Source organism: Rhinatrema bivittatum, chromosome 2 (genome assembly GCF_901001135.1).
Source record: "Rhinatrema bivittatum chromosome 2, aRhiBiv1.1, whole genome shotgun sequence".
Lineage (NCBI taxonomy): Eukaryota > Metazoa > Chordata > Amphibia > Gymnophiona > Rhinatrematidae > Rhinatrema > Rhinatrema bivittatum.
In genome coordinates this window covers 535,327,879-535,472,057 of record NC_042616.1, presented here as the reverse complement: position 1 = coordinate 535,472,057, position 144,179 = coordinate 535,327,879, and the positions used below count along the sequence as shown (strand labels likewise).

The 144,179-nt window shown below is 43.7% G+C and overlaps 1 protein-coding gene across 1 annotated transcript; it reads left to right on the top strand.

The window, feature by feature from the left end:
* Positions 1-36,679: 36,679 nt before the first annotated feature.
* LOC115083348 (1,25-dihydroxyvitamin D(3) 24-hydroxylase, mitochondrial-like) lies at positions 36,680-127,765 on the top strand. The gene is made up of 14 exons (XM_029587149.1): positions 36,680-36,889; positions 42,875-42,926; positions 43,093-43,419; positions 57,069-57,184; positions 57,443-57,633; positions 74,306-74,399; positions 88,775-88,871; positions 89,007-89,098; positions 97,735-97,846; positions 104,474-104,619; positions 110,798-110,964; positions 111,058-111,136; positions 120,307-120,504; positions 127,655-127,765. Exons 1-14 carry the CDS (start codon positions 36,680-36,682, stop codon positions 127,763-127,765), a joined length of 1,992 nt encoding a protein of 663 aa, XP_029443009.1.
* Positions 127,766-144,179: the final 16,414 nt, after the last annotated feature.

Genomic DNA, 144,179 nt, shown 5'->3' with positions numbered 1-144,179 from the left:
AGTGGTTTAAATTTTTATTTGCACATATGGACATATACTCAACTCATTGAATTCTGTTTATGTCCATATTGACCGCAAATGGGACCCCCTTTGGACATATGGACATATGAACTTAAACTTTTGCTCTGCACATCCCTAACATCCACTGTCCCAATATACTTGAGTCTGCAAAACTGGCTGCCCATGGGCACAGTGCCTTGATATGCACTAATGTAATTTGTGTGCACACACCAAGCTTGTAACTACAAAATAGGCCCACTGGGGATTTGGCTTCACAGATACCCACTGTCCCAATATTCTTGAGTCTGCAATACTGGCTGCCCATGGGCACAGTGCCTTGATGTGCACTAATGTAATGTGTGTGCACACACTGATCTTTTAACTACAAAAAAGGCCCACTGGGGATTTGGCTTCACAGACACTGACTGTCCCAATATACTTGAGTCTGCAAAAATTCCCAGTGTCCATTGGCACTGATGCCCAGTGCACAGAGAGACTGAGTGAGTTCAATTAAAAAAATGCAGTTAACAAAAAAGCTGGAATTGGCACAGCAGGAAAATCGATGACATATATTTTTCAATGGAAATTCTAGCAAACTAGCTAGAAATTGAATATATATCTCCCACCCACAACACCCAAATGTTGCTTGCAACCTACCCCAGGGGGTGAGTTAAGCAGCAAAATGCCACTGCTATTGCTAGTAGCTTCTCTCTGTGGCACATAGAGACCGTCTTAGATCAACTAAAAAAAGTGCTTAAAAAAAAAACAGGGCTAGCTGGCACTGCAGCCACATGCAGAACAAATATCTTTTTCTATCGAAGTAGGTAGCTAGCAATTGAATATGAATACAGATTTGAGAACTCAGACTAGCTCTGAGTGCAGCCACCTTCTGCAGACCACCTCCCCACATCACCCCTGCAAAGAAAGTGCATGGCTCACCGCGTGCTTAAGTATATATAGTGTTGGGTCATCAGCAAAAGCATCACCGACCACTGAGTGAGAGCGTGATTGGCTGCATTGCAAAAATTCTTACTGCTGATACGTTGCTTTCTGGTATCCTTGCCAACCTGTCCGACCCACTCTGACAGGGCTGTGAGGTCACTGATGACTCACAGGAAAGGGCTGGGTTTTGGCTATGGATACACCCAAATGGTGTTCTCCTATTTCAAATGGCCGTTAAGAAATCACTGTGAGCACACCAAATGTATGGAACACATGATATGTTGTATTCGTGGGGGATCGCGATATGTTTCGCGACCCCATGAATACAATGAATATGGACATATATGTTGCAGATTGCCACTACGTTGCGAATGAATGCACACCCCTACTGGTTGTTATTTCTACTGGTGGAGGATCCTGGAAGGCATTTAACTGTTGTTTCCCCTTCAAACTTATAACCCACATTAGTTCCTCTAATGACCGTTTCTCCCAACAGAAGCAGTTTCCTTTTCTGACCTTTGATAATGTTTAAGGATTTCTGGGTACACACACAGTGTGACTACATCCCTCTCAGACATTACCTCATTTTCCATTAATGCAGCTTCTTCATTACCCAATGCACAAAAGGTATTATATAAGAGTAACTGTGGGGAGAGTGAGGTCTTTTCATCACAGGCCTAGTCTGCCAGAGTCCATTATAACCCATTTATTCCTAGGTTTCTAAATCCTGGATGTCCGACTTCTCTGTGGGAGTGGGGATGGATATTCAGAATGCTGCAAGGTTGGGGAAATTGAGTGTTGTTTAGTCACATATGTTATTCTACCAGCATCAACTGTAAATCATTTATTATTGGGTTTTTGAATCCTCTGTGGCAGCTGGGGGAGATCCTTTGGATGCTGCCAGGAAGGGGAGGTTTTCTGAAACTTGAGCAATTCCTCTTTCAGATGTGTCAACTGCTTTTTCATTGCAGACAGCTGAAAGCAAATTGGGCATCCCTTAAGTTTCCCAAAACTCAGGCCTTGTGACATAAGCACCATAATTGTTACACTGAATTAAAGACATTCTGCTAATGGTGACTAATATACAAGTTGTTAGATTAATACTTGTCTTAATTCTTAAACTAAGTCCTTAGATGAACTATTTAAGAAGAAATCACCCTAAGAGTGGGTGGGTGTGGGGCAGGGTGGGAGGGGACAAACAACTCTTGTAGTAAATTAACAAACACAATTACTTAATATAGACTAGAAATATCAATACTTAGAAAAGTAGAGATTTCAAAGTATGCAACACAAAAATACAGAATTATAAATGTCAGTAAGACAGCAATATATATTATGGCTAACTTTAAATTATTCTACTTAACTGGTCACAAGGACAGGTGGCAGTGGTGTCTCTACTTGCAATGTACTACAGTTCTGACTAAAGAAGTTCTTGATGAACCCTGCGGTGCACTATGAATCACCAGATCCAAAGGAGAAAATTCCAATACTGTTTTGTTTTGTTTTTTAAATTAACAAACACAGCTACTTAATATAGACTAGCAATATCAATACTTTGAAAAATATAGAGAAATTTCAAATGTAACAGTACCCCCTTCCTAAGCCCCCTCCTCCAGGCCCAGTGTTTGGGTTTGGAGGGAAACCGCCTGTGGAAGTCCTTTACCAGATGCAATGCGTGAAGGTTGTTAACAGGTTCCCAAGAGTTCTCCTCTAGGCCAAAGTGCTTCCAGATGATGAGGTACTTCTGTTTACCCCACCACCTAGAGCAGGGGTGGGCAATTCCAGTCCTCGAGGGCTGCAAACCGGTTGGGTTTTCAGGATATCCCTAATGAATATGCATGAAAATGATTTACATACGACTGAGGCAGAGTGCATGCAAATCTCTCTCGTGCATATTCATTAGGGATATCCTGAAAACCCGACCGGTTTGTGGCCCTCGAGGACTGGAATTGCTCATCCCTGACCTAGAGGAATCTAAAATTTCTTCTACCTCAAACTTCTACTGTCATCACTGTGGCTGTGGGAGGCTTTCTGGAAGGCCAGGTAAGAATGAATGATTTCTGTTCCATGTTCTCTGTATTCTGGTTGCAGTGGCAAATAGAATTCCTTTTATTACATGTTCATCTTCCCCGATAAAGTAGGGTCAGTGGGAAAGAAATGCTCAATGCTTAATCTGCTGTTGACTGAAAAATCCTTGCTTTTGTGACCGGTTGAACACTGAGAGTGGTGGTAAATAAATACAAATAAGTAAATTATTTAGAATGAAGAAGGGGTAGTGACTAGCGGCCAATCCAGTGGCTTAGTGCCAGAGTTGCATGCTGCTACACATGACAGCTGGGATTTGATTCTTGAATCTTTGCTTTTCAAACTGGCCAGGGCTGGGGCTGCTGCAGGGGCAATACCCACAGCACCAAGGTGAAAGAATCCCAGCCATCGCTCAACAGTGATACCCGGTGACCAGATTCTGGGCTCATGCTGCATACTTGGTTCCAGAGGGAGCTCAGACCTGTGGCTCTTAAGGACTGCAGCTGTGGTGGCTGTGCTACATGGGAAACGTTAAAAAAAAGGGGGAGGAAACTTCCAGAGAGCAGAACATGCAAGCTAAAGTTATCAGTTCCAGGAAAGGCCAGGTCCAAATGACAAAGAAGCTCAAAAGGAAACTGCTGCATCAACAAAGACTGTTAAGTCAAAAACAGGATATGTCAACTCTCCCCCTCTTTTCTGCCAAAATTGTTACAATATTTCTACTGTCTTTTCCCTAAAATTTCACTTGCATCAATGCAATTCAATGACGGATTATATTTAGCCAGTTCCCTTCTTCCTTTACTAAATCTCCCTCAAGACCTTTCAGATGCTGACTTGAATTGACTATAAACTTGCATACATTCATTATTTATTTATTTTATTTAGAAACTTTTATATACCGGTATTAGTAGTGGATAATACTTTAAAATCAACAGCTCAGTGTGCTGCAACAGTCAAAAAAGCAAACAGAATGTTAGGAATTATTAGGAAGGAAATGGCTAATAAAACCGAAAATGTCATAATGCCTCTATATCGCTCTATGGTGAGACTGCACCATGAATACTGTGTACAATTCTGGTCACCGCATCTCAAAAAAGATATAGTTGCGATGGAGAAGGTACAGAGAAGGGCAACCAAAATGATAAAGGGGATGGAACAGCTCCCCTATGAGGAAAGGCTGAAGAGGTTAGGGCTGTTCAGCTTGGAGAAGAGTCGGCTGAGGGGGGATATGATAGAGGTCTTTAAGATCATGAGAGGTCTTGAACAAGTAGATGTGAATCGGTTATTTACACATTCGAATAATAGAAGGACTAGGGGGCATTCCATGAAGTTAGCAAGTAACTCATTTAAGACTAATCGGAAAAAAATATTTTTCACTCAACGCCTAATAAAGCTCTGGAATTTGTTGCCAGAGGATGTGGTTAGTCCAGTTAGTTTAGCTGGGGTCAAAAAAGGTTTGGATAAGTTCTTGGAGGAGAAGTCCATTAACGACTATTAATCAAGTTTACTTAAGGAATAGCCACTGCTATTAATTGCATCAGTAACATGGGATCTTCTTAGTGTTTGGGTAATTGTCAGGTTCTTGTGGCCTCTGTTGGAAACAGGATGCTGGGCTTGATGGACCCTTGGTCTGACCCAGCATGGCAATTTCTTATGTTCTTATGTTCAATAATCCGAAGTAGAGTCTATGGAGGTTCTCTGAACCTGGATCATCATCAAAGTTATCCACTCCAGGACAGCAGGAAGGAGCTCCTGGAAACAGTGAAGCAGGGAGCAGAGAAGAAGGAGAGCTGAGGCACTCTGCTCCAGCATGTTCTGCTGCATGAGCAGATTGGCAGTTTTACTTGAGTACTGATGCTTCACTGTATAGATAATGTGCCCTGCCAAACAACTGAAGCAGGTGAAAAAAGATGCAGAAAGCAAAACCAAATCTGGATTAGGTGTATACCCGACCCATCTGCTAGGGTAGTGGACTACAGGCAGACAAAATAATAATTAAAAAAAAAAAATTCTACAACACTGCAAATAATTTATCTTTTCACTTGCCTTTTCCAGTATTACGCCACCTGGGCCCTGTTACCTACCGACTTTAGTTTCCCTGTTAAAGCCTCTGATTCTCTCCGGATTCTCGAAGAAACCACCAGAACCCGTACCATTATCTTCCGAGGCTGATGTCACCTATCAAGTCCGAGAAGTCTTGGACATCAGGAAACATGGCAGGAGATGGGAGTACCTCCTGTTGTGGGAGGGCTTTGGACCTGAAGAAAACAGTTGAGAGCCCATGGCCAATATCCTGGACAAGGATCTCATTCGACAGTTCCATGCCAAGCATCCTCACAAACCCAAACCCCCAGGGAGGGGCCTTAAAAAGGGGGGTAATGTTACGCCCGTCAGTTGCAGATGGCTGCAACTGCATATACTTACTTCCCGCACTGCTCTCCTGCCCTCCCTGGGGCTGCTCGCGGCTCGGGCCAGCATTCACCGCCACGTTCCCTGGGACTCATTGCAGCCTGGACGCAGCAAAAATCCAATTTGACTTCGTGCCTTCCTAGGCACATGCGCGCACCACCGGGCCTTCCTTTGAAGCCTCCTCAGGGGCATCTCCGGTTGATGCCGTCATTAGACCGGTGTATTTAAACTCCAGCTTCGCTTCCCTGTCCTGAGGGTTAGCCTAAGGCGTTATATCACCACCCACTATGCTGTGCAGCTCCTCCCCTCAGGATTGCCCTCTGGAGTTCCTCCTGTTTGGGCAGCCTCGTGCCCATGCTCTGTGGCTTGTCTGGCATGTCTTCCTTCGGGGTCCCTGCCCAGGTACTACCTCCAGCCTAACACTCCACAGGGGTCCTCTCCTGGCTATTTGGGACCTCTCCATTGTCTCACCCAGAGCTCCTCGCTGTCTCTGACCTCGCCTCCCATCAGGAATAGATGCCTGGATCTTTTTCAACGCTTTATTGGTGCAGAAACGTGTCAAGTAAAATCGCCCGACTCAGGCCGAGTTTCGCAGCTTTGCAGCCGCTGCCTCAGGGGCTCCACTATTCCAATCAATGATGTTGTTTCATCCAATCAATTGTACTAGTATGCCAGCAGTACAAGAACAACTTATGCACAAAGGTTCAAAACGCAAGCCAGCATAACAGACCGCAGAGATGTAAGCGGAGACTGCGGTCTGTTATGCTGGCTTGCGTTTTGAACCTTTGTGCATAAGTTGTTCTTGTACTGCTGGCATACTAGTACAATTGATTGGATGAAACAACATCATTGATTGGAATAGTGGAGCCCCTGAGGCAGCGGCTGCAAAGCTGCGAAACTCGGCCTGAGTCGGGCGATTTTACTTGACACGTCTCTGCACCAATAAAGCGTTGAAAAAGATCCAGGCATCTATTCCTTTTGTGTTCACCTGACGGTATCATAGATCGCCTACCTCTTTGTTTTCTTGGACCTCGCCTCCCATCAGAACAGGCCTGTGGGGATCCTTCACACTTTGGGCCAAGGGCCCACTTACCTACAAATCATAACAGTACAATTTACGAACAAGTATAATTTTAACTAAAGTAATACATTTTAGTTATCCCTTAATATCCATCGCCTCAGATTTAAAAAAAAATCAATTTCAGCCAAAGTAACTGCCTTATTCCACAATACTGTGAGGGAATTTATACATACTTTGGATGGATACAGATGACAGTGGTATAAAGAAGTTTGAGAGGTCAGCAATGTATGCAGGAGCTGTTTTCTCCTGGACTCCTGGGCTAGGTTTACTAATCCCAGCTGGGCTCTGACTTTTAATTAACCTGCACAGCTGGGTCCTGCCCACAAAACATTCTCTGCCTAGCAGGGTCCCACAAACAGAGTTCTCTCCTTCTGTAGGTATTTAAGTTGAACCAGGCATCTAGCCTGGTCCCATACAGGTTAAGGAGGGGTAGTGAGGCCACACCTTCACATACCCTCCCCCTCAGCTTAAACCTATTGTGGCAAGAATCTTTGCTCACCCTGGATCCCATCCAGGAAAGTAGCTTCACTCCCCAATAGACTCTTTCTGGCCTCCCACCAGCTAAACACTTTCTTGGGGATATAGGGACATGCATCCTACCTTTCACTAGAGTTATCCCAAATACCAACATTACCACCACCCAATGTCCTTTTGCCTAGTATCCACCTACCCATTTTCAGCTCTGGGTTCCAATCCTTTTCTGGCAGGGCTCTCTGGATCTCAATGGGGTATTGCTGTGGTGGCTTCTTTTCTCTCTCAAATTTACCTAGAGATTCTTTTGACTCCTCTGTGCCATCTCCATCTGCAGTGCCTCCCTCTGGTCCTTCTGCAGTGGTTGGGTCTGGTTACTCTAGAGTGCCTCACTTTAGCCACTCTATGGTGCTTCTCACTGGCTCCTCTGTAGCACTTCCAAGTGGCTTTTCTGGCCCCCTATCTGGGTTCTTTGCAGCACCTTTCACTGGGTTCTCAGTGGTATATCTTTCTATCTCCTCTATACAAGCTTCTTCCAGCCAGTCTGTTGGGCTTCCAACTAGTCATTTTATTCTGCCTCATTCAGGCAATTCTCTAAATCTCCACCATGAGCTTTCTGGCACAACAGTCACAATCACTGCAGATTCAATTGCCTGACTCTGATTCTCCTTTTTTCCAGTCCACTCTCTGTCTGTCTTTGTAAGTCAAGTATTCATTCTATCACCTGCTCCAGCAGTGTATCTACTGGTTTCTCTCCAGGCTCTTGTCACACTGTCCACAAGTTTTTTTCCAGCTTCAGCATCTTTACTGCTTTTATCTTTTATGATTTGTGGTCCACAGGCTGCCTCCATGGACAACCACTTTCACCTCTGGGCTCCAGTCTGGCCAAATGCACCAGGATGCCACCAGCACAGGTGGCAGGATGCCAACAACAATGCCAATCCTGGGGCAGTCCACCCCTTCTCGATATGGCAAGATGCTGCCAGCGATCCCATGTGGCTTGACGCTGAAGACAACCCCTAAGTGTCACTTTCTCCTTAGGTGTTCATGTGTGTATCTTGGAAGTATTAAAGGGAATGCTGCAGGAATACTCCCATGGCCCCTAAGGATGACATCAGCACCAAAGCCCTATAAAAAGCCAGCGTCCCAGATAGAACTTGCCTCAGCAACAGGTCCAAATACTTGAAATAGTGCATGTTGCTCCAGGTTTTGTCTTCATTCCTGCTTGTCTTTGTTCCTGCTTGTCTTCATTCCAACTTTCTTGTCTTCAATTCTTTGTTCCAGCATCTTTGTCTTCAGTTCATCATCCAGCCTTGTTATCTCCTATTGTCGTTAGATTGCCTCCAGCCTTGTTCCTGGTGTTAATCTCCTTGCCTGCCTGCCCTTCCATCCCCCCTTACCTCTCAGATGGATACCTGGATTGACCTCAGTCTGATCTCAGATATGCTTGTTCGCCTGCCTCTGACCATCACCAGGACCTTGGACTCATCTGACTCCCACCTGCCTACGACCCAAGCTATTCAAGGACTATCACTTCTGCTATCAGCAGAGACCCCACCTAAGACCTACTGGCCCCAGCATCCAAAAGCTCAATCTAAGGGGAAAGAGGGCGGGTATAGGTGAAGCTTCCACTGGGTATCTGCTTCGCCCATATCCATCAGCCAATGGTGGGAACCTGCAGGGCTCCTCCCTGCAAGTTGTGCCAATCCAGACTCTGCCCTTCACAGCTTTGTCCTTCTGCAGGAAAAGTACCAGTTATGTAAGTCAGACAGCTGCTGCACTACCTCAGCTTCTAGGAGCCTCAAGTCTTTCCTTGTATTTACCTCTGGTAGACTGGCAGTCTTTAGTTCATTCTTATTTTGTAATGCAGAGGTCTCTTCAGCACATTGCCACAACATGCTCCCCACTTGGGTCATCTCTTCCAGAATTTCCTTTATTTCATCCAACTTCTGTAGGCATTGACTTCTCTGCTTGTCCTGGATTTCTGGGAGTGGATTTTCTGGCTCTTCTAGCTTGGCTTGCTTTTTTGGCTGCCATGCCTCTTCCTTAACTTGAGCAACTTCTTCTGCAACCTCAGTCTTAGCTTCCTCGCTCTTCTTTATTTTGAGCTTCAGCATTTCCACTAGCTGGATCATGTATTTTTCTGCTCCTCAGCTCTTTTATGGGAAGCCTTTTCTGCATCCAGACCTTGTAATTCTGCCACCCTTTCAGAGACTACTTTTTGTTGGTTGGTAAACTCTACCAGCAACTGGTTTAACTGATCCCAGTGTTTCCTTTCAGATTCCAACTGGTTCATAGATTCATCCAGTTGTAACTCCAATCTTACTTTAACCCCTCCGTATTTTGCTAATTCATTAGGAAGGTTTTCTTCACAAATGCTTCAACCTGACATTTTCCTTTCTCTATCTCCCTTAGCTGTTTCTAGCTGCCTTTCTCTATCTCCCTTAGCTGTTTCTAGCTGCCTTTCTCTATCTCCCTGTAGCTGTTTCTAGCTGCCAAACCTCCAGCGTCAGTTTCTCCCTCCTATCCTACTATCATGAGGTGGAAACTCCCATTACACAAAAGTACATGGTTGTCTCTTTCTTTCAAACACTTTCTATATCTCCTGTGTTACTATCCCTAGGTTCAGTAACTATGGGCCCTAATACTGTCAGATCACCCTTGGATTCCTCCCATATTTAAATAAATAAATAAATAAATAAATTACTAGCTTCCTTTCTGTAGCCTTGCTACGTCCTGGTATAGATATCTCAGTGACTCCCTTTTCCCTACTCCACTTCCTATATGTTGTTTCCAGTGAGTCCTTAGGACACAGCCCGCTTTCATGGGCTCTCTCACCACAAATCAAACAGGGGAGAGAACCTTCAACAATTTCACCCCCAACTTGTTAGTTGAACCATTATCAATTCAACCTTCAGCATAGTGTTCCCAAACTCCCATGTCTTACCTCTGCACTTGCATAAGGACAGATTTTTGTGGTATGATCCCCTGAACCCTACAGTGAACACTCCACCACAATGCCACCATGGTTTTCCACCAGCATACCTTGATTTGCCAATGCCACCCATTTACATTCAGTCTCAGAGTGGCTTTGCCTTGCCGTACATAGTTTTGGCAGTCCCAACCCTGCTCCTTTTCCCAAGTCTTAGGCACTGGATTTTGTGGACCCTTACAATGGCTGATGCTGCTTTAACTGCTTACTTTACTTCCCCTTAGGATCCCCCATAGATCCTTTTGAAGGCCCTTTACCTTCTACTTTTACAGCAGGTCTCACTTCTCTCTCTTCCTTGTGCTTCCACCCCTCACATACAGACAATATTTCCATACCAAAAATATATTCCAATATATAAGCATGCACCATACACTTTAAAACATGGTTTTCTGGATTCCCAATTAACTTTTACCCAAGAACTTCTTTCCCATAACTGCTTCACCCAAGCTGGACATCAGAGTCCCCTTTCAAAAGTACTTGTCCAATTCTGTGGGTTTTCTTGTGCCATGGAGTCTTCTTCCATGCACCCCAGTATAGGCTGTATGGTATGGTTTTACACCCGTTCATGGCTCCAAATGTTTCTCTGTCTGATGCACTGTGTTCCACAGTCTTCCTTCTAGGTACTGACCTAGGGGAATGGAATCAAACTCCAAGTGTGTACTGTTAGGAAACCCTGGCATGCAACCCAGCACTTTTCCAACTCCAGGCTCTTATGGATTAGCTATCCTTACCAACAGAAGGGCATGATAATGCTTTCAGGGCTTAACCTGCCTTCATTAGACACCAGTCAAGCATCTGCCCCTGGTAAGCTTACTAGAGCTAAAAGAAACACAGGTTTCTTGAGCTTTACCCAGATCACACTGGCTGGACTGCTCTTGTTGCTTTTCCATGGCTCTCTCTGGCTCTCCCTAGTCTGGTCTGGTTTCTGTTTTTATTACCTTCTGCTCATGCAGAAGATTCACTGGCTCCACTCCAGTTTGCTACATCCCTGCCACGGGCTCTCTCTTGCAGCTGTACTCCTTGAGTTCTAGTAGACAGTAACTCACTTGCTGTTGGAGGATCCCACCCTGTCCAAACACACAGCAATTCTGGCAGCTTTAATTGCACTGCCACACATGGTTCAAACATACTCTCACTGCACAACTGTTACTCCCTCTCTTTATTTTTAACTCTTCAGTGAAAAAGGTAAAAAAATAAGGCAAAAAATATCCTGCTTTTCCAGCACTAACTTACTGGGGTTTTTTTTTTACTCAAAACAATAAGAATTGCCTCCTTAATTGTTATAAGCCTAGACCTGATTTTCCTACAGGCCTCCAGGTCACGCTCTCCCATCATTATAACAGATTTTCAGCATTTAAATTATATACTTCCTGAACCACACTCTTTTAAACTACTCAGTTCTCTGTAGCTTGTTTAGAGCCACAGTTTCTCCCTCAGTGTTCTGTGCAGTCCTATGCGCTGTACTTTGTTTAGAGCCACAGGTCCTCTGGCTCAATTCTCAATGTTCAACTGCTTTTATTTCTGTGTGCTCCCTGAGCCACACGCTTTCAAAACTCTTCACAGTGCACTGTGTACTAGCTTAGCAGCACTGCCTCGGTCCCAAACTGTTCCTTTGGGATAGATACATATCAGTTTCTCTATGTCTACAGCTTAGAGAGAAATCCCTAAACTTACACCATTTGTGTGATGACTGAGCAACTTTCTTAGGGGCCAATGCAATACAGTGCGCTCAGCTGAGTTCACTGTTAACCTGCAGTCAGACACGAGTAGAATGGGCGCTAATCAATCCCCTAATGCAACAAGGAGATTAGAAATATGGAGTGAATGTAATAGCGCTCATCACAAGCAAATGCACGTGAATGAGGCTATTAGGCATTCACTCTCAATGCAAAAAAAAATAAAATGTGAGTCTCAGACTCACATTTAACTGTCATCTATTAACACCTGCCTGGAGCAGGTGTTAATAGCTGAGCACATCATAAACAAGTATAGAAAAGCAGAAAAAACTGCTTTTATGTACTGCCTCCTACTTAATATCGTTGTGATATTAAGTAGGATGAAAAAAAAAATAGATAGTCGGGTTCAGGAAATGGCACTTGACTGACAAGAATTCGCTTCCTGAACTCTCGGCATTGGTTTTCTTTACTGGTGGACAGCAGGCATGAAAACCGATACCAAGTGTATCATCAGTGTTCTACCGGCGGACAGCCACGAAAACCGACGCTGATAAACTCGCTGTCATTTTTCATGATGACTGTCCTCCGGTAAGGAAAACCTATACCGATAAACTCAGCGTTGGTTTTCCTTACCAGCGGATGGCCAAGTCACAAAAGCCGACGCCGAGTTTATCGGCATCATTTTTCCTGACCAGCAGACAGCCTTCATGAAAAATGACGCCGAGTTTCTCAGCGTCAGTTTTCGTGAAGGCTGTCCACCGAATCACGAAAACCGATTTGCGCTACCCTAGTGTACCCTTTCTAATACGACCCCCTAATTTAAATATTACATGGCGCCCATTAAGAGAGCGGGTGCTGAGTGCTCTGCACCCGCTTTCTACGCGACTTTATTGCATTGGCCCCATAGACTGGAAGAAGGAACCAGACTGACTCCAGCCTTTCTTCATGCAATTTTAACTTTATTCTGCATCTCACAGTAGTGTGCCTGCCTTCAGCAATAGTACTCACTAGGGATGTGAATCGTGTGATTGATCGTCTTAACGATCAATTTTGGCTGGGGGGGAGGGAAATCTGATTGTCATGGTTTTTTTGTTAAAAAATCGTAAATCGGGGGAGGGCGGGAAAACCGGCACACCAAAACAACCCTAAAACCCACCCGACCCTTTAAAACAAATCCCCCACCCTCCCGAACCCCCCCAAAATGTTTTAAATTACCTGGGGTCCAGTGGGGAGGTCCCGGCGCGATCTCCCGCTCTCGGGCCATGGCTGCGTTAATAGAAATGGCGCCGGTGGCCCTTTGCCCTTACCATATGACAGGGCAAAGGTAGCGCCGGTGTCACTTTGGTTCCTGTCACCCGACGTCACGAGTGCAGGAGATCGCTCCTGGACCCCCGTTGGACCCCCAGGGACTTTTGGCCAGCTTGGGGGGGCCTCCTGACCCCCACAAGACTTGCCAAAAGTCCAGCGGGGGTCCAGGAGCGACCTCCTGCACTCGGGCCGTATTGCCAATATTCAAAATGGCGCCGGCGCTACTTTTGCCCTCACTATGTCATACGACCGATTTACAACCTTTGCCCTGTCATATGGTAAGGGCAAAGGGCCACCGGTGCCATTTCTATTAACGCAGCCGTGGCCCGAGAGCGGGAGATCGCGCCAGGACCCCCCCACTGGACCCCAGGTAATTTAAAACATTTTGGGGGGGGTTGGGAGGGTGGGGGATTTGTTTTAAAGGGTCAGGGTGGGTTTTAGGGTTGTTTTGGTGTGCCGGTTTTCCCGCCCTCCCCCAATTTACGATTTTTTGACGATAAATCGGGGGAATTGCTATTGTATCGCGGCGCTAACGATTTTTGACGATTTAAAATATATCTGACGATTGTTTTAAATCGTCAAAAAACGATTCGCATCCCTAGTACTCACAGCTTCAGTTAGGTACTGCCTTCTCCTATACACAGACTGCTTCCCAGCTGCCGTCTACACTCACAGATATATGCAGGAGTGGCCTTCTACTGGAGGCCTGTGGCAGGCCTACTAATCCTAGCAGGGCTCTGACTGTTAACTTTCCCAGCTGTGTCCAGCCCACAGAACTAATTCAAATCAATTTTGTATCTTGTTCCTATATGGCATAATACATTTCAGAGGACAATCTTACAAGAGCATAGGCAAACTGATTCTCAGCCTTTTGGTGCTCAAAATTTGTAATCACATGCCCCACGTTCAATTTTTACTTTTACAAAAATTCAAAGAACATCAAGCAAGTAAGTACTTCTCTTTCTTTCAGCAGCCCAACATGATATCATGCTTCAAGATTAAAAAAGTCTCTGCTTCAGGGGCACATATTCCACAGCCACTCATAAGCGTCAGCAAGAACCTATTATCCATCTCATTTCAAACACAGAGGAGACACAAACAGGAGACATTCAAAAAACTGAAAAACCAATTGCATTCCTCACTGCTTCAACGTAAATCACTACGTATGCAAAAACATCTTTCTTGCAAAGAATTTCTTTACACAAGCATGCTTGGGTTTCCAACAGAGTATTGCTCAACCCCGTGAGAGAGAGAGTCATTTTCTATGCCTCTTCCCTCATCTCTTTTGGAGTACTCCTATGTGACTCACAACCTCATTGTAATTTCACCAAAAAAAAAAAAAATCTATTCAGCTTCCTGTGCTTTCAGAGGAACTGAATGAGTCTGGTGTCAATGAGTTTAACAGTTCAAGGAGTTCATTAATAAAAGGAAGGTAAAAAACACTCTTTTCAAATTCAGTTTTTCATGCCAATTATTATTTAAATTCAGTCCTCACATTTTACTTAAAATGGATGATATTGTTTCATTTAACAGCATAAATGTTACAAATTTTAAGTACTTCACCTACTTACAAGAAGCTTACATTACCTTTGCCAGCTAGTATTTTCAACTATGTACTAGTAAACATAGAGAAAAATGATTGAATTAGTACAAGTTTTGAATATTTCAGTGTGGAACTGATTCACCCTTAGTTGATTTGGACAAGTAGCTAATATAAGTAGAATATCAGGTTTTACAGAATTTCCACTGTTAGAAAAGGAGATATTCCACCATTATTTTCTATGTTTTCAAATTCTCAAAAAGTTATCCTGAATGTCCTGAAAAAAAGATATTTGTAGCAAGCAAAAAGCAGAACCTGCCTATAAACTCTAATATCAGGTTCCACTATGTCTCTAGCCCTGGCAACAAATAGTGAATCAGAAACAGGCTACTCCCTGTATAGATGTACTCAACTCAAGCAAAAGAAAGTATTTTCACCCACCTTTTTGTCTATTTGTATCTTCCATTATTTCCTATGAAAGAAAACATGGTTTCAATTTTCCTTTCCTAACATGGAAAATCCTGGGAGTCTGTTCTCTGGCCAGTGTTTTCTTTTATTGTGTCCAATTCACTTTATAAGTATGTTAATTAATAATAAAAAAATGTATTACACACACCACTGTTCGTGGCGAGTTACATAAAAACAAAGACTCGTAATATAAGCAAACAGAAAAGACTGGTAAAAAAGTGATAGGAAAAGCTGCAAAAAGTCCACTTTGGAGCTATCTCTGGGCCACATCATAGGAGAAAATATTGCATTTGTGTGTTGAAAAGCATCTTGAATACTGTGTGAAATTCTGGTTGCCGTATCTCAAAAAAGATATAGTTGCACTGGAGAAAGTGCAGAGAAGGGCGACCAAAATGATAAGGGGCATAGAACAGCTGCCCTATGAGGAAAGGCTAAGGAAGTTAGGATTGTTCAGTTTGGAGAGGGAGGTGAATGAGGGGGGATATGATAGAGGTCTATAAAATCATTAAAGGACTTGAACAAATTAATATAAATTGGTTATTTACTCTCTCAGATAATAGAAGGATTAGGGTGCACCCTATGAAGTTAGCAATTGCCTCATTTAAAATAAATCAAAGATAATTCTTTTTCACTCAGCACATAGTTAAGCTCTGGAATTCATTGCCAGAGGATATGGTTACAGCAGTTAGTGTAATTGGGTTTAAAAAAGGTTTGGATAAATTCCTAGAGGAAAAATCCATATACTGCTATTAATTAATAATCAATAGTAGCTTGAGATATATTTAATGTTTGGGTACTTGCCAGGTACTTGTGACTTGGATTGGCCACAGTTGGAAACATGATACTGGCTGGGTTTGATGGATCCTTGGTCTGATCCATTATGACATATCCTATGTTCTTATATACATTTGTGTGTTGAAAAGCTAAATTGGTGGTACCTACCTACTTCACAGGCAGCTCAACACACTAGCCATTATACACTTCCTCCCACAAGTCAAACCCTTCCTTTCAAACCTTTTTCTCATAATCATTTTCACAAGTATGCACTCAGGGGACTGGCCTTTTACAGATTTACTCATACTCTTACACTTATTATTATTATTATTATTATTATTAATAAAACTATATTTGATATAATGGGGTCCCATGTTAAGCAGATTACAACAGTAAAAGTATAATAAACAGTCTAAAATTATGAATTATTAAACCATCTTAATAATTATAGCTCAAACACGTCATAAACCAATAATACAAGTTTGGAACAAACAAAAAAGCTTTCAGTTGTTTGATCAAGGTTAAAATATTGCCAGTCCTATTTAGTAGGGATGTGCAGAGCAAAATTTTATGTTCATATTTTTTATGTCCGAAAGGGGGTCCCACTTGCGGCCAATATGGACATAAAAAAAATCCAATGAGTTGGGTATATGTACATATGTGCAAAAAAAAAATTTAAACCCCCTCACCCTCCTTAATCCCCCCCCCAGACTTACCACAACTCCCTGGTGATCGAGCGAGGAGTGAGGACGTCATTTCTGCAATCCTTGGCGAGAAGCATGTGACGTCGGTGGCACGTCGAGTGACGCGGCGTCACGTGATTCCCGGCGAGTTCGCGCCGGACGGCTCGTTCGGCCCAAAAAGAACTTTTGGCCAGCTTGGGGGGGCCTCCTGACCCCCTCAAGCTGGCCAAAAGTTCTTTTTGGGCCGAACGAGCCGTCCGGCGCGAACTTGCCGGGAATCACGTGGCGCCGCGTCACTCAGACGCGGCGTCACGTGATTCCCGGCTCGTTCGCGCCGGGAATCAGCCCCCCCAGCTTGGGGGGGGCTGATTCCCCCCAGCTTGGGGGGGCCTCCTGACCCCCCCAAGCTGGCCAAAAGTTCTTTTTGGGCCGAACGAGCCGTCCGGCGCGAACGAGCCGGGAATCACGTGACGCCGGCGTCACTCGACGTGCCGCCGACGTCACATGCTTCTCGCCAAGGATTGCAGAAATGGCGTCCTCACTCCTCGCTCGATCACCAGGGAGTTGTGGTAAGTCTGGGGGGGGATTAAGGAGGGTGAGGGGGTTTAAATTTTTATTTTGGCTCAACAATCGCGATTTCCCACATATCGAACATATCTATGTTCGATATGTGGGAAATCCGATCGTTTATGTCGAATCAATTTTTTAAGTAAAAAAAAAATATGAGTTGCGTTTTACTAATGCGGTCAATCCAAATGCACACCCCTACTATTTAGCCAGTGTGGAAGATCATTCCAAACCCAAGGCCCAATAACATAAAAAGCCTGTTTCCTTGTTTCTGCCAGGCAATCCTGTTTAATAGTCAGGATCTGTATCAATTGTTTATCCTGCGACCATAGGTCTCAGGACAGTACATATCTCTTTAAAAGCACAGACAAGACAGACCTTCTGACCTTAAAGTTTTAAAAACCATCATCAATAATTTGAATTCAATTTGTTTTCTGATGGGCAACCAATGTAGGTCAATAAGTAGTGGGAAAACGTGTTCCCATCTTTGGCCTCCACAAATTAGCCAAGCAGCAGAATTCTGCAATATCTGCAAAGGCTGAATGATGGAAGGGGACAGGTCAATAAGTTCATTGTAGTAATCAAGGACAGTAATTACAAATGCCTGAATAATAGTCTGAAAGTCATTTTTATCTAAGATAAACCTTAAGGGCTGGATTTTAAAAGCCCTACACGCGCTGGGCCAATTTTAGAAAGGCCCAGCCACGCGCGTATGTCCCAGGGCTTTGAAAAAGGGGACGGGGAAGGGGCGGGGTGGTCTGGGGTGCTGGGCGGGGCAGGGTCAGAGACTCCCGGCACAGTGGCCATTTGCTGCTGTGCCAGGGGATCGTGTGCCGGCAGGCTGCCGGCAGGCGCAACAGGTATGATAAAGGTCAGAGGGGGCCTAGGTGAGGGCTAGGGGGCAGGAGGGTTAGGGCAAGAAAAAGGGAGGTTAGGTCAGGGGGTTGGGAAGTTCTGTCCCAGGCCGCTCTGAAATCAGAGCGGCCTGGGAGGGAACGGGGGAAAGCCGTGGGCATCAATGTCATGCACCGACCCCCAATTTTATAACATACTCGCACCTGCGCACGCATGTTATAAAACCGGGCATGCATGTGTGCTCCCGGGTAATCTACCCCTTAATGTCTAAGCAAACATAATTTATATAAACCAGTGTAATATATGGTGAACTTAGGCCCAAAAATTCAGTTGAGAATCAGAAAGAAAGCCCAGATTACAAACAATAGGTTGGAAAGGGAGATCTCTTCCCATTATTGTAAAAACAATTTATAGTCTGTTCTTGCAAATATTGCGGCTATCTAGAAAAACAGATAATTTCATTTTTTAAACATTGTTTTAAATGATTTTCAGACATCCAGGCATTTATAATATGACGAGTATCAGCTACGGAATCTAATATAGTAGATAAAGAAGCTGTGACAGGAAAATACATCTGGATATTATCCATATACATTGGAAACATTATTGAACATTGATCCAATACAGAACATAATGGTAGTATATCTACATTGTACAAAGCTGCTGATAATGTAGACCACTGTGGCACACCTGTAGGAATGGTAAACTATTTTGATTAAGAGTCACTGACAATAATCTTTTATTCGCAAGACCTAAGATACAAATCCAATGACCTAAATACTGTACCACCCACCCCAAGTTTCTTCAAATGATCCAACATAATGTAGTAAGAAACAGTATCGAATAGTGACGATACATCCAAGGTGTCTGCTGCTCCAATAACCTTGCAGCATCATATAGGTGGAATTCCACCGAGTGGCAATGTCTTGAATGAGACACTTGTGAGGCATCTCCAAATCAGTCTGCTTTTGTCGGAGCACCTGCCCCGACTTCACACTTCTGTGGAAGTGTGCAGCTATGTTCCTGCACTTGTGTGTTAACGTATGCATGTATCATTCTCTTAGTGATTGGACTCCTACCCCAGAGCTGACTTCACTACCTGGTGCAGAGTGTGTGCAAAGCATTGGATGTTCTGAAAGTGCCTGTCGGATATTGCCTTTACCATGTTTTCACCATTGTCTGTGACAAAGAACCCTGCCTGAAGATTCCTGTCTCGCTGGTGTAGCTGCCAGCCTGCAGCATCTGTCTGATGCATGCTAGAATATTGGCTGAGGTATGGGCCTCGTCCGTCAGGTGGGTGTGCAGTAAAGCCGACCTCCTCCCTGATACTTATTCACTAATAGAGCTTCTGCCTGACCCTGCCTCAGCCAGGTCCCACTAGTGTGCTGTCAAGGAGAGGTAAGAGTGTGCTGCTTTCATGGCAGTCCAGATATCACAGGTAAAATGCACACTTCCCTCTGCCTTAGCTAGCAGTGCTTGGATGCGACTGTGACACTGTTGTACAGGCTGTGGATGACCTTTCTGCTAAATGTGATTCTGGAGGGGACTTTGTAATTTGGAACTAAGACCTTTAGCAAATGCTTGAAACCCACATTCTCCACTATCTGCAAGGGCTGGTAATCAAGGGTAATCATTTCCCCAATGCTCATGTTTACAACTTTTGAAGCTACCTGCCTTCTACCCTGTGATAGCATTACCGATCACCACCCCATTTCCTCCATGGTGGGTTATCGCTTCTGCCACATGGCAGGGGGCTGCTGGCCTACCACCTGACTGCTAGAAGGTGATGAGGCCATGGGTTAACTCTGCTCATTTTCATCCACTTTACGCTGCCTGGAAAAAGAGGTCTCCTGACTGGTACTGCTACTATCCCCAGATGGCAGTTCTGTTGAGTGTTGCTTCTACATATGATGCATCTTGCCAAAATTAGGTAGATTTCCCATTTGACTGCCTCTGCTAATAGCCCTGGCATAGTAATTACTCTGAGCAAAACGTGGGTCCTCCGTCACATTAAAGTGGCTCCAGATCACAGACTTATTTCAGGATCCCTTCTCTATAGCCTTCGGGGTGGATGCTGGCACTGGAGCTGAAGTAGTGGGTGCACCCTGAGAAGCAATGCCAGAGGCATTCTGTGCCTGCACTTACTGCTCTTCCTCCTCATCATCATCAGTTTCATCTCTCCCCTGCAGCACTGAAGTGAAGGCTAAACCTTCTTCAGCTATTACTTCTTCCATTTCTGATGATGAGAATCCCACACAAGATGAATCTTCACTGGAATCAGAAGCAAACAGTGCCTGTGTTACATTTTCAATGCTAAGTCAAGTCTACTCTCTTACTGCTGCTATTGGGTGTCACCATTTTGTCTTGCATGACTCAGCCTCCCCTTCCCTCACCTCCAAAACTACAGGGTCAGAAACAGGTGGTGGCGATGCATCATCTTTAAATTTCATTATTTTCCGGATGGAACTGCCTGCCCCTCCAGAGATTTTAGATTGGAACAGGTCCCTTTTTAACTGTAATGGGGGACTGGCACTGTCTTTTGAAGTACCTCCTCTGCCAGTCCCAATCACTCAACCACAACTAGCTTTCCCTGACATTATGGATTTAATGTCACTGCCTACTAGGGATTTCAGTTAAAAGAATTATATCCAAAAGAGGTCCACTGGGGATTTGGCTTCAGAGAGCACCGCTGTCCAAATATATGTGCATCTGCAAAACTGCCCACAGGCCCACAAGGCAGTGCCTGGAATTATAGTAAAACTGGGACTGCTGTATATGCGTACACCAAACTTGTAACTACAAAAGAGGCCTACTGGGGATTTGGCTTCAGAGAGCACTGTTGTCCCAATATATCTGTGTCTGCCAAACTGCCCACAGGCCCAAAAGGCAGTGCCTGGATGTACACTAAAACTGGGACCGCTGTATGTGCACATAGCAAACTTGTAACGACAAAAGAGGCCTACTGGGGATTTGGCTTCAGAGAGCACCGCTGTCCCAATATATGTGTGTCTGCAAAACTGCCCAGTACACTGCCTTCTTGGCTTAAAAGAGCACAAAGAGACAGTCTAATAGGGATGTGAATCGTGTCCTCGATCATCTTAACGATCGATTTCGGCTGGGAGGGGGAGGGAATCGTATTGTTGCCGTTTGGGGGGGTAAAATATCGTGAAAAATCGTGAAAAATCGTGAAAAATCTAAAAATCGAAAAATCGCAAAACCGGCACATTAAAACCCCCTAAAACCCACCCCGACCCTTTAAATTAAATCCCCCACCCTCCCGAACCCCCCCCAAATGACTTAAATAACCTGCGGGTCCAGCGGCGGTCCGGAACGGCAGCGGTCCGGAACGGGCTCCTGCTCCTGAATCTTGTCGTCTTCAGCCGGCGCCATTTTCCAAAATGGCGCCGAAAAATGGCGGCGGCCATAGACGAACACGATTGGACGGCAGGAGGTCCTTCCGGACCCCCGCTGGACTTTTGGCAAGTCTCGTGGGGGTCAGGAGGCCCCCCACAAGCTGGCCAAAAGTTCCTGGAAGTCCAGCGGGGGTCAGGGAGCGATTTCCCGCCGCGAATCGTTTTCGTACGGAAAATGGCGCCGGCAGGAGATCGACTGCAGGAGGTTGTTCAGCGAGGCGCCGGAACCCTCGCTGAACGACCTCCTGCAGTCGATCTCCTGCCGGCGCCATTTTCCGTACGAAAACGATTCGCGGCGGGAAATCGCTCCCTGACCCCAGCTGGACCTCCAGGAACTTTTGGCCAGCTTGTGGGGGGCCTCCTGACCCCCACGAGACTTGCCAAAAGTCCAGCAGGGGTCCGGAAGGACCTCCTGCCGTCCAATCGTGTTCGTCTATGGCCGCCGCCATTTTTCGGCGCCATTTTGGAAAATGGCGCCGGCTGAAGACAACAAGATTCAGGAGCAGGAGCCCGTTCCGGACCGCTGCCGTTCCGGACCGCCGCTGGACCCGCAGGTTATTTAAGTCATTTGGGGGGGGGTTCGGGAGGGTGGGGGATTTAATTTAAAGGGTCGGGGGTGGGTTTTAGGGGGTTTTAGTGTGCCGGCTCACGATTCTAACGATTTATAACGATAAATCGTTAGAATCTCTATTGTATTGTGTTCCATAATGGTTTAAGACGATATTAAAATTATCGGACGATAATTTTAATCGTCCTAAAACGATTCACATCCCTACAGTCTAAGTTCAATAAAAAAAACTGCAGTTAAATAAAAAGCATGGTTTGGCACAGCAGCAAAAATGAAGAAATATCTTTCTCAATGGAAAATTCTATCAAACTAGCTAGAAATCGAATATATCTCCCACCCACAACACCCAAATCCTGCTTGCAACCTACCCCAAGGGGAAAAATATAAAAATAAGCAGCAAAATGCCACTGCTAGTAGCTTGTCTCAGTGGGACAGACAGAGAGACCATCTGAGATCAATAAAAAAAAAAAGTGCAGTCAAAAAAAGCATGGCTAGCTGGCAGCACTGTAGCAAAATCAAAGAACTATCTTTTTCAAGGGGAAATTCTATCAAAGTAGCTAGCAATTGAATATAGATTTGAGACACTCAGACTAGCTATGAGTACAACGTAGGAAAGTAGTTGCCAAAGAAAGTCTTTTTCAATTTTTTTAATGGTTGGAGACGTGTAATAACAATAAAAATGCCCATGAGTACAGCCACCTCCCTGGACCACCTCCGCAAAGAAAGAGTGTGGCATGCCACGTGCTTAGGGTGTAAATATTGCAGCGTCATCAGGAATAGCGTCACAGAGCACTGAGTGAGAGCGGCGATTGGCTGCATTAGAAAAATGCTTAGCTCTGATAGGTTGCATTCTCGTCTCCTTGCCAACCTGTCTGACCCACTCTGTGACAGGGCTGTGATGTCACTTATGACTCACAGGAAAGGGCTGGTTTTTGTTATGGATACTCCCACATGGCCTTCTCCTATTTCAAACGGCTGCTAAGAAATCACTGCGAGCCAAAAGAATGAAACTAATATGATATGTTTTATTTGTGGGGGATAGCGATACATTTCGTGAACCCACAAATACAACGAATAGGGACCTATGCGTTGCAGATTGCCCATGCGTTGAAAACGAATGCACATCCCTATTAGGAGCTACCACCCAGGAAAAAGATCTAGGCATCATAGTGGATAATACTTTGAAATTGTCTTCTCAGTGTGCTGCAGCAGTCAAAAAAACAGAATGTTAGGAATGATTAGGAAGGGAATGGTTAACAAAACGGAAAATGTCATAATGCCTCTGTATTGCCGCTTGTTGAGACCACACTTTGAATACTGTGTACAATTCTGGTTGCCATATTTCAGAAAAAATATAGTTGCAATGGAGAAGGTACAGAGAAGGGCAACCAAAATGATAAAGGGGATGGAACAGCTCCCCTATGAGGAAAGGCTGAAGAGGTTAGCGCTGTTCAGCTTGGAGAAGAGACAGCTGAGGGGGGATATGATAGAGGTCTTTAAAATCATGAGAGGTCTTTATCGAGTAGATGTGAACATGTTATTTACACTTTCGGATAATAGAAGGACTAGGGGGCACTCCATGAAGTTAGCAAGTAGCACATTTAAGATTAATCGGAGAAAATTATTTTTCACTCAGCGCATAATTAAGCTCTGGAATTTATTGCCAGAGGATGTGGTTAGTGTGGTTAGTGTAGCTGGGTTAAAAAAGGTTTGTATAATTTTGTGGACTAGAAGTCCATTAACTGCTATTAATCAAGTTGACTTGGGGAATAGTCTCTGCTATTACTAGCATCAGTAGCATGGGATAGACTTAGTTTTTGGATCCTTGCCAGGTACTTATAGTCTGGATTGGCCACTCTTGGAAACAGGATGCTGGGCTTGATGGACCCTTGGTCTGACCCAATATGGCAATTTCCTATGTTCTTATATTGTTAGCAAAGACTATACTTTGTCATCTGGTAACCTATTGCTTGGAAATACTGATACATTTGCATTATTTATTTTTGAAGTACACAAGTGTGTTTTAGTGTATCTCCCCTATCATTTCTTCCCTTGTCTCCATGTCTCTCCTTTCTTGCTGGTACTTTATTTTCATATTGAAGGGATGGCTATGTAAGCCCACTAACTAGTCACTGGCTCCCCAGGGCAGCTTCTAGAAAGAGGTCCACTAGTTTTGTGACTAGCCAGAGGATGGGGCTTATCCCATTCCACCCCCCCAAAAAAAAAAAAAAACAAACAAAAACAAAACCAGAAAAAACCTGTTGTTTGTGTTCAAGCCTTTGAATGCCTGCAGCACTCTTTGGCCAGTCTAACCACAGCAATGAGAGCAATGATTCTGACAATCATATCAATACTTGGAGTCTGTCCATTCTTACATGAGTATAAAATGGCTTCCACAACTATGCTCTTTCCTTGCTTTTTTTGTGCTTTCACTGATAAACTTTCTTCCTTAGCCACATCTATTTCTAAATGGCTCCTGATACTTATACCTAAAAAGTTTTACCTCTCATGAATCAAAGGCAGGAGCCATTGAGAGATATGTGAGGCTACAGAAAAGAGTTTATTGGTGAAAACACAAAAAAATAAAAAGTCAAGGAAAGCACCAAGAAAGTTACACATATTGTTACCTCTCTTCTGTTGTTTCAAAAGCAGTATGATTTGATATGTGATAAGAAATTTAACGATATGTATAGTGGCAATATCTCCAGTGTGATTTTGAAAGATAAATGACTGAAATCCCCTATCACCTTAGGGTGGAAACACAAATATCTACACCTCTCAACCGTATGATTTAGAGTGAGCCGGTATAGCAGGCCAACACAACTGAAGGTCCTCCCATGGGTGAGAAGGAGAAGCTGGAGCAGAAAATAAAAAACAACATATATTTGATATATAAAACATGATATATATATATATATATATATATATATATATATATATATATATATATATATGAAAACAGAGTTCCATATTTAGCTAATATGCGGCTCAGCTAGTTAGCCATTTAAACTTATCCAGCTAACTTAGCCCTTATATTCAGTGGTACAGCTGTGCCACTGAATATATCCATTTATCGCAAAGTTAGCCGGATAAGTTTATCTGGCTAACTTTAGAATAGATTGATGGGCCAAACAGCGTTATCTGGATAAATTAGCAGGCTAATTCTGAATATCGGCGTTAACCGGATTCTTAGCCAGCTTTTTCAACTCTCCCCAGTTAAGTGTGGGAAATATGCGCTTGCCAGCAAGCCATTTCATCAGGGTTAAACACTAACTTCCCTTCTCCCTGACATTTGCCTGAATAAAAGCATCACTTGTGCTTAAGCCCCTCTGCCTAGGAGAGGATACCTGACTTCATGTATTTCTCTGGCCTATAATTAATCCTGTTAGCCTGAAAGAAGGGCTGGGTGTTCCCTAGTCAGAGGCAGGACAAAGTCAGGAGGTATAGATTTCAGCAGCCAATGATATGATCCGTGCACACCCCCTGAGCCAAAGCCAATGGTGTAATGACTCTTCTGTTGCTATGGGAAAGTAGCCAATCATGTAATGACACATCATCTGCCTTTGTATGAATGTACAATAAAAGGAAGAGGCTCGGGAGGTCAAACCCTCTTTGCCCTCTTTGCCTTCCCTCCTCCTGCCTGCGATGAAAGCTCTTCATTACTGCTATATCTGGTGACCCGCGACAGTGATGATAAACTCCATGCTTATTTCGGCTGGTCATAGCCTAGATACGTATCGTTCAACAGATTTGCAATCGTAAGTATATTAAAGTACTTTTTAGTATATTTAAGTATTTCTCAGCAAGTTTGTTCCCCACACTCGTAAGAATGGGTAATGATTTGACTGTACAGCAGCGGCTACATGCCAGAAAGCTGCAGCAAATCATCAATAATCATTATTTCATCACCAGAAGAAAAATAGCGCAAGTCAGCCTGGGGGACTTAGAAAAATTAATAAGTGAAATAGCTTGCCGTTGCCCTTGGTATTCGATGGAGTCTGGAACTCTAAATACCCAGGAATGGATCTCAATCGGCAATTATCTTCATACGGCTCCCAGAGCTCCCATAAAGCTAAGATTAATCTGGCAAAAATGTACAGAAGCCATCGAATGCAAAGAAAAAAAAGGTTTAAAAACAGCAGTTTCAAACCATGTGCTTTTAGAAGCAGGCAGACATACCCTTCCCCCATCTTCTCAGTCTTCCTCAGAGACAGCAAATTCTTTGTATCCTCAGCTCCCCATACCTACACCCAAAGCACAAGCAATTCACACTTCTCCGCCTTCTTTAGAAAACCAGTCCTTGAGAACAATAGAGCTACCACCTGGCCTGGGTGGGGCGATTAGCATTGAATTTCAGCAGAAACTGCAGAAAGAAAACCTTACAGAAACAGAATTATTAGAAGGACTTCAAGCCTTCCCCATCTCAGAAAAGAACCATGAACAAAGGGGGACAGAAAATGAAATAGAACATCTGGGGACACACACTCACATGGCTCCTGTGGCTTCCTCTGCATCCACCTCAGAGAAAATGCCCCAGGAAATAGAAAACACTGAGGTCAGAAAAACTAGCCTTCCTCCATCTTGCCTGCAAGCCCTTCCCCCACCAACCACCATGGGATTTCACCTAGAACATGGAAATCTCACAAGAGAGGAATTATTGAAAGGGATTCAAGCCCTTCCCATTACAGAAAGAAACAAAGAACTAGGTGTGGCAGCAATAGAGTTGAGTGCCATGTGCAGTGACTATGCCCCCAGGTCTTCAAAGAAATTAGCGTGTAAGATCTTGGGCCTGTGTTACAAGCAAAGAAAATATCATTATGAAAAAAAGGATTTAATTAGACTCCTGCGTTACAAGCAAAGAAAATATCACTATGAAAAAATTGATTTAATTATACACTTCAATGACCTCTTGCAGAACAGATTAGGCAAAGTAACTGTGCAGACAGTACAAATTTGGAAAAAATGGTTTCTATTAGTATTTTAATTCAGTTACAAAAAATCTGCATACTTTGAGAATATTTTCCCCCACAAAGTGTATGCAGAGCTTATGTTACAAACTGTACTGAGATTTGAATAATATTCTGTGTAAATTACATGTGAAAATTTCCCTTTTGCAAAGTTTATTTGGCTCACATTTAAAATGACTCCATTTCTCTGAGATTTAAGTTTATAGTTTGAATTGCCAGCGCACAGTTTCTTATTGCAATTTTCTCTACAGGAGAAAAATAGTATCTGTCTGCAAAGAATCAGCAAATCCTGGGCCAGCCATTGTCTGTGGTCAATTGTTAAACAATGCTATCTTTAAGTTTCTATTGACTGAAGGATTAACTCCTTGGGTGTAGTTCTTTTCTTTTGAGAAACACTGCTCCTCCCCCCCTTTTTCTGTAACTCTTGCTAGCCACTCATGGGGGAGGGAGGGAGAACTTTTGAAAAGAAAGAAAAAAAAACTGGACTTAGTCCTGCAGTTTCTCTCTAGTTTATATATGTTATAACTCAGACAGATTAATAGTAGTTACAGTCACTTTAGCATGCAGCAGACAGAGCTGAGCAAACAGCGTGTTTAATTTCCTATTCTAATAATTATAAGAAGAAATTCTATTCTGATATTCCACATTGAATTTAAGCTCAGAGTATTATTGATTGCAACCTGGCACAATAGTTGCAATCTATAAAGTAATGATGGTGTCTCCACTAGGAGGCGCTATGTTATTCTACAAGTTATATTATATTATTGTTTTAATAATTCTGTTGTATAATAGTTTTTATTTTTCAGGCCTACAGACCTTCTGTATTAAGGACACTTCAGTTTTATTTTCTTTTTCACAAATTTATACAGAATTCTGAACCTTATAATTTTTACTGACAGAGGTTGCTACATCTAAAGCAATCCCTCCCAAGCCTTTTCTTGCAAATCCAAATTGATTTTATTAAATTGAATCATAGAATTGATTTCTTCAAGGTTAAAAAAGTAAGAATTTCACTTTTATCCTTACCTTAGTAATTTTTTGCTGTATGCCAGTTTTTGATATTTTCCAGATTTACAGCCTTCCTGCCATGAAGAGATGTGAAGATGGACACTTTGCAGTTTATTTTAACATTTTCAAACATTTTTCTAATACCTTTTGACTTTTGACTTTTGATCCTTGATCTAATTTTGTTTTTGATAACTTTTTGATAAGATTTTTAGCTCATATTATGTGTTATCTGTTGTCTGTCTTGATGCAAGAAATATTTGCAGGATGGATGAATATGTGTCAGTTTTGTGTAAATTAATATTTGCAAGATGAATGAATATATGTCAGTCTTGTGTAACATATGTTTAATGTAATGTCTAATATACTTGTCATTTGATTCTGCTTACTGCAAATGACTTTTCCTTTAAATGATTAATTTACATTTATTGCTATTTTACTGAATGAAAATTGATCACTGCATAAAAACTTTCTTGATAATGGGGTTACGTTCTGAAAACTAAAAATGGCTCTGCTTACTGCAGCCATTCCTTTGCATGAATTTTGTTAATTGAATATTAAATACTTATTTGGCATCCCCTACAACACCACAGGGCAAGCCATTGTGGAGAGAGCAAATCATACCCTTAAGAGCTCTGGACCAAACAAAAAGAAAAAAGGGGGATTGCCCCTGGATTTTCCCCTAAACAGGATTGGCTGAACAAAGTATTGTTTTAAATCACTTAAAATAAATTTAAGACCACAGCCATGAGTAATCATTATGGGACTAGGGTTAGTCACCCACAGCCATCAGTTTTGTATAGAATATTTAATGTCTGGTACGGTCCCGTTCCCTTAAAATATGGAACAAGGATATGTTTCTCTGCTTGCTTCCACAGGTATCAAGCCGTGGAGAGATGGAAAGGTGTCCAGGTCTACAGGACCCGCTCACCAACTTCTCCATGAGCCTCCACAGCCCTCAGAAGGACAGAGACCGGACTCCTTGCAAAAAGCTGCGCCACATGACCTGGGGACAGATCAAGGCCCTATCCAACCAATCTGCACAACTCTTAGAACAGCAAGGCCTTGAGAAAACTCCAGAGAACTTATTAGCCGCTTTTTCTTGCCTGAATGCCAACTCATTAACAATTGTGTTCTGCATCCTCCTCCTTTGCCTTATTTCTCCAGCTATGGCGATTTCAGAACAAGGACTCTGACAGGACAACATGTACATCCTCGAATCAGAACTTTTCACACCTGTTGAATCGAACAGACTGTTGGATCTGCACACACATGCCAACCCAAGCCTGCGGAGAACTACTGATGCATGCTGTACCATTTAACCTTACAGTATGGACTAATTATCCTTTACAGAGAGGTGTTTTCATTAACTCTCCAGTTAATAATACCATACTACACATTGGTAGCTGTATTCAAGAGACTACCGCTCTTTGTTGGGACTATGATACAGGGGATGGAAAGGGAATTCAGGTGGGAAATATCCATATTGTAACCGAACATTTGTATTAATCACTGAACACTTACATTATTATACCATATATATGTATGCAATTGGCAGATTTCAGGATGTGCAGTGGGAAACCCAAGCAGGTACAGAAAGTATAGAGGGGATGAAGGATTTACCTTTTGTAGTTATATAGCCCAAATGATAACCAATGACATGTCCACTAATCTGTTAGGAAACATATGGATGTTATGTGGGCGTAGAGCATATATGTACATTTCCCCAAGATGGAGAGACAGATGCACTTTAGGCTACATCCTCCCCTCATACTATGCAGTCAAAAATTTACCCAAAGCAAGGCTCCGTAACAAAAGGGAGGCGATAAATAATCCCATAGAAAAGTATACAGAAGCTCAGATAGCTAGAAGCCTGTTTCCCCCAATGGGGACAGCTATGAATTACAGAGACTTACACATCCTAGCTAACTGGACGACTGCCATATTTAATCAGACAGTCCATGCATTAAAATTACTCACAACAGAAGTCTCTCAGATTAGAGAAGTAACATTACAGAACAGCTATACCTTAGAAGCTATTTTAGCCTTAAAGGATGGTGTTTGTGCATTAATTGGATCTCATTGCTGTGTGTACATATCAGACTATAAAGCAAACCTCACACATACCACAGAGCAGATAGAAACCATGGTTGCTGATGCACCATTTTCAGACAGAATACCAACTTCTCCATGGGACTGGCTATGGTCCTGACTCCCTGATATTTCTGGTCTCAAAAGGGGTGATTTCTATTATAATTACTGTAATTATCTTAATTATTTGCCTGTGATGCTGTATTCAGTGCATACCCAAACCTCATATCCATATTGAAACCTTGCTCTCAGCCCGGATACAAAGATGTCTTGTAAGATGCCTAATAGGGAATCCGGAGCCCTGCAGAGTTGGCACACCACCTGCACCAGCTCTGGGTGATATGGAGATTCAGAAGCTCATCGACAGCTGGCACACCACGTCGAATTATAGCTTTCTTCTCTCCATAATCCCTCTTCCCCTATTTCCAGCCCATACCAAGACATAACAGATTTCAGTAAGGGTCTAAAGCTTTACTGTGCTGCCCTAAACAAAAACAAAAAGGGTGAGATGTGGGAAATATGCGCTTGCCAGCAAGCCATTTCATCAGGGTTAAACACTAACTTCCCTTCTCCCTGACATTTGCCTGAATAAAAGCATCACTTGTGCTTAAGCCCCTCTGCCTAGGAGAGGATACCTGACTTCATGTATTTCTCTGGCCTATAATTAATCCTGTTAGCCTGAAAGAAGGGCTGGGTGTTCCCTAGTCAGAGGCAGGACAAAGTCAGGAGGTATAGATTTCAGCAGCCAATGATATGATCCGTGCACACCCCCTGAGCCAAAGCCAATGGTGTAATGACTCTTCTGTTGCTATGGGAAAGTAGCCAATCATGTAATGACACATCATCTGCCTTTGTATGAATGTACAATAAAAGGAAGAGGCTCGGGAGGTCAAACCCTCTTTGCCCTCTTTGCCTTCCCTCCTCCTGCCTGCGATGAAAGCTCTTCATTACTGCTACATCAAGCTCCTGGAACTCACATAACCTAAGAACATAAGAACATAAGAAAATGCCATACTGGGTCAGACCAAGGGTCCATCAAGCCCAGCATCCTGTTTCCAACAGTGGCCAATCCAGGCCATAAGAACCTGGCAAGTACCCAAAAACTAAGTCTATTCCATGTAACCATTGCTAATGGCAGTGGCTATTCTCTAAGTGAGCCTATCTGGCTAACTATTCCATGTAACCATTGCTAATGGCAGTGGCTATTCTCTAAGTGAGCCTATCTGGCTAACTTATTACCAGCTAGAATTTAGCCATATAAGTGCCCAAAACTTATTTAGGACTGATGAAACAGGAGGGTAGGTTGTCTAAAAATGCCGTTTGGGCAGCAATACAGATTAGACAACAAAAGTAGTCCAAAAAACCTCTTTATTTGAGTGGAGACAAATATTCTTACACGTACCCGACTCTGGCCGAGTTTCGCCCTTATGGTAAAAACGCACATAGTCTCCGCTCGAGTGTAAAACCACTCGAGCGGAGACTATGTGCGTTCGCACATCTATCTAGATTATTAGATAATTGAAGGTTTTACCATAAGGGAATTGTTGATATATAGAAAAAAAGAGAACCTCTTCATACAGCCCCTGAGGCAGCCCCAAGTGGGGCAAAACTCGGCCAGAGTCGGGCACGTGTAAGAATATTTGTCTCCACTCAAATAAAGAGGTTTTTTGGACTACTTTTGGTGTCAAACCTTATTTAGGCCTGGATTCACCATTCTAATGCAGAATGATGAATCCAGTGAAAACGGGGGGTGGGGGGGGGGTGAAGGGGGCGGCTGTGAAAGCCAGCAGCTATCGCACCACTGCGATGTTATTGCTGCCGGCTTTTGCACCCAATAGCGCCACCATAAAAGGTGGCGCTATTGGGCCCGCTACTGGCGATGGTAACGGTGCTTACCTTATCGCCGCCGGCGAAGATACCGCCGCGTCCACCTCCTCGCTGCCCCGACTCTGCCCCTGGAAAGCTATCACACATGAAAAGCCTTGCAAAATAACCCCCTTAGTCAGCTAACTGATAGGGATGTGCATTCGTTTTGAATGAATGCGCAATCTGCAATGTATAGGTCCCTATTCATTGCATTCATGGGTTCCCGAAACGTATGGTGAACCCTCACGAATGCAACATATCATTAACAAATAAATTCACCACCCTCCTGACCCCCCCCCCCCCCCCAAGACTTGCCAAAAGTCCCTGATGGTCCAGCGGGGGTCCTGGAGTGATCTCCTGCATTCAGGCCGTCGGCTGCCGGTATTCAAAATGGCACTGATAGCCTTTGCCCTTACTATGTCACAGGGGCTACCGGTGCCATTGGTCGGCCCCTGTCACATGGTAGGAGCAATGGTGCTCTTACCATGTGACGGGGTGCTCCTACCATGTGACAGGGGCCGACCAATGGCATCGGTAGCCCCTGTGACATAGTAAGGGCAAAGGCTATCGGCACCATTTTGATCGCTCCAGGACCCCCGCTGGACCACCAGGGACTTTATTTTATTTATTTATTTATTTCGGATTTTTATATACCGACATTCTCAATATTTCAATTTTTATATACCGGCATTCTCAATACAAGTATCGAATCATTATCTACAACCCCCCACCCTCCTGACACCCCCCAAGACTTTGGCAAGTCTTGGGGGGTGTCAGGAGGGTGAGGGGTTGTAGATAATTAAATTTAAAGGGTTGGGAAGGGTTTTTTTTTTGTTTTTCCAACTTTAATGGAAAACGAATACCAAATTCAACTAATGGACAAATTGGGTTTCCCCCTATGAAAATGAATGCAACATATTTGGGTCCCGAAGAATATGAATACTGAATTGGACGAATTTGTCCCTTCTGCACATCCCTACTAACTGAGTTATCTTGCTAAATGCTTTTGAATATGGATCTCAATGAATTACTATTTCAAGTTATGCAAGCAAAAATTGTGCATTCACACCTACATAACACATTTATCCCTAGAGCCACTAAGCTGCAAAGTTTTCTTGTGGGAGGAATCCCAGTGTTGTGGGGGGAGGTATCATCATGATAATGGGGACCTTGCCCTGAGAAAATGATGTGACTCTATGGTGCATTCTTTTGTCTCATGGCCAAACACCATGGGGCAAAAGAATGCTCCTAGCAGACCCTGAATGCTATGGCAGCCCCAACCTCCAGGGACCACTATGGCCTTAAAGGGCCACCTGTAAAAAAAAAAAAAGTTTTGCGACCAAATGCAAAGGTTGATTTTGGGTCAGGGTTCAGCCCTGCTTCAACCTGGGGCAACCACTGAAGGTGGCTCGGCTCCCTCAAGGTAAAATAATAGTGCACATGTTGCCACACAGTCCCCCTTCCCCCCTAAAGTGTAATAAATTAAATAGGGGCTTGTGCCCTTGAGTCTCCCTGAAAGGTCAAAAACAAAAATAAAGGGTCCCAGGCCCCAGTCTCCCCTTCCAGCATCCTCTTCCCCTCAAAGGTTAAAATCATTGGGCTTCAATGGCCCCTAAACCCCCATTCCTTAAAGGTAAAATATAAGCATTAGGTGTTCAGTGCCCCCATCCCATAAGCCCTCCTGTTCCTAAAGGTCCAAAATATAAAAGAGGAGTCCAGAACCTGGCCCCTCAAACCCTGGCAACCAACCCCTGACCTCTCTCCCGCAACCTCAAAACCTTTGAAAGTAGCAAATGGTCCAGCATCAGGACCAGGGCTCACTCAAGCCACCAGCCCAATTGGTGCCATTTTTCATAATGGTGTCTACCTGACCTTGCCCCAGCCATGTGACTGGGACAAGGTCAAGGAATCAGCCACTATTTGTAATAGTGCACACTATTGATTTTAGCATGCACTATTTCCATTTAGTGTGCATTACTGCAAATAGTATGCACTAAATTGAAATAATACATACTAAATTCAGGAGTGCATATTTAACCTCTCAGTCTGGTTAAAAGCAAACCAGTGTGGACAGTAACTCGTTTGCATTTCCATCCCCATTGGCTCTCTCTCTGCTGTAACAATTTATGTTGTCAAGGTTTCAAGGTGGACTGTATGAGAAGGTGCCAGATAACTAAGTGCGTATTTTGAATTTCCCATTTCATGTTTTTTTTAGGAAGGTGTCTGGAATTTTGAGATATGCAAAAATTGAGTCAATCAATCCTGCTTTGTTTTCTACAAGGAATAAGTTAAGTAGCAAAAACTATAGTTTGGATCTCCTAATCATGTGATTTTGATTGTGTTTCTTCTAATTTGAGACCAAATATATAAACTGTAGCTCTGGCTGTCTGCTGCTTTGCTTGGGGGGATTGAGGAGATGTCAACATTAACACATTGTTCTTTAGAGAAAGATAGTTATTATGATTTCAAATTAATCATTGCATTAACTAGTGATTGATTTGATGTTGTATCAGTCTTGTAAGGCACTAGACAAATAGAACAGTAGTCATTTAGGCATAGGTACTAGGTAGAAGCAGTGGGGTACTGCAGACAAACAATCACTCATTGTTGCTTCTACTTAACGTATAACTGAAGCTGAATAGTGTCACTGTTTGCCTTGCCTTTAGTGTGAGAAATTATTTGTGTCTGTGGCCATTGTTTCTTGAAGAATTACATATAAATCTTGGGCTAGTGTCCCACCACAGCACCCCAAAGGCCACACCTCAAATAAAGTTCAAGATAGCAACGTCCTCACTTACTGTTAACTTAGAGTGTCTAGGATTTCCTAATGGGGAAAAAAGTCTCTTTTAGGGTCTAGGTATTGTTTAAGTCTTAGGCATTAAAGTCAATGGCAAACAACACTAAATTTTCAATATTATAAACAGCAATAATAAGCACACTGGAAGCTCACAACATTTCCAACTTAACTTTTACTGATAAAGTATGGAAATTGATAAAAAGGTTCTTTTTTTGCTCTTGGTATATAAAAATCCAATTTACAAATCTGATCTTCATTCTGTGTGACCTTTTACGCCCATTGAATGTATTTCACTATTCTCAGTGGGGCGGATTTTAAGAGCCCTGCTCGCCTAAATCCGCCCAAATCCGGGCGGATTTAGGCAAGCAGGGCTTGTGCCGGTTTTCCTGCCCTCCCCCTTCCCCCGATTTAGCTACGGACCGCCGCTGGACCCCCAGGTAATTTAAGGCATTTGGGGGGGTTCGGGAGGGTGGGGGATTTAATTTAAAGGGTCAGGGGTGGGTTTTAGGGTGTTTTAGTGTGCCGGTTTTCCTGCCCTCCCCCTTCCCCCGATTTAGCTACGGACCGCCGCTGGACCCCCAGGTAATTTAAGGCATTTGGGGGGGGGGTTCGGGAGGGTGGGGGATTTAATTTAAAGGGTCGGGGGTGGGTTTTAGGGGGTTTTAGTGTGCCGGTTCACGATTTTAACGATTTTCACGATACTCTAAACACCCAAACGGCGACGATACGATTCCCTCCCCCTCCCAGCCGAAATTGATCGTTAAGACGATCGAGGACACGATTCACATCTCTAATCAGCAGTAGTGCATTGCCTCTATCTTTCTAGTGCAAAGAGTGAAATTATTTCAGCAGAAAAAAGATCAAAAGCAGCCCTTTAGCAGTGCCAAATTCAAAAGTTTCTAAGTTTTAATTACAGCTCTGTGAAGTTTCTAGAAATATATCTTTCTCTTCCAACCACTAAAGAATAAATAGAGACTGCCGCTTGCACATGCTCAGACTTTACAGTGGGAGTAGGTCAGTGTCACTTCATCCAGATAGCAGCTCTAGATTATTTAAAAAGATGCTGTTATTGATTTGTCCTCTGGCTGGTCTCTTTGCTGGTTTCAAGCTGTTCTCTTCACAGATAAAAGATTATTCTTTTCATCAGGCACATATATATTTTAGTCAAATTTCAGTTGTCATGTGGCAACAGAATGCAAAACTTACTAGCTGTAACCTCTCTTTTTCAGGTAAGAACATAAGAACATGCCATACTGGGTCAGACCAAGGGTCCATCAAGCCCAGCATCCTGTCTCCAACAATGGCCAATCCAGGCCATAAGAACCTGGCAAGTTCCCAAAAACTAAGTCTATTCCATGTTACTGTTGCTAGTAATAGCAATGACTATTTTATAAATCAACTTAATTGACTGCTGACTTTGCCTTTGTTGGAGGTAGTAGACGCTGCCCTGCTAAAGGATTTACCTGCTGTGATTTTCCTTATTCATTTTACTAACGCTGGAGCAGCTGACATTGCCTTGCAGTTGATTTCCTGCTTTCCCCTGCCCGCCCCTGAGCTCTGACATCAGGGGGAGGAGTTCCAGGACACCCATATCAACGGTGTCTGGGTGGAGCAGCTGACATTGCCTTGCAGTTGATTTCCTGCTTTCCCCTGCCCGCCCCTGAGCTCTGACGTCATGGGGAGGAGTTCCGGTGCGCACGGCTTTGCCGGGCTTCGCCGGGGTTTGTCGGAGTTGGCAGGAGACTATCGTTAAGTTGAAGATTACTATCAGCTATCAGCGGTCACAAGAGTCTGGTAAAATAAGTTATAGTGTATCAAAGGATCCTGAATTGAGGTATCTGAAATTTTCTTTATAAAATTGTGGGTTTTCTTTTCTCTGGTAATGCCACATACAAAGAGAAAAGGTAAAGTTGTTACTTCTATACCTGTTTTTAATATTAATCAACCACTTATTTCGGATTACTTTGTAAGAACCATTCTTATGCCAGGAAGCGAAGTCGCTAGGGAATTTGACCAGGAGCAGGGCCAATCCCCTTTGACAATTGAAACATCATTGAGCCCTGGTGCCCCCATAACACCAGAACCGCCTACGAGGAATAGGGAAGGAGATAGTACCTAGACTGAATCTTACTTCTACCCCTATAATTGAAGGGGGGGGGGGGGGAAGAATTTAGTCTCGTAATGGCTTCTAAGGAGAAGGATCTAGAGGGAGACCAGGTGGGAGTTAAGCAGGATGTTCTAGTGATTACACCTACTAAATTCACCTTAGAAGAAATTGGAACCATGATTTTTACTAGGCAAAAATCTATTAATGAATTGGCTAAACTTATTCAAGTTGGCTTAAGTAGTAATAAGATAATTGAAACTAAAGTGGAACAGATAGAGGGATCGGTAACTCCCCCGGGGGTTAAAACAAAGGAAATAGAAAATGTACAACTTAACTTAATTAAATCTGAAAAGATTCACGCAGAAAAAATCGAGCAGTTAGAGAATCAGATTAGAAGAACTAATTTAAGAATATTAAATTTCCCCAAAACCCATTTACTATCGCCCAGGGAGTTATTCAGGAGTTATCTTATTAAGGTATTAAAATACACAGAAGCAACTATTCCTGTAATATCGAGGATATATTATATATCTCAACCTGTGCCCCTTGAAGGAGCACAGGACCAAAATCAGGGAGATCAAGGGGAAGACACTAACTTGTCAGAATTATTAGAAAAATTATCTGATATGGAGATTAAATCAAGAGCCACTTTAATAGTCCAATTTACAGATATGTCTCAGCGAGACATAGTTCTTAGGCTGTATTTTAAATATCAGAATGTAAACTTTCATGGGCATTCCATTAGAATCTTCCCTGATATATCTTATAATACTCAGATTAGGAGAAGAGAGTTTCTGTTAATACGTGATAAAGTCACTCAACGAGGAGCCAAGTTTATTTTACGATTCCCATGTCGTTGTATTGTATTATTTCAAAATATGAGATATGTATTCAATTTGCCAGAACAACTGCATTCATACCTGGACTCTTAGATCCAGAAAACCTTAGGTTAAGGAGGGGAATAAATGTATATGGTTCTCTTACATTAATGTTTGAGGAAGTATTTCTATAGAAATCTGCTCTTTTCATTTTACCAGAATCTCATTATTTCTGATAAATCTATTTGGGCTATCACAGTTATATGGGCAATGATTTGTCATATATAAATGTTTGTATAATAATATCTTGTTCAATACTGTGTAAAATCCTTTTGAAAAATTGAAATGCTTAATAAAAAAAAAAAAAATCAACTTAATTAATAGCAGGTAATAGACTTCTCCTCCAAGAACTTATCCAATCCCTTTTTAAACCCAGCTACACTAACTGCACTAATCACATCCCCCTGACAACATGGTTTCTATTTCTTAGTTCTGGTCTTAATCTCTTACTCTTACTGTTTTTACTCTTACTGTTTTTTCCTCTCTAATTTCTGTTTTCCTTCCTGCCAGGATTCTTGGATCAGCTAATTCACTATGTCTGATATGTAGCAATTTTTTTATATTACTCTTTTTTGACCTTTAATTTCTTTTCATGATTTTCTCTGCATCAAACAATTTGCATGTACTGACTGTGCAACTATTGAGTCTCCAGGAGAGTAAGGGTGCTGAGAAGGAGTAAGAATGAGATCAGGAACGGGCTCTTGTAGGCTGAGGAAGGTGTTGACAGTAAGCAAGAACTTTACATAATGATGCGGCAATGCTAGGGCAGGGGACATTCACTATGAAGGTAATTTTCAAAAGGATTTGCATGCTTAAAACTGAGTTTTACACATGTTAATTCACATTACACATGAAAGTGGACTTCTGAAAATTGCTACAATATACATCTTTGAATCATCAATAGGTTTTACAAATGTATGTGCACACCATCAGATGAATTTTCAAAAGGAATTACATTTCACCAACACTATTCAATATTTATCTCCTTCTACTCTGCCATCTACTATCTAACCTCAAGCTAACACACTTCCTATACGCGGATGACATTCAGATCCTCATCCCGATAATGGAATCCCTCCACAAAACGTGGTCTTACTGGAACAGCTGCCTTTCGGAAATCAAAAACATGCTAACAAGCCTCAACCTCGTGCTAAATACTAGCAAAACTGAAATCCTCATAATAGCTCCAGACAAGTGCTCTCTATTCAACCCAACTAGTTCCACCCAACTCTCCTTCACATCAATCAACCACACACCACAAGTAAGAGATCTTGGTGTACTTCTGGACAACCAACTCAACTTCACCAAGTTCATAAACAATACTACCAAAGACTGCTTCTTCAAATTGCAAGTCTTAAAAAAATTAAAACCTCTTCTACACTTCCAAGACTTCCGCTTGGTACTACAATCTATCATCCTCCCTAAACTGGACTATTGCAACTCACTCCTCCTGGGCCTGCCAGCCAACACCATCAAACCACTTCAGATGGTCCAGAACGCGACAGCCAGAATTCTCACTAACACCAAAAAATGGGATCACATCACCCCTATCCTCCAAAATCTTCACTGGCTGCCCATAAAATTTAGGATACAATTTAAATCCCTCATGATGATTCACAAGGCTCTTCACAACATCTCCCCCCTCAACCTATCCTTCCAACTACAGCAACACGTCTCCAATAGACCGATCAGAAGTGCATACCAGAACATGCTTCACACCCAGCCAACAAAAACCTCATTGAGGAAACGAGCTCTGTCCACTGCAGGTCCCCATCTTTGGAACCTGCTCCCACCGGACCTCCGCCAAGAACCATGCCTTCCAACATTCAAAAAGAAGCTAAAGACTTGGCTATTCACTCAAGCTTTCCCTGAGAGCTAAAATCTGGTGAAGCGACAGACGATATACCTACCTCTGTACATATGTTCCTGATTTATGGTTCCTGATTTATGGTTCACAGTTACATTTAATTGAGTTTATGAAAGTTCTCTCTTAATAGTTTTCCTGTATACTTGTGTTAATGTATTCTGCCTTGAGGTGACTGTTTTAATGTATTTCCGCCCTGGAGGCGACTGTTCAGTTCCTTGTAAACCGGTGCGATATGTATTCTTTACAGGAATATCGGTTTATAAAAATTAAAAATAAATAAATAAAATAAATGTGTAATATAACTACTATTGTAGCAATTTTCAAAAGCCCTTTATGTGTATAAAGAATATGTATGTGAGCAAATCCTACGGACAATTCAATGGCATGTATTATAGCAATTTTCAAAAGCCCATTTACTTGAGTAAAGTGTATTTACTCGAGTAAATCCAAGTGTTACACATGAAAATGCTTTTTAAAATCAGGCCCTATATCTATATTTGGGCTTTTCAAAAACTGCCACAATAGAATGTTACGTTTACACATGTAACTCATTTGAAAATTATCTCCTGAGTGAGCACATGAGCAGCAGAATATGTGTGTATGAGTATTTGTGTCCTGACAGGATGAATGTGTGTATGTGTGTTAGATATGTGTATTTTTTTAAAAACGAATGCCCAATTTGTGACAAATGACTCTAATTCATTTCATTTGTGGGCTCACAAATAAGAATGGGCACTTCCCATGAATGAAACATATGCCATTCATATCAGTTGTTTATGCTTTCTATAGAAAAGCATTGGCTGCATTCAAGTGTATTGTGAAGAATAGATCCTGTCTTAGGCTGGTCAAGTGGGAGTTTGCATAGCAACCAGCCTTTGTGCCTATGACTCATGTATGAGGTCAGAGGGTAACCGGGATCTATTGACAAGGAAACCAGACTGACAATGTAAGGAAATGCATCAAAGTGAAACTTTTTTTTTTTAAATCAGCAAATCACTGCTCTATTTTTCTTAGAGTATATGCAAATTGAAAGTGCATGTGAATCTTTTTCTCTTGAAGAAGAAACAGTGCTAAGCTAGTTGTTCCACAGTGCCGGAGATAGAGAAACTTTTTCTACGCTCTCTGTCTCTCTGGGTCTGTGTATCTGGGAGCACTGAGAAGAGAGGATCATCTTGCTGGTGGCTGAATAGGATCGGCGATTATTGCTTTGGAAAATTTTAGAACTTAAAAAGTTTTGGGGAGAGGTAAACTATTGGGGTATATTCTTTAGTGTGTGTGTGTGTGTGTGCATGTTTGTTATAAAAAGCAAGCCAAAATGTAGGTAATAGCCTAGAATTTGTTTGTTCATTGTTAACAGCAAGCCATAAGGTAGAAAAAAGCTTAGAGTTTATGCGTTTCTTATTAAAAGTGAGTCAAAAGGTAGGCAGAAACTAAGAGGTTGTGTTTCCCTCCATAATCCACACCTAGTTCATCTTTTGGTTTATAGGTAGGAGAAACTTTCACATTAAAAATCAATCAGCTTTTTATCTCAGAAATAGGTTTACCCCAGGCCTTATCAAGAGTTTAATTATCCCATTGCAGGACACTACCAAATTAATAGTGAATATACCAATAAATTTAAAGTACTATTCTTTACATATTCCTACTCCCTTAGCAATCTAAACTTAACTAAGAACTCAACAAAATTAAAATAAAGACAGCAATCTAGCAGCAAGAGGGGGCCTTCCAGACATCTGCACCAAATGTCACATGTATGATTTTTTATCTGACAGAAGTTGTATGTGTGTACCCGGTAGAAAGAGCTCCTAGTTCTCAGAGAATGAGTTTGATGTCTGGAAGCTAGAGTGGCAGGCAGAAGAGCTGAGGTAGAAAGAGAGGTTTATAGATGAGACCTTCAGGAACATAGTAGCCAAGTCCCAACTCTAGTTTGGCAGCCCTGGTGCTACCTTGAATGAGGAAGGTCTCTTGGTCAGAGAACATCATGCTGGTGCAACTGGATGTGATCCTGTAGCAAGGACCTGCATTCCAGGTGATGCATTGTCCTCTCACAACTGAGGATGTGTCTCCCAGGGCTACTACCCAGGAGGGAAGGGTTAGGTTGGCCATCAAAGTTGGTGATTCAATTATTAGGAATGTAGAGAACTGGGAGGCTAGTAGGCATGAGGAACACCTGGTAACATTACTGCCTAGAACAAAGGTGGTGGGCCTCATGTGTCACCTAGATAGGATTTTAGACAGTGCTGGGGAGGAGCCAGATATCGTGTTACATGTGGACACCAACTAATAGGAAAATGTGGAAAGGATCTTCTGGAAGCCAAATTTAGAGTCTTAGGTAGAAAGCTGAAATCCAGATCCACCAGGGTAAAATTCTCTGAAATGTTCCCTATTCCATGTGCAGGTCCCCAGAGGCAATGTGTGAATGAGACAACGGTGCAAGAAAGAGGGATTCAGTTTTGTAAGGAAGTGAGGAACATTTTGGAGAATGGGGAGTCTTTTTCAAATGGTTGGGCTCCACCTTAACCATGATGGAACTAGGCAGCTGGCATTATCCTTTAAAAATTAGAGTTTGGGCAGCTTTTAAACTAGAACAAAGGGGGAAGGCCGACAGTTGTACAACAGTGCCTGGTTCAGAGGGAGGTATATTTGAAGGACATACTAATAAAGCAGGAGAGTTAGGGTATCCTTACAAAGAGGTTCCAATAAAAGCAAAAGCATAGTTCATGTGTCTATAAGTAAAGAATCACCTGAGTTAAAAGATTCCAACTATCCCTGTCAACTGAAAAGCAGACTAACACAAACAAAAATCATACTTTAAAATGTCTGTAATCCAGTGCCAGAAGTCTAAGAAGGAAGATGCAAGAGTTAGAGTGTATAGCAGAGAATGATGAGATAGACTTAATTGGTATCTGAGAGACATGGTGAAGGATGAGAACCAATGGGATAATGACATACCAAGGTATAAATTGTATCGCAATGATAGGGAGGAGTAACTTGGGGGGGGGGCACTTTATGTTTGGGATGGCTTAGAGTACAACAGGATAAGGATCCTACAAGAGACTAAATGCACAATAAAATCTTTAGGGTAGAAATCCCATGTGTGTTGGGGAAGTATATAGCAATAAGAGTATACTACTGTCCATCTGGCCAAAATGATGATATGGAAGATGAAATGCTAAGAGAAATTAGGGAAGCTAACCAAATCAGTAGTGCAGTAATATTGGGAGATTTCAATTACCAAAAATAGATATGTCTTTTTAGCCAATGAACAACAATTAAAGATAACTATGAGGAATCACATTGTATCGCAAAACATTTTTCCTTTATAATATTGGTGCTTTAAACATTTAATATTTTTATTATTGTAATATTTCATCACGATTTTTATGTAATTTTGGGACCCTCATAACACCCTCGGTTTAACAAGCATACACTTGTGTTTTCACCGCTATGGGTCTTTTTAAATCATCGGTCCACTAATATCATTTTGCAGTTTTTTCTTGTGCTTTAAACTTTTTTCATAACAGATAACAATTTCCAGCCACAAGGAGGCCAGAAAGATTGGACATAATGTCAACGGTGATAAATATTTCAGGTTGTCCCTTGACTGATATTCAGCAAGCAGTCTTGAATAAAGGGCTTAACTATTTACCCACACAAAAACACGATCCCTTTCAATTCCGGTGTGATTTCAACAAGTTCATTAGACAATTACAACGTAAAATCTTTTTGTCACGTCCTACAGAGTTAATTCCCACCACCGAATCCTTAGTTAAATTGAAATCTAAATGGAGCCCACCACCTCCGGGAGATCCTGGGATCAACACTTTTCAGGAATTGTTCTTACGAGACATTGAAAAAATGGAGAAAGAAAAGTCACATGTTTACTTTAATATGTCACGAGAAGAATCACAGGCGTTACATCATCTACAAAATAGGGAAGACATTATTATCAAACCCGCTGATAAAGGAGGCACAGTGGTGGTTATGAGCAAGGTTTCATCTCTACAGGAAGCGCACCGACAACTAGCAAACACGGCTTTTTACCAAGAACTGACAGAGCACCCCACATGTAATATACTGATTGAGGTAAAGGAAGTAGTAGAGCGGGGATTTGAACTTGGATACCTTACCAATCTGGAATGGAACTTTTTGATTAACAATAACCCTAGAATACCTATCCTGTACATAGTCCCTAAAATCCATTAAACTCTTATCAATCCACCAGGTAGACCAATAGTTTCGGCCAAAAAGTTCATTTTGGAACCTATTTCAGTTTTTCTTGACAAAATTTTATAACCATTCATACCACAAGCCACTTCTTACATCAAGGACAGTTCTATTATGTTGCAATTCCTAGCTACTGTCAACTTACACAGGACAGTTTACTAGTCACTATGGACATTCACTCGTTATACACAGTTATCCTGCAGGATCAAGCATTGATTGCAGTCACCAAGATCCTGGAATCCCATCCACATCTGCAATGAATACCAACAGGTTACATCATAGAATTGCTTAAGCTGGCACTAAGTAAGAATTATTTTATGTTTGAGAATAAATTCTACTTACAGATATGAGTGTTATTGATCTGCTCCCCCAGAGGGGAGGAGCTAGCAATCTGTTATCGATCTGTTCCTCCGAAGAGGAGGAGTAACAATCTGTTATGGAATCTGCTCCCCTGAGGAGAGTAGCCAGCAGTCCATTGTACTCCATAGACAGAGTTAGTGATCTGTTGTGGGTTGGCTCCCCACAGAGTGGCAGTCTGTTATGATACCACTTTAGTAGTATAAGGAATGAACATTTTAATGTGAATTGGTGAATCCTTGGGCCGATGGCAGATGACAGCGCCCCCAGGAGGATATCCTGAGAGGGACCACCGGCTAGGCTGGAGTATGGAGCAAACACAGATAGTTCTTTATTCGACAGGAAGTAGAACCACCAGAGGTGGCAGTAGTGAGCTGATGTCCCCGGCAGGGCTGAAGTCCTTCAGATACTGGAATTGCGATCTCTGGGTTGCTGAGTTGTAGAGAGAGACTATAGGTAGTGAGTAGACAGGGTATGCTGGATACCCTGTCTACTCACTACTTATGTATATATCTGTAATGGCTTCTATGCAACAGAGAGTCTTCAGTATATTCAGGAACAGGAGCCGTAGGTGAGTACTGATTCTTATATGCAGTCTGGAATAAGAACTTACAGTATCTGTGTATAAGATGGCTTCTGGAATAGAAGAGAGTCTTTGGAGTTTAGGAACATAGGCCCTCTTGGAGCGAGTACCGGTTCCTATCTGCAATCTGTAATAGTAATTCACAGGATATACGTATGCAATAGCTTCTGAGATAGAAGAAAGTCTGTGAAGGGTTTTAGGAACATGGGCCCTCATGGAGTGAGTACCGGTTCCTTTCTGCAATCTGCAATAATAACTCACGATCTCCGTACCTGCGACAATGTCTTAGACAGAAGAGAGTCTTCAGAAATTAAGAACATAGGACCTCGTGCAGTGAGTACCAGTTCCTATCTGTAATAGAACTCACAGTGTTCACGTCTGTGATCACTTCCAGGCAGTAAGGAGTCACTTTTTTGAAGGAGTTAATAAACATGTGGATAAAGGTGAACCGGTAGATATAGTATACTTGGATTTTCAGAAGGCGTTTGACAAAGTTCCTCATGAGAGGCTTCTAGGAAAAGTAAAAAGTCATGGGATAGGTGGCGATGTCCTTTCGTGGATTGCAAACTGGCTAAAAGACAGGAAACAGAGAGTAGGATTAAATGGAAAATTTTCTCAGTGGAAGGGAGTGGACAGTGGAGTGCCTCAGGGATCTGTATTGGGACCCTTACTTTTCAATATATTTATAAATGATCTGGAAAGAAATACGACGAGTGAGATAATCAAATTTGCAGATGACACAAAATTGTTCAGAGTAGTTAAATCACAAGCAGATTGTGATAAATTGCAGGAAGACCTTGTGAGACTGGAAAATTGGGCATCCAAATGGCAGATGAAATTTAATGTGGATTAGTGCAAGGTGATGCATATAGGGAAAAATAACCCATGCTATAATTACACAATGTTGGGTTCCATATTAGGTGCTAGAATCCAAGAAAGAGATCTAGGTATCATAATGGATAACACATTGAAATCGTCGGTACAGTGTGCTGCGGCAGTCAAAATAGCAAACAGAATGTTGGGAATTATTAGAAAGGGAATGGTGAATAAAACGGTAAATGTCATAATGCCTCTATTGCTCCAGGGTGAGACCGCACCTTGAATATTGTGTACAATTCTGGTCACCGCATCTCAAAAAAGATATAATTGCGATGGAGAAGGTACAGAGAAGGGTTACCAAAATGATAAGGGGAATGGAACAACTCCCCTATGAGGAAAGACTAAAGAGGTTAGGATTTTTCAGCTTGGAGAAGAGACGACTGAGGGGGGATATGATAGAGGTGTTTAAAATCATGAGAGGTCTAGAACGGGTAGATGTGAATCGGTTATTTACTCTTTCGGATAGTAGAAAGACTAGGGGGCACTCCATGAAGTTAGCATGGGGCACATTTAAAACTAATCGGAGAAAGTTCTTTTTTACTCAACGCACAATTAAACTCTGGAATTTGTTGCCAGAGGATGTGGTTAGTGAAGTTAGTATAGCTGTGTTTAAAAAAGGATTGGATAGGTACTTGGAGGAGAAGTCCATTACCTGCTATTAAGTTCACTTAGGGGCGGATTTTAAGAGCCCTGCTCGCCTAAATCCGCCCAAATCCGGGCGGATTTAGGCGAGCAGGGCCCTGCGCGCCGATGAGCCTATTTTACATAGGCCTACCGGCGTGCGCAGAGCCTCGGGACTCGCGTAAGTCCCGGGGTTTTCTGAGGGGGCGTGTCAGGGGCGGGCCCGAACCGCGCGGCGTTTTCGGGGCATGTCGGGAGTGTTCCGGGTGCGGGCACGGGGGCGTGGCTAAGGCCAGGGGCATGGCCGCGCCCTCCGGACCCGCCCCCAGGTCGCGGCCCGCTGTCGCGAGGGGATTTACGTCTCCTTCCGGGAGGCGTAAATCCCCCGACAAAGGTAAGGGGGGGGTTTAGACAGGGCCGGGCGGGTGGGTTAGGTAGGGGAAGGGAGGGGAAGGGGAGGGGAGGGCAAAGAAAGTTCCCTCCGAGGCCGCTCCGATTTTGGAGCGGCCTCGGAGGGAACGGGGGTAGGTTGCGCGGCTCGGCGCATGCCGGCTATATGGAATTGATAGCCTTGCGCACGCCGATCCAGGATTTTAGCGGATACAAGCGGCTACTCGCGTATCTACTAAAATCTCGCGTACTTTTGCTTGCACCTGATGCGCCAGCAAAAGTACGCCAAATCGCGCGGTTTGAAAATCTATCCCTTAGAGAATAGCCACTGCCATTAGCAATGGTTACATGGAATAGACTTAGTTTTTGGGTACTTGCCAGGTTCTTATGGCCTGGATTGGCCACTGTTGTAAACAGGATGCTGGGCTTGATGGACCCTTGGTCTGACCCAGTATGGCATTTTCTTATGATCTTATGTTCTGAGCATTCAGGAATGTAGGCCCTCGAGGAGCGAGTACCGGATCCCGTCTTTGCAATCTGAAAACAAGAATAGAGAGCAGGGCCCCCAAGGAGCCATTGGTGCCATCTTGTGCTCCTACCATGTGACAGGGGCTGACCAATGGCACAGGTAGCCCCTGTGACATAGTAACGACAAAGGCTATCGGCGCCATTTTGATTACTGGCAGCCGACGTCCTGAGTGCAGGAGAATGCTCCTGGACCCCCGCTGGACCACCAGGGACTTTTGGCAAGTCTTGGGGGACCCTCCTGACCCCCACAAGACTTGCCAAAAGTCCAGCGGGGGTACGGGAGCGACTTCCTGCACTCCGGCCATTGGCTGCCACCATTCAAAATGATGCCGATAGCCTTTGCCCTCACTATGTCACAGGGGCCGATCAATGGCACCGGTAGCCCATATGACATAGTAAGGGCAAAGGCTATCGTTGCCATTTTGAATACTGGCTGCTGATGGCCCGAGTGCAGGAGGTCACTCCCGGACCCCCGATGGACCACCAGAGACTTTTGGCAAGTCTTGGGGGACCCTCCTACACCCACAAGACTTGCCAAAAGTCCAGCAGGGATACGGGAGCGAACTCCTGCACTCCGGCCGTTGCCTGCCAGTAATCAAAATGGCGCCAATAGCCTTTGACCTTACTATGTCACAGGGGCTGCTGGTGCCATTGGTAGGAGCTGCTGGTGCCATTGGTGCCAGCCATCCATTGCTCCTACCATGTGACAGGGGCCGATCAATGGCACCGGTAGCCCCTGTGACATAGTAAAGTCAAAGGCTATCGGCGCCATTTTGAATACCAGCAGCTGACGGCGTGAGTGCAGTAGATGGCTCCCGGACCCTCCGCTAGACCACCAGGGAGTTTTGGTATGTCTTGGGGGGGTCAGGAGGGTGGGGAGTTGTAGTTAATTAAATGTATGCCGGGAAATGAATAAGAATGAATGCATGAACGGATCGGGGGCCCCCCCTTGCCAAATGCAACGTATCTGCCCCCCCCTCCCGACAAATATTAATACTGAATGCAACATATGCGGTCCCTCTGCACTTCCCTAGTGCACAAGTATTCAATGCCACAATAAACCAATGCTCATAAATGGAAAATCCCCGACACGGACGTGTTTTGCATCAGGCTGCATCAGGGGGACCAGAGTTTTCAAAATCTATAAACAAACAAACATAGGGGCGAATTTTAAAAGCCCTGCTCGCGTAAATCTGCCCGGATTTACGCGAGCAGGGCCTTGCGCGCCGGCGCGCCTATTTTCCATAGGCCTGCCGGCGCGCGCAGAGCCCCGGGACTCGCTTAAGTCCCGGGGTTTTTTGTCAGGGGCATGTCGGGAGCGTGTCGGGGGCGGGGCCGATCGACGCGGCGTTTTGGGGGCGCGGCGTTTTGGGGTGGGTCCGGGGGCATGGTGTCGGCCCGGGGCGGTTCGGGGGCATGGCCGCGCCCTCCGGAACTGCCCCTGGGTTGCGTCTCGGCGCGCCAGCGGCCCGCTGGCACGCGCGGATTTACTTCTCCCTCCGGGAGGCGTAAATCCGTGGACACAGGTAGGGGGGGTTTAGATAGGGCCGGGGGGGTGGGTTAGGTAGAGGAAGGGAGGGGAAGGTGAGGGGAGGGCAAAAGAGAGTTCCCTCCGAGGCCGCTCCAATTTCGGAGCGGCCTTGGAGGGAACGGAGGCAGGCTGCGCGGCTTGGCGCGTGCCGGCTGCCCAAAATCGGCAGCCTTGCGCGCACCGATCCTGGATTTTAGCAGATACACGCGGCTACGCGCGTATCTACTAAAATCCAGCGTACTTTTGTTTGCGACTGGTGCGCCAACAAAAGTACGCGAACGCGCATTTTCTTAAAATCTTCCCCAGAATGTAGTTATTGTGCAGTTTGGCAGACACAAAGTTGCTACTGCAAATTCTATCAGTGTAAACCGCCTTGAAATTAAGTTGAAAGTCGGTATATAAAGCTGAATAAATAAATAAATAAATAAATAAAATAAATAAATAAGTTACACAAATAAATGTTTATCAATTAAAAGAGGATCCAAGACACTGAAGTGGCAATATGTCAAACAAGAAAGCAGGTAAACAAATTTGTAGGGTGAATATGACTAAGGTCAGGAGGGGGGAGGGGGAGGGAAGAGAAGGGGGAAGGGGAGAGGAAGGAGGAGGAGAGGGGGAGGGAGGAAGGGGGAGAGAGGAAACACAAGGTGGGCGGAAGGGATGGGAAGGAAGGGAAAGGGAAGGGAAGGGGGAAGAAGGGGAGGGGAGAGATGGAGGGGAGAGAAGGAGACGATGAGAGAAAGGAAAAGGGAGAGACGGGGAGGGAGAAGACTGAAAAAATGCATGAAAGACTGCCATTATAGAAAATAAGAACTTTCTCAAGATTAATGAGAGCGGATGGATGTCAGCTGATTACTAAAACAGAAATTGATAAATATGGGACTGGTAAGTTAGGACATTATATCAAGATAATCAAAGGAGATCAAACATTAGTAGCTTAAGAGACCGGGTGTTCAGTACCTTAATGGTGGGTGTGCAGCTCAACTCACAGCAGTGGCTGAAACACCAAGGTGTTGAGGAACTTGAAACCACTGTGGCAAAAAAATATATAAACTTTAATATTCCAGAAATGGCATCGGACTACCAGGACTCTAAAAAAGTGACTCAACGAAACTCAAAAGAATACCTTCAAAATTTGAAGTCAACAGAGACTTTCTCATGTGTTAATAGAACTGCAGGACTGGAAAAGTGTCATTGCTGGGACCATCACGAAACAAAATAAATAGACTTACAGTAAGCTGTAAACCGGACCCGAAGGTCTTCGATATTGTAGCTGAAAAATAAAGAGGTAGACCACTGTGTAGACCCACAACAATGTTGAACTAGCAAGTAAACACTCAGGGGTAGATTTTTTAAAAAAGTGCATTCGCGTACTTTTGTTTGCGCACCAGGCGCAAACAAAAGTACGCTGGATTTTATAAGATACGCGCGTAGCCGCGCGTATCTTCTAAAATCCTGGATCGGCGCGCGTAAGGCTGCCGATTTTGGGAAGCCGGCGCGCGCGAGCCGCGCAGCCTGTCACCGTTCCCTCCGAGGCCGGTCCAAAATCGGAGCGGCCTCTGAGGGAACTTTCTTTCGCCCTCCCCTCACCTTCCCCTCCCTTCCGCTACCTAACCCACCCCCCCGGCCCTATCTAAACCCCCCCTTACCTTTATCCACGGATTTACGCCTCCCGGAGTGAGATGTAAATTCTGGCGCGCCGAGACTCGACCCGGGGGCGGTTCCGGAGGGCGCGGCCACGCCCCCGAAATGCCCCGGGCCGAAACCACGCCCACTAAACGCCCCCGAAACGCCGCGTCCCACCCCCAAAATGCTGCATCGTTCGGCCCCGCCCCGACACGCCCCCTTCAGAAAACCCTGGAACCTACGCGCGTCCCGGGGCTCTGCGCGTGCCGGCGGCCTATGCAAAATAGTTGCGCCGGCACGCAAGGCCCTGCTCGCGTAAATCCGGGTGGATTTACGCGAGCAGGGCTTTTAAAATCCGCCCGATAGTATTTTTAAGAAAAAATACTGAAGGGTAGACATAAAAAGGAAAAAACGGCAAAAAACAGCACGACGGTAAAGTCATGTACAAATTGGATGGGTGGTTGGGTGGTGATAAATTGGACAGAAAACCAAAGAAGAGATATACAGTGAAATGGAAGCTTGAGACAAGACTATACCTTACAAGTTTGAGAATATTCTTATTTTTGACTGGTGAGTGAAGACCGCAGCGGGACAATATCAGAGAAGTGTCTTTAAATAGACCGGGAGGTTTTAGGTACTTGCCAGGTACCTGTAACATGGATTGGCCACTGTTGAAACAGGATACTGGGCTTGATGTACCTTTGGTGTGACCCAGCATGGCCTATCTTATGTTCTCATGTTCTTATGTAAAGAAAGCAGTCAGTCACTGCCATAGGTACAGCCAGCCACTTTGAAGATTAATTTTGTTACTGCAGTACTAGTGCATGCACAGCTGCACTCACACACATATGAAAGCATTAGCATAATTCTCTGCTTTGTTCATGTTTGTTGTTCGATGCATTAGTATGAAGTGGAAAATATATTATAATAAAATAGTATTGTAGTGCATTCTCTCTGTGTGTTGTTCAACCTCACACACAGAGTGATCTCTCAGTTTAGTCTGTGTCACACACATTCACCTGATTGAAAATAATAAAAATTAAAACATCCTTTGTACAATCCATCATTTAAATACCAGTAAGCAGGTACAGCACCTGATGAAATCATATCATGTCAGGCAAAGGAAGAGGCTGTAGCAAGCCATCCCCTAGATGCATCAAAATGCTGCAATCTTGCAGGCTAATGCCCGTGATAAGAAAAATGGGCATGTTTAGAGTTATGTATTTATTTATTTGTTTGTTTGTTTATTTATTTGACCATTTGACCATTTTTATATACCGAAACTTTCACAAAAACTTTAAGCTGGTTTACAATTCATAAATAAATCCTAAAAATATTTCTTCAAGTAATGTAAAATTAACTACAGAATTAAAAGCCCAATATACATTGCCCAAAAATAAAATATAATATCAAAATAAAATAACTCCCATTCAAATTACAAGTTACAATAGTATTAAATAAACTAAAACAATTCCAAATAAAATAAAAACACTACAAATGACTAGTTTCATGGTTATAACATAAATAAACATAAAATTAACAGAGAGGAAAACTATACTCTGGACTTAGCTTATTTGAATGTATGCCTGTTCAAATAGCCACATCTTCAGGGATTTTTAAAATGTGTTTGCTGAATATCGAGGGGGAGTAAATTCCAATGTGCTGGTCCTGTCAGTGATAATGCTCTTTCTCTAACTGAGGTCAGGTGGGCTAATTTTGGTGATGGAATGGATAATAAGGCTTTTCCCAAGGACCTGAGGTTTCATTGAGGGGTGTGGATGTGAAGGGATGCATTTAACCATTCTGCATTGTTGCCATAGACCGATTTGTGAATTAAAGACAGACATTTGTATTGGATCCGAAATTGTACAGGTAACCAATGAAGTTCTTTCAATATTAGGGTGACATGGACATATTTCCTTGTATTGGTCAGAAGTTGTGCCACTGCATTTTGCAGCAGCTGTGATGGGACCTGACTTGTTCCCATCAACAGAAATGAGGCCTGATTTGTACTTATCAACAATACTGGGGCCTGCTGCCTCCTGCTGCCTCCTGTCACTTCCATGACCTCCTTGGAGTCTGACAAATCCAGTTACATCCCCAATGACAACACTGTGGTCTGACTAATCTTGCTTCCTCCTGACTTGTCCTCATCAAGACAACTGGGACTTGTCACAACTTGCTTGCTCCTTACACATCCCCAACAACAACACTAGAGATTCAATCTGCCTGCTTCCTTCTTGCACATCTCCAACAACAACACTAGGGATTCACTCCATCTGCTTCCTCCTTAAATATCCCCAACAACAAAAGTGGGACCTGACTCAGCCTCCTTCCATCTTAAACATCGCCAAGAATAATGCTGAGGCTTGTCCTAACCATAATGGATAAGGAGAATAATTATTCACTGTCATCTTTATAATACTGCAGTTTCCTCCTGCTCCTTTGAGCCATCAGCTCAATTGGAACCAGGGCTGAGATCCTGGTACCATGAGCATTCATTCACCATTAATTGAGGATTTTCCCCTGTTTTATAATGAATCTCCCAATCCTCCAAAATACTTTGTCTTGTCATTGCAATGACAGTCCTCAGCTGATGTCCATACATCAGGGGTTCCCTCAGAACTTTGCAGTGATGGGTTTTGAATCCATCCACTAGGTGTCACTGTTGAGTGATGACTATGACTTCCTCCCCCAGGGGACAGTGAACACCTGCTCCACAGTATCCTCAGCTTTCTCTGGCCCAGGTACAGGAAAATCTAACTCAGGGATCAAACAAGGGACCTTTTGCATGGCCAAGCTGTGCACTTAACCACCAGCTTGTTCCTTGGACATAGCATTTTGATTTCATTTACAAAATCATAGTATATTTTTGACATCCTTATTATTGGTAACCATTTTCTTTTCTTTTTATCTATATATAACAAAGTCACAATCTACTGTACTCCCTGCTTTCTTTGTTCTTTCCTTATGTTCCGATAAAGCAGTAGCCAGTGCCAGTAGGATGCTAAGGTTCATAGGGAAAGGTATAAACAATAATAAAAAGGAGATGATAATGCCTAGGATATTGTATCTTATTCTGGAAGTTGTACTTCCAAACCAATATAGAAATGTAAAGCTGATTCAAGGAAAGACTACCAAAATGGTGCAGTGTCTATATCAAAAGACATAGGAAAGTTAAGGACATAAATATACATTCTCCATTTTCACTCTTTTTATATTTTATTTTATATTTATGCACTTTTACAATAAATCACAAAGAAAAGGATTTCCAGGTTTACATATCATTTTAATAACATTATTATTCTTTCCAAATAATATTGACATTTCCGGTCTATACCTTATTCTCTTAATAAATTTAAATAAGCAGGTATATAAGATTCCATCTTTAATCAGAACATAACAAATATATGGAAAAGGAAAAGAAGAAAGTAACCTTATTCTAAATTATCCTGAGTTGACTGAGTTACAGTACTCCCAATTCCCTGGTTATCCAACAAAAAACTTAATTGAGGCCATTCAAAAGAAAGATATTGTGCATTATTCAGATATACCAAACATTTACAGGGGTGTCTAACGGACATTTTAGCCCCCCAACTGCTTAACTTCCTGGCTCATATCCAGGAATTTCCTCCTTTGGATTTGAGTAGGCCTGGTTAGGTCCAGAAAAACCCAGATCTTATTCCCCAGATACAATTTATTCCTATTACGAAAAAACAAATTTAATACTGAGTCTCTATCCATTAATAATACAAATGTCACCAAAAGAGTGCCTCCATATTCGATTTGTTCCTCTTCTGCTGTTTCAAAAATGCAGTTAGGTTAACTTCTGCTCCCGATGCCGGCTCAGCCGTTGTCCCCTGATCTTTCTTTGTTGAAGTTAGAAAATATATATTAGATATTGATGGTAAATGTTTCCTTTGAAAATTGAAAAACTTCAATCAGATTTCTCTTAAATTGTTCTCAAGGGGAGATTAATTTAACTTTAGGAAAATTTAGTACCTGTAGGTTATGATATCTGGCTGAGTTTTCTAAATTTTCAATCTTCTTCATAATAACATTCTCTTCTTGAATCAACTTTATTTGAGTTTCCTGAATAGAAGAAGATCTTACTTCCAATTCTTTTATTTTTTACTCATGAGCCTCCAACTTTGGCTCAATTGCTTGGATTTTAATCTGCAAATTATTGATAGGCTGTGTTAAGGAGGCTATCAAATTCTGAAATGTCATTAGGACTTCCCAAACCATTCCCAGAGTAACTCCATGAGGCTTAACCAATCTCAAATTGGGAGAGTCTCTCATTCCTCTTTCCTGACAAATTACAGTAATCCTGGTGGATTCATTTGTAGGCTCCTCTCCTCTCTATAAGTTGTTAATAGAAGCATTCATCCCTCCTATTATGCCTCTATCTATAACACTCTCTGATGATGACTCGGTTGCAGCTTCTGTGACTGGTTTAGCCTCCAAATGTATTAGGTGTGCTGGCCAGTCCTGTATCTGGGTATGGGTGTTCATTGGGGGAGAGGGAGTCTCAGGAGCCCCAGGGCTTAAGGATGTATGGATGTCTAAGGGAACCTGGATGTGTTCCTCATCTATCTTCCCAGCAGATGCACATGGGTTGGAGCAAAAAACCCTTCAATAGTTGATTGAGAAGGTATGGACATGGTAGTTGCAGAAGAAACTAACCGCACCCACCCCTTTCGTTTCATATGAGGCATGTAATTTGAAGATTGGATTAAATAAAGAAGAGTTTTCTAGCTCAACTTTCTTTCTATTCAATTTAGGAATCTTATATACATTGGAGGCAGTTGGAGAAGGAAGGTAATTCGATATAATTTACTATGTTTTACTTACATTTAGGTGGAGGAGATCTTGGGAGATAAGTTTTCAGTCCACAAATTCAAAAGTTCAAAAGAAAGCAGCATGCCCATTAGACGGCGCGCCGGCGGCAGCTGCACACCACAGAAGCTCCATTTATGAGGGTCCTTCCTTGGACCCTCCCTGATGACGTTGATACCAGAAGTCAGGTAGTGCGATGCTATCCGGACTAGGAACAAGCCTTACCCCCAGATTCTGCTGATAGGTAAAGTTGCAAATTCTCTGCTCCCTCTCCTCCACCTTGAGTGATTGCCGTGAAAGCTCCATTTATGAGGGCCCTTCCTTGGACCCTCCCTGATGACGTCGATACCAGAAGTCAGGTAGTGTGATGCCGTCGGGGTTAGGAACAAGCCTTACCCCCGGATTCCGCTGATAGGTAAAGTTGCAAATTTTCTGCTCCCTCTCCTCCACCTCCTCTTTTTTTTTAAATTGTATATTTTTGTGGGGGTTTTTTTGTTTAGTGAAGTGATAAATAGACTGTTCTGATGGAACAATGTTGGTCTAAATAACTTTATGAAATGTGTTTTTTTAACATTATTAATCACTTGTATTACATTTTTGTGTTATCCATGATTTTGATAGGGGGTTTTCCATGCTCACATTTTTAACATATGAAACACATCATATGTTCAAAATCTTATCTTCTTTTGTTTTTGTCAGCTGTAACTTGGAGTTGAGGGCATGAATGAAGACTACATGATGCCACCTCTCACTGTGTGTTGGTGTGAATATTTGATTTGCACATGTTTAAAATGACAAAAATATCAATATTTATCATTTTTATTCTCATTTATGTGACTCCAGATTTTTGTCACATCAGTGACCTATATGATTTTTTTCCTACCAGAAATGAAAATATAAGATATTAAAAAAATGTGAATGAAACTTTGCTCAGTAAAGCTCTTTAAATTTCATGGCTTGAAGAAGAAATCTCATGCTACAACCTCTGTCTGCAATACTGTTAATACAAACAATTGCCTATTATAATACAGTTAACAAATATATTTTTGTGAAATCTGCTTTTCTGTATAAAGTAACTTTATTATTTTAATGTTTTATATCTCAGATGCATCTAAAGTGAAACATTGCCCACTCTATGGTATTTTTAAAGCTGAGATTTAGCTTTCTTACATATTGTAAGATTATCAGTAGGGTGCTGTATTTGCAAAAGTAATACATTCACAGTTGCTGCCAGTACAAGAGTTCTATAGAGCCCTCTTACAAGAATAAGCCTCTATTGTTTACTCTCCTCAAGAGCAGAACTCTCTATCAGAAAGAAAAGGGACACTGCTTAATTAGAAGACATTTGTTTATATTATAACAGCCACAGAATTAGCATTCCTATCATTTTTTACCAGAAAGTTTTTGTCTGACCAATTGCTACTTAAATAAAATACAAGCACATAGTTGCAGCTGTTGAAAAGCCATTACTTCTTCATCTTTTTAATTAAATGATTCTGTGTCTGATTTCCTTTTATTTAGCAAGCTTGAATATCTAACATTGACTACTTGCTCAATAATTTTTCACAACAATGATACTGGATATTTCTGAGCACACTGCCTTTTTGTTCTTGGCAGCAGTATTTAACAGGTTTGTAATCTAAACAATTGCAAATTGTAAACTGGTGTTTTTGGATTCTGGTAAAGAAATGTATTTGGATCTTGAATTAAAATAGCCCCACCTTCTAGACCACTCAGTTAAGTCCTTCAGAAAATCTTAACCAATGATGAGTGGATCATAATGTCTGGCCAGTTTGCTTCATTGATAAGTTTAGTATAAAAGAGAAAGATAGACAGGTATCTATTAACATTTTGGAGCCCTGGCTATCATTTAATAAATCAAGACAATCATTTTATTTTCTTCTTTTTTTAATATTGCTACTATAGAATAATCCCTTTTCTGCAAGCATATTCAAGGAATTTTTAATGCAGCAGTTACTGCATAGAGATGCTATCTGGAAGACATTCATATTACCTGATTCTATTAGATATAGATATTTTTCTTTTACTAAAGAAAACAACTTTACTTCTTCAGCAATCAAAGTTTCTAAAGAAGAGCCATCTGTTTTTTCTTTTACTTCTTCTTCTGTTTCCCCAGTTACCCCTTACAATTTGTCTCTTTCCTCTCTCCCAGGTCCAGTTAACTGGCCATGCATTGGAAGCCTTTTAAATATTATTTTAAATGGAGGATTACAAAATCAGCATGAAATCATGGTAAGTTTCCAGTGATTTAAAAATCATTTGATTACAGTACTGAATTATACTTATGTTCCAGCATTTTATAGCTGCAGTGGAATAAAATAACCCAAAAATAAATTACATAGATTTTAAATTATGTATGTTATTATCTATATACAATATTCCATAATCTATAATAATATTTGTTACTTTATATAAAATAATGTACTGTGATGCATTTGATTTCAAATATTGTACAATAATAATTCTATAGGTACAATTATTTCCTTACAGTGTCAGTACCATCAGAAATTTGGAAAGATTTTTAAACTAAACCTGGGAACATTTCAGTCTGTTCAAATTGGAGATCCCAGTCTGCTAGAATCAATTTTCAGAAAAGAAAGCAATTGTCCTAGAAGACTAGATATCAAACCCTGGAAAATATATCGAGACTACAGGAATGAAGCTTATGGTCTACTTACTCTGTAAGTCTATGAAATTATTTATTACTATTACCCTAAAAAGAACAAGATTGCATTTTTTATTCAAAACATGGTAGCATCTAAAAAGTTAAATTGGTTTTTGATGTGCATTTCACCAAGCTCTCTAACTACTACATGGTATGTATACATTGTGGTTGGAACTATTTTAACTCATGACTGATCCAGTACCTGGTGACAAAATCAAACAAAAAAAAATAAGCTTTTAGTCAAATTACTGCACATCTTATACGATTCTAAGATAGTAGGGTGCATGTATGTTGCTGACTACCATCAACTTCATTATAAAGTAAGGAATTTTATCTTAATTAATTAGTGCAATCATTGGAAATTATTTGGATAATGAATGCATGTAACAGAATTAGAATCAGACATGTTTTGACAGGAAGATTCATTCATTCCTCCTAGTTATGACATTAATATGAATGCAGATTTTTGTAATTTCAAATTCCTTTAATGAGAATTGCAAATGATTCTGATAATAGAGAAAGAATATAGAATGAATTCCTAATGCACACAGTGAGATCCATATTCAGCAGCATGATATTGGGAAATCACTCAGTAAATTTAACTGGGCAATTTAAAGCGAGAACTTCAGCAGGACTTACTCAGGTAAGTCTGCCTTTAAATATACTTTACCTAATGTAACCCAAGTCATTTTAGCACATCATTTAGCTGACTAGTGCTCATTTTCGGTGCTACTTGAATAATTTAAGCATCGGCCCCAGTACGCCACGTGCCTTTTCACTTTTTACTCAAATAACTTTTACCAGGGAAAAAGTTATCTGGGTAAAATTAACATAGAAACATGATGGCAGAAAAAGACCATATCGCCCATCCAATTGGAGCACTGAGGAAGGGATCACCTTGCTGGTGGCTGAAAAGAATAGGTAAGTACTAGAGATGTGTATCGTGTGATCGATCGTCTTAACGATCGATTTCGGCTGGGGGGGGGGAGGGAATCGAATCGTCGCGGTTTTGTTTTTGTAAATATCGTGTAAATCGTAAATCGGGGAGGGCGGGAAAACCGGCACACTAAAACATCCCTAAAACCTACCCCGACCCTTTAAAATAAATCCCCCACCCTCCTGAACTCCCCCCAAATGTCTTAAATTACCAGGGGTCCAGTGGGGGGGTCCCGTTGTGATCTTCCACTCTCGGGCTACGGGTGCGTTGATAGAAAATGCCGCCGGCGCTACCTTTGCCCTGTCATATGACAGGGCAAAGGTAGCGCCGGCGCCATTTTGGTTCCTATCCCCCGACGTCACGAGCGTAGGAGATCGCTCCCGGACCCCCGCTGGACCCCAGGGACTTTTGGCCAGCTTGGGGGGGCCTCCTGACCCCCACAAGACTTGTCAAAAGTCCAGCGGGGGTCCGGGAATGACCTCCTGCACTCGAAACGTGTTGCCGTACGGCCGGCGCCATTTTGCAAAATGGCGCCGGCCATATTGTGATTGTGATTAACATATTGTTAATCACAATCACATATTGTGATTGTGATTAACATTTGTTAATCAGGACAGCAGTGATTCTCTCAGGCTAACTAACTGAAGTGTAAGGTTGTGTGATTCATTTGATTAGGTGCCAACATTTGTTAATCAGAGCAGCATTGTATTTTGAGTTGCTGAGCTCTTCCCATGCTGATAAATAGTGAATACACTAATACATTAAAATGACCCTAATTGTACACAATCCTATTCCCATAACAACGTAAACTTAACTAGGAACTGAATACATTTAAGATGAAGGCAGCAGTTCAGCAGCAAATGGGGGACCTCCCAGTCTTTTTCATCATGTGTGCACCCGGTGCAAAGAGCTCCTATCTCTCAGAGAATGAGTCTGATCTCTGGAAGCTAGAGTGGCAGACCTGGAATAGCTGAGGCAGACAGAAAGGTATATAGATGAGACATTCAGGGACATAGTAACTAAGTCCCAACTCCAGAGCATCGGAAAGCATCAACCAGGTTCAGCGGGAAATATCCTGTAGCAAGGACCTGCTCTTCAGCTGGTGCATTGTCCTCTCACTCTGAGGATGTGTCTCCCAGGGCTACTGCCCAGGAGGAAAGGGTTAGGTTGGCCATCATAATAGATGATTTAATTATTAGGAATGTAGACAGCTGGGTGGCTGGGGGGCATGAGGATCTTCTGGTAATATGCCTACCTGGTGCGAAGGTGGCAGACCTCATACATCATATAGACAGGATTTTAGACAGTGCTAGGGAAAAGAGTTGGCTGTCATGGTGCGTGTGGGCACCAATGGCATAATGAAATGTGGGAGGGAGGTTTTGGAAGCCAAATTTAGGCTCTTAGAGGGTCATTTTCAATGTGATCGCACGCGATCACTAAAAAGGCATGGCGTCAAGACCGGAACAGGAGGAGTCTGGGCGGCACTGAGGTAGACGCTGCGAAGACAGCGTGGATGGCAAAAAGGTAAGGAGCCTTTTCGCTGCCTATTTCGCACCCAATAGCACCACCTTTTATGATGGCGCTATTGGGTACGAAAGCTGGCAGTGATTGCACCACAGAGGTGCGATCACTGCCGGCTTTCGCAGGCCCGTCCCCCACTTCGCCCCCCAACCCCCCTGTACCATGCGATTCACAATGCCACTGTAGGTTAGAAAATCTAGGCCTTAGGTAGAAAGCTGAAATCCAGAACATCCAGGGTAGCATTCTCTGAAATGCTCCCTGTTCCATGCACAGGTCCTCGGAAGCAGGCAGAGCTCCGGAATCTCAATGACAGGATGAGATGATAGTGCAAGGAAGAGGGATTCAGTATTGTAAGGAACTGGAGAACATTTTGCGGGAAGGGGGAGTTTTTTTCAAAGGAATGGGCTTCACATTAACCAGGCTAGAATCAGGATGCTGATGCTATCCTTAAAAAAGGAGATAGAGCAACTTTTAAATCAGGGCTTCCCAAACTTGTCCTGGGGACCCCACTGCCAGTCGGCTTTTCAGGATATCCACAATGAATCTTTATGAGATAATGCAAATGTACCTGGGGACCCCACAGCCAGTTGGGTTTTCAGGATATCCACAATGAATATTTATGAGATGATGCAAATATGTCTCATAAATATTCATTGTGGATATCCTGAAAACTTGATTGGCTGTGTGGTCCCCATTGCTCCTACCATGTGATAGGGGCCGGTCAATGGCACCGATAGCCCCTGTCACATGGTAAAGGTAAAGGGCTATCGGCGCCATTTTGATTAGTGGCAACCGACATCCTGAGAGCGGGAGATCGCTCCCGGGACCCCCACTGGACCACCAGGTACTTTAAGAAAGTTTTTGGGGGCATCAGTAGGTAACTATAGTTCTGGAGGTAACAATGTTCTAACCGATGTGTGAGTCTGTGTATGTCTGGGTGAGTGGCGTGCTGTGTTAATCTCTCTTTATACCTGTGTCTGGAGTTGATTTTGGACTCATTGTTAAATATCTTCCTTACCACTCCAATGCAGACACCAGAGCATGCACTGTGTGTTAGAGATGTGCATTCTTTTATCACAAATTAGGCAATTTCAACAAAATTTTCAGGTTAGTGCAGGGGGAGGGGCACATTTATTTAAAAAAAAAAACCCAACAACCCTTCAACTTTACTTTCTTACAAACCCCCCCCCCCCCCCCCCACCATCCCGATCCCTCCCCAAGACTTACTAAAAGCCTTGGTGGTCCAGCAGGGTCCCGCAAGCAATCTCTCCCTCTGAGCCTTTGGGCTGTTGGGCCTGCTATGAATCAAAATTGTGCCGATGGCCCTTTGCCCTTACGATGTCACAGGGGCTACCGGTGCCATTGGCTGGCCCCTGTCACATGGTAGGAGCAATGGACGGCCAGCGCTATCTTGTGCTCCTTCCATGTGACAGGGGTCGACCAATGGCACCGGGAGCCCCTGTGACATAGTAAGAGCAAAGGCTATTGGCGCCATTTTGAATACTGGCAGCTGACGGCCTGAGTGCAGGACATCGCTCCAGGACCCTGCTGGACCACCAGTGACTTTTGGAAAGTCTTGGGGGGGGGGTCAGGAGTCTCCCCAACACTTGCCAAAAGTTCCTGGTGGTCCAGCGGGGGTCCAGGAGCGATCTCCTGCACTCGGGCCATTGGCTGCCAGTATTCAAAATGGCGCCAATAGCCTTTCCCTTACTATGTCACAGGGTCTACTGGTGCCATTGGTCAGCCCTTGTCACATGGTAGGAGCACAAGATGGCACTGGTCGTCCATTACTCCTACCATATGACAGGGGACAACCAATGGCACTGGTAGCCCCTGTGACATTGTAAGGGCAAAGGACCATCGGCACCATTTTGATTCATAGCAGGCCTGACAGCCCAACGGCCCGGAGGGCGAGATTGTTCGTGGGACCCCGCTGGACCACCAGGGTTTTTAGTAAGTCTTGGGGAGGAATCAGGAAGGTGGGGGGATTGTAATACAGTAAATTTGAAGGGTTGGGGTGGTTTTTTTCCGATTATTTTTTTTTCCCGATTTGTTTTTTTTTCCCCGATTCATTTTTTTTTTTTTTGATTCATTTTCTGACTCATTTTCTCGATCTGTGCTGACAAAAAATGATCCGCCGGAAAACGAAATTTTCGACAAAGCACCCGAACCAAAATACGTCCCGATACGAAAAAACGAAGCTCATCTCTACTGTGTGTGCACTGGAGAATGTATAGAGAAGGGTGACCAAAATGATAAAGGGTATGGAATGGCTGCCTTATGTGGAAAGGCTAAAGAAGTTAGGACTGTTCAGCTTGGAGAAGAGATGGCTGAGTGGGGATATGATAGTGGTCTATAAAATCATAAAAGTTCTAGAACAGGTAAATGTAAATCAGTTATACTCTTTTCGATAATAGAAGGACTAGGGGCACTTTATGAAATTAACAAGTAGCATATTTAATACAAATCATAGAAAATTATTATTCACTCAACACACAATTAAGCTGTAGAATTTGTTGCCAGAGGATGTGGTTAAGGCAAATAGCATAACTGGATTTAAAAAAGGTTTGGAGAAGTCCATTAACTGCTGTCAATCAAGCTGACTTAGGGAATAGCCACTGCTATTATTGGCATTAGTAGCATGGGATCTACTTAAAATTTGGGTACTTGTCAGGTATTTCTAACCTGGATTTGCCACTTTTGAAAAGGGATGCTGGGTTTGATGAACCCTTGGTCTGACCCAGTATGGCAACTTCTTATGTTCATACGTTCTTATATTCTTACCCAGTTGTTGGCTAAGAATATGCTCTCTGGAGAAGGCAACACGAGCAACTTGTGAAGCTCCACAGTAAGGAGTTTCCTGTTTGTCTCATGCTGTCTTCCTTGGTAGAAGACTATAAGCTTTAAGTTTTAGGGCCTAGGCCGTATGGTCTTGCAAGTGAAAAATGTGCCTAGTTAGAATAGCGAATGGCATTCTCACATGCAAGGTCATGAATGTCCCAAACATTTTACCTCTTGAACCCTTAAATCAAAAACCACACAATAAAAAGAAAGCCAGAGAGTAAAATGTCAAAGCATCTGACCACTTTATTTCAAAACTGTAGTCACCAGATTCAAAGAATTCAACATCTTTGGTAATCACATTCTGTAAGGACAAGATATCAAATAGCACTTGAAATGACCAGCACATTTAATGGAGACATGTACATACATTGTTATAAATGGCAACATAAAATATATGGTATTGTGATGTTATCCTTTAACAAAATTATGATTGCTGCAAAGAACCTAGAAAGAAGAAGTGGAAGGGAGTGGACAGTGGAGTGCCTCAGGGATCTGTATTGGGACCCTTATTGTTCAATATATTTATAAATGATCTGGAAAGAAATACGACGAGTGAGATAATCAAATTTGCAGATGACACAAAATTGTTCAGCGTAGTTAAATCACAAGCAGATTGTGATAAATTGCAGGAAGACCTTGTGAGACTGGAAAATTGGGCATCCAAATGGCAGATGAAATTTAATGTGGATAAGTGCAAGGTGATGCATATAGGGAAAAATAACCCATGCTATAATTACACAATGTTGGGTTCCATATAAGGTGCTACAACCCAAGAAAGATATCTAGGTGTCATAGTGGATAACACATTGAAATTGTCAGTGCAGTGTGCTGTGGCAGTCAAAAAAGCAAACAGAATGTTGGGAATTATTAGAAAAGGAATGGTGAATAAACGGAAAATGTCATAATGCCTCTGTATCGCTCCATGGTGAGACCGCACCTTGAATATTGTGTACAATTCTGGTCGCCGCATCTCAAAAAAGATATAATTGCGATGGAGAAGGTACAGAGAAGGGCTACCAAAATGATAAGGGGAATGGAACAACTCCCCTATGAGGAAAGACTAAAGAGGTTAGGACTTTTCAGCTTGGAGAAGAGACGACTGAGGGGGAATATGATAGAGGTGTTTAAAATCATGAGAGGTCTAGAACGGGTAGATGTGAATCGGTTATTTACTCTTTCGGATAGTAGAAAGACTAGGGGGCACTCCATGAAGTTAGCATGGGGCACATTTAAAACTAATCGGAGAAAGTTCTTTTTTACTCAACGCACAATTAAACTCTGGAATTTGTTGCCAGAGAATGTGGTTAGTGCAGTTAGTATAGCTGTGTTTAAAAAAGGATTGGATAAGTTCTTGGAGGAGAAGTCCATTACCTGCTATTAAGTTCACTTAGAGAATAGCCACTGCCATTAGTAATGGTTACTAGAGATGTGAATCGTGTCCTCGATCGTCTTAATGATCGATTTCGGCTGGGAGGGGGAGGGAATCGTATCATCGCCGTTTGGGTGTTTAGATTATCGTGAAAAATTGTTAAAATCGTGAACACACACTAAAACCCCCTAAAACCCACCCCCGACCCTTTAAATTAACTCCCTCACCCTCCCGAACCCCCCCCCCACAAATGCCTTAAATTACCTGGGGGTCCAGCGGCACACTAAAACCCCCTAAAACCCACCCCCGGCACACTAAAACCCACCCCGACCCTTTAAATTAAATCCCCCACCCCAAATGCCTTAAATTACCTGGGGGTCCGTAGCGGCGGTCCATAGCTTAAATTACCCCCGGGTCCGTAGCTAAATCGGGGAAAGGGGGAGAGCAGGAAATCCGGCACAGTAAATCGTGGTGTCTTCAGCCGGTGCCATTTTGCAAAATGGCCGCCGCAAAATGGTGGCGGCCATAGACCAATACGATTCGACGCAGGAGGTCGTTCCGGACCCCCGCTGGACTTTTGGCAAGTCTTGTGGGGGTCAGGAGCCCCCCCCCCAAGCTGGCCAAAAGTTCCTGGGGGTCCAGCGGGGGCCCCTGGAGCGATCTCCTGCCGCTAATCGTTTCCGTACGGAAAATGGCGCCGGCAGGAGATCGACTGCAGGAGGTCGTTCAGCGAGGGTTCCAGACCCCCGCTGAATGCATTTGGGGTGGGGGATTTAATTTAAAGGGTCGGGGTGGGTTTTAGGGGGTTTTAGTGTGCCGGCTCACGATTTTACGATTTTTCACGATATTTTACCCCCCCCAAACGGCAACAATACGATTCCCTCCCCCTCCCAGCCGAAATCGATCGTTAAGACGATCGAGGACACGATTCACATCTCTAATGTAGATTGAATTCCAGTGAGAACCTACATCTGTAATGAGATGTTTGTGAGGCATCTCTAATTCCTCCTGCTTTTCATGGAGAAGGTCACCCACCTTCACACTTTGTTGGAATTGCCCAGCTATTTTTCTACACTTCTCTTGGACACCAGCTCTGGGTCCATAGACCCCAGCCCCAGTGCATACTTCACTGCTAAGTGCAGGGTGTGAGTGATGCATCATATACCCTGATATCCCCTATCAGTTACTGCCTTTACCATATTAGAGCCATTGTCTGTGAAAAAGAACCCTGCATTAAGACTCCAGCATTTCTATAATAGCTACTAAACTATCGGGAGAGGTTTGGGAACTGTCTGCCAGGTGAGTGTGAGGCAAAGCTCACCTGGGTTCTGTTACTCTGGCACCTGTGGAGCTACTACCTGCCCCTTCCTCAGCCAGGTCCCACCAGTGTACCGCCAGAGAGAGGAAGGTGTGTGAGGTATTTGTAGATGCCCAGATATCACTTATGAAATGCACACTGCTCCCCTGTGCCAGTTGCGCCCGTCGGTTGCAGACGGCTGCGACCTTTGCTGCTCACCTCATCTTACCCTATAGCTCCGATTCTGGCAAAGATGGCCACCTCTGCCTCTACATGCTGACCTTCCTGGCGTTCCCTGGGCAGCATGGGCAATCCGGATCGCCATCTTGAATCTGGTGTAACCTAGGGCACGTGCGCGTGCCTGCCTCCATCTTATCCACATCATGGCGGGAACCTCGGGGGCGTCCCCTCCGCATGACGTCACTGCCTACGTGTTCTTAAGCCTACCAGACCTTCCTACCTATGAGTTAGCAAGGATTCCATCTTGCTCAATTCCTTCTCTCAGAGACACTTCGCCTTGCTTTTCCTGCATTCCAGACTGAGTGACTCAGGTACCCGCTCTTCAGGGGCCTAGCTGCACTCAGGGCTATCCGCTCCTCGGAGAGCCTTCTCTGTGAGTCTCACCTCTACCAGCTTATGCGAGTACCTCTCGCTACTTCTACGGACGACCCTTCATTGTTCCTGTTCCGGGTCTCCATGGCTGCTACAATGATATCTCTATTGCAACACCACTGATTGAGTAATAGACCTGATCTACAACACTGCTTCTCTCTGCTGTGTGGATACTCCAGATATCCCGCTCTGCGGACAACTACCGTATCCACGCTCTCTTGTGCCTGCTGTCAACATCCATGTCCGGCCTACCCCGTGCTGTGGACCACTACCGAAGCTACCACACACAAGAACTACCAAGAAGCAAGTATTTCCCTGGTTACTCTGCTCTGCGGACCACTACCGGAGAATTCATCTCAGGTCTTCCTACTCAAGGACTGAGTTTACAAACCCGCTCCTCGGGTTTCTTTTGCTGTTTAATAAATATATCTCTGACTCCTGTGTCCATCACTGCTGAGACCCCGCCTGTCGTGGAGAGTCCCCACAGGGCTCCTCCCTGTGGGTGGAGTCAGCTCTCTTCACTACCCAAGGGCCCACAAACCAAGTTCAAGTATAACAGATTGCTAACTCCTTGGACCCGGCTCAGCTCTCAGCCTTACAGACCATCCTTGGCCTGGCCCAATGGATTTCGGAGCAACAGAGGACTTTGGAGACATTGACTTCTGCCTTCAATCAGCTGAAAGCCAGACTGAATACTTCTACTTCTGACCAGAATGCATCACCCCCGTGGTTACCGGGTATACTACAGTTCATTTGTGTGCCCCTACTCATTTCTCAGGAGACTCCCTGTTGTGTAGGGGCTTTTTAAATCAGTGCTGTATGCACTTCTCTTTACAACCGCTGTATTTCCCTACTGCGGTTACCAAGACAATGTGTATCTTGTCCTTGTTTTATGGAAAAGTCTTGGCCTGGGCTTCACCACTATGGGAACGTAATGATCCAGTCCTGAATGACTTGCCTGGCTTTCTGACTCTATTCAAGTCTATATTTGATGACCCCGCACACCAGTCTATAGCTAGTTCAGCACTCCTAAACCTCAAAAAGGGACTAAGCCACTCCCGGACTACATAATCGAATTTAAAACCCTGTCTTCTGAACTTCTATGGGATTCGGGTTGTTTATGAGCTATCTTCTTAGAAGGTCTCAACTCCCATATAAAAGATTAACTTGCTGCACGTGATTTGCCTGACACTCTAAGTTCTCTTATTGACCTCGCTGGACGGATTGACTGTCGTATACGAGAGTGATCTGCTGAGGTAAAACCTCTCAAGAGACACTCCTCCGGAGGTAATTATCCTCGCTCCTTGCCTTCATCTCCAGTCCAGGCATTACCCAATCCTGAAGAAGAAGATAAACTCATGCAATTAGACCGTAGCCATTTAACTGCCAAAGAGAGGCGCTTTTGCAAGAAGATGGGCCTCTGCATGTATTGTGGGAGAACCCGGCATGCAGTCCAAACCTGTCCCATCTGTCCGGGAAACATGCAGACCTAGGATCCGCCGGAGGACTCTTCCTAGGTCTGACTGCACCATCTCCTTCACTGACTCTCCCGGTCTCTATCATCTCTGGGCCTCTTGAATTCACCACACAAGCACTAGTCAATTCTGGTGCAGGTGGGAATTTTATTCTGCAAAGATTGGTAGAGCACCTACAAATTCCTACCGAACCAGTATCCACACCGCTGCTTCTCTCTTCCATACACGGTGAGTCGTTGCCAGGAGACGTCTCGCTCACCACACAATACATTTGCCTATGCACTGGATCCCTGCATACCGAGACCATCACGTTTCTGATCCTCGAGAAAGCTATCTACTCCATAGTACTTGGCATCCCATGGTTACAAGACCATTCTCCCCAGTTCAACTGGTCTTCAATGGAATTATCACAATGGGGCCCGACCTGCCATGACAGATGCTTGAAAAAAGAAACCCCATTACCATGTATGGTCACCACTACTGCTCTCCCTAGTTTACTACCACAGTACATGTCATTTCAAGATGTAATTTCCAAACAAGCAGCTGATGTGCTTCCACCACACAGATCATTTGTCTGTGCAATTAACTTGAAGCCCAATACAGAACCACCCAGAGGAAGAGTTTATCCACTCTCATTATCTGAGACTCAGGCCATGTTGGCCTATATTCAAGAAAACCTATGGAAAGGATTCATTAGACCATCTAAGTCACCAGCGGGAGCCAGATTCTTTTTTGTCGGCAAGAAGGATGGATCCCTTCACCCTTGCATTGACTATAGAGGTCTGAACGAAATTACCATCAAGGATCAGTATCCTTTACCATTAATTTCAGAGTTGTTGATCGGCTCCAAGGCTCAAAGATCTTCACAAAGTTGGATTTAAAGGGTGCTTACAACCTTGTCCACATTCATCAAGGGGGTGAGTGGAAAAAGGCCTTTAATACTCGCAATGGCCACTTCGAGTATTTAGTGATGCCATTTGGCCTATGCAGCATCCAGGCCGTATTTCAAAATATGATGAACGACATCCTGCAAGACTTGTTATATCAGTGTGTGATCATATACTTGGACAACATCCTCATCGTTTCCAGTGATGTCCAGAGCCACCAAGTATATGTCATCAAAGTCTTGCAGAGGCTGTGGGATAATCGTCTATACGCCAAGCTCGAGAAGTGTGCTTTCCACCAGGAATATGTTCCCTTCTTGAGGTACATTGTGTCCAACAAAGGCTTCCAAATGGATCCCCAGAAGATAAAAAGCATACAAAACTGGCCTCAACCTACTGGTATTAAAGCTCTCCGTTGCTTCCTGGGCTTCTCTAATTATTATTGCACATTCATCAAGAATTTCTCAACCTTGACAGCGCCACTTACTGCCATGACTAAAAAAGGAGCCAACCCTTCACAGTGTTCTCCGGACGCCGTCACTGCTTTCCAAGCCCTTAAGGAGGCATTCCTCAAGAAACTTTGTTTAAGTCATCCTGACCCTCATCGGCCATTCATCATCGAGGTCAATGCCTCTGATGTCGGTGTAGGGGCTGTGCTCAGTCAGCACAGTGATACGCATACTCTTCATCCCTGCTCATTTTTCTCCAGGCGCTTTTCTCCAGCCGAGAGAAATTATGGCATCGGCGACAAAGAGTTGCTCGCTATCAAGCTTGCATTCAAGGAATGGTGTCCCTGGCTAGAAGGTGCACAACACCAGATAACAGTATTCACTGATCACAAGAACCTGGAATATCTATGTCATGCACAGAGACTCAACCATCGCCATGTCCGATGGTCATTATTCTTCAACTGATTTAATTTCTTGCTCAAATACTGTCCTGCGGATAAAAATGTCTGGGCAGATGCCCTCTCATGCTCCTTTACACCTGAAGATGTTCCTGACGTACCCCATCACATCATCAATCCAGAGAAGATAGTGCTGACTGCTACCCATTCTGTTCTAGCTGGTAAAACAGTGGTCCCTCAAACACTATGGAAGAAACTTCTGAACTGGGCTCATGACTCCCGGTTAACTGGCCATCCTGGACAGGCCCATACTCTTACCTCCCTACAACGCTTCTTTTGGTGGTCATCTATGAAAAAAGACATCCAAGCATACATTGAATCCTGTGCTACCTGCGCCAGACAAAGCCTCCTGTCGGTCGCCCCTGGGGTCTCCTACAGCCGTTACCTGTCCCATACGAACCATGGATGCACATCAAGACCAATTTCATCGTTGACTTGCCACCATCAAGCGGGAACAATACTCTATGGGTCACAGTGGACTGCTTCTCAAAAATGGCACACTTCGTGGCATTGCCCCGATGACCATGTGCCCCAGAACTTGCCAAGCTATTCATACGGCATATATTCCGCCTGCATGGCATGCCTAAACACATTGTTTCCGACAGAGGTGTTCAATTCACTGCCAAATTCTGGAGGGCACTGTGTTGTAAATTTGACATTGCCTTAGACCTGACATTAGCATATCACCCCCAATCAAATGGGCAAACAGAGAGAATGAATTGGACTCTCAAACAGTTCATTCATGCCTATGTCAACTCTAGGCAGAGTGATTTCGCAGAACTATTACCATGGGCTGAGTTTGCCCTGAACTCTCATCATGCTTCTGCCACTGGATCTACTCCATTCCAGATCATTTATGGTCGTTAACCATTACCACCACTTCCAATACCTTTGACAGGTACATCACCAGCAGCTCAGGCTACAGCTGAAGAGATTCACCAACTCTGGACTCAAACTAAGGACCTTTTGCACAAAGCAGGACAATGGGCCAAAAAGCATCATGATGTTCATCACAGAGCAGCACACCAGTTTAAGCCAAGAGATAAGGTATGCTCAGTACCAAATACCTCCGCCTCAAGCTGCCTTCAGTCAGATTCACTCCATGCTACATTGGACCCTTCACTGTCCTCCATCGCCTAGGTCCCTTGACCTACAGCCTGAAGTTACCTTCAGCCATGAAAATACACAACGCTTTCCATGTTTCTCTTTTGAAGCCCCTCATCCTCTCAGAGTTCTCTCGCAAGACTCCAGATCCTTAGCCTCTTGATGCTGAAGAGGACATTGCATACAAATTGGATGACATCTTGGATGTATGTAAGAGAGGAGATCATTGGGAATATTAAATTTCCTGGGAAGGATACGGACCAGAAGAAAACAGCTGGGAACCTTCTGTCAACATCCTTGACAAAAACATGATACACCAATTCCATCTAACTCATCCTAGGAAACTGAAACCCCCTGGGAGTGGTCCTAAGAAGGGGGGTACTGGTTTGCCCAGTTGCAGATGGCTGCGACCTTTGCTGCTCATCTCATTTTGCCCTATAGCTCCGATTCTGGCAAAGATAGCCACCTCTACCTCTACACGCTGACCTCCCTGAAGTTCCTGGGATGGTGTGGGCAATCCCGGTTGCCATCTTGAATCTGGTATAACCTAGGGTACGTGCACGCGCGCCTGCCTCCATCTTATCCACGTCATGGCAGGAATTGCGGGGATGCCCCCTCTGCATGACGTCACTGTCTACGTGTACTTAAGCCTACCAGACCTTCCTACCTGTGAGTTAGCAAGGATTCCATATTGCTTAATTCCTTCTCTCAGAGATGCTTCGCCTTGCTGTTCCTGTGTTCCAGACTGAGTGACTCAGGTACCCGTTCCTTGAGGGCCTAGCTGTACTCAGGGCTATGTGCTCCTCGGAAAGCCTTCTCTGTGAATCTCACCTCTACTAGCTTATGTGAGTACCTCTCGCTACTTCTATGGATGACCCATCAGTATTCCTGCTCCGGGTCTCCGCTACAACGATATCTCTACTACAACACCATGGAGTGAGTAATAGACCTGATCTACAACACTGCTTCTTTCTGCTGTGCGGATCCTCCAATTACCCCGCTCTGTGGACCACTACCGGATCCACGCTGTCTTGTGCCTGCTGCTAACATCCATCTCCAGCCTACCCTGCACTGCGGACCACCTCTGGAGCTACCACTCACAAGAACTACTAAGAAGCAAGTATTTCCCGGGTTTCCCCGCTCTGCTGACCACTACTGGAGAATCCATCTCAGGTCTTCCTACTCAAGGACTGAGTTTACAAACCCGCTTCTCGGGTTTCTCTTGCTGTTTAATAAATATATTTCTGACTCCTGTGTCCACCTCTGCTAAGACCCCGCCAGTCGTGGAGTGTCCCCACAGGGCTCCTCCCTGTGAGTGGAGTCAGCTCTCTCCATGACCCAAGGGCCCACAAACCAAATTCAAATATAACACTGCCTGCCTCTTTCCCTCTGACAGTGCCACCAAAAAACACCCCATTTCCTCCATTTTGGCTGTCACTTCTTAGATATAGCTGGGGACTGTTACTGCCTGCCTCCACCTGACTGGTAGAAGGAGCCAAAGTCTTGGAAGCAGCTTGAGGAACACTCTTTCCCTTTTCAAATACTAGTGTCATCAGTCTTTCAGAAGAGACCCCCTGACTACTGCTACTACCATTCTCAGGTGTGTATTGAAAGGGATGCTGATTTTTCAGGTGATGTTCTGTCCCAGAATCGCTTAAGTGGCCCAGTCTCTTCCCTCTACTAATGTCCTTTGTGCAATAGTTACAACACACAAAGCGTGGGTCCTCCCTGATTAAAAATATGGCTCCAGATCACAGATTTCTTTTGTGATCCCTTGCCTCTGTCTGTATCCTTGGGGGTGGATGATGCTGCTGGCACTGAAATGGTGGTAGAAACAGATGGAGCCTAAGGACCTGGGCAGAGGATTCACTCATCCTCTCTTCCTCCACTGTCACTGTGGCCTGCTCTTCCTCATCAACATCAGCTCCTGCCTCTCTCTCCTCTGTCAGTGAAGCTGAAACCAGCACATTAGTGACTACACCTCCTAATACCGGGTCTTCAGCTAATGCCTCTCCCATCTCTGCTTCAGGAAACCCTTTAAAGGGAGATTCTTCAAGCTCTGATTCAGAGGGAGAGGATGAGAAAACTGTTTTTATGGCGCCTGCTGCACTAAGGGATTGCACTGCTGGTGCTTAAGTTTTCATTAGTTGTACTTCCTCTTCTGAAAGCACTGGTTGTTGTATTCTGCGGCTGCTATTAGTTCCTTCCCGTTCCCTCCCCTCTGAAACAACAGGATCTGGCTGAGACACTGATAGAATTGGCACATCCTTTCCAAATTTCATTTTTTTTATGGCTTGTCATGCCTGCCTCCCCTGCTGATGTTTTGGATTTGAATAAACCCCTCTTTATTTTGGTTGGGGGACTCACTGGAGTCTTGCTAGCAAATACACTACCAGAAACCAACAACTGCTGGCTTCTCATATCCTCTAGGACCTTTGCCTGACATGATGGAATTTTATCTGCTGCAGTGCTGGACAAAAGATTTTTTAATCTTTATTTTGTAAAATGAAGTGGATGTATGTGTGTGTCAAACACACTGACACTAGTGTGACTGTGTGTAACATTGAACACCAGAGAGAATACACTACAGTAGAGCTATTTCCGTATTTTGCTGTGCTGACTGTCACACTGCACACACTCGCCCAGAAAAACAAAGAATATTATAATGCTCTAATATGAGTGTGAGTAGTAGCATTAATATATTTTCTAGTGGCAGACAGGTATAGATTAAGCTCCTTGCCAAAGCAGATTGGACAGGATAAGGGCAGAACCCCACACAGACTCAAAATATGTCTTGGTTCACTTCAGCACCTGGGGATTATATTTCCCTGCTGATTCATGGTATCCTGACTTTGCTTTTGCCTGAAACATCTGGCCCTGCTGTTTTCTATGCCTTTAAATCCTGTTCTTTAGCCTGCTTCCATTCAGATGTCTTATCCTAATATTGCTGCCAGCTGGGCTTTACCTCTATAGCTTGTACTCTTGCCTCATTGATATACAGCCTATAACTGCCTATTTCCTGATCAGTCCTGACAATGATTCAGCAAATTATAGTATAAGTCAGTGCAGGTAGGTATACTGACTCTGAAACCAGAAGGGGTGCAAGCAAAACTCAGGAAAGGATGAGACATCAGAATAAAGATGGTGGAGGTAGGGTAAGGTGCAGCAGAGTAATAGAACGTCTATGATAAAAAGTCCTCTGCTCATCTTTGGTTATAGCCCACAAAATACTGCTGTCAACTGCTACGACTGGTGGGAAAAAGCCAGTTTATCAAGATCCTGCTACAGGGCATCTGTTGGTTACATCAACAGGGCTCCATTCCAGAGACACAGCTGGGACCTGGAGCCTTCTGGCCGTTAAAGGTCTGGTGGAGGAGGCTGCCTACTAATGACATTGGATGCCGCAGGAGAGGGTCAGCAGGGCAGAAGAGACTGAGGGCGGCAATCCTTTCTGAGTCATTCATATTGAAAAAAGGCTGATAATGTACTCTGGGTTTCAGAGTGGGAGCTGTTCTGAAGTCCACTTAAAAGAGGTTAATGAGGAACTTCCAAGATATATCTATACGCATAAAATACAATTGTTTTATTTGGCTTTAAATATCCTGAGCACCAAGTTGCGTTACTGGAATTATTAATAATATTAAAACTGTATATATTTACGATCATAGTGCAATAATGTATGCATAATATTAGCCTAGATATTTTCATGCATATTGATTTTTTTTTTTTAATTAAAAGAGAAGGACAAGAATGGCAGACTATGAGGAAAGCAATACAAAAACATCTTATGGACCCCAAAGAAGTAGCCAAATTGGATTTAAAAATGAATGAGGTATAATAATTCTTTTCTGTTTCATACACTAATTTGTAGTACAGATGTTTGTGTGTGCATGTTCTCCATATGGTATTCTAAGGGTCTCGCTACACAGTGTGCTAAAATTTGGGAAAAAAAGAAAAACAAAGTGCAGCCAAATTCACAAACCTGATGTCACATCTTAAATTTACTATTAGGACACATTTCAACAGAATAATGCCCACTAGGGGTGTGCATTTGTTTCCTACGTATTTGTAATCTGCAATGTATAGGGCCATATTCATTGTATTCGTGGGGAAGCGAAAAGTATCGGGATTCCCCACGAATACAACGAATCTTCGCCGAATTATTTGGCCATCTAAAGGAGCCAATTTAAACAAACCCTCCACCCTCCTGACACCCCCCCCCCCCCAAGACTTAAAAAGCTCCCTGGTGGTCCAGCGGGGGTCTGGGAGCCATCTCCTGCACTCACATCCTTGGCTGCCGGTATTCAAAAGGGTGCCAATAGCCTTTGATCTACTATGTCACAGAGGCTACCAGTGCCATTGGTCAGCCCCTGTCACATGGTAGGAGCAATGGATGGTCGGTCCCTGTGACATAGTGAGGGCAAAGGCTATCGGTGCCATTTTGAATTCTGGCAGCCGACGGCCCGAGTGCAGGAGGTCGATCCCAGACCCCCGCTGGACTTTTGGCAAGTCTTATGGGGTCAGGAGGATCCCATAGACTTGCCAAAAGTCTCTGGTGGTCCAGCGGAGGTCCGAAAGCGATCTCCTGCACTCGAGCTGTTGGCTGCCAGTAATCAAAATGGCGCCGATAGCCTTTGCCCTTACTAAGTCACAGGGGCTACCGGTGCCATTGGTCAGCCTCTGTCACATGGTAGGAGCACAAGATGGCACCGGCCATCCACTGCTCCTACCATGTGACAGGGACTGACCAATGGCACCGGTAGCCCCTGTGACATAGAAGGTCAAAGGCTATCAGCGCCATTTTGAATACCGGCAGCCGAGGGTGTGAGTGCAGGAGATGGCTCCCGGACCCCCCACTGGATCACCAGGGAGTTTTGGTAAGTCTTGGGGGGGTCAGGAGGGTGGAGGGGTTGTACTTAATTTAATTTTAGCTGGGAAATGAATAAGAATTAACGCATGTACGTATCGGGGGCCCCTCTTGCTGAATGCAACGTATCTGCCCCTGACGAATACGAATCCTGAATGCAACGAATGGCATCCCTCTGCACATCCCTAATGCCCACTGATTGCTTTTTAGCAAATAAAAGTTTTCTCTTTAATTCCTAATAACTTTAACAGGAAAACATTTTCTTGTATGAATTATCTTACTAATTCATTGCTAATGACTAATTGAGATACAAAATTATGAAAAGCAGCTCATTAGCTATGAATGCAAAGTAAATTTATGCACAGAAAAAGCTTTGCAAATACAATTCTGCACAAAATTTAAACTACATTTCAGGGAGGTGTAGTTAAACATTTTGGAAATCACTAAAAATCTACACTTGTTATTTTACTACTAGGCTTATTTGCATATAATTTCCTTTTGCAAAGTAATGTCCACTAAATATCTTTACTAGACTGTAGGCTCCATGGAGAAGGGATTGTCTTTTTTTTTAATGTGTATAGTGGTAATAGTAGTAGTAATAGTAAAAATGAAATGGTTGAAAAAGTTTGACAATGACCTCCAAGACTTCAACATTTGGTGGAGTTATTCACTTATCTCAGTGGTTTGCTGTTTTGTTTTTGTTTTTAATAAGTACGCAACTTCCAAATTCTAATTGGTGCACATACAATTATAAAATTCAGTACTGGTACTTAGCAAAATTTGCACAAATAGTTGAGGTAAATGCTTAACATGAGCAATTGTTTGAAAGTTTGTTTTAATTGCTTTGAAAACAGAGTCCATTGTCTACTTACTTTGCCTGTTGTATTGCTATTTTAATTTGTCACCTTTCTATCTGGAGGTATTGACACTACAACATGGCTATTCATAAGAAAAGCAATCTTCAGGTCTCAAACCATGAATGATATACTAAGGCCAATATTCAGTAAGCTGTTTAGTTGACAAGTTATTCTGCTAAAGTTAGCCAGACAACGTGTCCCATATATTTAGTGGGATAATTGTTTTGTTGCATATTCTTGATTCAATATATCCGGCTACATGTAGCCAGCTAACTTAAAAATCTAACCGGCTATGTTTGAATATATCTGTTTGTATTTTTAAGTTAGTAAGCCTTATATGGCTGGAATACTTGCCAATTATCTGGTTATCTTTAAAAGATCCAGGCGTCATAGTGGATAACACATTGAAATCGTCGGTTCAGTATGCTGCGGCAGTCAAAAAAGCAAACAGAATGTTGGGAATTATTAGAAAGGGAATGGTGAATAAACAGAAAATGTCATAATGCCTTTGTATCGCTCCATGGTGAGACCGCACCTTGAATACTGTGTACAATTCTGGTCGCCGCATCTCAAAAAAGATATAATTGCGATGGAGAAGGTACAGAGAAGGGCTACCAAAATGATAAGGGGAATGGAATAGCTCCCCTATGAGGAAAGACTAAAGAGGTTAGGACTTTTCAGCTTGGAGAAGAGACGGCTGAGGGGGGATATGATAGAGGTGTTTAAAATCATGAGAGGCTAGAATGTGTAGATGTGAATCGGTTTTTTACTCTTTCTGATAATAGAAGACTAGGGGGCACTCCATGAAGTTAGCATGTGGCACATTTAAAACTAATTGGAGAAAGTTATTTTTTACTCAATGCACAATTAAACTCTGGAATTTGTTGTCAGTTAGTATAGCTGTATTTAAAAAAATATTAGATAAGTTCTTGGAGGAGAAGTCCATTACCTGCTATTAATTAAGTTGACCTAGAAAATAGCCACTGCTATTACTAGCAATGGCAACATGGACTAGACTTAGTTTTTCGGTACTTGCCAGGTTCTTATGGCCTGGATTGGCCACTGTTGGAAGGATGCTGGGCTTGATGGACTCTTGGACTGACCCATTATGGCATGTTCTTTTGTTCTTATGTTCTTATATACAGATAAGCATTAGAGGATAGAGATCAGGCTCTCGTAGTGATGTAAATCCTGGACGGACAGGCACAGTATTAGAGGTCAGGCCCTTGTAGAGATGTAAATCCTGGATGGACAAGCACAGAATTAGAGGTCAAGCACTCATAGGGACCTAAGGCCTGAATGGACAGGCTCAGCGTTAGAGGTCAAGCCCTCATAGGGACATAAAGCCTGGATGGACAGGCACAGCATTAGAGATCAAGCCCTCGTAGGGACTTAAGGCCTGGACAGACAGGCACAGCATTAGAGGTCAAGCCCTTGTAGGGACATAATGCTTGGATGGACGGACAGGTGCAGCATTAGAATACAAGCCCTTCTAAATACCCAGAAGCTATTAACTGTACTTATGCACTTCAGCTGATGACAAAGGAAAATGAAGAGCTCTCAGAGATAAGAAAACTGCTACTGAAGTCAAACTTTGCAATATCAACCTATGTTGACTTTGTGGTTTACACATTGCCTCTGTAAACAATGGGAACACAGAGGATGAACTAGAGTGCAACTACCACCAGTTTTCAGTAGTACTAGAAACATTACTATTGGCAAGATCATAAAAAATATTGAGCATATGAAATATGCAAGCTCCAAACATCTTAAGTCAGCTTTTTATGTTCTTATATTCCAAATGTGAATGGACAGGCACAGCATTTCAGGTCAGGCCCTTTTAGGGATGTATGGCCTGGACAGTGGACGGACAGGCACATTGTTTCTTGTCAGGTACATGTGTTGCAGTGCTTATATTATCTGGAGCATAGGAGGCAGTTGGAGCTGCTGCAAAGCTTTCAATTGCTTTTATTAATGTTGCCATTCACAGGGAAAATTTGGAAAGCCAAGCAAAGGCAGGTTTACTTTCAAAAACACTAGCATTTCCATCAACTCTGGTGTCAGCCTTGAGCGGTGAGGGCTCATGATATCCCCTGTCATTGAAAAGACATGTTCACTGGGCACACTGGTTGGTGGACATGACAAATATTGCTGAGTCACTTTGGCTAGGTGTGGCCATACAGTGGACTTGTGTGTCCAATATGCCAGTGGATCTGTCTGTATGTTCTCTATCGGCTCTGAGAGATACCATGTCACTGAGAGCTGTGCTGGTGGAATTCCACCTGGTGGCAATATCTTGAATAAGATGCTTGTGAGGCATCTCTAAATCAGTCTGATTTTGTCGGAGAACCTTTCCCGCCTTCACACTTCTGTGGAAGTGTGCTGGTATGTTCCTGCACTTTTGTATTAACCTATGCAGGTATTCATTCTCTTTGTCATTGGAATCCAACCCCAGAGCTGACTTCACTACCAGGTGCAGAGTGGGTTCAAAACATCGGATGTTCTTAAAGTGCCCGTCGTTTATTGCCTTAACCATGTTTGCACCATTGTCTGTGGCAAAGAACCCTGCCTGAGGATTCCTGTTCCTCTGGTGTAGTTGTCAGCCCTCCAGCATCTGTCTGATGCAAGCTAGAATATTGGCTTCGGTATGGACCTGGTCCGTCAGGTGGGTGTGCAGTAAAGCCCACCTCTACCTTGATACTTGTTCAGTAATAGAGCTGCTGCCTGCCCCTGCCTCAGCCAGGTCCCACCAGTGTGCTGTCAGGGAGAGGTAAGAGTGTGAAGCATTCATGGCGGTCCAGTTATCGCAGGTAAAATGCACACTCCCCTCTGCCTTAGCTAGCAGCACTTGGATGTGACTGCAACACTGCTTGTACAGGCTGGGGAGGACCTTTCTGCTAAATGTGGTTCTGGAGGGGACTTTGTAATTTGGAACTATGACCTTCAGAAAATGCTTGAAACCCATATTCTCCACTAACTGCAAGGGCTGGTCATCAAGGGCAATCATTTCCCCAGTGTTCCTGGTTACAACTTTTGAGGCTGCCTGCCTCCTACCCCGGGATAGCGTTACCACACTCCACCCCATTTCCTCCATGGTGGATTGTCACTTCTGCCACATGTCAGGGGGTTGCTGGCCTGCCACCTGAATGCTAGAAGTTGATGAGGGCATGGGCTGACTCTGCTACTTTTGAAACACTTTACGCTGCTTGGAAGGGATCCCTGACTGGTACTGCTACCATCTCCAGATGGCAGTGCTGTTGTTGGGTGTTGCCTCTTCATATGATGCGTCATGCCAAAATTAGATAGATGTCCCATTTGCTTATCTCTGCTAATAACCCTGCCACAGTAATTACACCGAGCAAAACATGCGTCATCCGTCACTTTAATGTGGCTCCATATCGTAGATGTCTTTTGTGATCCTCCCTTCTCTAAATCCTTGGAGGTGGATGCTGGCACTGGAGCTGAATTAGTGGGTGCACCCTGAGAAGCAATGCCAGGGTCCTCAGTCACCCTCTGTACCTGCGCTGACTATTCTTCCTCCTCCTCATCAGTTACATCTCTTCCCTGCTGCACTGAAGTGGAGGCTAAGACAGGACTAACTGATCCTCCTAAAGCTTCGTCAGCTATTACTTCTTCTGTTTCTGATGAGAATCCCACACAAGATGATTCTTCATCTGAATAAGAAGCAAACAGTGACTGCGCTACATTGTCGACACTAAGTCTTAGTCGAGACTTCTGTCCCACTGCTGCTTTTGGGTGTCAAAATTTTGTCTGGCATGACTCAGCCTCCCATTCCCTCACCTCCAAAACTACAGGGTCAGAAACAGTTGGTGGTGATGGTGATGCATCATGTTTAGATTTCATTTTTTATCGGATGGAACTGCCTGCCCCTCCAAAGAGTTTATTTATGTATTTATTTAACAGCTTTTTTATACACATCATATTGGTTTACATCATAACGAAGGTAGAAATTACATTAAACAGGGAGAGGGTAACATGAGAACAATAAACAACAGGGAGGAGGCTATGAGGAGGAGCCAGATAACAAGCTAGGAAAGAAAGAGGGGGGGGGGGGGGGAGTGGAAGGATATGAACATATCTACAAAGATTGCAACAAAATGATATATAGAGCATAACATGTTTATAAAGATTTGGGGTGGGTATGAACATATTTACACAGAAGAAGTGGGTAAGAGGATAAACATATTTACATCGAAGAGGGGGGGGGGGGGGGGTCGGGGTGAATAGTGGGAGATGGGGGGCTAGTCCGGAAAGGCCTGGTGGAAAAGCCATGTTTTGAGCATTTTTCTGAACTTCATGGGGCATGGCTCAAGGCGGAGTTGGGCAGGAAGGGCGTTCCATTGGGTTGGACCGGCGATAGATAGGGCCCGGTCCCTGGTTGTGGAGAGTAGGGATGTGAATCGTTTTAGGACGATTAAAATTATCGTCCGATAATTTTAATATCGTCTTAAACCGTTATGGAACACAATACAATACAGATTCTAACGATTTATCGTTATAAATCGTTAGAATCGTGAGCCGGCACACTAAAACCCCCTAAAACCCACCCCCGACCCTTTAAATTAAATCCCCCACCCCAATAACTTAAATAACCTGCGGGTCCAGCGGCGGTCCGGAACGGCAGCGGTCCGGAACGGGCTCCTGCTCCTGAATCTTGTCGTCTTCAGCCGGCGCCATTTTCCAAAATGGCGCCGAAAAATGGTGGCGGCCATAGACGAAAAAGATTGGACGGCAGGTCGTTCAGCGAGGGTTCCGGCGCCTCGCTGAACGACCTCCTGCAGTCGATCTCCTGCCGGCGCCATTTTCCGTACGAAAACGATTCGCGGCGGGAAATCGCTCCCTGACCCCCGCTGGACCTCCAGGAACTTTTGGCCAGCTTGTGGGGGGGCCTCCTGACCCCCACGAGACTTGCCAAAAGTCCAGCGGGGGTCCGGAAGGACCTCCTGCCGTCCAATCTTTTTCGTCTATGGCCGCCGCCATTTTTCGGCGCCATTTTGGAAAATGGCGCTGGCTGAAGACGACAAGATTCAGGAGCAGGAGCCCGTTCCGGACCGCTGCCGTTCCGGACCACCGCTGGACCCGCAGGTTATTTAAGTTATTTGGGGGGGGGTTCGGGAGGGTGGGGGATTTAATTTAAAGGGTCGGGGGTGGGTTTTAGGGGGTTTTAATGTGCCGGTTTTTCGATTTTTCGATTTTTAACGATTTTTAACGATTTTTCACGATATTTTACCCCCCCAAACGGCAACAATACGATTCCCTCCCCCTCCCAGCCGAAATCGATCGTTAAGACGATCGAGGACACGATTCACATCCCTAGTGGAGAGGTGGGCCTTCTTGAGGGGTGGGACTTGCAAGGTGCAGGCAGGGTTTGCTCTGGTAGGGCGTGTCGATTGGGAGAGTTGGAGAGGTTCGGTGAGCCATGAGGAGTCACTTTTGTGAATAGATTTGTGAACGATGGTAAGGGTTTTGAACAGGATACGGAATGAGATGGGGAGCCAGTGTAGGTCCTTAAGGACCGGGGTGATGTTGTCTATTCTGCATGTGTTGCTGAGGAGTCTCACCGTGGCATTTTAAAGTATTTGAAGGGGTTTGATGGTAGAGTGAGGGAGTCCAAGGTATAGGGCATTGCAGTAGTCCAGCTTGGATGAGATGGTGGCTTGGACAACTGTTTTAAGATCATGAGTGTGAAGTAGTGGCTTGAGCTTTTTGATAATGTTAAGTTTGTAAAAACCTCCTTTCAGGATGGAGCTGATGTGAGTTTTTAGGTTCAGGAGGGGGTCGATTAGGACACCAAGGTTTCGGACAGCAGGCTGAGCAGTAAGGGAGAGGGTCTTAGGGTCGTTAGGGGGTAGAAGCTTAAAGGTTTGATGGTTGTGGACGAGGAGGAGCTCGGTTTTGGAGGCGTTGAGTGCAAGCTGTAGGGAGGAGAGCAGGGAGTTGATGGATGTAAGGCATTCCTCCCAGTAGCTTAGGGTAGCGGAGATGGTTTTATGGAGGGGTATGATGATCTGGACATCATCAGCATAGATGTAGAATTTGAGGCCAAGTTTAGATTGCAACAGGTCCCTTTTTAACTTTAATGGGGGACTGGCACTAGTGTCTTTTGAAGTGCCTCCTCTGCCAGTCCTAATCACTCGACCACATCTAGCTTTCCTTGACATTATGGATTTAATGTCACTGCCTAGTGCCTACTGGCTGCCCACAGGCACAGTGCCTTGATATGCACTAATGTAATGTGTGTCCATACACAGAGCTTGTAACTACAAAAGAGGCAGACTGGGGATTTCACTGCACAGACTGTCCCAATAATATACTTGAGTCTGCTAAACTAGCCCAATTTACGATTTTTGACGATAAATCGGGGGAATTCCTATTGTATCGCGCCTCTAACGATTTTTGACGATTTAAAATATATCGGACGATATTTTAAATTGTCAAAAAACGATTCACATCCCTAATATCTACCACTGTCAGAGGGGCACTTTCAAATCAGGGTGGAGTGAGGTGGTGTTACATTGGTCTACCTAGGGCGCTACAGACCATTTTACTGGCCCTGGTTAGATGCTTTCTCACTCTAATGTCTATGACTTACAGAGGGAAGATAAGGACAGGTGCTCAAAAATTAGCTATATAGATTTTCTATTTTCTCTGTTTTCATAAGAAACTTAACTCTCTCTTTAAGCCCTTGGAAAATGGTACAGTTCATAGATAGCTTACCATCTTGGCTATGGGCACCTCTGCCACCCACTGCATGAGTCTATGAGAACCATCAAGGCCCTAAACCCCACCATCTTGCCAGCAAAAGTGTCCCACACCTGTTTCTAGCTGTTCCCCAACTGGTCAAGTAGTGGTCCTCAGTGCTGCTTCAAACATTCCCCAATATGTTGAGCAATGTGTGGATATTACTATCACTGCTACTACTATGTATCAATTTTATAGTGCTACTGGATGCATATAGCACTGTAAAGATATAGATGAGACAGTTCCCACTCAATGGAGCTTACCATTTGGTCAAGACAATCATATGAGACAAATACAGGCTCTTGATAATTTATTTATTTCTAAACACATGGTTTAAATTAACAAGAGTATGATCAGAAAAAGTCAGTGTTTAAGATTTTATTTATTTATTTTTAATTTATATATTTATTGATTTTCCAATTAGATTACAACACAATAATACATGATCAAACCACAGTTATTAACAATGAATTGAATTGAAAAAACATTCATCAATAATCAGCATTTCAATCTAATTATGATATAATCAATAGAAACATTTCTAATTATCACCTTAGAATTACAGAGACATGGCAATAAAAGAGAGCAAAGTTTACAAGAATTTCTCTATTAGCAACCTAGCGTTATACATTCCTGCATTTCTTAACTTTTCATTCACTGGGTAGAGGGGATAATACAGCTGAACTTTTTTGTTCAATAAAAGTTTTTAAATGATATAGGACAAAGAAAATAAAAGTATCTTGTTGTTTTTTAATTATACATTTGCAGGGAAAGCGCAGAGTAAATGTATATCCATTAGATATCAGAAATGTGAATCGTGCGCCCGATCGTCTTAACGATCGGGTTCGGCTAGAGGGGGGAAAAAATCTGATCGTGGGTGATGTGGGTGATGAGAATCGGAATTGGTTCCGATTCACATTGTTATTTTTTTGTAGTGAGGCACGACCCTTTAAAATTAACCCCTTACCTTCCCCCACCCTCCCGAACCCCCCCAAAACTTTTTACGATTACCTGGTGGTCCAGTGGGGGCGTGGGGACCGATCTCCCGCTCTTGGGCCATCGGCGCTATTTTGGCTGCCACTCAAAAATGGTGCCGATGACCCGATTTAAAAAAACCCACCCGACCCTTTAAAAACGACCCCTTAACTTCCCCCACCCTCCCGAGCCCCCCAAAACATACCTGGTGGTCTAGTGGTGGTCCCGGGAGCGATCTCCCATTCTCAGGCCGTCAGCTGCCACACATAAAGATGGCGCCGATGGCCCTTTGCCCTTACCATATGACAGGGTATCCGTGCCATTGGCCGGCTCCTGTCACATGGTAGGAGCACTGGATGGCCAGAGCCATCTTTAAATATGGTGGCGGCCATCTTTAAAGATGGCGCCGGCCAGCCAGTGCTCCTACCATGTGACAGGGGCCAGCCAATGGCACGGATACTCTGTCATATGGTAAGGGCAAAGGGCCATCGGCGCCATCTTTATGAGTGGCAGCCGACGGCCTGAGAACGGGAGATCGCTCCCGGGACCACCACTAGACCACCAGGTATGTTTTGGGGGGATCGGGAGGGTGGGGGAAGCTAAGGGGTCATTTTTAAAGGGTCGGGTAGGTTTTTTTTTTATCGGGCCATCGGCGCCATTTTTGAGTTGCAGCCAAAATGGCGCCGATGGACCGAGAGTGGGAGATCGGTCCCCGCGCCCCCACTGGACAACCAGGTACTCGTATAAAGTTTGGGGGGGGGGGGGGTTCGGGAGGGTGGGGGAAGGTAAGGGATTCGTTTTATAGGGTCGGGGTGGGTTTAGGGGTTTTTTTGGTGTGCCGGTTTTCCCCGCCCTCCCCCCTCCCCCAATTTACAATTTTTCACGATAAATCGGGGGAATTTCTATTGTATCGCGACTCTTAATGATTTTTGATGATTTAAAATATATCTGACGATTGTTTTAAATCGTCAAAAAACGATTCACATCCCTATAGCTTCCTGATGAAACTCCAGGAAACCCTTTCTCCTTAACTGTGTAGTTAATGATAGGTCTGGGAAAATTTTTACCATACTTTCATGAAAAGAGAGAGGATATTTACCAAAATATTGTTTCATTACCTTATTAAGATCTAATAAATTCACAAATGAAACCAATAATACACCCCAATCTATTACCTGATTGTTTGTTAGAGATGTGAATCGTGTCCTCGATCGTCTTAACGATCGATTTCGTCTGGGAGGGGGAGGGAATCGTATTGTTGCCGTTTGGGTGTTTGAAGTATCGTGAAAATCGTGAAAATCGTTCAGCGGCGGTCTGGAACCCCCGCTGAATGACCTCCTGCAGTCGATCTCCTGCCGGCGCCATTTTCCGTACGGAAAACGATTCGCGGCAGGAGATCGTTTTCCGGACCCCCGCTGGACCCCCAGGGACTTTTGGCCAGCTTGGGGGGGCCTCCTGACCCCCACAAGACTTGCCAAAAGTCCAGCGGGGGTCCGGAACGACCTCCTGCAGTCGAATCGTGTTGGTCTATGGCCGCCGCCATTTTGCGCCGCCATTTTGAAAAATGGCGCCGGCTGAAGACAACACAATTCAATTGCAGGAGGCCGTTCCGGACCGCTGCCGTTCCGGACCGCCGCTGGACCTCCAGGTAATTTAAGGCATTTGGGGGGGGTTCGGGAGGGTGGGGGATTTAATTTAAAGGGTCGGGGGTGGGTTTTAGGGGGTTTTAGTGTGCCGGTTTTCCTGCCCTCCCCCTTCCCCCGATTTATGATTTTTTGACGATAAATCAGGGGAATTGGTATTGTATCGTTGCCCTAAAGATTTTTGACAATTTAAAATATATCGGACGATATTTTAAATCGTCAAAAAAGGATTCACATCCCTATTGTTTGTACTTTCTAAGAAATTAGTGAGATTCCCTTGAAAGGGTGTCTCTTCTACATTCAAATTGGGGTTTTTATTTGGTAAAAAGTAACAATAACTAATTGTAGGCAATTCATTTTCAGTGAAACATAGTACTTCTTTAAGAAATATTTGTAGCGTTTCCATCGGTACCTCACCCGCTACCTAAGGAAAATTAAGTAGACGAAGATTTAAACACTTAATATTATTTTCAAAAATTTCAGTTCGTCTCGATAGCAAATCTCTATCCTTTACTACTGCAGCTTGAAATTCTACATTCTTTTTTCCCATTTCCTCTAAGGTTTTAATTCTTACTTCAGACTTATTTATGACAGTTTGGATAGCCATTACATCTTGAGCATTTTTCCCTGCAATCAAATCCATCTTTTTCTCTAACCCTTTTATATTAGAAGCCATCATTGCCATCATATCCCAGAATAACTCCAATGTTACCACAGAGGGACGTGTCAGGGTCTCTAGGGCTCCACTACCTCCTGCAGCTTGATCTTCTTCACCTATCACAGTTTCCTGAGGGGACTGTGCTCTAAGTTCTCTTATCAGGCCCACTTCAGAATTCTCTGCACTTGGGTCTCCTGCACCAATAACTCCAATCGGCACTTTGGACCCAAGGGTGTTATGCAGCTCCAGTGTGCTTCCCAAGGATCCCTCAAATACCCTCTGTATTGGTGGTAATCCCAGATTAGGACTCAGCGAAGCCTCCTCTATAGAATTAAACCACCCTCCCATTTGGTCTAGTTCAGCAGTATCCTTGGCTGCTGGATTTAATGCAGGAGCATTCATGAAACGAACAATCTCCTGCTGTATAGGAGACAGGAGAGGTGTTGAGGGAAATACCCTCACTTTTCCCTTTTGTTTTGAAGGCATATCAAACAAAAAGAAATTGTTTCATACCAGCAAGCTGTTTGTTCCCTCGCAAACAACACCTTGAATTTCGTCTCTGGGGCAGTTGCTTCACCAGCCAGAATTTCTCCTCTATCCTCTCTAATCCGAGCTAAGCCGAGCAAATCCGCGCGCCCTTAGGCGCGCACGGCATTGGTGGTACACCGGAGACGGGGGCGAGCCTAAGAGACGCTGATCTTATGGGCGTCTTTTGGCTCCTCCCACTGATGGGGGTTGGCAGCAAATAATTCAAACAAGGAAAGCTGGAGTTCATCAAGGTGCTCTTCTGCCCAGGAATCAGCTGCAAAAGAGCCCTTCACCGACGCTGATCTTATGGGTTTCTTTTGGCTCCTCCCACTGACATCGGGGGTTGGCGGCAAACAATTCAAACAAGGAAAGCTGGAGCTCACCAAGGTGCTCTTCTGCCCAGGAAACGCTGCCAGTGTTTAAGATTTTAAAAATTTAGGTGTTTATGTGAGATTTTAAAATGGCCAGGGATGGAGTATTGCATATGGAGTCTGGAATGCTTTTACAGGCCTACAGTACAGCAAGATGGGGAGTAGGGAATCAAGAGTTGGCAATGGAGAAGAAGAGCACAGAGAAAAGAAATTTGCTTGATAAATTGAGTTTTCCAAGGAAGGAAGTAGAGGGAGAAGAGAAAGCAGAGGCAATAAATTGCTGCAGAGCGAACATGTCAGTGAGGAGAAGTTTAAATTGTATGCAATTAAAGGATGGCAAGCCTGAGTAGTGACTCGAGAATTGTGAAGTGTCATTGAGAACTGCCATTCAGTGAGGAGCAGCTGGCAGAAAGTTATGAGGTGAGAGGGTTCAAGGAGACTTGGCAGGGCCCTTGGTTTTTCCATGAATGCAGTGGACACAACAGCCCAGGGAATGACCTTTAAAAGGTAATCAGACTGGGGATTGTTGTAAAAGGTGATCAGCTTCTGGAAGGGAAAGGAGCTTGGCACTGTGACCAAAAGCCTAACTCCTGCCTTAAAATAGCTGCTGGTGTGCTGATCCTTCCATGCTGACCCAGCTCCAACACAGGACTTAAATTTCATATACTAAAAGGGCACACTAAATTTAAGTCCTAACACTGTGGGCTTAGATTTTGCTCACACCTTTTCATTGGTAGCTCAAAGCAAATCACTTTGAGGTATAATAGGTATTACCCTATTATCAGAAGGCTGACAACGTAAGTTTTCACCTGAGGCAATGGCGGATGAAGTGACATACCCAAGGTCACAAAAAGCATCAGCAGGATTTGAACCCTGACATCCCTAGGTCTTCATTTCCTGCCTTAACCGTTAGGCTACGCCTTCACAATCCTAAGAGGTTATTTCCATATTTATTTATATTGCTTCTTTTGTGACAATTCAGAGCAGATTACTTTCACTTATTGAATGTATTTAACTTATTTAACTTTATTTAACTGCTATGCCAATGTAGGCCTACTAAGTTTTAGCATACTCACATACGAGTATATGGTAAACAGCACTGGTTTTGTCTCATGTTAAGGGATTTGTAAACATCATGTTGTTTAGCATGCACAGTAATAGTCCTTACCTTGCATGCGTAGCATAATGCATCTTTAGTTTGCAGGCTTCATATATTTTATGGTCCTTTTAACATGGCACAGCCAAATTTATTGAATTGGAAATGTATATATACACACAGTGCAGTAACAATTCTGAGAGTGGTACTATTACTTATAATTGTATCACTGCTGTAAAGTTATTGGTAGTAAAATACAGGCTAGCAAATTCCAATGATAAATATATTACATACAATATGATAACTGAAGCAAAAATATTGCAAATATCAAGTAATCAAACATTTTTACTCGTATTTTCCTTTTTCGACTACCCCTATTAAAAAATTTGATTTTGTAACACATATTTGAGTGATAAATTTAGTAAACAGTTTTTATTATAATTTATTTAGGTCATGCAAGATTTTATTCCGTATATCAACAATATCTGTGATGAAAAAGGTTGTGTCAATGACTTATACTTTGAACTAAATAAATGGTCATATGAAAGTAAGTTTTCTATAACTATACTTTTACAATTGTAGTGAATATAATTTTAGATCATTTTTGTAGTCTGCTGTACCAAACCAAATATTAGTACTTTCTAATTCCTCATTAACTATTCTTTGGTTTTATATTTACCAGCAATATGTTTCATCCTCTATAATAGAAGATGTGGCTTGCTTCAAGAAGGATGCGGAGAAGATAATCTGATTTTTATAAAGTCTGTCAAAGAGGTAATACAGCTCATTTGAATATTAGTGTAATCAATAACAGTATAGTACAGAGAATTCACTTTTATAAAATCTTGATAGAGGGAGCCCCAAGATGGACAGGACCATGGATACTTGACTGAGTCCCTCTTCATCTTGTTAGGATCCCCACCTGGTGTCAGGTTTTCTCTTCCCACTGGGGGAGTGAAGGTCATTCAGGTGGGAGGTAATCTGTGGGGCTTGGGTGTGTTATCTGGACAATCACTGTTCTCTGCAAGGCTGTTTTGACATTAGCAGGGTTTCAGTGCTTTCTGGCATTTCCTATTCTCCCACCCTGTTTGTGAAAATTGAGAGTGAAATTAATGGGGGGTATCATTAAGAGAAGGAAGAGTAAGGTTATTCTGCTTCTTACAGCTTAGTGTTTGGAAGGATTCATGGTATCACAACCTCCAAAGTATCAGCTTAAAGGCAAGTCCCATATTATTCCAGAGTGGGCTCTGAAAGGATAAAGTTGTACAAGTGATACTGTCATGAACTGTTGGCATTTTCTGGAGCTCAGCATTGCTTATTAGGGACTTGGGAACCTGTACAGCCTAAAGTTATCACAGGCTGTGGGTACAGTTAGAAGTGATCCACAGAGAGTATGTTACCTCATTACAACCAGCCGTGTCACATTGTTTTGTTTCCTTCAGATTTCCAGACACTATCACCTCAAGGTCCCACTCCTAGTCCATGCATATTAGTCTTTCAATGTTCTTATCACTGAAGCGGTGTGCAGAATGTCTTACCATTTGTCCATTTCAGTTTTTAATATTCACCAGCACCACTACTATCAGCATCTCTTCAAGTTGGTCTTGGTACCCTAAGGTGTTTCCTCCTCTCTTCTTACCATGTGCATAAAGCACTGCATTCCCTTTTCAGGCTTGATCTGAGAGGGACGTACTATTTTGAGCTGTCACAGAGTTTATAAAAAAGCTTTTTGGCTGCTTCTAATTTAGGGCCTAATTCATCAAGGCATTTTCCCATAGATACAGAATAGGAAAAATGTCTTAGTGAACCAGGCCCTTAGTCCGTACTGCTTTGGTATCATTCACTATGCCAGTCACCAGAAAAAGACAGGCAGTGCCACTTGCTGCTTTAGGAAGTTGCAGCAGTGCTGGTGATTCTTTTGTCTTTCCTCTCTAGATACAAGTGAGGTGACTAAGCAGTGCAGAGAGACTGAAACTAAGAGACTGTGCCACGCTACCAGTCTTTTTTCTGTGGGGAGTCTGCCGGCACTAGTGCAAAGATTAGTAATATGCTTAAATTCAGTGATCACCATGTCTGACCTGAGGTCCTCCTTCCACTGCTACCCTTGATGTACAGCTCAGGGATTTTACAGCTACTCTTCTTGCTACGTTGCTTTGCTCCTACCACCTCAGTTTTTATTCATCACCAGCACCACTGCTGTTGCCACCACTCCAAGTCAGGCTTGGTACGTTAGGGTGCTTTATCTTCTGCTCTGGCTATTTTCAAGGATTTTTCCAAATACTCCTTCCCCTACAGTACTTGCTGACTTTTGGTGTTGCCCTGCCCATCCATGAATTTGCCTTCTTGCTGCACCGCTCCTTGGGCTTTTGATACCATGCTTCCTTTGTAGTACTTGCCATCTCTTGTTCTTACCCTGGCTGTCCATTGTTTTACACTCCTGATGAAACCCTCCTTGGACTTCTGATACCATTCTTCCTCCACCTCAGCCCTCGAGCTACACCTTCGAGGTTTTATGGCTACTCTTCTCGCTCTGTTGCTCTGCTCCTATCATTTCAGCTTTTAAATAATCATCAACTCTACTGCTGCTGCTGATGCTGCCCCAAGCCAGTCTTTATACTTAGGGTGCTTCCTCCTCTACTCTAGCCATCTATGATATTCTTTTCAAATCCCCTTCCCCCACATTAAATGGCAACTCTTGATCTTGCCCTCTTCATTTCTTTACACCCCTGCTGTAGCACTCTTTGGGCTTTTACTGACTTTATTTATTTATTTATTTATTTATTTAAAATTTTTATATACCGACATTCATCCAGGATATCACATCGGTTCACAGTGTAACAAAAACAAACGCCAGGCATGGCGCTTTACATAGAACAAATGAAACAAGTTAACCAATGAATAAATGAGGGAGTGAATAACAAGGGGAAATTTGCATTAAATAATAATAATACCTTGAAAGCTGAGGCAAGAGAAATAATATTTCTCTTGCCTCAGCTTTCAAGGTATGCCTGGGGCATTTGACAACTCTATGCAGTTTGCAATTCCCTGTACTATGTCTTGGGGCCTAGTGCTCATCAGCCTATGTTAGCTCTAGAATTACCACAATTATACAGGTTAAGGGTAAATTCAAAATTGATTCAATGAGCCATTCCCAGTTCCATTGTACCAGTCATATGCAGTTTAAAAGTGCAAGGCTCCATCTTTGATAAAAGCCTTTGCTGCTGGACTAGTAGATCAGCCAAGAAGTTATAACTCTTACTTGGACAGGCATCTGTCACTCCAGTGACTGCAAGGTTCCTTCCCATTCCCAATCCTCTTCCCCTACAGTACTTGTTGACTATTGCTCTTGTTCTGGCTCTCTGTTGATCTGCACTCTTGCTGCAGTTCTCCATAGATCCATACCTAAGTTCATAAGCCATTTATGGTTTCACTATACTGACTGTGCACACTTATAAAGATCATGGCTTAGTCTTTAATAAAGGCATATGCTACTAGGCTGGCAGATCAGCCAGATAGCCATAGCTCTGACTGGGACAAACATCCCCCAATCCGGCTGTCTATAAGGTTCTTTCCAAATCCCTCTTCCCCTCCTATACTTAACATGCAAAAACATTATAAAATAGTGAATGATGGCAGAAAAAGACCAAAATGGCCCTTCTTGTCTGTCCAGCAAATTTTTAAGATAGCAGTAGCTGCCACTCTGTTCAGGCTACCCCCAAAGTTTCTGTTAAGGGTAGTAGCAGCTGCTGCTACATGCCGACTTTTGGTCTTGCCCTGGCCATCTGTTGGTCCTCGTGCTTGCTGCATGCTACTCATCAGGCCCTTCATTTATTTATTTATTTATTTGACATTTATATATCACTTATCAACATTGCTATGTGATTTACAAAAAAACATTCACAAATTAATGTTAAACAAAACATCTTTATAAATCAGAAGCTAAAACAAATAAGTTAAAAATCAATGACAATCAACAAGACAAAAATAGAACATAAAACACTGTCCAACTTGTTCTCTAAGGGGCGGATTTTCAATGGCCCGCGCGCGCCGGCGGCCTATTTTGCATAGGCCGCCGGCGCGCGTAAAGCCCCGGGACGTGCGTAAGTCCCGGGGCTTTTGTAAGGGGGCGTGTCGGGGCGTGTTGGGGGCGGGGCCTACTGACGCGGCATTTCGGGGGCAGGCTGTGGCATTTCGGGGGCGTGCCTGGGGGCATGGTATCGGCCCGGGGGCGTGGTCGAGGCCTCCGGACCAGCCCCCGGGACCAGAGGACGGAGCGGGGCTGCCGACCGACGTGCGCAAAGTTACACCTTCTTCCAGCAGGCGTAACTTTGTCGACAAAGGTAAGGGGGGGGTTAGATAGGGCCGGGGGGGTGGGTTAGGTAGGGGAAGGGAGGGGAAGGTGCAGGGAGGGCGAAGGAAAGTTCCCTCCGAGGCCGCTCCGAAATCGGAGCGGCCTCGGAGGCAACGGAGGCAGGCTGCGTGGCTCGGAACGCGCAGGCTGCCGATTTTGTGCAGTCTTGCGCACGCCAACCCCAGATTTTATAAGATACGCGCGGCTACGTGCGTATCTTATAAAATCAGGCGTACTTTTGTTCGCGCCTGCTGCGCGAACAAAAGTACGCCCTCGCGCAACTTTTTAAAATCTGCCCCTAAATGAGGTGGCAGATAGGGATGATCCTTGTGGGACTCCCGTATTCAATTATTTTTTATCAGAAAGTGTATTTTTAATTTTAACTTGGAAATATCTATTGTTAAAGTATGAAAAGAACAATTTGATTATGGAGTTAGTCAACCCTATTTCAGATAATCTTTCAATAAGTATTGAATGATTCATCGGGTCGAAAGCTGCAGTGAGGTCTAACAATATAAGGAAATAATTTTTTCCACTGTCGAATCCTCTAAGAATTGTATCAGTGAGTGCAAGTAGTAAAGTTTCAGTGCTGTGGTGCTTTCTGAAGCTGAATTGTGATGGAAATAATATATTATTGATTTCAAGATGATCTGTAAGTTGTTTTTGAACTACTTTTTCTAATAATTTTGCTAAGAATGATAAATTTGAGATTGGGCGGTAATTGTTTAGTAGTAAAGGATCAAGCGAAGATTTTTTTAGAATTGGTTTAATTATGGCACTTTTGAGTATTTGAGGGTAGTGAACTTCTTGCAATGAAAGATTAATTATTTTTGCTATGGGCTTAGCAATCAAGTGTGCAGTTGCTTTATTGCCGAAATGGGAATTTTATCTAGGGGATGTGTTGCAGGGTTCAAGTTTTTAATCAGATTTTCAATTTCTATAAATGCAACCTCCTCAAAGCTGGACCATTTTGCATATTCCCTTATGCCCATGGTAATCCTATTTGAAGTGTTATTATCTAGTAGAGATGTGAATCGTGTCCTTGATCATCTTAACGATCGATTTCGGCTGGGAGGGGGAGGGAATCGTATCGTCGCCGTTTGGGTGTTTAGAGTATCGTGAAAATCGTTAAAATCGTGAACTGGCACACTAAAACCCCCTAAAACCCACCCCCGACCCTTTAAATTAAATCCCCCACCCTCCCGAGCCCCCCCCCCAAATGCTTTAAATTACCTGGGGGTCCAGCGGCGGTCCGTAGCTAAATCGGGGGAAGGGGGAGGGCGGAAAACCGGCACACTAAAACACCCTAAAACCCACCCCTGACCCTTTAAATTAAATCCCCCACATGCCTTAAATTACCTGGGGGTCCAGCGGCGGTCCATAGCTAAATCGGGGGAAGGGGGAGGGCAGGAAAACCGGCACACTAAAACACCCTAAAACCCACCCCCGACCCTTTAAATTAAATCCCCCACCCTCCTGAAGCCCCCCAAATGTCTTAAATTACCCCGGCTGAACGACCTCCTGCAGTCGATCTCCTGCCGGCGCCATTTTCCGTACGGAAAACGATTCACGGCAGGAAATCGCTCCCGGACCCCCGCTGGACCCCCAGGGACTTTTGGCCAGCTTGGGGGGGCCTCCTGACCCCCACAAGACTTGCCAAAAGTCCAGCGGGGGTCCGGAATGACCTCCTGCAGTCGAATTGTGTTGGTCTATGGCCGCCGCCATTTTGCGCCGCCATTTTGCAAAATGGCGGCGCAGAATGGCGCCGGCTGAAGACAACACGATTCAATTGCAGGAGGCCGTTCCGGACCGCCGCTGGACCCCCAGGTAATTTAAGGCATTTGGGGGCATTTGGGAGGGTGGGGGATTTAATTTAAAGGGTCGGGGGTGGGTTTTAGGGTGTTTTAGTGTGCCAATTTTCCTGCCCTCCCCCTTCCCCTGATTTACGATTTTTTGACAATAAATCGGGGGAATTGGTATTGTATCGTGGCCCTAACGATTTTTGACGATTTAAAATATATAGCTATGTTGAATAAGTTGGAAATCCGATCGTTTACGCCTCATCATTTTTTTAAGTTAAAAAAAATAAGTTGCGTTTTCCATTTAAGTTCAAAACGAATGCACACCCCTACTATTCTTTCCATTAATGAATTTGCTTTAACTTCTACAAGTTTAACATTATTTTCTATGTGTTAATCGGCAAAGAACTGTTTTATAATCGTGTATCTCACTACCTTATTAGCATAGTTAGAGAAGATAAAGCCATCGCGGAAAGATTAAATGATTTCTTTGCTTCAGTGTTTACTGAAGAGGATGTTGGAGAGGTACCCGTAATGGAGAAGGTTTTCATGGGTAATGATTCAGATGGACTGAATCAAATCACGGTGAACCTAGAAAATGTGGTAGGCCTGATTGACAAACAGAAGAGTAGTAAATCACCCGGACCGGATGGTATACACCCCAGGGTTCTGAAGGAACTAAAAAATAAAATTTCAGACCTATTAGTAAAAATTTGTAACTTATCATTAAAATTATCCATTGTACCTGAAGACTGGAGGATAGCAAATGTAACCCCAATATTTAAAAAGGGCTCCAGGGGTGATCCGGGAAACTACAGACCAGTTAGCCTGAGTTCAGTGCCAGGAAAAATAATGGAAAGTGTTCTAAACATCAAAATCACAGAACATATAGAAAGACATGGTTTAATGGAACAAAGTCAGCATGGCTTTACCCAGGGCAAGTCTTGCCTCACAAATCTGCTTCACTTTTTTGAAGGAGTTAATAAACATGTGGATAAAGGTGAACCGGTAGATATAGTATACTTGGATTTTCAGAAGGCGTTTGACAAAGTTCCTCATGAGAGGCTTCAAGGAAAAGTAAAAAGTCATGGGATAGGTGGCGATGTCCTTTCATGGATTGCAAACTGGCTAAAAGACAGGAAACAGAGAGTAGGATTAAATGGACAATTTTCTCAGTGGAAGGGAGTGGACAGTGGAGTGCCTCAAGGATTTGTATTGGGACCCTTACTTTTCAATATATTTATAAATGATCTGGAAAGAAATACGACGAGTGAGATAATCAAATTTGCAGATGACACAAAATTGTTCAGAGTAGTTAAATCACAAGCAGATTGTGATAAATTGCAGGAAGACCTTGTGAGACTGGAAAATTGGGCATCCAAATGGCAGATGAAATTTAATGTGGATAAGTGTAAGGTGATGCACATAGGGAAAAATAACCCATGCTATAATTACACAATGTTGGGTTCCATATTAGGTGCTATAACCCAAGAAAGAGATCTAGGTGTCATAGTGGATAACACTTTGAAATCGTCGGTTCAGTGTGTTGCGGCAGTCAAAAAAGCAAACAGAATGTTGGGAATTATTAGAAAGGGAATGGTGAATAAAACGGAAAATGTCATAATGCCTCTCTATCGCTCCATGGTGAAACCGCACCTTGAATACTGTGTACAATTTTGGTTGCCGCATCTCAAAAAAGATATAATTGCGATGGAGAAGGTACAGAGAAGGGCTACCAAAATGATAAGGGGAATGGAACAGCTCCCCTATGAGGAAAGACTAAAGAGGTTAGGACTTTTCAGCTTAGAGAAGAGACGACTGAGGGGGGATATGATAGAGGTGTTTAAAATCATGAGAGGTCTAGAACGGGTAGATGTGAATCGGTTATTTACTCTTTCGGATAGTAGAAAGACTAGGGGGCACTCCATGAAGTTAGCATGGGGCACATTTAAAACTAATCGGAGAAAGTTCTTTTTTACTCAACGCACAATTAAACTCTGGAATTTGTTGCCAGAGGATGTGGTTAGTGCAGTTAGTATAGCTGTGTTTAAAAAAGGATTGGATAAGTTCTTGGAGGAGAAGTCCATTACCTGCTATTAAGTTCACTTAGGGGTAGATTTAAAAAAAAAGCGCGATCACATACTTTTGTTTGCGCAGCAGGTGCAAACAAAAGTACGCTGGATTTTATAAGATACGCGCATAGCCGTGCGTATCCTCTAAAATCCTGGATCGGCGCGCGCAAGGCTGCCAATTTTGGGCAGCCTGCGCGTGCCGAGCCGCGCAGCCTGCCTCCGTTCCCTCCGAGGCCGCTCCAAAATCGGAGCGGCCTCAGAGGTAACTCTCTTTCGCCCTCCCCTCACCTTCCCCTCCCTTCCTCTACCTAACCCACACCCCCGGCCCTATCTAAACCCCCCCCTTACCTTTGTCCCTAGATTTACGCCTGCGAGAAGCAGACGTAAATCTACGCGCGCCAGTGGACTGCTGGCGTACTGTCTTCCGACCCGGGGGCTGGTCCGGAGGCCTGGATCACGCCCCCAGGCCGGCGCCATGCCCCCGGTCCCGCCCCCGAAACCCCGCGCACCACCCCCGAAACGCCGCGTCATCTGGTCCCGCCCCCTGCCACGCCCCTGACATGCCCCCTTAAAAAAACCCCGGGACCTACGTGCGTCCCGGGGCTCTGCGCGCGCCGGCGGCCTATGGAAAATAGGCCGCCGGCGTGCAAGGCCCTGCTCGTGTAAATCCGGGCGGATTTACACGAGCAGGGCTTTTAAAATCTGCCCCTTAGAGAATAGCTTCTGCCATTATCAATGGTAACATGGAATAGACTTAGTTTTTGGGTACTTGCCAGGTTCTTTTGGCCTGGATTGGTCACTGTTGGAAATAGGATGCTGGGCTTGATGGACCCTTGGTCTGACCCAGTATGGCATTTTCTTATGTTCTTATGTTTCTTATAGTTTTCTGCATTAAAACTAATGCAAGATAGTTTACACACAATAAAAGCACTGTAAATGCATGTTATATTAGGTTCCACGTGTTAAGAGAATTGTTTAACATACATTCATATTTGCAATCATGATAGCACACTTTAGTACATTGGCCCCATATTATGCAAAGCATTTTATTTGCCTAATCTGGTAAATAGTTTTTGCTGAAATTTTTCCTGTGTCAGATTAGAAATGAATTGATCCCTGAATATTTTATCAAACATAATTGAAAAATGAAAAATGAACTATAAACCAGTAACATATTTTCTGCTTTAGATGATGAAATATTTAGGGCCTTTGATGGTGACCTCTGTCAATCTCCACAGAAAATTTAATACCTTGCAGTGGCAGAAACATACTCAAGCTTGGGATGACATATTCACAACAGGTAATGTATCTGGTATTTGGATTTGGATATTTAATACATCTTCTTAAGAGGGAAAAGGAAATATAAAAAAATATATATTAACGTAATCTGTTAAACAATAGAGAATATAAAAGTGAAATTCCTAAAGTCATACACAGCATTGGTGTTAGACTTGGGATTAGGACATAGAGAGGGTAATTTTATAACTATCCACATAGGACTAAATTCAGGCTAAAATGTACTACGGGCTTTAGCTGAATTTTCAAAGCAGACGTGCATAAATCCGCTTTTGTAGATTGTCTAGCTATGCATATGGACATACAGGTGCAAAGCTGCACATGCTCCTGAGAATATGGAACTTTGTAAATGTAGATTTACACACATACTTTTGAAAACTGAGAATATGCATGTAAATCCCCTCCACCCACACACACACACACACACCCACCAGCTCCTGAAATGCCTATTTGAACTGTATGTAAAATATGTGCAGAATTGTATTTTGTATATCATTTTACATTGAGTTGATTTTCAAAGCACAAATCAGGCACATAAAACAGTGTTCTATGCACTTTAAGAGCTTAGAAAATCAACCACAGAAAGTATAACTCTCAATTTCATAGTCTAACCACAAGACTACCAGGTGCTAAATTTAAAGAACTAGGTGCCTATTTTGAAAGGATTTAATCTCTAACATTGGGAGATAGGCTCTAAAATTGGCTCTTTTGAAAATTCTGCCATTTAGGATGCTATTTTCACTTGGTACTTACATTTAAGTGCCTTAAAAGTGGGTAGCTACAGGGATGGAATTAGAGTGGGGATAAAATTAGATACTTAGCAATGATTTCCAGCACTAGGCTCCTAATTTCAGTTCCTAATTATAGGACAATCAATTGCAGAACTGAATTTAGGTGAATTGCTGCTAAAACAGAGGATAGTTCAATTTTTGGACTCCAATGAATTGCATGGTTTTACGAATGGTAAATCTTATCAGACAAATCTGATCAATTTCTTTGATTGTGTAATCAGAGATTTGGATTAAGGGAAAGTGCTAGATGTAGTATACTTGGATTTTAGTAAGGACTTTGACATGGTTCTGCACAGAAGAATTATAAATAAATTGTGTGCCCTTGGTATGGATTCTTTTTTTTTTTTTTAATTTAATCTTTATTAAGTTTTAAACCATATTACAAAGCATAAAAAACTTTGCAGAAAATTATGTATCATGTTGGTACAAGGAAAATCAATATATATTAATCATTACTTTAAATGCTGCAACATATATTCCCCAACACTCTACAACAACTTAGACCCCAAAACTTGGAGAGCGGGGGGGGGGGGGTGTTGCTTACAATTTAAGGAGAAAAAAAAAGGAAATTACTTATTAACACAAAAACTTTGGTTACCAGAGTCAGCAGCTATTTCCTTTATAACATTCTAACTGCTACCTAGAATAGGTAGTATACGCTTGGCATCAACAAAATTTTTCAGTTGCTCAGGATGGAAAAAGATGTAACTATTGTTTTCAAACTTCACAACGCATTTACACGGGAACCTCAATAAATATGTTGCCCCCATGGCTATTACTTCTGACTTCAGAGCTAAAAAGTTTTTACGCTTAGTTTGAGTTGTTTTTGTGAAGTCCGGGAAAATCCTTATCCAGGATCCCATAAAGGTTTCCTTAATCTTTTTGAAGTACGCCTTCATAATTACTCCTTGGTCAACTTCATTGAAGAAAGATATTAATAGCGTAGTTCTTTCAGCTATTTCGTAACTGGAAGATTCTAGAAAGTCCGTCAGATTCTCCAAGACATTCTGTGGCATTTGATGGTTTAACTGAGCTTTACGCACAGGCAAAAAATAAACTTTTTTCAAAGGGGGGATTTTCTCTGGAGCTATTTCCAATATATCAACCAGGTAACGATTTAAGGTAATTTTAGGTATCTCTCCGATCACCCTAGGAAGGTTTATTATCCTCAGATTCAAATGTCTTAGAAAATTCTCAATGTTTTCAATCTTCCTGTTTACCACTCCGTAATCTTGTATTATATTTACTTGCACTTCTTTTATTTTCTTCACATCCTTTTCTAACGTTATAATTTTCTCTGGTTTCCTTTCTATATCCTTCATAGTTATTATTTAATGTTTCCAGCTGTTGTGATACAGTATTTATTTTCACAGAGCACTCTGAAACTGTTTTTGCTAATGCCGAGGTCAGACTCCATAGTGAGTCTAAAGTCACCACCGCTGGTTTTGGAGCAAAAACGCTCAAACTGAGCGTGTCAGAGCTTACCCCCTCCTTCTTCTCCTGGCTCCGACCGTCTCCTGTTGTCGTCTCTCCGATTTTCTCAGGAGGAACGGGGGTCATCATCTCAGCAGTCCCCTCGATTCGAAACTCTAACTGCTCCACTCCGGGAGGTAGAGCTGAACACGGCGTCGATGTTCCCCGCTCAGCGGGAGGTAAACGAATGTCAGGCGTGGTGAGGGATATTTCTTCCGAGGTCGGGTCGCATTCTCCTCTCTGCAACTCGGCTGCCGGACCTCTCACTCCCTTTTTCTCTGCTTCTACGATACACTGCGCGATGGTTTTTTGCCCGGTGGGCTGGGAAGGATTAGAAGGGTAAATCCTTAGCTTCCCCTTGCGTTTCGGCGGCATTTCTGCTCAAATGAAAAACGATTCAGAGTGAAATTCTCCGGAGCAAGTCACAGCGTTACCGGTCTGGTCGCCATCTTGGCTCCACCCCCGGTATGGATTCTAGAGTGACTGATCAGGTTAGAAATTGGCTGCATCAGAGGCGACAAAGAATAGTGGTAAATGGAGTTTTCTCTGAGGATGGGGTTGTTACCAGCATTGAGCATCAGGGATTGGTCCTTGAACCATTTCTTTTCAACATTTTTGGGAGTGACATAATGGAAGTATTGTCAGCAAAGGTTTGTCTTTTTGCCAATGATACCAAAATCTGTAACAATAAACAGGTAGTGGATGTATGGAATAGCCTCCCAGTGAAGGTTGTAGAGGCAAAAACAGCATCTGAATTCAAGAAAGCATGGGATAAATACAGGGGATTTCTAATAAAATGATGAGAATTATAATGTTAAATTAGTTGAATGGATGGGAAGACCGGATAGGCCATATGGTCTTTTTCTGCCATCATGTTTCTATATTTCTATGAATATAAAGGGGGGAGAAAGGGAGAAAAATAAAACCATTTTTTAAGCAGATAAAGATGTTTTCTTACATAAAACCTTTTTCTTAATGTCTCCTTAGATCTTAACCAATATTAAGTATTAGAAGAAGATTGCTGGTTTATGTACACAACCAGCATCCAATCATAGAGTAAAGCAGGGGTTACAGGTCTTAATACTTATATTCCTTTAGCTAGCATAGAAACACACTAGTAACATGGAGGGTGATTATTCATGGCTACTTAGCCAGATAAGTGAGGACATATCCAAGTGAGGACATATCCAAGTAAGTAACAGTGGCTGAATATCCAGAGCCACTAAACAGCTGCCACTTAGAAAGATAATTTGTTATCCGGCTAAGTGGTGGGTGGAGCAAGAGCATTCTGGGAGAAGCCAACTTAGGCCTGGATTTATCAAAATGCAATAAACATTATCAGGCGGATTTACGCGGGCAGGGCCCTCGCGTGCCGGCGCGCCTATTTTGCATAGGCCGCTGGCGTGCGCAGAGCCCCGGGATGCGCGTAAGTCCCAAAGCTTTTTAAAAGGGGCGTGTCGGGGCGTCGCCAAATGACGTGGCGTTTCGGGGGCGTGATGCGGCGTTTGGGGGCGTGGCCTCGCCCTCCGGGACAGCCCCCGGGTCGGGACTTGGCATGCCAGCAGCCTGCTGGCGCGCGCGGATTTACGTCTACCTCCGGAAGGCGTAAATCCATGGATAAAGGTAGGGGGGTTAGATAGGTCCGGGGGGGTGGGTTAGGTAGAGGATGGGAGGGGAAGGTGAGGGGAGGGCGAAAGAAAGTTCCCTCCGAGGCCGCTTCGATTTCGGAGCGGCCTCGGAGGGAACGGAGGCAGGCTGCGCGGCTCGGCGCACTCAGGCTGCCCAAAATCGGCAGCCTTGCGCGCGCCGATCCCGGATTTTATAAGATACGCGCGGCTACGCGCGTATCTTATAAAATCCAGCGTACTTTTGTTTGCACCTGGTGCGCGAACAAAAGTACGCGATCGCGCTATTTTTTAAAATCTACCCCATATGTGATATGAAAAGGGGCATGTTTTATGGTAATAGGCTGTTTATCACAAAGAGTGCTATCTTAGTGCTTTGCATAGGTATTACCACAATAAATTTTTCACACTAAGTAGCACAATTGTTCCAATTCCTACCTTCAACCACTGGGGGGAGAGAGGGGGAGAGAGAGAGAGAGAGAGAGAGAGAGAGAGTCTAGTTATAAGGCCCTCATACTAAGTAGGTATTTATACCTCTACAGGAGGCCCACCTAGCTACTTGAGGTGAAGTTTAGGTATTAGTGTAGGGATTAGGGGCCTCTTGGACATGCAGAGTGTGACGCACGAACAGAACAATGCAATCTTGTGAAGATTTGATGACCTTCGGAGTAAGGAACCTCATACAAAGATGAGATTTGTGCAATGTTCTCGCAACCTAGCTTGAGGTTTCCCAGGTAGAGAGTTCACAAAGCCAGCTCACTTGACCAGAAATCCCATCCCAAACTCCTCCCCTTTTTCTAATTTGAATCATACCATACGTTAAAGGTGTTTTTCACATGCGAAAATGTCTTAAAGCATGCGAAAATGCCATATAGCACATTCATAAATGACCCTCCTTAGCTAGATAAGTTATCCTACTAACTCAGATAGCCTGATAATTTACCCAGCTAACTCTGAAGAAGACTAGTTGGCCCATAAAGCTTACCTAAAATTAGCTGGATACATTTATCCGGTTAACTTTAAGGTAGCTGGGTATATTCAACAGTGCGAAATGTATTTGACTAACTAGCTGAGCAACTCAATATCTACCTCATGATAATAAGACATGTGAGAGGTTTTGTAGATGTAATTGTTATAATATTGCTTTACCAAATAAAGCCTTTCATACTTTTGAGGACTGGGAATATATATTTTATTTGATATTAGAGGAAATGCTTCATTATCCAAGCTCTCATACAATAATGAATACTTTGCAGTGTGGATAAGTTTATAATTAACTTATTTTCAAAAAAGTGTTGCTAATTGGAGTTTAATTTTTGAGGTCTGGAATTTAGTGCTTCCAGGCAGAAGGATCTCTAAAAGACAAACATTTCCCCTTACTGACTTTGAGGATTAATTACAGTTCTTACTCTTCCATGTTCATCATGAGAGTATAAAATCAGTGGGTTGGTTGTACAGCACAATAACAAAAACAACTATTTCTTTATTTAGAAATTTTTATATATCGGTATTAGTTGTGGACATCATATCGGTTTACATTTAACAAAAAAGCTTGGAAATTACATGATAACAGGGGAACAATGAACTGGGAGGGGGTAACAAAGAACAGTTATGAGGAAAAGATAAACAAAAAAAAAACAACAAACTATTGTGACCCAAGAGATCCAGGTTCAGATCATCCTTCCTTCAGAGCCAGTAGGTTCTCAGCAGGCTATGGGGATGATGCACTCAGTAAAAATTCCTTCAGTTGTTCAGGTATGCCGATATGATATGACGATATGATGTGTATTTTAATGTCGGTATAGAAAAGCTGTTAAATAAGGAATGGGGAAAGATGGAAGGGGGACTTAATAGACAAATAAAGAAACCTATTTTGAGCTCAAAATGATAATACACATTCCAATTAGCTATGGGTATGTTACTTAGGGCCTTATACAGTAAAGATTTTTTCCTAAGATACAGAATGGGAAAAAATCCTTTAAGGGGAATTTTAAAAGCCCGGTGAATGCATTAATTAGGGAATGCATGAATAAGCTGAGCTCGTGCGTGCTGAGTGGATTGTAAAGCCACTTAGATATGCACTTATCTCCCACAGCACGCACATCTCGAAAACTTTCAAAAATGGGCAGGGCTTGGGCATGATCTGGGTGGGGCATGGACGTTTTGGGGCAAGGAACTGAGATGTGTGTGTAAATAGGTATGCAATTTGATGCATGCTGAGGTTCCCTGCCACATAACTTTACTTCTACTATGGATGATGTGTAAGTTCAAAAATAAAGAAAACTTGGCAGATCTGTGGGGTTTTAATGGTCAGAGCTAATGGATGAGTGAAGGCTATTAAATTAGAGGGGTTTGGAGTACCTATCTCTTAGCTGGGTGAACTGGGGCTGAACTGATAAAACTTGGAATTGCGTTGGTGCGCACCCTTTTTAAAATCCAATTTATGCAGTAGAAGTGGGATTAGTGTGCCCATGCATACCCACTTAAGCTTTGGTGCACATGTGAATGCGGCGAGGCTATTTGATAGCATGTGCACATATACACATTCAAGTTATAAAATAGCTGCATTTCTGGGCGCGGGCTAATGCACGGGCACAAATATGCTGTCCTTATTTTTTGTAAAGCTGTTAAATCCCAAAGCAAAGTATGGAAATTAGTTTCTTTTCCTATGGTTTTATAGCAGAAGTGCATGAGTAAATATTTGCCATTTTCTCAAAAGTCTTATTTCCTGTTTTCTGTCAGTAAAACAATTCATCAGTGAAAGACTTGAAGATATTACAAACAATGGAGAAGGAGATATACTAGGTAAAATTTCTCAAGCTGGCCAACTAACCAAAAGACAGCTAAGTGGTATTTTTTCTGAACTTCAAATTGGAGGCATCGAAACAGTAAGTTTACATGAGTTTCAAAAATGTTTTTCTATATGCTCATAGATTTAATATCATGCTCCTTCAATAAAAATCCAGAACAAGTTACAATAAATAAATAATAGGGAGGTGGATGGACATTTTTTTGGATTCAATTTGTATTGTTTAATTGGCACTTTTTTTCCCTCTCATTTTATGGCTATTTCTTTTTTTTTTTTTTGTGTATTATTCATTTTTGGGTAACAGTGCACACTTTTGTCAAATAGTGCATGTGATTTCCCAAAAACAAATAACACAAATATTTCAAGGCTTTTCACTAGGATTGAGCATTTCTTTCATGGTGAAATGAACCAAAATGAAAAGGCTAATTTCATTTTGGATTACCATTCATTTTCAAATGAAGGCACATCCTTAATAAATAGCAATTTTTTTTATTTTTTTTTTAAGTACAGGACACTGATATTCCCACACAGAAATTTGCTGCCTTCCACCTTCAGATCTCTGCTCCAACTAGTCTATCCAGTCAATATAAACCCAATTTTTGAATGGGAGTACTGCATCAAACATACTAATTATCAGCAGGCTAATGATTGCTTGTGACACCGTATGAAGTCTTTGCCATCCTCTCTCATTGACTGTAAGCTTTTTAAATTATTTTATTCATCAAGGATTGGGGAATGAGAGAGGAAAGGGAAGAGATTCAGAACTTTGGAGTGGGGGAATCTGCCCTAGGTATGATTTGGGTAATCATGGAACTTAGGGGGTCATTTTGTAAAGCTTATCGCGTACGATAAGCTGCTATTGCACACAAAAAGTCCCTTTTCGTGTGCGATAGCTTGCTAGGGGCGGAAACAGAGCAGTGAAGGGAGGAGTTGGGGCGGTGTTGGCATAGACTCCACAATGTCTTCGCTGGCGGCGATAAGGTAAGCCATATTATCGTCGCCAGTAGTGCACTCAATAGCGCCACCTTTCACGGTGGCGCTATTGGGTGCGAAAGCCGGCAGCAATAACACTGTGGTGGTGTGATGGCTGCCGGCTTTCGCAGGCCCGCCCCCCGATTTTGCTGGATTCACCATTCACTGAGTCACTAGAGGGGACCTCCCAATTCAAACCTTTTCCTATCTCTTCCCTCTCTCAATTCTGGATCCTCTCCACTTTTCTTCCTTGCCCCAGCCTCCCTAAAATCCTATATCCTCTCTTGTTCAATCCCATATCTGACCTCTTTCTCTCCTCCAATTCTAGATGTTTCCTTACAATCCTGGATGCTTTCTCACTTTCTCCCCTCTAACCCTGGAGCCTTCCTGCTTCCCCTACATTCTCCTGCCAGATCCAAGATTCTACCTCCATCTCTCTCTATTCCTCCAAAATTCTCACTCTATCCTCCATCTCTGATCCTATTTCATTCTCATCCCCCATTTCCACTCATCGTTCCCTCTCCTCACCTATTCCCAAAGACTCCTTTCCCTCTATCACCTGCTCTATCCCACTTACTCTCCTCTATTATAATTCCTAAGAACCTTTTCCAACCTCTGTCCCCACAGAAAAACAAACATGATAAATTATCCAGAAGCAAGAAAGATCACAAAAACTACTTTATTATTATTACTAGCTGTACCCGGCCACGCGTTGCTGTGGCTCAGTCTGGTTAAATGGAAAAGAAAGAAAAGAGAAAGCGCACGTTTCTAATATGTTTAATTTCACAATGCTTGTGGGTATACAATATTTTTTGTTGTTCCATTGTCTGTGCAGATATAGAGATTGTCTGGTTTGCCGACTCTACAACACGCCACATATAATTGTCCATGTGAGAAGCAATCCGTGTCTAGATGTAAACTGCATAAATCTAGAAATGAAAAAGAATGAAAAAATAAAAAAAAATAAACTATACTCAGTAAATGAATGGTATGGTAAACAACACAGCTCAATTCCAACGCAATGTCACAAGAAATAATTAAATCAAAATGAAAATAAATCGAAATCTATGAAAATTCAATTTAAGAATGCAATCGGAAACATTGAAATGGAATCGTAAAATATTTAGTACAAGCTGTTAAGCCCGTTAAAATGGGCAAGATTTTTGTCCCCTCTCCTCCTACGTCTTTGCTCTGCTCCGCTCCACACCCCCCCCCCCCCCAGTACCACGAAGGGCCAGAGGCGGCAGCGGTGGTAGGAGCTGCAGCAGTGGCCGAGGGGGATCTCGCAAGGCATAATGGTCCTGCCATCCCAACTCCCTCCCCCCCCTTCCCTGGTGGCAGAGGGACAGGCTCAGACCCCTTTCACTCTATCCTTACAGGCCCTAACTCCTTTGCTCTCCCATTCCCCTCTACACTCAACTCCTTCCACTCTAACCTATAAGTGGAGAGCTGGGGGGGTGGGGGGGTAGAGGCTCTCTCTCTTATACAGCCCCCTACATAGGCTTCCTCTCTCTTTCTCTCTTGCACATACACTCTCCCTCTGCCCCTCACACATGCACGCCCAATCCCTCTCACAAACATATACAATCCCTCACGTAGTCTCCCTCTCTTTCTGGCACTCACACTTGCCTTCAGCACACATTAACACACTTCTGTCTCACACAGTTAAAATGGGCAATATTTTTGTCCCTCTCCACCTAAGTCTTTGCTCTGCACTTGCAAGAGCTTGCAAAGTTCCCATGCCTGTTGTGTCTGGGAGAGTAAGTAAAACACTCCGTACCCCCCCCCCCCCTTGCAAAGGGCAGGCGGCAGGCACTGCAACAGATTTGGGACATGTTGCCTAGCTTATTTTGCTCTTTCTGGGAGACCTCTGCCTTTAAGAAATCCGATCGGGAGTTTGAGAGGGAGGAGAGAGCAGGTTTCTGGCTTTCACTTTTGTGATGGTGCTTTGCTGGGAGTGGGGGTAGAGCGATGCACATGTAAACTCTTCCTGTGGTGGCTGAGACCCACGGGTGGCTTGACAGCACTGCCTTCCCCCTCCCCCCCTCAGTTGCGGGATATTTACTTGGCTTCTCCTTATCTGCGGGACTCAGGGCATGGGGGAGGAGGGCGAGCTGTTCTCTGTTCAGCTCTTTGCGCTTTGGCTGCTACAGGCTGCAGCTGCTTGTGATCTCTTCACAGCTGCTTTCTACTGCATTTGCTCTGCTCCGGCCATCCCAACTCCCTCCCCTCCTTCCCCGGCGGTGGGCAGACTGGCTCGGCGACTCTTCTACCCTTTCCTCCTCCTGTGTGTCACTGTTTGGCAGTCCCTACTACCTCCCCCCTTCCCCAGCGGTGGAGGAACGGGCTGAGCCATTTGTCAGAGCGGTGACTCGTCTGCCCTTTCCTCCTCCCCTCTGTGACACCCAGCACGTAGCGCAGAGCTCTATGGTCCACACATGCGCGGTAGAGCTGCTCTCTACTGCGCATTTGTGGTCCATCTGTCAGAGCCCATTTATATTGTAGATAGCATGTGTTACTTTTATGTCCAACAGATGGCGCTGTTTTTCCAAAAAAGCATGTTTTTACCTGTCACAGGTGTGACATCTATATAATATAGGTATATATAAACATGCACGTATTGGAATGCAACGTTGTGTCAAAATTTCTAAGCAATCGGTGAAGAACTTTCGGAGATTTAAGATTTTGAACAAACGAACATTTACATTTTTATTTATTATAGATTATGTAAAATAAAACATGCATTATTTTGTATGCAATGCTAAGCAAATTTATGGAACTGTGCTGAGGAATTTCCATTAAATTTCAAAGGATTTGCTGAAGAATTTTCAAACTCTTGCCATGCCTTTACAGACTGAAAATATGAAGACTATAATTATAGGTTATTCATAAGTAAAAATAAATATATTGTTTAAAGCAGTGTTTCCCAACTCTCTCCTGGAGGCACACCTGATCAGTCATATTTTCAAGATAGCCATAATGAATATGCATGAGATAGAATGACATACATTGGAGACCCAGGATATGTAAATCTATCTCATACATATTTCTTGTGGCAATCCTAAAAACCCTCCTGGTTAGGTGTTCCTCCAGGAGAGGACTGGGAAAAAAAGGATTAAGCTACCATTTTATATGTGCAATCTTTTATTGAATGAGATTGAACTGGAGGATCCCTACTCAGGCAACTTCAACTAAGACAACGATGCTCAAAACTGTCCTCAGACCACCCTCAGCCAGTCTGGTTTTCAGGATATCCCTAATGAATATGCATGAGAAAGTTTTGCATATAAAGCAGTAGTACATGCAAATAAATCCATGATTATTCATTAGAAATATCCTAAAAACCTGATTGGGTGGAAGGGGCCCCAAGTACCAGATTGAGCACCCCTGATCTAAGATACAAACCTCCTCAGTTATCATTTATTTATTTATTTATTTATTTGAGTCTTTTCTATACCGGCATTCGCGAAGGGAATCGCATCATGCCGGTTTACAAATAACAAGGAGTGAACAACAATAAAGTGATAAAAAACATTAACAAGTGCTAAAAGAAGGGAAAATTGCAGTTACAATAAAACAGGGACATATTTCAACTTGGAACAGAAGAAAAGGAGATAGTAATTTAATAGTGAAGAATAACTGGGAAAGCCTGCCAGTTTAAAAGGGATTGTACCATTGATGGGATTGTCAAAACTGTTGATTATCCTGAAGGGTGCGTTAAGGGTTTGATTATCCTGAAGGGTGCATTAAGGCCTTATCGCATGTGATAACACCATATCATATCATATGGTGCACTGCAAATCTGAAAAAGAAGGACTAGGGGGCATTCCATGAAGTTAGCAAGTAGCACATTTAAGACTAATTGGAGAAAATTATTTTTCACTCAACGCACAATAAAGCTCTGGAATTTGTTGCCAGAGGATGTGGTTAGTGTAGCTGGGTTCAAAAAAGGTTTGGATAAGTTCTTGGAGGAGAAGTCCATTAATGGCTATTAATCAAGTTTACTTAGGGAATAGCCACTGCTATTAATTGCATCAGTAGCATGGGTTCTTCTTGGTGTTTGGGTAATTGCCAGATTTGGCCTCTGTTAGAAACAGGATGCTGGGCTTGATGGACCCAGCATGGCAATTTCTTATGAGGAGTTTACCATTTTGTGAAGCCCTATTGCACAGCATTAACTACAATGTTAGCTTGCATTATCACCACTGTTGCAATGGTTTTTGAAAATGTGGGGGGAGAGAGAGAGAGAGAGAGAAAAACTAACTATAATGCCCTCACACTAGATAGGTATTTATTAGAGATGTGTATCGTGTGATCGATCGTCTTAACGATCGATTTCGGCTGGGGGGGGGGGAGGGAATCAGATCGTCGCGGTTTTATTTTTTAAAATATCGTGTAAATCGTAAATCGGGGGAGGGCAGGAAAACCGGCACACTAGAACATCCCTAAAACCCACCCCGACCCTTTAAAATAAATCCCCCACCCTCCCGAACCCCTCCAAAATGTCTTAAATTACCTGGGGTCCAGTGGGGGGGTCCCGTTGTGATCTTCCACTCTCGGGCCACGAGTGCGTTGATATAAAATGGCGCCGGACATTTTGGTTCCTGTCCCCGACGTCACGAGCATAGAAGATCACTCCCGGACCCCCGCTGGACCCCCAGGGACTTTTGGCCAGCTTGGGGGGGCCTCCTGACCCCTACAAGACTTGCCAAAAGTCCAGCGGGGATCTGGGAATGACCTCCTGCACTCGAATCGTGTTGCCGTACTGCAAAATGGCCCCTCCCCCTTCCCCCGATTTACGATTTTTGACGATAAATCGGGGGAATTCCTATTAAATATCGCCTCTAACAATTTTTGATGATTTAAAATATATCGGACGATATTTTAAATCGTCAAAAAACGATTCACATCCCTAGTATTTATATGCCTATGGGAGGCCCACTAGTAACTCGAGGTGAGGTTTAGATATTAGTGTAGGGGTTAGGGGCCACTTTGACATTCAAAGTGAGACGTATGAACAGAACAGTGCTCTCTAGTGAAGATTTGATGACCCTGGGAGTGAGGATACTCACCCAAAGATGAGATTTGTGCAATGTTCTCTCAATCTATCTAGTGTGAGGGCATTATAGTTAGTTATTCTCTCTCTCTCTCTCTCTCTCTCTCTTCCCCCAGTGGTTGTCACACCACTTCTTCTATCACAGGTGATATTTAGTGCATTTTGATAAATCCAGGCCAAAGTTTGAATCATGATCTCAAAAGTGCTTTGATGTTGTTTTCCTTATCAGACTGCAAATGCATTAATGTGGGCTATCTTCAATCTTTCACAAAACTACAATGCCCAAGAGAAGCTTTATGATGAAATTCAGAAAACTTTGCTACCAGGGGAGATTCCTACTGCACAGACAATTAAAAAGATGCCATACCTTAGGTCCTGTTTGAAGGAATCAATGAGGTAATCTTCATTAAACAGCAAATGTATATCAGGTTTTAAAAATATAACCATAGCATATTCTTATTTATATAAAATAAATCCATATTTTCCTAGACTTACTCCTACGATTCCATTCACAAGTCGAACAATGCAAGAGAATACCAGTATTGGAGGATTTCTGCTTCCTGAGGGTGTAAGTCATCATATTGTCCTTTAAAAGACAGTAATGCTCTAAATTAGTTACATGTAATAAATTTCAAGATAAGCAATTTGCTCTTAATCTGATGTTGCATTTTGCATAGTATGATTTCAGAGTCTTGCTAGTTTGTAGTTAATTGTGTGCCACTATAAAGTTTATCATGAGACTATAACATGTCTCTTATTAAATGATTCAACAGAGCACAGGCAATATAACTGTGAAATAGTGAAGCAATTGTTTTCAGTAGTACATAGGAATCAACAAATGCATGAGCGATTTATTAAAAAAAGGGGGGTAAACAATCTGTAGAATATGGAACATCAGTACAGGGAAAATAAATATTCCTTCTTTGCTACAAGTATCATGCCTGACTTGCAAATATTATGCATGGGAAGCCATTGAGTTCTGAGGAAATATCCCTAAAAAGTGATGGGAAACAAGTTGTTATTATTTAGAATATAATCTCCAATAGTTTGAAAATAAAAATAAATTTGATATATTTTCTTGATTCCCATTCTTGCATTAATCATATAATCTCCAATTATCATACATCTGTTAGGTCCTATCCTCACTGTAGATCTAGTATTATCTTTCAATTTCAAAAATGTTATATAGGTAATAGGGATGTGAATCGTTTTTCAACGATTAAAATTATCGTCCGATAATGTTTATATCGTCTTAAATCGTTATAGAACACGATACAATAGAAATTCTAACGATTTATCGTTAAAAATCGTTAAATCGTGTTAGTGCGCACTAACTCGAGTTAGTGCGCACTAACTCCCCGTTAGTGCGCACTAACTCGATTTAGTGCGCACTAACTGAAAATGATACAAATAAACACTTTCCAGGTCACTGAAGGTCAGTTAGGAATGAATATGTGTTCCTATTGGCTGGCTGCCCTCTTATCTATTGATATTACCAAGGTTACCACTGAGGTGATGGTTGGGGGGATGGGAAATGGAACTGGAAACTAACGAACACCAACAGAAAATGAAACAAAGTGTTCACACTTCCCAGGTCAGTAAAGGTCACTTAGGAATGAATATGTATGTATGTATTCCTATTGGCTGGCTGTGCTCTTATCTATTGATGTTACCAATATGGTTGGGGGGATGTGAAATGGAAACAGTTGGAAGCTTGACAAAAAAAGTAATGTAATGATCAGCACTCACGTGACTAGAACTTGTTTGTTTATTATTTTTGTTAGCAGGCACCTGAAATGCTAGTGCATGTTGAATTTGCCAATCACTGTGCATTTTAGAAAGGTGGTCCTGGCTGGAACTGTACACAGTTCAAATATATGTAATTGATTGTTGGTAAGTGTATTTTTTAAGTAGCCACACTGGCACCAGTATGTTTACTTTTCCTCCTACTTAACTCACTAGCTCAGCTTTGTAAGAAGGGCTTCTCTGCTTGATTGTTGTTTTTGTTTGGTGTGAGGAGAGCAGAAACATCAGATCTTTATTCAATCTACTACAGTCATCTCTTACAGTGCCCTATCCCTATTAATACCAGGAGTGTTGTGATCTTCCTGCACACAGTGCCCTAACCCTGATACCAGTCTGAGACAGCTCCCTCCCTGCATTACTAGTGAGAGGCTGGCTTCACAGACAGGGGGGAGCTGCCTGACCCTCACTCCTGACTTCCCCCATGTCCCAGCTAGTGAATGGTGTGTGGGTGAGGGGGGGGGGGGAGGATGGTGAAGTCTGAGACAGCTCCCTCCCTGCATTACTAGTGAGAGGCTGGCTTCACAGACAGGGGGGAGCTGCCTGACCCTCACTCCTGACTTCCCCCATGTCCCAGCTAGTGAATGGTGTGTGGGTGAGGGGGGGGGGAGGATGGTGAAGTCTGAGACAGCTCCCTCCCTGCATTACTAGTGAGAGGCTGGCTTCGCAGACAGGGGGGAGCTGCCTGACCCTCACTCCTGACTTCCCCCATGTCCCAGCTAGTGAATGGTGTGTGGGTGAGGGGGGGGGGGGGAGGATGGTGAAGTCTGAGACAGCTCCCTCCCTGCATTACTAGTGAGAGGCTGGCTTCACAGACAGGGGGGAGCTGCCTGACCCTCACTCCTGACTTCCCCCATGTCCCAGCTAGTGAATGGTGTGTGGGTGAGGGGGGGGGGGGGAGGATGGTGAAGTCTGAGACAGCTCCCTCCCTGCATTACTAGTGAGAGGCTGGCTTCACAGACAGGGGGGAGCTGCCTGACCCTCACTCCTGACTTCCCCCATGTCCCAGCTAGTGAATGGTGTGTGGGTGAGGGGGGGGGGGGGAGGATGGTGAAGTCTGAGACAGCTCCCTCCCTGCATTACTAGTGAGAGGCTGGCTTCACAGACAGGGGGGAGCTGCCTGACCCTCACTCCTGACTTCCCCCATGTCCCAGCTAGTGAATGGTGTGTGGGTAAGGGGGGGGGGGAGGATGGTGAAGTCTGAGACAGCTCCCTCCCTGCATTACTAGTGAGAGGCTGGCTTCACAGACAGGGGGGAGCTGCCTGACCCTCACTCCTCCGGGGTATTGTGATCTTCCTGCACACAGTGCCCTATCCCTGATACCAGGGGTGTTGTGATCTTCCTGCATGCAGTGCCCTATCCCTATTAATACCAGGAGTGTTGTGATCTTCCTGCATGCAGTGCCCTATCCCTATTAATACCAGGAGTGTTGTGATCTTCCTGCATGCAGTGCCCTATCCCTGATATCGGGATGTGTGCAAGAAGATCACAACACCCCCGGTATCAGGAATAGGGCACTGTGTGCAGGAAGATCACAACACCCCCAGTATCAGGAATAGGGCACTGTGTGCAGGAAGATCACAACACCCCTGGTATTAGGGATAGGGCACTGTGTGCAGGAAGATCACAACACTCCTGGTATTAATAGGGATAGGGCACTGTGTGCAGGAAGATCACAATACCCCTGGTATCAGGGTTAGGGCACAAGTTCTAGTCACATTGACTGATCACATTACTTGTTTTGTCAAGCTACCAACTGTTTCCATTTCCCATCCCCCATATACTGTCAGTAGGAAACTTGGTAACATGAATAAATAAGAGGGCAGCCAATAGGAATACATATTCATTCCTAAACTGACCTTAACTGACCTGAAAAGTGTCAAATTGTATCATTTTCAGTTAGTGCGCACTAACTCCCGTTAGTGCGCACTAATCGGAAAAAACGATTTTTAACAATTTTTTAACTAAAAAATCGTGCCTAAGACGATTTTCTTGCCCTGCCACACGATTTCTATCGTTAAGACGATATGGAAAACGATTCACATCCCTAATAGGTAATCTTTTAAGAATCACACAATATGGGGCAGATTTTATACTCTGCATGCGCAGGGTACATTTGTGCGTGCTACCCGGCGTGAACAAATGTACACCAGATTTTATAACATGGGCGCGCAGCCGCGCCCATGTTATAAAATCCGGGGTTGGCGCATGCAAGGGGGTGCACACTTGTCCACCTTGCACACGCCGAGCCCTAGGGGAGCCCCGCTGGCTTTCCCCGTTCCCTCCGAGGCCGCTCCGAAATTGGAGCGGCCTCGGAGGGAACTTTCCTTCCACTCCCCCACACCTTCCCCTATCTAACCCACCACACAGCCCTACCTAAATCCCCCCCACCTTTATTTCAGGATTTACGCCTGCCTCTGGCAGGCATAACTTGCGTGCACTGGCCGGCTGCCGGCACTCCATACCCCGGCACAGCCACTGTGCCGGAGGCCTCGGGACTGCCCCCAGACTGGTGCCCCACCCCCGCCCCTTTCCTGCCCCTTTTTCAAAGCCCCGGGACTTATGTGTGTCCCGGGGCTTGAGCACGTCGCCGAGCCTATGCAAAATAGGCTCGGCATGCGCAGGAGCAAGTTTTCGGGGTTACGCGCGTAAGTTATGCCGCTGCCCCTATTTATTTGCTGGAGAATTCACAGTCAGGGTAATAATAGCCTTGTATTTGTAAAAGGGCCTTTATAACCCTTCCAGTTTTCTTATTATAAATCACTACAACTAAGGATGGTCTGATCCAAATGCCCTGATCTGCTGATCCTGATCTGTGATCCACTTGACCAGTAGATAAAACAATATTTTTTGCATTACTGTCATAATTAAATAAATAAATGTCAATTGATTATGGTGATTGAAAATCCCAGATTATAACATTTTGATTCAAAGATTGTGCCTGGGCCAGGAGTTTCTTTCCCCTTGGGACTGAGCACATTCCTTTCTTATGCTGGAGAAACAAAATCTTCTAAGCAAATTTGTCGTATTCTTCCTATGAGAAATTATCATATCTTGCATCTTCTCTATCCAGTTATGAATCTCAAAGGTTCCTGTCTACATTCTACCATTAAGTTGTCACCTGTATTTTAATGGATTTTGATGGATTACATGAAACATTTTGAATTAAAATCTATGTCACAATATGTATAAGCAAGGAGAATTTGATTCTTTCACATTAGGTTGACACATTAGAAAGAGTAAGAATATGAGGAGTGATGTAAGAAAGCTTGTGGAGTGGTCAAGAGTTTGGCAAATTAGATTCAATTTTTAAAAAGAAGACGTGCATTTGGAGTGCAGAAACCTAAGGAAGCAGTATAGAATCAAAGGGAAATACAGATGTTCACAAAATAGGAGAAGGAGCTCAGTGTTGTTGAATTTGATGATATCATGGTTGCTAAACAAGTAAACAGTGCAGCAAAGCAATAGAAAATGGGAATGGAATGTTAAAGTGCATACAGAGAGGTAGGAGTTAAAGTGCATACAGAGAGGTAGGAGTTATAGCTTGGGCAAATCTCTTTACCTTCCAATGCCTCAGGTACGAACTGATAGCTAGATTCAACATTCTGCTATATTTATAGCAGAATAATGAGCCGCGCTAAAAAAAATGGGGCAGGGGGTGAAATTGTGCAGCCGGCCACATCGTGGTGGTGCGTTTTCCCCTGCTGCAGCTGCAGGTGGGCCACACACCTTCGCACCTATAGCGCCAAAGGAAAAGGTGTAGTTATTTCCCACGGTGTTGCCGGCGATAATGTGGAAAACATTATCATCTGCAGTGTTGCCGGGCCATAACCCACACCCAAAGCCCACACACACTTCTCCCCTTCCCCTCATTTAAATAATACCGCCATGATGCGGCCATGTGCTGTAGGGCGTTATCGCACGCATAAGGCCCTAAAGCACGCGATAAGGCCACATTGCATTTTGATAAGTGACACTATGGGGCAGATTTTAAAAGCCCTATGCGCGAAAATCCAGCTGGATTTACACGCGCAGGGGGGTTACGTGCGCTGTGCCTATTTTGCATAGCCCCGGTGACGCGCGCAAGCTCCGGCACGTGCGTATGTCCCGGGGCTTGAAAAAAGGGGTGGGGCGTATGCAGTCCAGTGCAGGGGTATGGCCAGAGGTCTTCGTTGGGCTGCTAGTCTGAGGGATCACGCGCCAGCACTTGGCTGGCACGCGCAACCTACGCCTGCCCAGAGGCAGGCGCAACTTGTAAAAAAAAGGTGAGGGGGGTTTAGGTAGGGCTGGGGTGGGTGGGTTAGGTAGGGGAAGAGAGGGGAAGGTAGAGGGGCAGAAGGAAAGATTTCGGAGCGGCCTCGGAGGGAACGGGGAAAGCCATTGGGGCTCCCCTAGGGCTCAGCGCGCGCAAGGTGCACTGGTGTTTACCCCCTTGTGTGCGCCGACCCCAGATTTTATAACATGCGTGCGGCTGTGCACAAATGTTATAAAATCGGGTGTACATTTGTGCGCGCGCCAGGTTGCGCGCACAAATGTAGGCCCACACGTACCTCTTAAAATCCGGCCCTATGAGAGGATTATTTACTATAATACTATGTTTTACTGTGGGAGGGATGAAATATTATGGTGGGGGGCATTCCCGCGATAGTGAGCCTCTCACTGATAAAATATTGAAGCCCTTTCCCCGATATATATTTTATCATGAAAAAAACCCTGAGATTAAAAAGATCACAGGGAAATGGGAATAAATATGTGATGGTAACCCAGCTAGCCTGGGGCCACCATTGTGTTAAAGGGCCATGTGGCCTAAAAATACTTACCCAATTGTGTCCAAACCCCCTGGAGGTCTGTTTAAACTTCACCTGTCAAAGCGGCACATCTTAAAAAGCAACAAAAAATAGAAATGTATGTCAAGCAATGATGCCAGGCCCCCCTGATTAAACCCCTCTGCTGTTTCTAAATTTGCCCACAACCAATCACCCCCTGATACCAAACATCTCCCATCCCCCCATATCAAACCATCCCCTCCCCCCCCATCCCTTGTACTAGACAACATAATTTCTGGTAGTCTAGTAGACCCCCTCCATCCCCCTTCAAATAAAAGGAACCCCTGGTGGTCTAGATATTCTCCACCCCCCCCCCCCCCCCCTTAAAAAGGTATCCTGGTAGTTCAGTTGTAGCCTGGAGCAGAAAAGCATAATAAAATCAAATAAATAAATAAATAACGCCTCAGTCTAAATAATTGGTAAGATCTCATCTGTAGGATAGTGTCCAAGTCTGAAGGATGCATCTCAGAAACAATGCAGAGTTGAGGTACTTCAAAGAACATTTATCAAAATCAGAGCTGTGGCGAGCCTATGGATAATATGGATTTGGCCATAGATTCCACAACTGGAAGGCTGCCTTAGTGTCATGCTGCAGTCCACCACATCAGTAATTATTCATAGCAGACCAGCAGTGTAGGAGTGCTGTTCACTCAGTTTCAAGCTTAGGGTGCCAGGCCTTCACATTCTTTCCCTAGCAGTGGTGCCAAATTCCATTAACCCTGCCACTCTAGCAAGCCTAGTGATTCACTGATTTAATCAAGGGTGGGCTCTTCCTGGCACTAATCTCACAATATATGAAATCAGCAGCCAAAGTACCTACCCCAAAGGTTTGATCCTGCTGGTGAAGAGTTGGTCTGAAAGGATAGTGGGGGAGCTATCTCAAAAATTGATAGAGATATCTGAGCAGTTTCAAGCAAGATCAAATGCTGGTGAAAGGGATACACATTACTACAAATTCTAATTTATCAAAAAATATGTTGTTTAATTGTTCAACCCTTCTGTGACTCAAAATGAATTCAAGGCAACTTTTTATCGAAGAAAAATGTTTTAAGAGAGTGTTGGTTGTTTCATAAAATTGAATCAAAGGGTACCATCCAGGTTTCCCACATTCTTTTTCTAATCACGAACATACCACCTCCCCCTTTTTGTTATTTTTTTAAGTATTTTTTTCAAAATTCAAAAAGTAAAACTTAATTCAATGTGCTTAAATTTAATTGTTGTTATAAAGAAATGAGAATTGTCCACACTATAGTGTCTACATAGGCTTAGCAATGGTTATGCTTACCTGTATCGAGATAGTTGATAATGCAAAAATGTCCCATGGTTAAGCATACACAAATTAATATAGCTTAGCCAAATAGACCCTGTAACATTACTTGATGAAAATTGCTTTGTGAGACATTCTCCTGTTGTTTAAACAATCAAAGTAGAAGAAGTGATACTTAGCTGAATAAACGCTGATGAAATTTAGTTGGATAGGACGCTGAAAAAATTACTTGGTAACACTCTTTCCCGACATGGCCAGGTTTTGAAATTAATTCTTTATCAGGGGTAACAGGTCACCAAATAATCCAAAATGTCTCTGTTTCTCCCGGAACTATATTGAAAGCTTCATGTATACAGCTTTTTCAAATCTCTGCTCACTCCCTGAGTGCTGCAATCAGCTTCTTTCAAAATGGCGGAGAGAGCATTTATGCACAAGTCTTCAATTTTTTAAAGTATGCATGTAAATCTACTTGCTCACATTTACACATGCCAAGGAGTGGTGTGAATGTGTGTGCATAGCTGCTAATTTTTGAAGCAGACATAAGTTTGCTTTGAATATTCACACTAAAGTCGGCATGCACTCTATACGTATAAACCTTAGCCCTCTGTGGACCAGTGAAAATCATCCTCTTAAGGGGTTATTTGGTAACAGCCCACATAAATTTAAAAGCAATGGACTTTCCACCAATTTTCAAAAGAAATATGCACATACTTTCAATTTTATAATTAGCCCAGAAAACCTACTGTACACATTTACACCTGCTAGTTTGTGTGGGTAAGTTTTTGAGGAAAAATGCTCTCATATTTTTGAAAATGCACAAGAATGCGTGTAAGCCCAAACCCTTCTCCAGGGCCATCCCGGGGAAAACCTCTGCTTCCTACATACACAGAGGCCCATATGTGCATGCTTTTACCTGCATATTGGGTAGGAAATTATTTTAAAAGCCATTTCCTCAGGTAAAGCACTGGTCTACATTTGGAAATGGCCTTGAATATTAGCATCCCTGACATCTCAAATGCTGATTGCCCACTGGCTTAGATTTGCCGTTCTAAGAAGTTTGTCCACATAACTTTAACTAGAATTTTACAAATGTTATATCTCAGCTCAACAGTTAACATCAGCTAAGCTGTGCATTTAGGGGTAGATTTTCAAAGGGTTACGCACGTAGGTTATGCTCATAACCCACAAAAACCTACCCCAAACTCCCCCTGCGCGTGCTGAGCCTATCTTGCAAAGGCTGCCGGCACGCGCAAAGCCCCGGAACACGCATAAGTCCCAGGGCTTTCCTGGGGGGGGGGGGGGGGACGTGTCGGGGGCATGTCACGGCTGGCACATTATTGGGGGTGTGTCGGGAGCATATCACGGCCAGCACGTCATTGGGGGCATTCCGAGGCGTGGCCACATCCACCGGACCAGCCCCCGGACTGGACCATGGCGTGCTGGCAGCTGGCCCGGCGCGTGCAAGTTACGCCTGCCTCGTACAACAAAGGTAGAGGGGGGTTAGATAGGGCTGGGGGGGGAGGGGGTGGGTTAGGTAGGGGAAGGGAGGGGAAGGAGCGGGGGGGGGGGGGGGGATGGAAGGAAATCAGAGTGGCCTCGGAGGGAACAGAGGCAGGTTGCATGGCTCGGCACGCGCAGGCTGCCGATTTTGGGCAGCCTTGTGCGCACTGACCCCAGATTTTAACAGATACATGCGGCTACGCATGTATCTATTGAAATCCGGTGTACTTTTGTTTGCGCCTGGTGCGCGAAGAAAAGTACGCGCGCGCGTACTTTTATAAAATCTGCCTCTTAGTACTGTGTATTTATTACCAATATTTACTTGTCTTGGTTTCATGTAGACGGTTGTAATGATAAATTTTCATGCAATAACCTGGAATGAAGATTTTTATACTGATGCTAAGGAATTTAAACCTGAAAGATGGCTTCAGGACAAACACTTATTAAATCCTTTTGCAAGCACTCCATTTGGCATTGGACGGCGAATGTGCATTGGAAGACACTTAGCAGAACTTCAGCTGCAGTTATCCCTCTGCTGGGTAAGATGCATATTATTGCATTGGACACTGTAGCATTTAATTGTTGCTGATTTTAAATTCATACGAGTAACACTCCCATGCCCACTTACAGTACCTTGCGGAGTGTTTCTGGGTCTGGGACAGTCCTGGTGGGAAGCTGGGAACCCCCTTTAGGCAGACTCCATTGGCCTTTGTGTTCTTGGCATCTGATGCCTCCACCTGGGGAAGAAGCTGTTAGTGAATCGGATTTCCCTTCCTTCACTGCAAGAAAACAGATGGAACTGTGAACACGGTTGGCAGTATTTACAAATGTATACGAATTTATTAGACTATATGATTAAATACATTTTACATGATTATATATATCGCTACAGGATTTCAAAGCACATTTAACTACTCATGGATATTAGTCTCAGACTGTGCAACTATATACATTTATAAAGGATTGCAAGCACATTTAGCCATTGGGTGATGTTAGTCCTGACAGAATGCCATCACTGAGAATAGAAGGGTCCTCTTGCATACCTTTATCTAACCCCCCTCTACTCGGGCCAGCTGCCAGCATGCCATGGTCAGACCTCTAAAAATGTAGGACTTTGTCATTATTTGTTTGTGATGTGCTATTTTACTATATTGAAAAAATATATATTATCTATATAAAATAAGTAAGTAAAGCATGGCTATAGTAAGAAGAAATATTTGAAAGACATACCAGAAGACTAGTAGAATTGCGTTGTGTTACTATCAACAGTCTCTGGAATACATATTTGTATAAGGGCAGATTTTGTGATTACTATTTTACTATAAGCCAGGGATAGTCACAAACAAATCCCTTACCTGAATGTATGACTCATCTTTTCAATATCATTTAATCACCCTTCACAGTAGGGAGTCTGATAACCTTTCAGTCCTGCTCTGGCTTTGTGTCCCAAATATAGTGTCACATTGCCTTTTTATTCTGCTGCAGTTCACTTAAATGGTAGTAGGCACATCACTCCCCCCACCCCCCCCAATCCTGCCAGAGATAGGAGGTTTCACTAGCAATTAAAAGTAGTTCTTTTATGTGTTGATATCAAGATTGCGATTTCACCATTTTCCTTCATATTTAATCTCAAAATCTTAGCAGATTCTTATCGCAAGCTATCATGACTGGCTCTATATCAGAGGATAACCTGTGCCTTGCCCTGGTCTGTCATCAGATAATCTAAACACTCACAAAGTGTAGGGAAAAGGATTGAAACAGCAACTTTTAGTGTGAAACTCTTATTTCACAGATAACAGGTAGTACAGTGTAGGGATGTGAATCGTGTCCTCGATCGTCTTAACGATCGATTTCGGCTGGGAGGGGGAGGGAATCGTATTGTTGCCGTTTGGGGGGTAAAATATCGTGAAAAATCGTGAAAAATCGTGAAAAATCGAAAAATCGAAAAATCGCAAAACCGGCACATTAAAACCCCCTAAAACCCACCCCCGACCCTTTAAATTAAATCCCCCACCCTCCCGAACCCCCTTGCCATTCAACAAGATCCTGCCTTTTACAATAGCTGCTAGAATCCTTCATGCACATTAAAGTATTCCTTATTAGGGATGTGAATCGTTTTAGGACGATTAAAATTATCGTCCGATAATTTTAATATCGTCTTAAACCATTATGGAACACAATACAATAGAGATTCTAACGATTTATCGTTATAAATCGTTAGAATCGTGAGCCGGCACACTAAAACCCCCTAAAACCCACCCCCGACCCTTTAAATTAAATCCCCCACCCTCCCGAACCCCCCCCAAATGACTTAAATAACCTGCGGGTCCAGCGGCGGTCCGGAACAGCAGCAGTCCGGAACGGGCTCCTGCTCCTGAATCTTGTTGTCTTCAGCCGGCGCCATTTTCCAAAATGGCGCCGAAAAATGGCGGCGGCCATAGACGAACACGATTGGACGGCAGGAGGTCCTTCCGGACCCCCGCTGGACTTTTGGCAAGTCTCGTGGGGGTCAGGAGGCCCACCACAAGCTGGCCAAAAGTTCCTGGAGGTCCAGCGGGGGTCAGGGAGCGATTTCCCGCCGCGAATCGTTTTCGTACGGAAAATGGCGCCGGCAGGAGATCGAATGCAGGAGGTCGTTCAGCGAGGGTTCCGGCGCCTCGCTGAACAACCTCCTGCAGTCGATCTCCTGCCGGCGCCATTTTCCATACGGAAAATGGCGCCGGCCATACGCGTATGGCCGGCGCCATTTTCCGTACGAAAACGATTTGCGGCGGGAAATCGCTCCCTGACCCCCGCTGGACCTCCAGGAACTTTTGGCCAGCTTGTGGGGGGCCTCCTGACCCCCACGAGACTTGCCAAAAGTCCAGCGGGGGTCCGGAAGGACCTCCTGCCGTCCAATCGTGTTCGTCTATGGCCGCCGCCATTTTTCGGCGCCATTTTGGAAAATGGCGCCGGCTGAAGACAACAAGATTCAGGAGCAGGAGCCCGTTCCGGACTGCTGCTGTTCCGGACCGCCGCTGGACCCGCAGGTTATTTAAGTCATTTGGGGGGGGTTCGGGAGGGTGGGGGATTTAATTTAAAGGGTCGGGGGTGGGTTTTAGGGGGTTTTAGTGTGCCGGCTCACGATTCTAACGATTTATAACGATAAATCGTTAGAATCTCTATTGTATTGTGTTCCATAACGGTTTAAGACGATATTAAAATTATCGCACAATAATTTTAATCGTCCTAAAACGATTCACATCCCTAGTACAGTTTCTATCAGACATTAGCATAACAGATATGGATTCTGGTGTTGGCAAAATCCAGGCTTCATTTCCCAGGCCTGGACTTTTTTCCCCAGGTTATACACTGCCATCCTAACTCAGGCTGTTAATCCTACTGACTTCCCTGAACTCCCCTGAGTCCCAGTAATGGAGGCTGACTAGCCCTAGTTCAGCCATTCTGCCTCCCTGCCATAATTTTTCAGTCTACACTCAGCCTCTTTGAAAGCATTCTTGTACTTTAAATTGTACTGATTTCTAGAGATGTGCTTCGGGTCTAAATATCGTGTCGGGCTACGTTTCGGGGCACCCCTGTGGGAATTTTGTTTTTCCCGCAGTTAGTGTTTTTTTTTTTCGGGGCCCCCTATTTTCAAATTACTGTGCACTAACTCTGCCACGTTAGTGTTTGCTATTGGGAGTTAGTGCGCACTAACCCGAAAATGAATTTTTTCTGAAATTTTGGAAAACAATTTCATCGTTTTTCGGTTCTCCCGAACCATTCCAAATTAGGCAATTTCGATGAAATTGCCTAATTTGGGAAAAATGATTGCACATCCTAACGGTTTCCTTTAGGCTCCTTCACCTCCTAATAATGCTGGCTCTAGTCACACCATGGTCCTCTTTGTCCAGCCTTATTTCATCCAGATGCATGACATCCCTGGCAATACTGCACTTGCAGTATTCTGCTTGGCTTCCTTGGCATCTTGCCTGTTCTACTTTTACCCAGGGATTTTGTTCCTGTTGCAAGCTTTTTCTAATCATTATCACCTATCTCCAATCCTGACCCTTCATCTGGGTTGAATCTATACCCTGCTTCTCCAGACTACAATACACAAAAGCCAGTTTTGCTTCATACATTCATTTTATCCATTAATAACTGCACTGCCATTTCCTCCACAGCACCATCTGTAACTCTGGATAGCCCCTTTTCCTACAGTTCTGAACTGTTTTGAACCTTGAGAGATTGTTTTGTCCCACTAGGATACTTATATTCAGCTTTATTTAGTCAAACTATTATGAATTATATTTTATTTATATTCTAATTCATTGACTTTTATAGATACTCTGCTAAAGGCAGTGCTGCTCCAAGTAGTCTTCAGCCCCTCCCTTCCCCTGCCCATCCCCTAGCTAGTTGGGTTTTCAGGATATCTACAATACATATGCATGAGATATATCTGCATGCACTGTCTTCAAGGTAAGCAAATATATCTCATGCATATTCAGTAGGGTTATCTGAAAACCTCACTGTCTGGCAGGGACCTGAGGACTAGTTTCAGTACCATACTAATCATGCACAGTAGTCTGAGAAATCTTTTGAAAGGATAAAAAGCTCTAGGTTTTCCTAAAAACTTCTGTATTTTAATTGGACAATGCAGAAAAGAAGATAAAAAAAAAATTGTGTAGCTCTGGTTATAGCAAACCCTGTAAAAATGGCCACCTGCAGTGTGCTCACACTTCTGTGTCATGTAGCTGGTGCAGTCTAAGGGTTCCCCCTCCTTAGGCTTCAAGAAAGGAAAGACAGCCAGTGTGGGTAAGGATCAAACTATGCGCAAATATATATCATGAATATTTATTGTAGAAAGCTGAAAACTGAAAGTTGTGACTGTTTATGGCACTAAAGGACAACAGTTCAACATCCCTGGAATAATATAAATATGCAAGAACGTTGTGGACAATCTGCCATGATGTTCACATACACATTGTAAGACAGTGTACCAAATAATGGTTTAGAATACATTCTGCTGTCTTGGCTGTTAACACTATTTCTTCACTCTGAGATACAGCAGAAGATCATATCACCACTAATATTTTTGTAGCATAATCCCCTGATTTTCTGAAAATGAGCTTTTATTGCCTAAACCATGGCAATGGTTTTTTTTATTCATGTTGTTCAGTGAAGCCTGAAAGGTTTAATGGTGTAATGTTTGCTACCCAATATAGCAGTATAATATTGTTTAGATCTGACTGAGGAATCAGCTGCAAAAACTGTGAGATTTGACTTTGAGGAGATATCAACTGTTACAGCTAAATCAGAGCTGCTCCAAGTAGGTATAAATTACTTCAGATAGGTAAATGAAATGATGAAGTCATCAAAAAAGCAAGTCATAAAGATAAAAAAGAAGATTTTGTTTGAATGCTAGGGTTTATGTTAGAATAATAGTATTCTGAATGAAATTTATTAAATTGATTTGTTTGTATGTTTCAGAATCTGCTGTAGTACAGACAAAATATGCCTCTTTCTTTGTCAGATAACTATTTACTGTCGCATCCTGCTACTTTCCTTGTGGTAGAGTCTTCCGGAATTGTCTGCATAGTGATGCTCTTCCATTGTATAATAGGAGTGTTACAACGAAGAGTATTCCTTCTGAGTTGTAATGTCATGGCTGGTAGGGGTGTGCATTCGGATTGACCGCATTAGTAAAACGCAACTCATATTTTTTTTTTACTTAAAAAATTGATTCGACATAAACGATCGGATTTCCCACATATCGAACATAGATATGTTCGATATGTGGGAAATCGCGATTGTTGAGCCAAAATAAAAATTTAAACCCCCTCACCCTCCTTAATCCCCCCCCCAGACTTACCACAACTCCCTGGTGATCGAGCGAGGAGTGAGGACGCCATTTCTGCAATCCTTGGCGAGAAGCATGTGACGTCGGCGGCACGTCGAGTGACGCCGGCGCCACGTGATTCCCGGCTCGTTCGCGCCGGACGGCTCGTTCGGCCCAAAAAGAACTTTTGGCCAGCTTGGGGGGGTCAGGAGGCCCCCCCAAGCTGGCCAAAAGTTCTTTTTGGGCCGAACGAGCCGTCCGGCGCAAACGAGCCGGGAATCACGTGGCGCCGCGTCACTCAGACGCGACGTCACGTGATTCCCGGCAAGTTCGCACCGGACGGCTCGTTCGGCCCAAAAAGAACTTTTGGCCAGCTTGGGGGGGCCTCCTGACCCCCCCAAGCTGGCCAAAAGTTCTTTTTGGGCCGAACGAGCCGTCCGGCGCGAACTCGCCGGGAATCACGTGACGCCGACGTCACGTGATTCCCGGCAAGTTCGCGCCGGACGGCTCGTTCGGCCCAAAAAGAACTTTTGGCCAGCTTGGGGGGGCCTCCTGACCCCCCCAAGCTGGCCAAAAGTTCTTTTTGGGCCGAACGAGCCGTCCGGCGCGAACTCGCCGGGAATCACGTGACGCCGCGTCACTCGACGTGCCACCGACGTCACATGCTTCTCGCCAAGGATTGCAGAAATGACGTCCTCACTCCTCGCTCGATCACCAGGGAGTTGTGGTAAGTCTGGGGGGGGGATTAAGGAGGGTGAGGGGGTTTAAAATTTTTTTTTGCACATATGTACATATACCCAACTCATTGGATTTTTTTTATGTCCATATTGGCCGCAAGTGGGACCCCCTTTCGGACATAAAAAATATGAACATAAAATTTTGCTCTGCACATCCCTAATGGCTGGTACTATTTGTGATGATACTGTTACTCTTAGATATGATGATATCCATATTTAGACGCAATCCAGATAGCAAAGTTAGCTGAAAACATTTATCCAGCTAATGCGCGTTTTATTGTGTATATCACTCAACTTAGGCAATATTTTGCCTCTCCCTGCCCTTTAAGGCAATGGAGGTCCCCTGAGGTTGGGGCCGCCATCGCATTAAAGGGCCATTCACCACATTCTTTTGTGCCACGGTGTTTGGCTGTGACACAAAAGAACATGCCATACAGCCACAATGCTTTTTTGGGGGAAGGACCCAAGTATTGTGGGGACACCTCTTTTGGAACCCTGGTTTGTTCTTTCCTCTCTTGGTACTGCTCTGCTCCTCTCAATGTACCTTGTGGTATTGCTGCCTCTGTTTGGGCACTTAGCTCTGTCATGATGCCATACCACTTTTGGTGACACTTTGCAACAGTCTTAGGGGCAGATTTTCAAAGGCTACTCGAGTAACATACACGCGTAACCCGAGAAAATCTGCCCCTGCCGAGCCTATTTTGCATAGGCTCGGTGGTGCGCGCAAGCCCCGGGACACGTGTATGTCCCGGGGCTTTGAAAAAGGGGCGGGAAGGGGTATGTCTGTGGCGTGATGGTGATCCAGGGGTGTGTCCAGGGGAATGTCTGGAGTCAGGGGGTGTGATGGCGGTCCAGGGACATGTCCCGAGCCCTCCTCCATTCCGGCCGTGCCGGAGGTTCGCGCGCACGATGGCGCTATTGGGTGCTAAAGCCGGCAGGCCCGCCCCCCCCCGCTTTGCCCTCTGCCCCCTGCACTGCACGATTCACGCCGCCGCAGTGTTTTAGAAAATATAGGTCTAAGTGTGCTTTCAAAGGAAAAAAATAATTTTCTAAGAGAATAAATTGAAATGAAAATATTATATTAAATGAATAAAATTATAAGAATTATTTTGTATTCTTTGTCCTCCATTTTAGTTAGTGCAGAATTTCAAGATTTGTGCCACAGACAAGAAGCCAGTCAAGGCTATCATCTCTGTTGTTATGATACCAGATAGAAACATGCCAATCACATTCATTAAACGCTAAGTAAGTATTTTATAAGCATGCAATTACAATCCATATTTTAAAAGGATTCTAATTTTGTATGGATTGAATGGGAAGTGGAGAAAATTTTGCTTCCATAGGTCCTACTTTTCCTGATTCAAACTTACCAAATATTCATAACCAATTTTAAAAAAGTTATTCACTTGTTCATTATTGGTCTTAGGCTCAAAGAAGTAGCAACACATACAATTTGGGGTAAAATTTGTAACATCACACATAATTTAGACAACAGTTATGACAATAAGTTGCACCAGTATTCAAAGCGGACTTATGTGCATAAACTCTAGAATCATCAAAATGCTATAAATATAGCAGAAATAGCACCTGTGATAAAAAAGGGTATGGTTAGGAAAATGGTAGACTTATCACATTGCATGGAATGTTATTGTATCACACATTCTTTTTAACACACACCCCATAGCTGCTGAGTGAGAGACTTTGTATAGAAATAATGTGTTGTGCTATAAATATACTGCTTTAAGAGGGTGTACTTTCAACTCGGGGTGGGTTTGAGGGGTATTTTTACATAGACAGTCAGAGGGATTGACTGCAAATTAGATATGACTGATAAATTTCTATCATTTGAATCAATGAAAGGTACCAACAAGAGGAGTTGATAACTACAAAGCAGTCTCTACAGCATTGCACACATCAACTCCTCTTATTGGTACCTTTCATTGATTCAAATGATAGAAATTCATCTGTTATATCTAATTTGCAGTTAATCCCTCTGACTGTGTATGTAAAAGCACCCCAAACCCATCCCACCCACCAAATCTGCCCCAAGTTGAAAGTGTGCCCTTTTACAGTGGTATATATTTGTAGCATGTCACATTGACTCTACATAGGGCCTCATTTTCCAGAGGGATCGCACGCGATAAGGGACGTTTCGCACGCGAAACGTCCCTTATCGTGTGCAATACCGAAATGGGGGCGGAGTCGGCCCCGGAAGAGGAGGAGTCGGGGCATCACAGGGGCCAACTCTGCAAAGACGCCGTGGATGATGAAAAGGTAAGGCCCTTTTTGTATCCGAGTTCGCGCTCAATAGCTACACCTTCTATGGTGGTGCTATTGGGTGCGAAACTGGCAGCGATCGCACCCAATACTTAGCAATCGCTGCCGATGCGATCGCTATTGGGTGTGATCGCTGCTGGCTAGTGCAGGCCCGCCCCCGTTTCGGCCCCCTGCCCCTCATTCCCTAAAGTATCGCAGGCCTGCAATACTTTTGAAAATGAGGCCCATAGTCTCAGTCTATCAATCAGTCTGTGAGTATGTCTCTCTCTCTTATGTGATAAAAATATATTCCCTGGTAACGCAAGGCTAAAGTGGGTATAATACTCAGAAAAAAGGTGTAGTTATTTCTGATAAATTTCACATTAGTGTGCGTTACTCTATTGTATTCCATGCTACCAGACCAGCCATCCAACTTGCATACTCAATGTAAAATATCCATACTTATTTTCATTGCGATATTTATCGCATGTGATAAATCCCTAAAGTGACTTGTAAAATGACCCAGTTAGCCAGCTAGAATTTAGCTGGATAGGTACCCAAATATTCATTTAGCTGGCTATCCTCTGAATTAGCTGCTATATGCTTTTGAATATGGACCTCAGTGTTTCTATATCACATCTATTGATTATGTCAGACCTTATAACACTTATGTTTTTTCTTTCCAGCAGGATTATGTGAATACCTTCCAGAACAATTTGAATCCTAAAATATATCTGCTTTTACCTACATTCAAACAGCTTCATAAAAAGCTAAACTCCTTTTCTATTAACAAATTGTAATTTTGTATTTTAGTAAAAAAAAGAATTCTTCTACATGCTCTACCCAAGTTAGCTCCCAATTATAATGTATATTTATTAACCAAATATTTTATGTTTATCACTGTTACCATGTATTGAACTGTTACCATGTACTCTCAAACATTGTTGTATATGTACTTCTTTGTAAAGCCCGTTGCTACATTATGTTCCACTGTAAACCGAGGTGATGTTCCAAACGTGCCGCGATATATAAAAACCCGTAAATCAGGGGTGGGCAATTCCGGTCCTCGAGGTCTGCAAACCGGTTGGGTTTTCAGGATATCCCAAATGAATATGCATGAAAAAGATTTACATATGACTGAGGCAGAGTGCATGCAAATCTCTCTTGTGCATATTTATTAGGGATATCCTGAAAACCCGACCGGTTTGCGGCCCTCGAGGACTGGAATTGCCCATCCCTGCCTTAAATAAATAAATAAATAGGTAAATAGATAAATAAATAAATAAATAATATAGCTAAGATGTAAAAGTAGTATTTTCATGTTATTTTTGTGTTAATAAAATAAATACAACCTGCCCTTCACCCTATTGAATGCTTTTGCTATGTAAACATCCTATTGTTTAAGAATTTGCTGCCATAATCTTCAACTCTGTGCTGTTATAACAAAGGACAAATAAAATCTAAGCTTTAAACAAAGAATGAAAACTTTTTCTCTTTTCACTCTTAACTTTGATAGGGTCTAAGCATAGTAATAAAAACTAGACATGTGCATTTGTTTTTCAAGAATTAGACAATTTCAATGAAACTGTCTAATTCATCATGGTTTGGCGGACCCGAAAAAGGAACTGAATGCACATCTCTAATAATAACCCTCAAAAAGAGATCAGCAGAAAATATGCATAATTAGCCCAACTTTCAAACTGTCTGCAATACACCCTTTGTGCATGTGCTGGGCTTACAGAGATTTAAGGGTAGATTTTCAAAACCTACGTGCGCATGTGCATGTGCACTTGCTACCCGGCACACACACAAGGAAGTGCGATTTTATAACATGTGCGTGCTGGCGCACGCATGTTATAAAATGTCAGGTCGGGGTGCACAAGGGGGGGTACACTTTTGCAATTACGCACAGCCTTCCCCGTTCCCTCCCAGTCCGCTCCAATTAAGGAGTGGACTGGGAACTTCCCAACCCCCTAGCCTAACCTCCCTTCCCCTTCTCCTATCCTGCCCTCCCACTATCCCTATCCTAACTAGCCCGAATTTTTATATTTTAACTTTTGCTCCTGCCTTGGAGCAGGAGCAAGTTGCACATGCCGGCACCCTGCCGGCACATGATCTCCCAGCACAGCAGCAAATGGCCACTGTGCTGGGCACCTGTTGGGAATGAGAGAGTAAGGTACTCTGACACAATATCTATGACATCATTTATTAATGTGACATCATGGTAATATACGTTATTTACAGAAAGTTATTTACATACCACATGACTGCATGTGCCATCCAGCACCCTTCGTGTCATCAGCCTTGTATCGAGGAGTCGTCAGGTCAGCAAAGGCGAGAAGGGGGTTTTCAGTGTCCAGCACTCTATACGTCTATAGAGGCAATATCTCCTACTCCCGCCGGACACTGGAAAGGGCTGCTCTTTTATACCGTGCCGTAAACAAGTGTGTGTGCGAGAGAGAAATGATTGATCACTATCCCCCCATGTTATGTGTCAACACTTGCTACTGCCCACTCGGACTCATCCTGTCCCTGGCATGTAGGCGATTGATCAGACCGCCTTATTCCTGACAGGGAGCCAGAAAGCTGATCTGCACAAACTGTTTAACAGCTCCACCCCGCCCCCCCGCCCCCCGACCACCCCCCTTTCCCCCGGACAGCCCCTTTTTCGAGCCCCAGGGATTACACATGTCCCGGGGTTTACGCGCATTTCCGGGCTGTTTGAAAATTGGCCTGGCATGCATAAAGCCCGGCCACGCGCACACCTATGAAAATCTACTCCTTACTGTAGACCCTCCAGAACCTTCATCAATTCACCCTAAACTCTGATCAATTCACTCAGACCACCCACCAAAACATGACAGACACAAGTTAAACTTGATTTTAATTGCCTGAATCAATTAGCAGGTGTAGAAATATATGGATAAGTTTTGTAACGTATGTGTGAATACCACTTACAAAACAGCAACGTGTGTACATATGTCTGAGCCCAACCTGAAACACCCCTATATCACCCCTTTTTTCACCTGTTAAAATGTATGCATGACATTGCACATACACTCATACTCTCACAAGTTATAAAATAGCATATATGCATGTACATGCTATTTATGTGTATAAATGCATATTTTATGCATGCAATGTTTTGAAAATTATCTTGTATAACAGTAATTCTCAAAGTCATTTAGACAGGTAAAACATAATTTGAAAATTGTCCATTTGAAAATTACACACTCTGGATGCATTTGAAAATATGCACATTGGTCTGCAATGCTTGTGCTTTTAGTCAAAATAAGTATCTTTCCTGGAGACATGTCAGGGAAGGAAATATCACATGTAGATTGCATTTTTAAATTAGCATGCATTACTTTCCATTTAGACAGCATGCATTACTTTCCATTTAGACAGCACTCACAGAAAAAGTAGATGCAAATGTTCACAAATACATTGTACCTGTAGCAATGTTTTACATAAAAGTACCCATATATTTACAATTTAAAGTTTGGAAAAAAGCCTGCAAGTAAAATTTAATTGTGGACTCTGTTCTAATGAGACAGTTTGAAAACTGTCATCAAAATGGCATATACAACTACTACCATAGGGAGCCAAGACTCGCTGACCATCCTCTCAACAACCCCTCTTACTACCTGAAAGAACACTAAAATATCAAATGGGATATAAAAGGATGCAGCTTTATTTGGGAGAACTACAAGTTATGAACCTCAGCTAATGCAATGAGTCTGTCATGTCCCAGTAGTTGCCCACCAGCCAATGTGATTACCCCCTCACACTTGTCCGCTCCTAATGATGTGTGGGCCTGCTCTCTTCCACTCCTTCCCACATATCATCCTAAGCATAATCCACTCGATGCAATATGCCAACCCAGAACATACCAGGATTAAAAAAAAACCACCTTACTGGTTCTAGTCTCCCGCTACAAACACCAGGCCAACTATAGAATGGTTGAGTCCCGTAAAATAAAGCTGGACATAGATGATGTGACAAATTTGAGTTTCAAAATTTTCTGCAAAGTTTTGTTAAAAACATCTATTCCTATGTTTATTTAATTGGATTTATAAAATGTCATGTCAGAGAACTGCTCCCATTGAGGTAACAATATTTAAAAATAATACTACATATTTTTTTTTGTATGATTTGTTGGCTTCCTTTTCAAAAGTACATTTTCTCCCAGGGTGATAGACAATAGTTTTAAGCATGGATATGCGAGCTTGACGTAGGCACCCCTCCTATTATAAGCTATTTGCACATCTGTCATAAATGGTACTCATGAGAATAAATGATATCGTTTGTATAGCTGAGCTGACAGTGTATATAGATAGCATTACATAAGTTTAAGGAGGTTGATGCACAGTGTAATTACAGGTGAATGTTCAATGGAGTTATGCATGTAAAGTGCACTTAATACAGGTATATACTTAATGCAGGTTTATCCTATGGACGATTGAATGGGATATATTGTATTAATTTTCAAACGCTACTCAATGAGGGTAAAATACATTTACACATGTAAAAACAAGTTTTCAAATACTTTTGAAAATAATGCTCGTAGCCTTTGTAACTGATGAAAAGATAAGAACATAAGAACATGCCATACTGGGTCAGTCCAAGGGTCCATCAAGCCCAGCATCCTGTTTCCAACAGTGGCCAATCCAGGCCATAAGAAATTGGCAAGATTCGTGCAGCAAGTATATAGCAGAGTTGCTTACCTGTAACAGGTGTTCTCTGAAGACAGCAAGATGGTAGTCCTCACACTTGGGTGACATCATCAGATGGAACCCAATGCGGAAAACTTATGTCAAAGTTTCTAGAAACTTTGTTGAGGCACATTGAGCATGCCCAGCATGCCCTAAACCACACATCCACGCAGGGTCCCTCTTCAGTCTCGTAACATAGAATTATGATAAAATAAAAAATTAGGAGAAACCAAACTTTGTGGGGTGATGGGCAGGTTTCATGAGGACTAACATCCTGCTGACCAAACCCAGAGCTCCAGGAAGTTGATTTGACAAGAACATTCCTGAGCAGACCACATTCTCTAGGAGCTGAGTCCATCTTCATGAGCACCCCACCCCAGAAAAGATGTATCTATGATTAGCACAATTTAAATAGGGAGACTAAAAAAGGAAATCACCCATTCCAGATTGGAAAGTACACATCACTAGGTCAAAGAGTTCTTGAGAGATGGCGTGACTCAGATGTAATCCTGGAGGCCCTGAGTGGCCTGGCACCATTGTGACCTCAGAGTCCACTGAGCTCTGCTCATATGTAAGCGTGCCTAGGGAGTGACATGGACAGTCATGGCCATGTGGCCTAACAGCCACAACATGTGACAGGCTGATACATGCTGGCTCTGTTGCACTTCTGCCGCAATGGTTGTCAATGCAATGGCCCTCTGGCATGGCAGAAAGGCCCTGGCTTGAGCCGTGTCTAGCAGAGCTCTGATGAAGTTAAAATGAGGTGATGGACTGAGATGGGGCATTGGATAGTTGAGAATGAACCCTAGTGACCCGAATGCTTAAGCGCAAGGACCGAGTGGCCACTGCCTGAGATGTGCTCTTGACCAGCCAATCATCCACATTCAGGAAAACATGAGCTCCCAGTTTGTGGAGGTGAGCCGCCACTACAGTCAAACATTTCGTGAAGACCCATGGGGCGGATACGAGTACGAATGGCAACACCCTGTTCTAGAAGTGCTGTTTTTCCACCACAAATCAGAGATACTTCCTTTGACTGGGGGAGATCTCGATATGGGTGCATGCATCTTTTAGGTTGAGGGAGCATAGCCAGCCCCCTTTTTACAAAAGGGGGATCAAGGTGCCCATGGAAACCATCTTGAACTTTTCTTTTTTTAGAAACCTGTCTAGATCCAGGACGGGATGGAGTCATCCTGATTTCTTTGGAATCAGGAAGCACCTGGAGTAGAATCCCTTCCCTCTTTGCCCTGGTGGTGTGAGGTCAACTGTTCTGGCTGTAAAGAGGGAGAAAAGCTCTGCTTGTAGCACCACCTGGTGCGCTACCAGCCACCAATATGAGCAGGCAGGGCAATTTGGCAAGACACCCAATCGATTTAATTGGTATTCCTGACCGTTGATGGACAAACCCACTGGTTCGAGGTTACACTAGGCCCCTGGTTCACAAAGAACTGCAGCTTGCCTCCGAATAGAGGGTCCATCGTCCCAGGTATAGGCAAATTGCTTACGCTCCCTACGGCCCACTCAAAACTCTGTCCCTGGATTGGACTGAGGAGCTGCCAGGGGCTTGGGAGCTCTCTGCTGCCTGGGATGGCCGTGGGAGCTCTGATGGTGTTGAAGGGACTGAGGAGGTGGAGAATAGTACTTCTGTAGGCAAAAAAATGACTTCCTTGGCCTCAGCCTTGAAGACCACTTGGATGAGGAGGATGAATCCAGTGCTGGAGGAGAGTTGTGGAGGTTTTTATGATGGTCCCAGAGGCTGGACAGGACATATGGGATCATCCCTGATAACTATGACTCATGTTTGAGGTCAAGGATAGACTGACAAAGCAAGGAAACATATCATAGGGAAATATTTTTCTAAATCAGCAAATTACTGCTCTGTCTATTCTTCTTATAGTATTCCCAGACTGTTACAGCTTGCATTATAATCTCTCACTTGTTGAGGATCCATAGTGCTTTGTTGTTGTGTGCGAATTCTGTATTTTAATGCAGTCTTCTATAAGAACAGTGCTTTTGTTCAAAATTAGAAAAATGCCATGTTTTTTAATCTTTTTAGATACATTAAACTGTGTTAATTTCCACAAGTTTTCATTTATTTATTTATTTATTTGCATCTCACTGTTACTTCCACTGACCAAGGGGAAGATTAGTTTTTTTCCATCATTCCTTTCTCCCCTCCTAGGGGAAGGCAGTTTGCTGCTTGCCTGACAATTGCTGTGTTTGAGGTGATTTATTAATTATTAAATCTGTTATTGAGTAAACTAACCAGTGTAGTACCAACGCTACTACCTGTGCCACAGTATCCAAGATAGAGAGGCAGTTTTAACTCTCTATGTCTACATCTGTGTGTATACCAGAGTCAGTGCATCCACAAAGAGATCAGTCTGTGCCAGTCACTACCACAAGTACAGCCAGTCACTTTGTGAATTAATTTATTTTGTTACTTCATTTAGCATAAGAACATAAGAAATTGCCATGCTGGGTCAGACCATGGGTCCATCAAGCCCAGCATCCTGTTTCCAACAGAGGCCAAACCAGGCCACAAGAACCTGGCAAGTACCCAAACACTAAGAAGATCCCATGCTACTGATGCAATTAATAGCAGTGGCTATTCCCTAAGTAATAACAGTTAATGGACTTCTCCTCCAAGAACTTATCCAAACCTTTTTTTAACCCAGCTACTCTAACTGCACTAACCACATCCTCTGGCAACAAATTCCAGAGTTTAATTGTGCATTGAGTGAAAAAATAATTTTCTCTGATTAGTCTTAAATGTGCTACTTGCCAACTACATGGAATGCCCCCTAATCCTTCTATTATCCAAAAGTGTAAATAACCAATTGATATCTACTCATTCAAGACCTCTCGTGATCTTAAAGACCTCTATCATATCCCCCCTAAGCCGTCTCTTCTCTAAGCTGAACAGCCCTAACCTCTTCAGCCTTTCCTCATAGGGGAGCTGTTCCATCCCCTTTATCATTTTGGTTGCCCTTCTCTGTACCTTCTCCATCGCAACTATATCTTTTTTGAGATGCAGTGACCAGAATTGTAGATAGTATTCAAGGTGAGTGTTATGCTCCGAGGCCACAGACGGCTGCGACCGCTGCTGCTCACTGCTTTTTTTACTACTTTGGCTCCACTGGGCGAATTTGCCGCCTCGGCCAACTACCACTGGCCTACCAGCCTCTGTTCCAGGGCCTACGTTAGCAGCATGGATGCTGCCAACCGCCATCTTACCCTTGGGGTTCCCTAGGCGCACGAGCGCGCTCTCCGACCTGCTTTTATCACATCATGGCGGGAACCTTGTGGGTGTCCCCTTCAGATGACATCACTCATCTTCGATACTTAAGCTCGCCAGCCCAGATAGCTGGTGACTTGGCAACAGGTTCACTTTGCTGTATCCACTTACTCCCACTTCAGCATTGTACGGTTCCTGCTTCCGTGGTATGAGACTATCGGGTACCCGCTCCTCGGGGCCCTTCCTTGTCTCTTGTCTATCCACTCCTCAAAGGGCCTTTCACCCAGACTCCTGCCTGCCTCGCTTCCCGAGGCTTTCTACGGAACTACTACTTGTCTTCAGTCGCTGTGAGTAACCACACTGTGGAACCCTGTTGTGATATCTACGTGGGAATCCTCTCCAGTGTACCCTGCTCTGCAGACGATTGCCGTGATATCATTAGAGGAGACAACTCTGGGTTTACCCTGCCTGTGGACCCGTGCCAAGATATCGCTAGAGGGACCCTCGACGGTGTACCCCACTCTGCGGACCACTACCGTGATCCCCCACCGAGGAACCCTCTTGTGTACCATCTCTATAGACCCAGAGTAACTTCAGTGATGGTAACTATCTCCCGGCAACCCCGCTCCTTGGGTAGTGCCCACAGCTATTGTCTGATCCCAGTCACCCGAGCTGAGTCTGATGTCAGCATCTGCGCTGTCACTCTGTGGCCCGCCTCCTGGAGTCACCCTCCCTTTCTCCTTATCTACCTCTGCTGTATATCATCCCGCTGACGAGACTCCGCCTCCCAATGGTGAGGCTCAGCAGGGCTCCACCCCCTGGGCGGTTCTATCCCTCACCTCGGCCAAAAGGCCCACATACTTACAAATCCTAACAGTGTGGTCTCACCATGGAGCGATACAGAGGCATTATGACATTTTCCGTTTTATTAACCATTCCCTTCCTAATAATTCCTAACATTCAGTTTGCTTTTTTGACTGCTGCAGCACACTGAGCTGATGATTTCAAAGTATTATCCACTATGATGCCTAGATCTTTTTCCTGGGTGGTAGCTCCTAATATGGAACCTAACATTGTGTAACTACAACAAGGGTTATTTTTCCCAATATGCAACACCTTGCACTTGTCCACATTAAATTTCATCTGCCATTTGCATGACCAATCTTCCAGTCTTGCAAGGTCCTCCTGTAATGTATCACAGTCCACTTGTGTGTAACTACTCTGAATAATTTTGTATCATCTGCAAATTTGATAACCTCACTCATCATATTCCTTTCCAGATCATTTATAAATATATTGAAAAGCTCCAGTCCAAGTACAGATCCCTGAGGTACTCCACTGTTTACCCTTTTCCACTGAGAAAATTGAGTGTTTAATCCTACTCTCTGTTTCCTGTCTTTTAACCATTTTGTAATCTACAAAAGAACATCGCCTCCTATCCCATGACTTTTTAGTTTTCTTAGAAGCCACCCATGAGGGACTTTGTCAAACACCTTCTGAAAATCCAAATACACTACATCTACCTTTATGCACATGTTTATTAACCCCTTCAAAAAAATGAAGCAAATATGTTAGGCAAGACTTCCCTTGAGTAAATCCATGTTGACTTTGTTCCATTAAACCATGTCTTTCTATATGCTCTGTGATTTTGATCTTTAGAATAGTTTCCACTATTTTTCCCAGTACTGACGTCAGGCTCACTGGTCTATAGTTTCCCGGATCTCCCTGGAGCTGTGCTACTACACCCACATATTTGAGCATTATACCATTCTTTGTTTTTTTAGATGTATGTGAGTGCACTTTGCTAGTCAGCAGAGCAAAATACTAAAATAGTTCTACTGTAGTCTATTCCCTCTGTGTGCTGTTCAGCGTTACACACAGAAAGATCACTGTAGTTGCACTAGTGTCAGTGTGTCACACATACATCCATTTTAGGATTAATTTAAAACATCTTTTGTCCAGCACTGCAGCAGATAAAACTCCATGATATCAGGATGCGGGAAGCCCCTAGTTGTTAGTAGGGGATTTGTCAGCAAGACAACAGTGAATCACTCAACCAAAATAAAGAGGGATTTTTTCAAATCCAAAATGTTAGCAGGAGAGGCAAGCATCTCAATTCTCAAAAAATTGAAATTTGGGTAGGATTTGCCAGTTCCATCAGGGACTCATCCAGATCCTCTTGTGTCAGAGGAGAGGGAAAAAGAAGGCACTAGTAGCAGCCACAGAGTACAACCACCAGTGCCTTTAGAAGTAGCAGCACAAGTGGTGAAACCTAAAGCACCAGCAGCACAATGCCTTAGTGCAGCAGATGCCATAAAACCAGTTTTGTCATCCTTTTCCTCTGAATCAGAGCTTGAAGAATCTCCCATTAAAGGATTTCCTGAAGCAGAGGTGGGAGAGGCATAAATTGAAGACTCACTGTGAGGAGGTTTAGATAGTACCATTCTAGCTTCCACTTCACTGACAGAGAAGAATAACGCAGGAAGTGATGTTGGTAAGAGAGAGCAGGCCACATTGACAGTGCAGGAAAAGAGGATTACTGAATCCTCTGCCCCAGTTCTTCAGGCTCCATCTGTCTCTACCAAAACTTCAGTGTCAGCAGCACCATCCACCCTCAAAGATGTAGACAGTGGCAAGGGATCACAAAAGAAATCTGTGATCTGGAGCCATTTTCAAATCAGGAAGTTCTCACACTTTGCACATGATAGCTATTGTGCAAAGGACATCAGCCGAGGGAAGCAACGGGGCCACTTAAGTAATTCTGAGATGGAGCATCACATGAAGAAGTAGCAACCGCTTCAATATGCACCTGGGGAAGGTAGTAGCAGAAGTAAGGGGGCCCCTTCTGTAAGACAAAGTTTTGAAAAGGGGATGAGTGTTCTTCAAGCGGCTCCCATGATTTTGGCTCCTTCTATCAGTCAGGTGGCAGGCCATCAGCAGCAGTCTCCAGCTATATCTAATAAGCGACAGCCCACAGTGGAGTAAATAGGTAGGGGTTTGGTGGCACTGTCACAGGGAAAGAGGCAAGCAGCATCCAAAGTGGTGACTAGGACTATTGGTGAGATGAGTGCTTTAGACAATCAGCCCTGCAGGTCATGGAGAACATGGGTCTCAAGCGAGAGGGCAGAGTCTGCATCTGACAGATCTATGTTGTCGATCGTGTTAGAGAGGGCTGAGATTAGATCGTCCCTTTTACATGTTTTCCTGAAGTGTATGGTGCTGTTTCAGGTAGAGTGGGCTGGGGGCATCTTTATGGATAATAGAAGGACTAAGGGGCACTCCAGGAAGTTAGCAAGTAGCACTTTTAAGACTAATTGGAGAAAATTATTTTTCATTCAACACACAATTAAGCGCTGGAATTTGTTGCCAGAGAATGTGGTTAGCATAACTGGGTTTAAAAAAGGTTTGGATAAGTTCTTGGAGGAGAAGTCCATTAACTGCTATTAATCAAGCTGACTTAGGGAATAGCCACTGCTTTAATTGCATCAGTAGCATGGGATTTTCTTGGTGTTTGGGTACCAGCCAGGTTCTTGTGGCCTGGTTTGGCCTCTGTTGGAAACAGGATGCTGGGCTTGATGGACCCTTGGTCTGACCCAGCATGGCAATTTCTTATGTTATGTTCCTCCCTTTGCTGCTTCTTTGCTTTACTCACGTTGCATTAGAGAACTCCTGCCAGTCCTTTAAGTCTGGTACCCCTAGGCAGTCTTAGGCTACTATTTATGCAACTTTTGCTGCCACTTTGCCACACTCTAAATAACTTGCAGTTCTTCCCCCCTTCTGATGATTTCATCTCACAAGTTTCATTGGAATTGATAAAAAAAAGAAATCACTATTCTGGAGCCTATAATAGACTGCAATACTGCCCCCATAGGTTTTAATAGAAAATGAATAAACAAAGTATTCTTTGTGTACTGAAACTAATGAAACCAATATGAGTCCCAATGAACCAAATGAACAAACAAACATTTTTTTTTCCTTCTGCACATCCTTAGTATATAACTAACAATATTTTGTGTAGATGAAGGACCTGATATTCAGTTACCATTCGGCTTCCTAAGTTAGCTGGATAAACGTATCTAGCTAACTTGGCCATGATATTCAACTATGCAGATATGCTCAACTATCTTAAAGAATCTAGGCCAACTATCCTAACTTATCTGGCTAAGTCTTAAAATGCTGGATATCAGAGTCTGTCCTGCAAAGTTAGCTGACAAGTGGCACCACTCTGAAATGGCCCTATCCCTCACTTATATGGTTAACTTTAAACCACATAAAAAGTTAGCTGGCTTATTAGTAGCACTTGCTGATTGCAGTGGGATATTTAAATCTTCCATTTGACCAACTAAATCCAAACTTTGCCAGGCAAATGTTGCTGAATATCAGACCCAAAGGGGTAGATTTTCAAAAAGCGCGCCTTCGCGTACTTTTGTTGGCGCATCAGGCGCAAAGAAAAGTACGCTGGATTTTAGTAGATACGCGTGTAGCCGCGCGTATCCGCTAAAATCCTGGATTGGCGCGCAAGGCTGCCGATTTCGTGTAGCCGGCGCACGCCGAGCCGCGCAGCCTGCCGCCGTTCCCTCCAAGGCCGCTCCGAAATCAGAGCGGCCTCGGAGGGAACTCGCTTTCGCCCTCCCCTCATCTTCTCCTCCCTTCCTCTATCTAACCCACCCCCCCGGCCCTATCTAGACCCCCCCCCTACCTTTGTCGGGGGATTTACGCCTCCTGGAGGGAGAAGTAAATCCCCGCGCGCCAGCGGGCCTCTAGCGCGCCGAGACGGGACCTGGGGGCGGTTCCGGAGGGCGCAGCCACACCCCCGGACCGCCCCGGGCCAAAACCATGCCCCCGGGCCCGCCCCCGAAACGCCGCGTCCCGCCCCCAAAACGCCGCGCCGATCCAACACGCCCCCGACACGCCCCCCTCGAAAAACCCCGGGAATTACACGAGTCCCGGGGCTCTGCGCGCGCTGGTAGGCCTATGGAACATAGGCGCACCGGCGCGCAAGGCCCTGCTCGCGTAAATCTGGGCGGATTTACGCGAGCAGGGCTCTTAAAATCCGCCCCAGAGAATCTAGTATGCTAGATGAGTAAGGCATACTATAGATGTCAATCAGACAAAAATGTTGCACCATATAACATGCAATATAAATCTTTAAATATGCAGTAATATGCTAATTAACAGACTAGGTAATTCATCTCGATAAGAAAAAACATATGACTCATATCAATAAAACAATAAAATACACTAAAAGACCCTATTACATGTGCATTGCATCTATAACCTACCAGAAGAAGTCACATAGGTTTTCCTAAAATGCTAGGTTTTCCATATTTTATGGAAAAACAAATAATCACTGCAGCTCCTGATCTCTATTGGAAGTTTATTCCAAAATTTAGGAGCAGCACAGGAGAAATCTCTAATGAGCTCTCACAAGTTGTAACAAAATGAGCTAATTTCAAGGAGGGAATTGTTAATAAATAAGCCTGTGATGAGAATAATTGTTATGGTGGTTCATGCTAAGGTATCCAGGCACTCAAGTAAACAGGGCAAAGACCATAAAGTGATTTATGGACATAACAAGTGATCTTCAATCTGATACATAACTTAACTGGTAGCCAGTGAAGCTGAGACAAAATGGGACAGATATTATTTCCATATTTAGAACCTGGTGCTGCTGTATTTTGGATTAATTGAAGACCATGATAGGGATGTGAATCGTGTCCTCGATCGTCTTAACGATCGATTTCGGCTAGGAGGGGGAGGGAATCGTATTGTTGCCGTTTGGGGGGGTAAAATATCGTGAAAAAATCGTGAAAAATCGTGAAAAATCTAAAAATCTAAAAATCTAAAAATCGCAAAACCGGCACATTAAAACCCCCTAAAACCCACCCCCGACCCTTTAAATTAAATCCCCCACCCTCCCGAACCCCCCCCAAATGAGTTAAATAACCTGCGGGTCCAGCGGCGGTCCGGAACGGCAGCGGTCCGGAACGGGCTCCTGCTCCTGAATCTTGTTGTCTTCAGCCGGCGCCATTTTCCAAAATGGCGCCGAAAAATGGCGGCGGCCATAGACGAACACGATTGGACGGCAGGAGGTCCTTCCGGACCCCCGCTGGACTTTTGGCAAGTCTCGTGGGGGTCAGGAGGCCCCCCACAAGCTGGCCAAAAGTTCCTGGAGGTCCAGCGGGGGTCAGGGAGCGATTTCCCGCCGCGAATCGTTTTCGTACGGAAAATGGCGCCGGCAGGAGATCGACTGCAGGAGGTTGTTCAGCGAGGCGCCGGAACCCTCGCTGAACGACCTCCTGCAGTCGATCTCCTGCCGGCGCCATTTTCCGTACGAAAACGATTCGCGGCGCCGAGCAGGAGCCCATTCCGGACCGCTGCCGTTCCGGACCGCCGCTGGACCCGCCGGTTATTTAACTCATTTGGGGGGGGTTCGGGAGGGTGGGGGATTTAATTTAAAGGGTCGGGGGTGGGTTTTAGGGGGTTTTAGTGTGCCGGCTCACGATTCTAACGATTTATAACGATAAATCGTTAGAATCTCTATTGTATTGTGTTCCATAACGGTTTAAGACGATATTAAAATTATCGGACGATAATTTTAATCGTCCTAAAACGATTCACATCCCTAGACCATGATATCTCTTTGATAATCCAATTAATAGACTGTTGCAGTAATTGTTACGATCGTGGACCCTTGGGCTGGCTGAGACAGTGGATGGTATGCTGTGGAGGCCCACAGCGAGCGTCACAGCCGGGAGACGGCACGGAAGAGACTCGGAGAGACTTCACCACTGGAAGTCCGAGGTCCCCCCAGGAGGAGCCCGTAGGGACCCGGACCTCTTGGACTTAGGTGGGACCCTATGCGACCAATGATCCGGGCTATGGCTGAAGAGATGGACGGAGGATGGCTGGGCCCAGGTAGATGAAGAGTCTTCACCCTCGGAAGCCCGCGGTTCCCCCAGGAGGAGCCCGTGAGAGCCCGAGCCGCTGGGACGTAGGAGAATCCTCTGGGCCAGCAAGTACCGGATACCTGAGAAGATAGAAGAAGCCGAAGTTGGAGTCCAAGAGCGAAGCCGGGTCAGAAGCCAGAAGTCAGAGATCCAAACCAAAGCCAAGGACGAAAGCTGAAGATGGTGTCTTGGGACAGAGCCGGGTCAAAGCCAGAAGTCAGAGGACGAACTAAAATCAGGATCGGAAGTTGAAGACAAAGTCAGGAGACGAAGCAGGGTCAGAAGCCAGGAGTCAAGAGTCAGCGGAGGCAAACCAAAATCCAACGCAGCAACTAGAGACACAGAAGACTGTGGAACCTCATTGCAAGGCAAGACCCTGCAGCGTCTGACATCATCCCAGGGGCTGTCTCAGAGTTCCCGCGCTGGCCCCTTTAAATCTGGAGCCCCTGCGCACGTGCGTGCCTAGGGGGCAGGGCCAGCAAAGGAGAATCGGCGGTGTC

Excerpts from the sequence above, each read along its gene's own strand:
- LOC115083348 (XM_029587149.1), top strand. The coding sequence starts at position 36,680 with ATGGCTTCTAAGGAGAAGGATCTAGAGGGAGACCAGGTGGGAGTTAAG. Across the intron at positions 43,420-57,068 it reads ACTGACAGAGCACCCCACAT|TTACCCCTTACAATTTGTCT; the intron begins GTAATATACTGA and ends CTGTTTCCCCAG. Across the intron at positions 89,099-97,734 it reads TTATAAAGTCTGTCAAAGAG|ATGATGAAATATTTAGGGCC; the intron begins GTAATACAGCTC and ends TTTCTGCTTTAG.